Source organism: Nematostella vectensis, chromosome 12 (genome assembly GCF_932526225.1).
Source record: "Nematostella vectensis chromosome 12, jaNemVect1.1, whole genome shotgun sequence".
NCBI classification, from domain to species: Eukaryota; Metazoa; Cnidaria; class Anthozoa; order Actiniaria; family Edwardsiidae; genus Nematostella; species Nematostella vectensis.
Window position 1 is genome coordinate 2,878,998 of NC_064045.1, and position 144,179 is coordinate 3,023,176.

Genomic DNA, 144,179 nt, shown 5'->3' on the forward strand with positions numbered 1-144,179 from the left:
AGCGTGGAAGGGGTGGGGTACTCACGAAGGGGCTCTAGTGCGTGTGTATCTATGTAGCGTGGAAGGGGTGGGGTATTCACGAAGGGGCTCTAGTGCGTGTGTATGTATGTAGTGTGGAAGGGGTGGGGTACTCACGAAGGGGCTCTAGTGCGTGTGTATGTATGTAGCGTGGAAGGGGTGGGGTACTCACGAAGGGGGCCCTAGTGCGTGTGTATGTATGTAGTGTGGAAGGGGTGGGGTACTCACGAAGGGGCTCTCGTGCGTGTGTATGTATATAGTGTGCTGGGGGTGGGGTACTCACGAAGGGGCCCTAGTGCGTGTGTATCTATGTATTGTGGAAGGTGTGGGCTACTCACGAAGGGGATCTCGTGCGTATGTATGTATATAGTGTGCTGGGGGTGGGGTACTCACCAAGGGGCCCTAGTGCGTGTGCATGTATGGTAGCGTGGAAGGGGTGGGGTACTCACGAAGGGGCCCTAGTGCGTGTGTATCTATGTAGTGTGGAAGGGGTGGGGCTCATACTATAACAGACAGTAGACGGTAGCATAACGGTTCCCAGGATTGTTATTTATTAGCCTCGAGTAAAACGCACTTTATAACAATGTGTTTCCTCCCTGTAATCTATTGTTTATCACTTTCTTTTTACATGTTTGTACAACTAAAATCTGACTCATTAAACTACACGTGACCTTAGGCTTAAACACTTCTTTCAACGCGTCAAATGCGATTGTGGTCGCGCTTATTGATTATTTGAATCAGTCAGAAGTCATGTTCATCAAGAATAAATACAATTTGCACGGAATCAGCTTTCTCCCCCCGGCAACTGGTCAGGTCATGTTTCATCTATCGATCCAAACAAATTTTTTAAGTTTTGGATTTATAACTTAAATAACGTATGCATAGTAAATCTAAAACAGAAAGGATTCGCGCTTTTTCTTCAACATGACCATCGGCAGTTGCTATATTGGTATGAAGTCGATAGTTTTATTTCTGAAGAAAGTATGTATTTTGTTTTAAAGGAAATAATTTGTTGAGGTTTCTCTTACTCAGTTGTTATATCGGCTTGTACAAACATCGAATATCACTCAAAAGGTTTCAGCGATATGATCAGCCATACACAAGAATCGCTTATTTAGCTCCCTTATCTGAATATGGCCACTAAGCTAACTAAGGGATACTTGCTGCTTTGGCAATCAGATATGCGCGTGGCCTGGGAATGAGCATGAGTGACACGTAGATCAATAGATCTCAAAATCTATGGATATGCTAAGTTGATGAGGCGTTTTGTTATAAGCATTAAAGCTTGTCGATCCGACTTGCGTGACCCGTGGTTTCGTGGGCTATGAAAACCTATGCAAATGAGATGTTCATCTTAGTACTGAATCAAATCCGCTTGATCACGGTAGATTCAATCTAACTAAAATAGCTCAGTTCTTTTTGTAAGAGTGAGAAGAAAATGTCATATTTTTTAAAACGAGGAATGCGTGACCTGTCACGCAGGTCGGATCTATGGACTTTAACTACGATCACTGCATGTGTCACGCAGGCTTTCATGTCACGCACTCGTTCCATGTCGGGGGACCTTTCTAAGCTGTTACACTTCATATCTTTGAGGTTTTCATGTGTTTCCCTGACTGATGCTTGTGTATCTTCTCGGGAAAAAGTTCGCTGTACAGCAAATCAGTTCTCTCGACCAGCTTCTCAAGCCTATTCTCCAACTCCGACACCTGATCTGGGCAGAACGTGTTGGAGTTGAGAGAAAACAGCGAGTTACTAAACGCCGTGACGGCCCTGATTTTCGAGGACGCCACATCCCACAAGACCCGTCGCTCTGATCTTCGCGGCCTCTTGACCTTTCCGATTCCGGCCCAAAGCTTGAACCGGTCAAGAATAAAGTCCACGATCTCATGCTCATTCGACTGCTTGTCCAGATCTCGCCGTACCACATGAAAAGAATCGATGATGATGGACAAAAACATGTTGATGAGCACCATGGAGACAAGGAACATGAAGGTGAAGAAAACAAGTGGACCAAGGATCCGATTCACCTCGTACATCCCGAGGAACGACGCCTTTCCGAGCATCAGGCTTAACAGGGACGTAAACGACTTCGGAGCGCTTCGGTACTCTTGCATAGCCGTGCCGAACACAACGGTGGAGATGAGGGTAAAGGCGAGGAAGATGATGCCGAACAGAACGCCGAACATCGCGAGTGGGAAGGCAGCGTGCTTGAGGGTGGAGGAGAGGAGAGACATTCTCTTGTTGAATCGCAGCAGCTTGTTGAGTTTGATGGTGGTGAACATAACGAGGATAGCCAGGGTAAAGGTGTACATCTCGTCCCAGTAACCTGAAGTGTTATAAAGTCGAGAAAGTTATTGAGAATTTGTATGTTGGGCATAATGGGGTTAAGCTGGGTATTAGAGTTATAAACGATGATAAAATACCAATTTATAAACAGTGCTAGATTTATAAAATCTAATAAAAAACATTTTAAACATATCAAGGATTGTAGTGATTAAAGCAACAAAGAATAACCCACGATGATAGTAACAGGTATTTCTATTTTTCTGAAAGTTCTACCCTGTAAATAATATGATGTTTTACTAGAGTGGTTTTCAAAATCCCGTGCTACAAAATGTAAATGTTAAAGTTAATAGTCTAGCCAGAACAAAAGAGAAAAACGATATTACAGTGTATTAGTAATAAATATATTAAAAAGTATTTCACGGGTTTTTGAAAACAACTTCATACAGCTACGCCGCTACGCGCGCTCTCATTGGTTAAAACGCAGGACGCGTACATCCCCTTACCGTGAGCTCGATTGTCGAATGTTTACGCTACCTTTGTGTCATCCGTAATGGTGGCATTCTCTAAGGGTCAGTGAACACCAACCCCTATTTCCCACTTCCGCCCCCCTCCCTCTCAGGGTTTATAGCCCTACCCCTCCCCCTTCAGGCTTCAAAGCCCTACCCGCCACAAACCTGCAAGTTGGAAGCTCATAAACTGGAACGGCGCATTCCTCGACTTCGTCACGACGTCTTTAATAGTGAGCATCCTGTAGATGTACAACGCAATCGCGATAAGCGCCGACACATTAATGACGAACTCCACAACGTTCCAGAACTCCTTGAAGTGGTTCCATCCTTGCTTCACCAATAACTTCAGCTCTTTGTACGAGAAGAAGAGAATAAACAGTACAAAGACGCCCTCTAGCGTGAGCACGAAGTACATGATGTCCTTGGTGAAGTTGTAGAGTCTCGCAGTCTGGATGCTGACGAAGGGGACCACGCCCCCGGTGGCTGGAAACTCGGCCGCGAGGGTGACGATTGAGAAGAGGTTGGTCTGCGCGTTGTAGGTCGTGAATTCGGTGATGATCACGCGCGATTTGCGGTCAAGCCAAAGTTTCTCCTCGAGATTTTTCAGATTCTTCATGTTGTCCATCCCAGGCTCAAGAACAAACACGTAGCTACAACGACAATATAATGGTAACAAGCACGTTGCTACAACGACAATATAATGGTAACAAGCACGTAGCTACAACGACAATATAATGGTAACAAGCACGTAGTTACAACGACAATATGATGGTAACAAGCACGTAGTTACAACGACAATATAATGGTAACAAGCATGTAGCTACAACGACAATATAATGGTAACAAGCACGTAGCTACAACGACAATATAATGGTAACAAGCACGTAGCTACAATGACAGTATGATGCTAACAAGCACGTAGCTACAACGACAATATAATGGTAACAAGCACGTTGCTACAACGACAATATGATGGTAACAAGCACATAGCTACAACGACAATATAATGGTAACAAGCACGTAGTTACTACGACAATATGATGGTAACAAGCACGTAGTTACAACGACAATATGATGGTAACAAGCACGTAGCTACAACGATAATATAATGGTAACAAGCACGTAGCTACAACGACAATATAATGGTGTAACAAGCAAGTAGCTACAACGACAATATAATGGTAAAATTATTTGACACTGTTTTTTTTTCTATTTTCCATATCAATTTTAACTCAATTATTATTGCATATTTGCATGATTTCTCAAACTTTGAAAACCCTCCCTCGCAGGGTATATTCACCAAGAGGCGGTGAGTGTATATTTACCGGTGAGTACCGGACTCTGGCGTGAATCACGCATGTTTTCTTACCCTCCTCCGGAGTATGAAGACACGTTCGCCCAAACAGGGTACCCGTCGAGTTGTGCGCCGCTCTGGTGTCTCCATGACACGTCCTTGCGTGACACGGGCTTAGTGTATTTCGTGACGTTAGACCACCCCGGTAAGTAGTCGTTCTCGTCGTCATCCCCGATGCTGTATTCTCCAAAACAGTCTTGCGTGACAAACGTGATGTCTTTGGGGACTGCGCAAGTTCCTAGAGGGAGGTAATGGGACAAGACAAAAGATCATTTTTACAGAAAAGTATTTTTCCGTCTCGAGGGACGACACAGTACCGTAATGACATGAATAAATGAAATCATAATGGCATCAATAAATCGATTTTCCAAAAAAAAAAAAGACTATCAAGAACTTTTTTCACTAAAGAGAAGAGAACCATTTTTCACTAAATCAATTCCATTAGAAGATAGTTTGGTATCGCGAGAACAAAATCTCGTCAGGGCTTTCTTCGCGAAATAAAGTGCCCGCGAATAACAACTACCAATATGGTACAAGAGAACACAAAAATGTTGAAGTTATAATAGAAAAGAAAAAAACAGTTAAAACATGTTTAAAATCAGGCGTGACATAATCCAATCTGTCTTTTTCTTCTTTCCTCTACTTTTATGTAGATCATGCCAGCCCAGTCACGTGTCTCCCCTGACTTCATGACCACTCCTACCCCAAGACACGAACACCTCCCGCCATCACCAACACCCACTCCACCCTCAAGGCTAACCTGTCTTGACGCGTATCAGCCTGAGTCTCGCCCCGCCCACCATCTGACTATTGTGATCGGCCAGGAAGCCATTATGCGGTATTTCCTTGCCGTTGTACCATTTGCTTGGGAACAGATTCGGAAGGAGATCTTTTTTAGCCCACTTCCAAAAGCCAGCATCTGTCTGAATCTGCAACAGGCATAATAACAACAAGTATAACAACAAAAACAATAACAGGTACATTAACAACACGTATAACAACAAAAACAACAACAACAACAACAGGTATAATAACAGCAACAACAGGTATAACAACAACAAGTATAACAAAAACAATAACAACAACAGGTATAACAACAAAAATGATAAAAAAAAACACGGATAACAACATGTATAAGAACAACAACAACAACAACAACAACAACAACAACAGGTATAACACCACAGCAAGCGTTATGCTTCCTGTTAGCGAGAATAAGGAGTACATGCAAAGTTGTCGATTCAGAGTGAGGATTTAAAAAAGAAGGCCAATCACGCCGCTATTTTATCCTCCCACTCAATGCCGAGCCACACAAAGCATCCATTTCCATCGGCTAATTCAAGCGAGCAACCGAGATATTTTCAATCATATATCGTCAATAATATATCAGACTTCATTCATATATGGTTATTTAAAGTTGCCAATACCAATGGAGTGTTTGGCCGACATTCTTTTAGTAGGAATTCGCTAACTAGGGCCAGGGTAGGGCAGGCCAAGGCGCGCGCGTACCCCTCACCCCCCCCCCCCCCCCCCCGGCTACTAGCTTATTCCGAACGGTCTATCGCTCGCCTAAACACTTACATTCAAGAAATCGTTAGAGAATCTGTCCTTGAACTCGTTGGTCTGGATGAACGCGACTGTGTCCTTATGCGTGTACGCGATCATCAGCACGAGACACAGGAATATGTAGAAAAAGCCGAGCTCCCTCAGGACAGCGTACATCTTCCTCTCGCGCATGCGTGCATGCCGCATGGTAAGCAGTTTTGCCTGATCCGGAGGGAGGATTTTCGCCTTGATCTTCTTCCCAGCATTCTTGTTGTTGTTGGCCGCGGAGTACAGCCATTCCTCGTCCTCTGCAAGTTGCGCTGCCTCGTTTGGAATCTCGAACTCGCCCTTGTCTGGCTTTTTCACAACAAGGGCGAAGAAGATGGCTGTCAGGAGAACCTACAATAAAAATACAAGATTACCTACTGCAGCGCTTGGAAGCTACGAGATGAGCATGCGAAAAAAAACCCCTAAAACTTCGCGTTGGTATATATCACAATACCATCTTAAATATCAAAACACAGTACAAACCCACGAGTGAGAACCTTTATCTTGGAATCTTAACAGGTTCTTATTAATGGTTAGGTACTCCCTTGACAAATAGGATTCTTGCATAGCTTGGTGCTGTCTAGTTATGATGTGATGATTTTAAAAAACATGATTCTGCTCTAGGTAATTTTCTTCTTTTTTTTTACTTATTTATTCATTGATTTTTTTATTTTTTTCTTTGATTCATTGATTTTTTTTTTTTGGGGGGGGGGGGTTAAAACACATTTTAGGCTAAAAAATTTGAGGTTCTTACTTGAGTTTTTTTTTACTGTATTATTAATATACACGAAGTAGTCAGTAGATGAAGCACGGTGCTTGGACTCTAACAAGCAAGCCTTCATGGAGTTATAAGAGTATCGAGTTATAAGAGTCTTTAATTTGGATAGGCTAGGATGTGGGCGTTACTTTCCTATTCGTCATTCAAGTTTGAACGCCAATACTTTTACATGCTATGTTATCAGAAATATCGAATCATACATTGTCACTCGCATGCCAAGACGATTGAATAAGAGATTAAGCTGGAATGCTTAAGAGGCTGTGTAATAAGTAGCCTGCGAACAGGCTCTCTTTGTGCTCAATCGAACTTTTAGCCTTTCGAGTGTTCAGGAGCCCTGTGGCGCGCGGTTTTAGCCCGAAATCCCTCGCTATCGCGAGAGGAGAGGATTTCTCCTAAAGCGTCCACAACAAACTGCCTACACAAACAAACTTTTCGTCGGCCCACACACTAGCGCCTGTGTGCAGGCTATGTAATAAGTAGCAGGGCCGTAGCAAGGAGTGGGGCAGTGGGGGCACGTGCCCCCCAATATATAAAAAAAATATATAAGTAAATGACCAGTAGGGGCGTGGCTGTGCTCCCATTATTTACATAATGTTTCTCCGAGTTTCTTTCGATTGGGGGGAGGGCACAATACCTTGAGAGGTTGAGTTATCAAGACGTCTTGGATAAAGCTGACAATAGAAGATGTCAGCCAGCTCAGTGACTTGACATTCTTGAACTGCATGCCGTATAGGATGACCACGATAGCGGAGGCAGTGGTGAGTAGGAACACAAGGACCCAGGCGACGTACACCCAGTAGTAAGGTAAGCTACTGTGCTTCTTCAGCCAGATAATCGCGCGACGGAACCGGGAACCATCTAAATGTAACAAACGGGGGGCTTAAAGATCGGGCTCTACAGAGAACAACTGTGACCTCGACCATGTTTAAAACCTCGGTCATATGGGCCAACAGTAACTGGTTATGCTGTTCGTGTTGTCCCAGTCTACTATTTATTTTTGAGCAGACGAAGCTAAATATAAAAACAAGCAAACAAAATAAATAAATGAATGAATGAATGGATAAACGGATGGATGGATGGATAAATAAATAAATGGGCTAATCGGATATATCAAACATGTTCTAACATAAGTGTTGTAATAATTCCGGAGTTGAAATCATTACGGCATAATAAGCCCCCTGCTTTCTGTCCCCAGTCCCTCACCATTCTCCCAGACCGTGCTGCGTCTACGGTTATCAACGAGGAGTGGGCTCGAGGTGAAGCTGACGCGATCCACGTCCGTGTGCACATCGTTGATTGACAGCCTCAATCTGGCGTTCTTCTCGTGTGTGGAGTCGATACTGTTATTAGAGCCGTTGGAATCATCAGATTTATCCTTCATCCTATCACAGAGAATCATATTCCAAGATAAGTGTGTATATAAGGGTGTAGTGTAGACTCAGATGCTTGTGCCACAAGAGAATCCTCAAGTCTTTGTAATAATTTCAATCATCAAGAGAGTATGGTTAAAATGTTTGAGTTTTGAATTTGGGCTCAAGCCATTGTGAAACCCAATACAGCTGTTTACGTTTTCTTGTTTCAGGTGGGTGTTGTTTGTTTTATTGCTGGAAGTTACAGAACGTTATGCGTGGTTTCGTAGGCTATAAAACTCTAATGATATGTTCATCCAAGTAGTGAGTCTAATCCGCTTGAATCACGTCGAATTACAATCCATGCTACTACTAAAACAGCTCGATTCTTTTTAAATAATTATATAACACAGAGAAAGTTGTATTTTTAAAAATAGTTAGAGTTTTGAATATTTAAAACAAAACAAGCATAAACAATCAAATTGTCACGCAGTTGTATCTAAGGACTTAATAAAGAAATAGTAAAATTAAAAACAAATAAAAGGCGACTGTAATGGAGGGATTGCAATGCCCAAAATGATGACGTCACCTGTTGTAGCTTGTGAGGTTCTGTACAGTGAGAGAGAGCCTGGGCGGGTTGGGTCCCTTCTTATGCATGACACGGTGGGGCTTGGGTCGGACGCTCCTGAAGATCTGGACCACGATCAAGTTGACCGGGAACACGATGAGACTCGAAATGATCCCGACAAACACCTGGCGAACAAAACGATACAAACTCAGCTCTTTGTCGTCATAACACATGCTTTTTTGTCTATTAATGATGATGATGGTGATGACGATGATGATGATGATGATATTTAGTGTCTCGTGTTATATTAAAAAAGATATTTTTTTTGTTTCTGATAGCTTTTGAGTTATTATTCGATTGATGCACCGCAGACGAAGAACTAGAATACAAAAGAAAAATGAAAACCTTTTAGTGCAAAAGGCGAATGGCAACTCTCAGACCGACCTTCTGAGTAAACACATGATCTACTCATATTTTTCACTTTTAAAAAATAAATCAGCAAAAAGCCTCTAAGAAAAAAAGAGTTGTTTCCCTGACGTTTCGTTAGCCGTTCGTATGACAACTAGCCCCGTACCCTGACTTCTATTGGCTGGGGGGCTTGTCACGTGATCATGGCTTGTCACGACGCTTTTGCCGCACGCCCTGAAGCCTGGCTAAACACTCGAAATCGGCAAATCGACGTGTCTATGGGCTTGTACGGAGCTGGGTTGAGATGTTTATGGTCAGGGCCGTAGCAGAACTCGCAATATTAGGGGGAGGGGGGCACAATACAAAAACATTAAGAAAATATTGGGGGGGGGGGGGGGGCACAGCCACGCCCCTACTGGTCATTTCCTTATAATTGTTTAAATATATAGGTAGGTCTAGATACAAAATTTCGGATTTTTTTTAAGGATTTTTAGAGTCAAACGGGATTTTTAGAAAATCTAAAGATTTTTAGAAAATGAGGAATTTAAGAAAATTATTTAGGGTTTTAGGAATTTTAGGTAAAATTCCTAAAATTTTTTAGGTAAAATTCCTACCAAATACTGCCGATTTTCGATAGAAATGTGATTCATTCCACTGAACCGATCGTCAATAACATTGTCTAGTAACCTTGCTTGGCTATTTAGTCACTGTCGTACAAAAGAACCGATCAGCGGCTTACCACAAGACTAGCTGTGTATGGTGTGTATGTATGGTGTAGTATGATACGGTATGATACACTATCTTATGATACACTTCAGGATGCGTTACTTAAAGTAATTACCGACACTGTAATCGTCGCACCAGTTAGAAGTCAGTATTTAGAAGTTAGTTGTCAGAAAAACATGCGCAAATCGAGAAAAGTTATTTCTTTCGATGCGAATAATGCTGAATTGCGCATTAATACATATACAATAAATAAAGAACATAAGATAAAGGTATTTTTTATAATTAGGGGGATTGGCATATTTATGGAAGAAAAAAAAAGAAAATTCAAGATTTTTAGGAGTAGAAATCGGGATTTTTTAGACAAATTCGGGATTTTTAGACTATTTTTGAGAAACTCCGGAGAGAGTTTTAGACCATTTTTAGGGAGTTAAGTATCTAGGCCTATATATTGGGGGGCACGTGCCCCCAGTGCCCCACCCCCTGCTGTGGCCCTGATGGTTTATAAAGGAAACTGTTATACGAGCATCTCAGCATAAAACCAGTCGAGTACGAACTCTCACATATCTCACTACAACTGAGATTATTCACTTCATCTAAGGCTGGTTTTACCTGTTGCCATGTGAACAGGAATCCGGCGAAGTTATTAGCGGAGCCTTGCTGCGCCTCAGGAATACGACCCCAGAACATGGCGCTAGTCATCATCGACATCATCATCAGACACAGGCAGCAGGAGAGGCGCTGGACCCGAGTGAACCTAAACACAGGGAACCCATTAGCAAACAAACACAGGGAGCCCAATCCTCATGAGACAAAGGCAACAGGAGAGGCGCTGGACTCGAGTGAACCTTAACACAGGGAACCCATTCACAAAAAACACAGGGAGCCCAAACACCACCAGACAAAGGCAACAGGAAAGGCGATGGACCTGAGTGAACTAAACACAGGGAGCCCATTAAAAACATACGAAAGCCTAAAATAATAAATAGGGAGATATCTTATTAGATAATGACAGAAAACGAGGAAATAAATTAAGGATCAAGTGACAGATGCTTACCTGCTATTGGCTGGTCGTGCAAAGACTGAAAACCATAAGTGGCTGTCGCTAAGGTTACGGCGCGTGCGCGCTACGAATAGATGCTGGAACTCGGTAAGTTCCTCCCTGCTAGCAAGAGGCACAAGACGCTCGACCTGCGAAACACGGACAGGGTGAACATGTGAACCTATGTCAAGTGACCATCCCTAAATCACTTTACTTGTCTGTAGAAACTAAGAGCTGCAGCCGTGAGAAAATAAACAATTGCGATATTTGAAGCCGTTTTTCTTATTTCCCCCTACGGACTGGTTTCCGTCCTCATCCCTCGGCTCGACGTTTTCTATTTTCCCCTGCGAATTTGACTAGTACTTGGTGTAACCTCCTGATAGTAATCCCCTTCGCATTTGACTAGTACTTGGTGTAATCTCCTGATGGTAAGCCCCTTCGCATTTGACTAGTACTTGGTCTAACCTCCTGATGGTAATCCCCTTCGCATTTGACTAGTACTTGGTGTAACCTCCTGATGGTAATCCCCTTCGCATTTGACTAGTACTTGGTCTAACCTCCTGATGGTAATCCCCTTCGCATTTGACTAGTACTTGGTGTAACCTCCTGATGGTAATCCCCTTCGCATTTGACTAGTACTTGGTGTAACCTCCTGATGGTAATCTCCTCCGCATTTGACTAGTACTTGGTGTAACCTCCTGATGGTGATCCCCTTCGCATTTGACTAGTACTTGGTCTAACCTCCTGATGGTGATCCCCTTCGCATTTGACTAGTACTTGGTCTAACCTCCTGATGGTGATCCCCTTCGCATTTGACTAGTACTTGGTCTAACCTCCTGATGGTAATCCCCTTCGCATTTAACTAGTACTTGGTCTAACCTCCTGATGGTGATCCCCTTCGCACTTGACTAGTACTTGGTCTAACCTCTTGATGGTAATCCTTTTCGCATTTAACTAGTACTTGGTCTAACCTCCTGATGGTAATCCTTGTACTAGAACATTTGTAAGGTTGCTTCACATTTCGAAAAGTCTCTGTACTTTTTGTCACAATCTCCCTACTAACTCCCCCCCCCCCTATTTTTTCTCTATTCACCCCGGGTGCCATGGTCCACTTTTAACACCCGCTTTTAACCACCCCCTTTTTTTCTTCTCCACCCACCCCTGGTGCCATGGTAACCAACACGTCATCTCACCTGCCCGTCATCCTCGTCCACAGCAAGCCAGCGGTTGCATATGAAATAATACCGATCGTCATTCTGCAAGTCGATCACCATCACCCGGCTCAGGAACCACGACCCCCCGGAATTATCATGCCAGATGCGTATATACGGGAGGGGTCCTAATATGCTGGGCGTGGTGAGGAGGAAAGTGTTCACGCACCCCCTCTGGAAGGGCGGCCTCTGGGGATCGTCGAGGACGCGGGCTTCCGTCTCGTTCTCCTCGCCGTACATAATCATGCTGACCTTAGAGGTGGTGCCCGCGCCCCGGCGCATGCTGGTCCAAAGGGTGATCTCATAGCGGTACGTATCGGACGGGTCATTGTCCGGGAGTGGACACACACCGACCTGCGAAGTGAACCGACACAATTTTGAACTTCTAAAGGCATTGACAGTACTGGATATCAAAAATAGAGAAAACTAAATTGCATTGGGAATAAAAGACGTTTAAAATAAATTTATAATTATTGTCATATCTGGAAGTAACAGAAGGCGATATACATATTCTTTTTTTTATTAAAAATAGAGGGAATTGATGGCTTCGAGAATAGGAGACATTTTAGTTACTTCGTTATTGTCATTTCTGGAAATAACAGAAGGCGATGTAGTTTTTGTGATTCTAAGTGATTTGGTTCTACATGTATGTTACTGTGTGATGGCATTAAGAAGTGTATACCACAAGGCCAATGTTCGGAAAACAGAAACAGAGTCTAGATTGCCAAGAAATGATAGGAATCATGCCCGGAATCACGTGATGCCCGATGTTGACGTCACGTGCTCGCAGCCTCATGTATAGAATATATGTTTGAACAATTTTTATACTTATATGACTTAGTGCGGCTTATTCACCTTGACTAAGTCAGCCCTGTCTTTCTTTCTTGCCCAAATGAGCCCGAGAAAGTAGACACAGAATATGCCCGACACGAAGATGAAGAGGGCGTAGCCTTTCTTGAAATCTTCTGCGGTGAGCGGACCAATAGGGTTTGGTGCCACAACAAACGAACCGAAGAACGTCAGATGGTTACACAGACAGTGGGTCTCCTTGATGGAAGTCTTGTTGGATACCTGTGGACAAACGCACTATACGTGAACACTGGAACAGGGAGCTCTGGTATGGCCTAAACTATCTGTACGTAATCACTCGATGAATTAAGAGACATGAAAACGTCATCTTTTGGAAACAGAAGACTGCGCGAGAAAGCATTTTTTTTATATTTCAGCGTCTATTGAAATAAATAGATCGTGAAATAAGGTCGTGGCAATCGTTAGACCCCTGGAAAAGTTCAGCCGTACATGTACAACGACATGTTTATATGACAGAATCAGGTAGGTGGGCGAAACCACCTGTTACCCTTGGGAGCTTTAATCTTGCATAATCAACCTTCCCCTCCCCTCCCCCCTTCGTTATGGTCCATTGGAAGATCCTGGACTCTCCCCTGGAACCATACCTTGCATCCCGAGCTCCTCCATTTCTCCGAGTCCCCCTCTCTCCAGTACTGGCAAGCAACACTCCGCACGTCTATTGTGTAATTAGCCTCGAACTGGGACGCCACGCCCACCGAGCTACCCGCACTGCTTCCTGGGATCTGAACAGACTGCTGTATCGCCTGGGCTTTGAGAGTCAAGTGTAGGTCTGCGCTTCTTTTAAATGAACTCAAATCCATCAGCAGAAACGTATAGTTGTCGACTCTTTGGAACCGCTCAGGCAAGGCATCGTCGGAATTTGGAAGTCCAACTTTCAGATCATACTCATTGGGCGTCGGTTTTGACCCAAATCTTACAAAAAGTGTCAATGGTTCGCTAGGTTCAACGTAGATAAGTAGTGGTGAGTTCAGCGCGACTTCGCTCTTGATTCTGTAAAAGTGCGTTCGGTTCTTATTGTTCTCAAAGGTATTGGTGAATTTCCTGGCCGATTTCTGGTCAGCTGGTATGACAACCTCGATATCTTCCAGTGTGTTTTGGACACTGATTTCTTTGTTGCTGTCGGCGAGACGAAATTCTAAGCCTATGACATCGCCAGTGATGAATGGTGAGATGTCGGAGTCCCACGACATAGGGTTACCATTGAAATTCACCGCCTGGAGAGCAGAATAAATACCAATTATGAGAGCTTTGCCATACTTCTCATATCATCAGAAATGATTGAAATACTCGGTGGAAGTTCAAAGGGTATTTGTGTTACCCACAGAAAGCCGACCCCCACTATTAGGAGCGCTACTCTAACGGACCATGACTATGGAATTTTAAGGATTGCAATGTGTTCTTCAATGAGCTCGAGTAGGTCCGACAAACCTAAGTGACCGAGATTTTTAGTCAACTGAATGTAAAAAATGAAAATAATAATAATAATAATACAATTTTCATAAATAAAAAGAAAATCTCAACAACGATGGTTACGTGTCTAACCTGAATATTGATCTTATCCTCGTCGCCAATCCCCGCCTTCTTCCCGTCAATGAGCGCGCTTCTCGAGGGGAGCACAAACTGTCCCGACTTTAAGGCTATGGACTCGCTCCCGACCGACATAAACGTCTTCTTCTCTAGCTGTACATTAAAGGTCTTGGTCCGGACTGTAGTCTTGTTTTCGGACACAACTTTGCTCAGTTGAAGAATTACATTGAGCGTGTTTATAGCTTTATTCAGAGTATCAACCACCACCTGGGCGTCAGCGGCAGACTGAAGAGAAAGAGGGACAAAAAGTGACGACTATTGGACAAGGATGGACCAACAAAGAGGGACAAAAAGTGACGACTATTGGACAAGGATGGACCAACAAAGAGGGACAAAAAGTGACGACTATTGGACAAGGATGGACCAACAAAGAGGGACAAAAGGTGACGACTATTGGACAAGGATGGACCAACAAAGAGGGACAAAAAGTGACGACTATTGGACAAGGATGGACCAACAAAGAGGGACAAAAAGTGACGACTATTGGACAAGGATGGACCAACAAAGAGAGACAAAAAGTGACGACTATTGGACAAGGATGGACCAACAAGGAGGGACAAAAAGTTGGCGACTATTGGACAAGGATGGACAAACAAGGAGGGACAAAAAGTGACGACTATTGGACAAGGATGGACCAACAAGAGGGGACAAAAAGTGACGACTATTGGACAAGGATGGACCAACAAGAGGGGACAAAAAGTGACGACTATTGGACAAGGATGGACCAACAAGGAGGGACAAAAAGATGACGACTATTGGACAAGGATGGACCAACAAGGATGGACAAAACGATGACGGTTATTGGACAAGGATGGACCAACAAGGAGGGACAAAAAGATGATGACTATTGGACAAGGATGAACAAACAAGGAGGGACAAAAAGGTGACGACTATTGGACAAGGATGGACCAACAAAGAGGGACAAAAAGATGACGGCTATTGGACAAGGATGGACCAACAAAGAGGGACAAAAAGATGACGGTTATTGGACAAGGATGGACCAACAAAGAGGGACAAAAAGATGGCGACTATTGGACAAGGATGGACAAACAAGGAGGGACAAAAAGATGGCGACTATTGGACAAGGATGGACCAACAAGGATGGACAAAAAGATGACGGTTATTGGACAAGGATGGACCAACAAAGAGGGACAAAAAGATGACGACTATTGGACAAGGATGGACCAACAAAGAGGGACAAAAAGATGACGACTATTGGACAACGATGGAACAACAAAGAGGGACAAAAAGGTGACGACTATTGGACAAGGATGGACCAACAAAGAGGGACAAAAAGTGACGACTATTGGACAAGGATAGACCAACAAAGAGGGACAAAAAGATGACGACTATTGGACAAGGATGGACCAACAAAGAGGGACAAAAGGTGACGACTATTGGACAAGGATGGACCAACAAAGAGGGACAAAAAGATGACGACTATTGGACAAGGATGGACCAACAAAGAGGGACAAAAAGGTGACGACTATTGGACAAGGATGGACCAACAAGGAGGGACAAAAAGATGACGAATATTGGACAAGCATGGACCAACAAAGAGAGACAAAAAGATGACGGCTATTGGACAAGGATGGACCAACAAGGAGGGACAAAAAGATGACGACTATTGGACAAGGATGGACCAACAAAGAGGGACAAAAAGTTGGCGACTATTGGACAAGGATGGACAAACAAGGAGGGACAAAAAGATGGCGACTATTGGACAAGGATGGACCAACAAGGAGGGACAAAAAGGTGAGGACTATTGGACAAGGATGGACCAACAAAGAGGGACAAAAAGATGACGGTTATTGGACAAGGATGGACCAACAAAGAGGGACAAAAAGATGGCGACTATTGGACAAGGATGGACAAACAAGGAGGGACAAAAAGATGGCGACTATTGGACAAGGATGGACCAACAAGGATGGACAAAAAGATGACGGTTATTGGACAAGGATGGACCAACAAAGAGGGACAAAAAGATGACGACTATTGGACAAGGATGGACCAACAAAGAGGGACAAAAAGATGACGACTATTGGACAACGATGGAACAACAAAGAGGGACAAAAAGGTGACGACTATTGGACAAGGATGGACCAACAAAGAGGGACAAAAAGTGACGACTATTGGACAAGGATAGACCAACAAAGAGGGACAAAAAGATGACGACTATTGGACAAGGATGGACCAACAAAGAGGGACAAAAGGTGACGACTATTGGACAAGGATGGACCAACAAAGAAGGACAAAAAGATGACGACTATTGGACAAGGATGGACCAACAAAGAGGGACAAAAAGGTGACGACTATTGGACAAGGATGGACCAACAAGGAGGGACAAAAAGATGACGAATATTGGACAAGCATGGACCAACAAAGAGAGACAAAAAGATGACGGCTATTGGACAAGGATGGACCAACAAGGAGGGACAAAAAGATGACGACTATTGGACAAGGATGGACCAACAAAGAGGGACAAAAAGATGACGACTATTGGACAAGGATGGACAACATGGCTTATTGCCAAATTAACTTATTTAGCATACTTTGTCAATTGCTATCATCTCTGCTGAAATAGTTTGCTTTTTGTACAAGGAATCGATGATAAGCAAACACTTTTGAAAGAACATTGTAGTTCATTCCTTTTGTTGTCATCATTATCTTACAAGTTGTAGATAAGATACTGTAACGTCCGTCTAGCTGATGTGCAGTGACTCTTTGAGCTATCACTGTCCAGTAAATGCAATGCTTCTGGTTTTTACTTTTAGTAACGTGCAATGCTCTTCAGCGTCTGCAAACACGTTGTATGGTGTCATTGACATAGACATAGAAACATTGTTGGACCACTATATTTGGACAAGACACTAGGTGAGACAGCCCCGTCCGAGTAAATAAGGAGACCCCCTTGAATTGAGTCAAACTAAACAATTAAAAAAAAAATGCCGGAGGAATACAACTTTCCATGCATTATTCGATAGTTTAAAACTATTCATTATTCACCGCTGAGAAGAGCATCTCATTTGCAACGGGTTTCATTAAACACGAGGTTCCGCTATTAAAGGAAAAGGACCCTCCACGAATTTGCAATTATAATTAGAACACTTGCCACGCTAGCAGTGAAAAATTATCACAAGTCTCCTGTAAAATTGCTTGTCACTGACCCTCAGTCAGTTTGAATAAGACTATTTTTGCACCTGTAACAAGACATTTATGCTAAGAAATTGTTTGTTATAACATTATTTTACTATAAATAGAAACATTTGAGTGAGTCTAGGAATGATATTTTATTTGGTTTAGAATATGAAATTTGAATTTAGCGCTCAGAGCAATTGTCCTGACATGCTGACTTATTGACGGCTGATTGATAACTGCTTTTTCTTAAGTCCAGGGGTGGGAGGAGCTTTCCCTTTTACAGCGGAATCTCGTGTTTAAGTCCAGGAATGCCATAATCACCTGATCGGTGTTTCTCTCCCTTATCCGTACCGCCCAGTTGCGAGACGGCATCTCGTCCTTGGTCTTGTTGAGATTTTCACGAGCTATCAATAAAATGAGTGTGAATATGTCATTCATGATATAATATCGACATTCAAATAGCAGGAGCAAGAAATTCTATTGGATTTGTTGGCGCCAGGGTTAAAATAAGCTAAGAATGATATCGCCGATGAGTTGTCTAAGAGAACTTATCTTGACTATAATTATTATGATTATTGAACATTAGAAGATTACACATTAAAACAACAGTTGCTATAGTTAATTGACCTTATGTTACATTTTGTAGAAAATTGCGTAATTCAAAATGGTGGCTTCTAGAGGCTTATCAAAACTTATGTAATTGGAATGATTTTGCGCGTCGCATTATACTTCGACAATTTTCATTTGTCGATGCTCTCCTTGCTCCTCTCTCCTGGCCACGCCCCTGGTCACGTGATCTCGACTTACCAAGCTGCATGAAGTCCTGAGTGGTTTTATTGGACGCCTGCAGGTTGTTAGACACACCGCTGAAGATCACTTGAGCTGTTTCCTCGACTTTCTTAGCACTCGTCTCCTCCAGCCCGGTTTTCTGTGCCTCTTCTAGAGCCTTCTGGCTGATTCTGCTCAGGAAGCCTGACGCCTTCAACTGCATCAAGCGGCAAGTTGTTAAGGATGGGACAATGGAAGCGCCAAAGGGGTTGAGGGCTTTGGTGGTACATAACTAAGTGCATAACTACCTGTGTATCTGAGGTGACTTCATCCTCGTTGTCCATCGACACTGTCACGGCGTTCGCAACTTGCACAATAGCGGGGAGACCCTCAGGCTCGGTCTGAGTCGCGAGTTCTATACACTGACTTCGTAGCTAGGATGGAGTACAGGAATAATCAGTCTCATCATCATTATAGTATCATCATCATCATCATCATAATTCGAATCGTCATCATCATCATCATTGCCATCATCATCATCATCACCATCGTCATCGTCATCATCATCCCCATCACCATCATATTTCTAATCGTCATCATCATTATCATCGTATTATCCTCACCATCATCATCATAATTGCATTATCACCATCATAATAAAACTAACAACTCTTATCGTTATAGTCACAATTACCACCATCAATACAGCTTTTGAAAGGTCTCCATTTTAGATAGACTTTGTACAGTGTCTGCTTATACAGAGAGCTCAACAGCGGCACACTGCACCCAACCGCCGCCTTCGTCATTTGGTATACACAGTAAGTAATACTGGTGGAAATAAAATAAAATAAATAAAGCATCATCATAATCTCCTTTGTCGTCATCATCTCAATCATCTTTGTCGTCCATTCCGCCATCCAATCTAACATATTAATCTTGAATCCATCATACCTTTGTATTTTCCACTAAGCGTTCACTTCCTGACGCTTTCTGACTGCTGAGTACGGAAACAACCGACGCGACCAATTGCAGCGCCCTTTGGGGGTCCTGCTTGACGTCAACTGTCTGTGAAGCCAGCTGGTCCTTGATCTCTTTAACTTCCGTGACAGAGAGCTCGACTGGTATTACCTTGAGTAGTAAATCATTATCATCATTATCATCACCATCATCAATATTACCATTTTCCTTATCATTACCATTATAATAATCACCATCATCATAACCACCATCATCAGCATCATAATTATCATTGCCATAATCATCATCAATACCATTATCCTACATTACCATATAATAATCACCATCATAATAACAATCCTCATCCTCATCATCATCCACATCATCATCATCATCCTCATCATTATCATCATCATCATCATCATTATCATCATCATCATCATTATCATCATCATCATCATCAGCAGCAGCACCAGCATCAGCATCATCATCAGAATCAACATACCCATCCTCATCCTCATCACAATTATAATCACCATCCATCCTGTTTCCATGATGATCACATTAACAAAACATACCGTAACGTTGAGCTCGAACTTGGAGTGGGCGCCATACTTGTTGGAAATCTCCACAACTAGTGGCATCATATAGTCCCTGTCCGCATCCCCAACAGGGAGCACGCTTGCGGGAGCCTTACGGAACAAACCGTAGTACCACAGATTGGACAACTCGCTCTGCTGAGGGAGAGAGTTGATCTGAGCTTCCTCGTTGCGTTTGGTAATGTAATGGAACTCGTAGTTTAGTGGAAAGTCTAAAGTCGTCCAGTAGTCGCAGTCAATTGTGAACTCGGTTTTAGAAGCCGTGCCGGTTGACGGTCTGAAAGAATAAACATAAGAGTTAGATAAAGGTCGGGCAAGATGTTGTACAAAACTTACATGACAATAAGTCTCCTGTGGGGAGTGCTGCGGTAGGAACTAGACTTACATGACAATTCAAAGAGCCTAACTGTTGGGGGTACTGTGGTAGAAACTAGACTTACATGACAATTCAAAGAGCCTAACTGTTGGGGTACTGTGGTAGGAATAAGATTTACATGACAATTCAAAGAGCCTAATGATTGGGGGTACTGTGGTAGGAATTAATCTGACATGACAATACAAAGAGCCTAATTGTTGGGGGTACTGTGGTAGAAACTAGACTAACATGACAATTCAAAGAGCCTAACTGTTGGGGGTTCTGTGGTAGGAATAAGACTTACATGACAATTCAAAGAGTCTAACTGTTGGGGGTACTGTGGTAGGAATATGATTTACATGACAATTCAAAGAGCCTAACTGTTGGAGGTACTGTGGTAGGAATTAGACTTACATGACAATTCAAAGAGTCTAACTGTTGGGGGTACTGTGGTAGGAATAAGACTTACATGACAATTCAAAGAACCTTATTGTTGGGAGTGCTGTGGTATGGAAATAGACTTACATGGCAATACAAGAGCCTCCTGTTGGGGGTGCTGTGGTTTCTACTCGGTACTCCACATTGACTGTTAGACTTCTCCTCGTCACTCTCAGTTGTAGATAGTACACTGTGCTTTCACTCAGACTGCCAGCGGTTATTGCCAGCTCCATCTTGTCAAAGCCTGTAGTAGTGATCGATTTGTTACCATGGAGACGATCTTGGCCTCGATCTGAGTCCAGTAGCTTCCATATCGCGCTGAGTTCGCTTGTCCCTCCGTTACAATTTTTACAGGAGGCCTCCAGGATCAGGCGATCCTGAGGATTCACTTTTTCCTTGCAATTCCTAAGGCACCTTGAAATAGAAGATAGAGGTAGTTGGAACAGAGAAAACAAAATATTGAAAAATAAAGAAAAAAAACGAAGGACGTCGAACGGACGGTCAGTTGGGTAGACGAGCGCACCGAACAGTTAAAGACAATTTCCACAACAAAGGGGAACACAGAAAGATATAAAAACAGCTACAAAAGAGATAAGACAGTTTATTTTCTCAGTTTATTTACTCACTTTATGACTATTTCTGGGCTAGCTTCCGGTACGATTTTTATAACTTGCTCAGTGAACGCCGTTCGCGCATCCTTCAAGATTTTCAGGCGAAACACATAAGAAGCTCCCTCCAGGAACTCCTTCAACGGCAGTCCTATTGTACTCCGTGTACCACTCAGACCTGTGAAGTTCAGCTCTCCACATCGGCTAGGCGATGCTGGGACTAAAAATATTTCATTCGTGGCGTTGTCGTTATTTCGTCGACATTCCCACTGGTAGTTCGGCTTAACCTTCGGCTCGTCGGGATCAATGGATTCGCTACCGTCAAGGGTTAGGTCCGTTTCATCGGCTCTGTACGGGACATCCCGAGGGCTACCCCCCGTGATTCTCGCGATGAGCGAGGACTGCTGCACGTCTATGTACGTCTTGTAGGTGTATCTGGCGAAATAACAAGGGGTTTAGTAGTGTCACATTAATGGTCATCATCACCATCCCTATCACCATCACCATCCCCATCACCATCCCCATCACCATCCCCATCACCATCACCATCACCATCACCATCACCATCACCATCACCATCACCATCACCATCACCATCACCATCACCATCCCCATCACCATCCATCACATCATCATCATCATCCGCACCTCGACACAAAGAACGAGAAGAATAGAGACAAGAACTTTGTAGAACAAAGATAATAGGAGACAAAGCAGCTGCGTACTTACTCTAGAAGGATGGTTAGGAAACCCGGCAAACTTCAAAGGACATAAACAATAGGCGCTCTCAGATGTTGAAAAAGCCTGTCACGTGATCACGAACGTGCACAAACCAAGCGTACAGTACAAGAAAACATATGGACGAAATTTATGAATACGCGTATTCGGGTACAAATCGTTTTTTATTTACATTCAATTACTTTTAATCTTTGTCTTTATCACTTCGCATGTTTTATCGCCATTATATCCCGAGCTCCATAGCCCTAGAAAGTTAGTTTTAGACAGCCATGTACATTAGTTTTAGACAGCCACGTACATTAGTTTTAGACAGCCACGTACATTAGTTTTAGACAGCCATGTACATTAGTTTTAGACAGCCATGTACATTAGTTTTAGACAGCCACGTACATTAGTTTTAGACAGCCACGTACATTAGTTTTAGACAGCCATGTACATTAGTTTTAGACAGCCATGTACATTAGTTTTAGACAGCCATGTACATTAGTTTTAGACAGCCATGTACATTAGTTTTAGACAGCCATGTACATTAGTTTTAGACAGCCATGTACATTAGTTTTAGACAGCCATGTACATTAGTTTTAGACAGCCACGTACATTAGTTTTAGACAGCCATGTACATTAGTTTTAGACAGCCATGTACATTAGTTTTAGACAGCCATGTATATTAGTTTTAGACAGCTACGTACATTTTTTTAAGTGCCTAGCGCCGCTAAAATTCTATAGTTAGTAAAGCTCTATCAAACAAACTCTGTGAGCTTTTACGGCAAGTATAGTAGTGTTTGTATGAGTATGCATCAATACTGAAGATTTTTCTAAAGATCGAAGTGCGGTATTGATGCAAATAACAACGATTCTTCGTTTACTCCATATAATCTCTTGCACTGTGCGCTCGGCTTGTGCACGGTCATGGTCAGATAACTCTGATATAAAAGAACGATATATGCGCAGTTGAAAATTTTTATATTGATAATTGCGCAATATAAATGCAATAAATTATTAACGATAACATGTCTCTTTCAAGTTCGCCGCGCTTCCAAACCAGTCCACACTACTAACTATGTCAAAATACATAGCAGAGCGCTAGTAGCGGGAGGGGAAGAAGGTAGTTTTGTCCCAAGTATTAATAAAAAAATCAAACGAAAACGAAATATTCAACTCTTGTCTCACCTTGAAACACTATTATCAGTCGCTGTAAAAGTGATGGTCAGGTTGACACTGTAATTCCCCTCTCTCAATGCCAATGGTGGTATGACAAGTGCGGGGGACTCCACATCAATATTCAAACCAGCAATCTTAACCTCAGGGACTTTCAGAACATCGTAGATATTCCACTCATACACCAGACTACCAGGTTCGCATCCAGCATTCTGTGACGTCACAGCACGTGTTTTGAGTTCCACCTGGTCGCCCCTGGTTACGGTGTGACTGGAATCCCTTCTGTTGGCAACAGGAAGATAAATGGCGGGAGGACCGCAGAACTCGACTTCCACAGGGATATAAAACCTGATAGACTCCCCATCTGCAGAGGCGATAATTGTGATATTTCCCTCCAGCGGTTCCAAATACTTATGCTTCCAGGTGGCCTTGCCGGTCGATGTGACAACTGTGGTATTCACCCCGGAGGTCTCAATAGTGTAGTTGATAGCCTTTTCCAGTGTCGAGGAAATAAAGAGCTCGAAGGGCTGCATAGTGGAGATTCTGATGAAGCCGTCGGATGTCTTGACAGGTTGTGTGGCTATGGTGATGACACCCATGTTGGTTTTAACTCTCTGTTTGAATGCCCGAGAAAATCCAGCGCCAGCGATAGCGTTGTCAGCAGTTACAAGAATATCTTGCATTCCTCCATTTGAGAATCTAAAAAGTGGAGACAAATGTGTAGTAAGAGTAGATAGAAACCTAAAGTTAACACATACCTTCAAGAATGGCGATGACAGAAAGCAATTAAATCACCTCCTTGCAAACAAGACTTGAATCCAGTTAAAGAGGGAAGCAGAGGGTTAAGGTCTCGGTCTTCAAAGAAATCTCTATCTTCGGTGGTAATACAGTGGAACCTTCGAAGGGTGGACACCCACGGAAACGAAAAGTTGTATGTTTCCGTTAATGTAAGTTAGATTTAATTTATAAAGAATGTCTGCAGAATTATAAATCAGGACTTTATAGAGTGTCCGTCATATGGAGGTGCTTTGCTTGATTTACGGTTGGTTATATGGAGGTTCCACTGTATTTGAAGGCCGGTAAAAGGACCGGATGTGTGCACGCATCCGTGCGCTTCGAAGAAATAACTGAAGGTTAAAAGAATCTTACGTATGAGTGAGATTGAACACTGAATTGTTTGCCTCGGTGAAGACACGACTGAAGACAACACGTCCTTGTATCTGGACTGTCACCGACACATTGCTACCAGCGGTCAGCATGAATGAGTAATTTCCAGGAATACCAATTTCCAGTTCCTGGTTCATCTGTTCCGATGAAGGCCAGACAAGCCCGACCGTACCCACTTCCTCCAAGACGCTGACGGTGATTGAGGCAAACACTGCGCTAATATTGTTAAACGCGTACAGAGTGAGCTGGTGAAGACCTAGAAAAGATAATATGTAAGTAGTGGGATTGAATATGATGAAAGAACCCTCGTGTGCTTCTAAGAGATACCTCTGATAAGCAACGGCAAGAGTAAATCTATCACTCAAAATGGAACCCACACGATAGCTGAAATTTATAATCAAAGTTCAAGCCGTTAAAGGATGGGCTTTCGCACTTACAAATGTGCCTTCACTCTTTAGGATGGACGCTTTGCTTTAAGGGGTAGCCCTTAAAGGGGTGGTCTTTTCCATACAAGGGTGGACGTTTGTTTAAGGTTGGAAATTCTTCAAATAATGATGAGTTATTAGTTTACAAGGGGTAGCGATGATTTCAACGTACAACGTACCTTTGAAGCCTGCAAGATTTGCGAAGTGTTTATTATGAGAAAATATTACATGACTTACCAACGGAGTTGAATCGCATGACGGCAGGGTTGCTAGTTGTCGTGACGTTGCTTATGTCACCCATCCATGTATATGTCACGTTACTCCCTTGCGTGACGGCCGCGCTGAGTGACAGGTCCTTGTTCACAGGGTACGCAACGTCACCTTCAGCCCCGGTCCAGCATTTCGGACCCGTGATTTGCAAACCTTTTATCATTTCCTGCCATAGAATTTTGAGATAATGATTACCAAGGGCCCATGATTCCTGGATGGCAAACATTCCAGATGAATAAGTCAAATTCTCATTTTCGCATCTCTCTCAAATGATAAGTATGAGTTTCATTAATGATCATCTAAACAATTATTATGGGAAATGATTTCCATCCCTGATTACTTAAGTATTATGGGAAAGGGGTTGTGGGAAATGGGAATTGTTGCGCGCACATCTAAAATGCCACGATTGGGGGGCCACAGCTGATCCAAAATGCGAGAGAAGGGGTATTTCACTCTAGCGCCAATTTCACTATAGAAATCTGAAAGCATTTTCTATAGCTTTGTCTGTAAACTCCAATTCGTACGCCATTTTATATCAGCACTGGCCCGCCAGTCTGTGGCGTTTTGGATGCGCGCGCAACATCGTGAAAAGGTCTATACAGGTAATATGGGAAACCTTTAAAAAAAAGCTTAAGGACGAAAACCAGGATGAGATAATTCTAAGGCTCCAACGCATGAATACTAGCTCTATGGCTCTCTTTCTGGACATTAGTTTATCGTCCTCAAAATCAAAGCAAATAAGAACCCACCTGAACAGATACGTAGCATCTCTCTATGCTCACCGGCGTGCTGCCGTTACCTTCGCCATTCACTATCACCGTCACCTCGTACACCCCAGCCGAGTTAAACACATAGTCATGCGTCGCCCACGAGGTCCGCGTGACATGAGCCTGCAGTACATGCTTGATGTCATAGCGCTGACCAGCGGTTGCCGACAACAGGTCACCAGCATTTATGCCAGGGGTTGAGTAAAAGAACTCCGGGTCACTTGTTGTTGGCTCAAAGGCGAGATCACCCTGTCCGTTTGTTGTCCATCCTATGACGTCACCGGGCTGGACGGCCTGTTCCTTACCGTGGCTCAATGAGACAAGTTGGTGTCCGAGGGTGGAAACGTTCATGATGGTGTCTATGAAAGCAAAACGGAATCAACTAAGTTTTGCAGGCACCTTTTTCAACAAACATTCACGCAGCCACGCAACTAAATTACCAGACAGCTATACAATTAATTTCCAGCCAGCTAAACTACTACTACTCAGACAGCAATACAAATAATTTCCAGCCAGCTAAACTACTACTACTCAGACAGCAATACAAATAATTTTAGTAAGGTATGCAACTTATTTCCAGCCAGCCATGGAACTGATTTTAGCCAGCTAAACCAATAATGTGCAGACAGACATACAATAATGTTTAGCCAGCTAAACCACTAATGTGAAGACAGACATACAATAATTTTTAGCCAGCTAAACCAATAATGTGAAGACAGACATACAATAATTTTTAGCCAGCTAAACCAATAATGTGCAGACAGACATACAATAATGTTTAGCCAGCTAAACCACTAATGTGAAGACAGACATACAATAATTTTTAGCCAGCTAAACCAATAATGTGCAGACAGACATACAATAATTTTTAGCCAGCTAAACCAATAATGTGAAGACAGACATACAATAATTTTTAGCCAGCTAAACCAATAATGTGCAGACAGACATACAATAACTTTTAGCCAGCTAAACCACTAATTTTCAGTCACCCATACAAGTAATTTCCAGATAGCCTTACAGCGATTTCAACACAGCCAACACCAAATTCCCATCTAGGCCTTCCAGCCAATATATGAGAAGACTTACCAACTACAAGTGTGTAGTTCACCAGTGGTACCGCCGAATTAGGATATGTAACATTCTGTGCCAGACACCCGGTCAAACAATGCCCGGTACCGGCGCATAATTTGCCATCCCCTGGGCATGTGAACTGATGGGGAATACCGCAGTTATCGGATCTTGGAATACAGGATCTTGTTTGGTGACAGTACTTCTGTATTGTTAAACATCTTGGACGAAATACCTAAGGATAGGGAAATAACTTGGAAAATAAATGGCCGTTTTCACACTAGAAGACGAACAAATCGTCTGGACGGACAAATCGACTGACGATTTGTTCGTCTGATGTGAATTCGAGACGACCTAGGATGATTAGGTTGTTCGTCCTAAATTCATACTAGACGGACAAGCAATGGACAAATGGTCAGCACACACGCAAAGAAGACTTGCACTAGGCTTTGCTTGGTATACATGGGTCTTGCAAAAAAAGATGGCGGCGGCATATTTGCTCAGCAGGTTTCTCTTTGGAAAACGGGAGTTAAGTCAGGGATTGTGGCCAGGGATTTAGTTCGAGTTGCAGTTTGTCGCGAATCTTTTTAAAAACACTCTCGTTTGCGCTTTTTAGAGCCATTCTTCACAGTAAAAGTGCCCATGGTTTATCTCTACTTTCAATAGACGAAAGGACGCGTGTAATGCAGCCAGATCGTCATCTGACCAGCATTTGTTCTTCCTTAGGCTTGGCGTTTTCTTCTTTGCCTTTGCAGACGCCATTTTGATTTTTGTGCTTTTACCCATAAGCCACCGCTGATTTTGCTAGTCCCATTCCCCCCGACCTGCAAAATCGTAAATTTGTTCGTCTTTGTACGTCTAGCGTAAATTTAGGTCGGACTTTAGTCGATTTGTTTGTCTGTACGAACAAATCGTCTATGAAAAATCGTCTTCCTAGACGGCCAAACAGACGAACAAATTCAGACAATTTGTCCGACTTAAAATGTGTTCGCCCCGTTTTCACATCAGACGACTTGTCCGTCTAAAACGATTTGTCCGTCCAGACGATTTGTTCGTCTAGTGTGAAAACTGAAAGATAGATACATACGTACAATAATTATGCGATAATTCTGTCGTACATGGCTCTATTGCTTTAAACAATAGGTTGAAAATTCAACGCTGTTCTTACTGGTAATGGGTGGCAGTCATTTAAAGCAACTCGTAGACTTAACAGCTCTGCTTTAAAATAGAGGATACAACGAGTTTTTGGCTAGAACGATTGGTTACATGTATCTACACACAAAATCAACATGGTTGAATATGTGTGACGGGTAATATACAGTACTTTAATGACCCAGGACGTTTAAGGACCGCTTTGGAGTAATATCGGGATGCTATATTGTCATATTAATAACTGTAATTTCCCGCACCCTCGCCCCAGCGCACCTCGGCCTTCGCGCGCCACAAATTCTCAACATTCGAGAGCAACACATTTCCGAATATTCCCGATTGAGAGCCGGCTAGCAGGCTAATCAACAAACTAAGAACTCACTTGAAAACGAATGCCTCCCAGTTTAGCGGCGTTGAATTCCCATGCTACTAGAAAGCCTTCTTGTTCAATTGTGGCCGTTGGTATGACATACACTCCGGAGGTCTGGGGCGAGCCGCTGATGTTACCAAAAGTCGCCTTTGAACCGACTCCATAAAGAAGAGCGTCTAGGAATGAAAGGAACAAGGAATGTTTATCAAAAATATAAATGAATGTGAATGTCTGTCTGGATAAATCGTGGTGATACACTTAACGTGGTTGAAATTTAACACCACGAGTTGTTCATCCGTCAGAAATTTGTTTGGTTTCTGCGCCATTGAGAGATGCATTGGGAGACTGAGAAATATCTAGCACCATTGTAATATCGATATCCAACAATACGTGAGAGTGAGAATTTATAAAAAGCAGCAAATCAATCTTAAATTGGGTGGATTTACTGGGTGCGCATGGCGACGGATGTTTGGATGAGGAATTCTGAAAACCTTTTTGGGGCCAACCAAAATATAAAATAAGAGTAATAATTAACCGGGTATGAAATAAAACAACAGGGAGCTTAGTACCATTTGAACTTTAAAGCTGATACCGTGGTGTTCTTAGAAGGTGCTTTAACATTGATGTGTTTCTGTATTTGGCGGACGTTAGGGTATTATTGTGTGGTAGATGCAGCGCGCGGTGGCGTATGGGGTAAATGCAGCGCGCGGTGGCGTATGGGGTAGATGTGACGCACTGTGGCGTATGATGAAGATGCGGCACGCGGTGGCGTATGGGGTAGATGCAGCGTGCGGTGGCGTATGGGGTAGATGCAGCGCGCGGTGGCGTATGGGGTAGATGCAGCACGCGGTTGCGTATGGGGTAGATGCAGCGCGCGCTGGCGTATGGGGTAGATGCAGCGCGCGGTGGCGTATGGGGTAGATGAGGCGCACGGTGGCGTATGAGGTAGATGCAGCGTGCGGTGGCGTATGGGGTAGATTCAGCGCGCGGTGGCGTATGGGGTAAATGAGGCGCACGGTGGCGTATGGGGTAAATGCAGCGCGCGGTGGCGTATGGGGTAGGTGAGGCGCGCGGTGGCGTATGGAGTAGGTGAGGCGCACGGTGGCGTATGAGGTAGATGCAGCGTGCGGTGGCGTATGGGGTAGATGCAGCGCGCGGTGGCGTATGGGGTAGATGCAGAGCGCGGTGGCGTATGGGGTAGATGTAGCGTGCGGTGGCGTATGGGGTAGATGTAGCGTGCGGTGGCGTATGAGGTAGATGCAGCGCGCGGTGGCGTATGGGGTAGATGCAGCGCGCGGTGGGGTATGGGGTAGATGTAGCGTGCGGTGGCGTATGGGGTGGATGTAGCGCACTGTGGCGTATGGTGAAGATGCGGAGCGCGGTGGCGTATGGGGTAGATGCGGCACGCGGTGGCGTATGAGGTAGATGCAGCGCGTGGTGGCGTATGAAGTAGATGAGGCGCACGGTGGCGTATGGGGTAGATGCAGCGCGCGGTGGCGTATGGGGTAGATGCGGCACGCGGTGGCGTATGGGGAAGATGTGGCGCGCGATGGCGTATGAGGTAGATGCAGCGCGTGGTGGCGTATGAAGTAGATGAGGCGCACGGTGGCGTATGGGGTAGATGCAGCGCGCGGTGGCGTATGGTGTAGATGAGGCGCACAGTGGCGTATGGGGTAGACGCGGCACGCGATGGCGTATGGGGTAGATGCAGCGCGCGGTGGCGTATGGGGTAGATGCAGCGCGCGGTGGCGTATGGGGTAGATGCAGCGCGCGGTGGCGTATGGGGTAGATGTAGCGTGCGGTGGCGTATGGGGTAGATGTAGCGTGCGGTGGCGTATGAGGTAGATGCAGCGCGCGGTGGCGTATGGGGTAGATGCAGCGCGCGGTGGCGTATGGGGTAGATGTAGCGTGCGGTGGCGTATGGGGTGGATGTAGCGCACTGTGGCGTATGGTGAAGATGCGGAGCGCGGTGGCGTATGGGGTAGATGCGGCACGCGGTGGCGTATGAGGTAGATGCAGCGCGTGGTGGCGTATGAAGTAGATGAGGCGCACGGTGGCGTATGGGGTAGATGCAGCGCGCGGTGGCGTATGGGGTAGATGCGGCACGCGGTGGCGTATGGGGAAGATGTGGCGCGCGATGGCGTATGAGGTAGATGCAGCGCGTGGTGGCGTATGAAGTAGATGAGGCGCACGGTGGCGTATGGGGTAGATGCAGCGCGCGGTGGCGTATGGTGTAGATGAGGCGCACAGTGGCGTATGGTGAAGATGCGGCACGCGGTGGCGTATGGGGTAGATGCAGCGCGCGGTGGCGTATGGGGTAGATGCAGCGCGCGGTGGCGTATAGGGTAGATTTAGCGCACTGTGGCGTATAGTGAAGATGCGGCACGCGATGGCGTATGGGGTAGATGCAGCGCGCGGAGGCGTATGGGGAAGATGTGGCGAGCGGTGGCGTATGAGTTAGATGTGGCACGCGGTGGCGTATGGGGAAGATGTGGCGCGCGGTGGCGTATGGAGAAGATGTTGCGCGCGATGGCGTAAGGGGTAGATGCGGCACGCGATGGCGTATGAGGTAGATGCAGCGCGCGGTGGCGTATTGGGTAGATGCGGCACGCGGTGGCGTATGAGGTAGATGCAGCGCGTGGTGGCGTATGGGGTAGATGTGGCGCGCGGTGGCGTATGAGTTAGATGTGGCACGCGGTGGCGTAAGGGGTAGATGTTGCGCGCGATGGCGTATGGTGTAGATGCAGCGTGCGGTGGCGTATGGGGTAGACGTAGCGCACTGTGGCGTATGAGGAAGATGTGGGGCGCGATGGCGTATGGGAAAGATGTTGCGCGCGATGGCGTATGGGGTAGATGCAGCGCGCGGTGGCGTATTGGGTAGATTCAGCGCGCGGTGGCGTATGGGGTAAATGAGGCGCACGGTGGCGTATGGGGTAAATGCAGCGCGCGGTGGCGTATGGGGTAGATGCAGCACGCGGTGGCGTATGGGGTAGATGCGGCACGCGATGGCGTATGGTGAAGATGCGGCACGCGGTGGCGTATGGGGTAGATGCGGCACGCGGTGGCGTATGGGGTAGATGCGGCACGCGGTGGCGTATGGGGTAGATGCGGCACGCGGTGGCGTATGGGGTAGATGCGGCACGCGGTGGCGTATGGGGTAGATGCGGCACGCGGTGGCGTATGGGGTAGATGCGGCACGCGGTGGCGTATGGGGTAGATTTAGCGCACTGTGGCGTATGGGGTAGATGTGGCGCGCCATGGCGTATGAGTTAGATGCGGCACGCGGTGGCGTAAGGGGTAGATGTTGCGCGCGATGGCGTATGGTGTAGATGCAGCGTGCGGTGGCGTATGGGGTAGACGTAGCGCACTGTGGCGTATGAGGAAGATGTGGGGCGCTGTTGCGTATGGGAAAGATGTTGCGCGCGATGGCGTATGGGGTAGATGCAGCGCGCGATGGAGAATAGGGTAGATGCTCTCCTGGTGGCGAATGGGTAATATGCTGAGATAAGCTCGTCTACTTACCATTCATCCCAAAATTTATCTTTTCTCCAGATGTTGCCACCCACGACCCACTCAGATTCGTGCCTTGCGCGACGTACAGAGAAATATTCGTCCTATTCCCGGCTGCTACGATATGCGAAGGGCACAAGGCATTGGATTGACCAAGGGGTGCTTTTACCGTCACCTTTTTCCCGCCGTAGATAGGCCCTGATTGGTTGTTCCTTGCCGCGACGTTAATGTTAAAGAGCCCTGTGCGCCTGTAGCGATGGGAGGAGCTCTGACACGTGGATAGAACGAATGATCCATCGCCATAATTATAGATGTACGATGTGTTCAGATCGCCTGAGACACAAATGATTAAGTGTATGTTATTTCACGATGTTTACATAAAGCCACAGCGACAGACAAGGAGGGCATTGTTTTCTTATTTACCACACAATTCGTTCTATCGGGGCTTTATCGGTACGTTATCGGGGCAATGTCGACAGTAAGATCAGCGTGTTCCAACCTACCTTTTGCAACTGTGGACTGAAAGGTGGCGGGACTAAAGACGAACCCCGTGTCTGGTCCTGTCACGGACAGACCTGCAATGGCGTTACTCGTCCCGTAAACACGTAAGAATCTTATACCTGGACACACCTAGAAAAACGGAAAGGAAGAATGTCATCCATCACGCGAATATGTGGGGTAGTGTGAGGGGTAATCTACAAGATACCGTTATTAGTCTCATTATAATCATCGTTATCATCATCATCATCGTCATCGTCGTCATCATCATCAGCATCATCCTCCTCCTCCTCATCATCATCATCATCACTCACCACACAACAAGACAGCAACCACTACCACAAGCAAAATATCACCACCATCGTCGTCGTCTCTATCCACGACCATCAGCTCTACAATTGCATTTAAGTCAGCGAATCCGAATTGCGTGACACTGTTGTTTTGTTTTTGTTTTGAATGTTTAAAACTCCCATCATTTTGAAAAATATAACTTACCCAGCATTGTTTGATATCGTAGAAATATAATCGAGTCGATTTTATTGTAGGATGGATTGAATTTCAGCACGATTCAAACGGATTTCATTCACATTTTTCATAGCCTACAAAACCACGCGTCACGCAAATTGGATCGACTGCCAAAGCCACCATCATCATTGTTATTACATCATCGTTCATCGTTATCATCTTCGTAAGTATCATCATTTTAATAATGATTAAAATCATCATAACAAGAACAACAACAGCAAAGCACCCCCATGCCACCATCGTCATCAAGAGGAAAACAGTGGTACTTCTATAACCACCCAGGGAACCGAAACAGAAGTGGTGCCCCGCGTAAAACAGGTCGAAGGTTAATGTATAATACTCCCATCCTGAAGACCAAGACCGCTTAATGGGCGGTTGCCGCATAAGTACAAGCCACCACTAACATACCTTCTGTGCACAGATTTCTCCGCACTTGCTGTCATCTACCTTAACCGCACCTACAAGCGAGTTACTACAGAAGCACATCATCCCCTGGGGGACCCCCTGCGTACACGCATAAGTAGCGTTGAGCAGAGCGCAAGCAGACGTGCATTCTTCGGGGGAGGTGTCGGGAATTTTGAAGTTCCCTGCGATGATATTAAATACTCTGTTGCTGGCATCGTCGGAGTGGCAACCGATGTACCATGCTATGGAAGAAAAGAAACGTCCTTTTTTATTCGCAGCTAAATAACAATTCTCCTAATTTTCGAATTGCTCGAAAAATCAAGCCATTGCTCGACTTGCTTGCTATGGTCGTGCAGTCCAGCTCGGAAGGTCGTTTTCTTCAAATCTAGTTAATATAACCAGACGCATATCATCATCTGTCACGCAATCTAATACAGGCTAGACGCATATCACCATCTGTCATGCAATCTATTTAATACAGGCAAGACGCATATCACCATCTGTCACGCAATCTAATGCAGCCTAGACGTATATCACCATCTGTCACGCAATCTAGTAAATACAGGCTAGATGCATATCACCATCTGTCATGCAATCTATTTAATACAGGCAAGACGCATATCACCATCTGTCACGCAATCTAGTAAATACAGGCTAGATGTATATCACCATCTGTCATGCAATCTATTTAATACAGGCTAGACGCATATCACCATCTGTCACGCAATCTAGTAAATACAGGCTAGATGTATATCACCATCTGTCATGCAATCTATTTAATACAGGCTAGACGCATATCACCATCTGTCATGCAATCTAGTAAATACAGGCTAGATGTATATCACCATCTGTCACGCAATCTAGTGAATACAGGTTAGACGCATATTGCCATCTGTCACGCAATCTAGTAAATACAGGCTAGATGTATATCACCATCTGTCACGCAATCTATTTAATATCGCTAGATGTATATCACCATCTGTCACGCAAGGCGACCAGCAACAGCTCGAGAATCTCCAAGCATCCTTCCTCGCGCCATGTATGTATATGTAGTGTGTTTATGGAACCTTAACAAGGTGCTTTATAGCTTAAATAATCATCCACCTTCCACATCCTGCTTTATAAGAACTTTTGTGTTATTCAAAAATAGCTTCATGAATACTTGTAAAAGGGCTTACACTTAAAAAGTGTTAAAAGCGAAATAAAATAGGATTATATTTAATAACGCTTTCCAACATTTTTTCAACAATTTTGCAGCTGAAATAAAGGTCTAGATTATCTTTACTTAATTGTAAGTTTTGCATTAGTTTGCATAAGAAATTCAATACCTTTCTTAAACTGATCATAACACCAGCAAAAATTGAATAACAGGCATTTTTCCACTTATTTCGGCTTAACGTTACTTATCCAAAACGCAATATTTAAAAAGAAGCCCTTGGGTAAATATTAAGTTTTGCGTACAATTACATATCAAAACAGGTTTTATATGCTTTATTCCTTTTACCATTGGTTACCAATCTCAATCTATACGATGTCGGGTTAAACATCTCTAAATGCTAAGAATATTTTTATAAACTTTATTTTAAGATGCGATCTAGCTCCATTCTCCAATTGACTGTATCTAAGTCGATAAGGCAGCCAAGCTAACGCAGGCAGGGACGTTTAAAGGCTGCTTCCTACAGTCAATAATTCCAAGTCATGCAACTACTCTCAGGGAAGCACTGGTAACCTTCTGCGCGAATTAAGTAGTAACTTTTCGGACAAGAGAACTAACAACAAAGATAAACACAGAAATGGCTGTGCCGCCAAGGCAGACGGCTACGAAACTTACAATGGAAATAAGACCTTTCTGATACATAAACTTTCTGGTTGTTTTGTAAGCGCTAAATAAGTTGCATTTTGTTGTAATTATTTTGCCGCCAAAACCCGGTGCGCGCTCAAGTTGTCACCCACAAATTTACGTGATTTCATAAGTCAGCCTATTTTTCATATTGAATCCGCCATGTTTGAAAATAGTCTATCAATTTGAGGGCAGATCATATTCTTACTTCAGAGATGCTAGTCTTGAGACTACTAATTTCCTGTATTTCATATCAATGTATCTTTACCTACATTAAGGCGAGTGTCGGGAAGACAGACCGCCCGGAAATATTTCTTTAGAAAATGACAGTTTCATTTTACCTTGAATTTTTTTTTACGAAAATGTCTTCATTTCCAAGCAAAGATGTTGCGAATGGCATCTATATCGTTATTGTTGTGATAAATTTTTATACCTCTTTTTAAAATTACATTTGTAGGCAGGTTTAATAGCTCTTTTTATCAAAAGAGTTGAGAAACGTTTCTGCTGCCGTGTTGTTTTACGCACTTGCGAGGAACTGTTTTCGCACTTGGTTCTTCGCTAGGTGCTATTTCGTAGTATGGGTTGTAAGCTTCGCTAGGTGCTATTTCGTAGTATGGGTTGTGAGCTTCGCTAGGTGCTATTTCGTAGTATGGGTTGTGAGCTTCGCTAGGTGCTATTTCGTAGTATGGGTTGTGAGCTTCGCTAGGTGCTATTTCGTAGTATGGGTTGTGAGTTTCGCTAGGTGCTATTTCGTAGTATGGGTTGTGAGCTTCGCTAGGTGCTATTTCGTAGTATGGGTTGTGAGCTTCGCTAGGTGCTATTTCGTAGTATGGGTTGTGAGTTTTTATTTCGCATGGTTGATTTAAATTTAAGATTTAAAATTCTAGTTGACGAAATTGATTTGATGAACTAGCAGCCATGCTTTCTGGATCGTAAGGGATGTCTTGGTCTGTTGCGTAAATGGAGATGATAAAGGTAGTGTATTTCGAGATGACAAAATTGGCTAACGTTTTAGGTTTTTATTTCAGTCCTTTTTCAGAAAAAAATCCTAACCTAACTTTCTGGTGTTTTACAAAATAAACTTGAGAGTTTATTTTGTTGATTTTATCAATAGAATATTATTCTTGTTTCGTAAAACAGTATGTTAACAAAATTGGGAAGCAAAGTAGGAGATATTCTGAAAATGTGCATTTTGTAAATATCGAACAGATTCGTCACCTTTTTTAGCAATTCATCGCGAAAACGCTATTAAGTTAAGACGCTGTGTTCTTGCTATTTTGTTAACGGCTCTTTTCTTGGTCTGACATTTCACAAGGCGATGAGTGCAATATGAAAGTGCACTAGCTTTTCTTACAGTTGAGTTAGCTTTTCTGATGGTTTCCGGAAAATGATCAATACAACACTTATATTTCAAAAACTTTTACCGAAAGAGTCTAATACTCGGTCAACATCTAATCAAAAAGCGGAGACTGAATAAGAAAGAATTATAAGGATTAGAAGATAAGAAAGAATTATAGGGATGAAAAGTCGAGACGTGGGCCATTTGCCTAGCGGAAAAGATAAGATCGTCATTTAATAGAAGAGAACATTAAACTAGAAGGATCTTTAAGCACTAATGCTTGAGGAAACAATAGTTTATGAAGTCATGATAAATCGGAAAAGAGAGAGAATTCCTAAAGTCTTTGAATGAACTTTGGCTTTTATGCAGATTCACCGTTAAGAAGTCTTGGATGTTAGTCACGAAGAAAAGAAAAGTCACGTAAATGCGTTCCCTAAGCGAGATCCTTAAAGCCAAGAATTTAGTGTTGCCGCCTATGGCGTATATTAAGTTGAGAAAACATTAGTCTTAAAGGCCATAAAGTAGGGACTAATCAGGAATTTTAACGGTGATTATTTCGGAAAGGAATCAATTTTTTATTTGCGTATTTCTACATTTTATATAATATTTTACATGTTAATGAGGAAATGTATTTTATATCCTTATTGGTCTGAATAGTTATCATTTGATATTACTATTTGCAATTAGGCTTGATTTTTAGAGGTCATGGAATCCGCCAATTGTATTTAGTGGCCACCATATATTAGAGCTATTTAGAAGACAAATTCATACTTTAAGAGAGAAATCAGTTGCTTAGCGCCGCATAATGAGGTCTTTCAACTACTTTTTCGTATTGTACTGAAATTATCATAAAACTATCTATTTGTTAAAATATATTACTTTGTCGTCGTTTCTCTTTTTTTGTTTGACATCAAGAAAAATCTAGTGAAAAATGACGGAGGCGGCCTTCAGCTTAACGACTACCTCGTGACGCACAGGGAAAAAAAATAAATTTTGCGAGTTTTCTCTTGCTTTTACTGAAAACTTATTTTCTGTGTGCTTACAAGAAAATTGTTTTTTCTTAGGCACATATTATTGTCAAAACTTTACACGACCTTATTCGCTCATCATTTAAAATCTGTGATGTTGAAATTGAAGCACCCCGCATTCATAATCTAGAGTTTCACAGTGCAGTTTTGCCACTTGATCAAAACAACAACTATGACATAGTTCACAACGGGGGATATATTCTCGTAATATTTTTGTATCTAAAGCCCGGTTCTTGGAAGAATTTAAAATTCATTTAAAACTCTTAAGACTTAAAAACTATTTAGCATTTAAGCGGTAAGAGGATCAATTTTAAAGTAATCGTTGTTTGGAGTGCTTTAAGTCGGTTGCTGCACGCTTTCCGACATAGTTTTTTTATTTTGCTTACTACCTGCTGGTTTTTGATAATTCTGAAAAAAGCGGATAGCGGAGTACTCAAAACTTCCTCGTTCGCGAGCAATCAGCATTAAAAATTAAACCAAATATTAAATACGATTTTTCTATTTCGGCGTTTTGTTTTTCCCGCTGGGACAGAGTGCGAATTGATCATGACCCATAAAAAAAATTAGATATAATTCTAACTTAATTTCATGAAATAGTATAAAAAAAAACATAAAGAGCTGAATTTAACCCTCGAGGTAATATATATGCAGCAAGCTCATTCAAGTTTTTATTGAAAACCGGTAGCCGATTCAGAACTTGTTTGTTTTGAATATCAATGAAAGTATTTTTAAAGATAGGATATATATATATTTAAAACCCCCTATATGTAAAATAATAAACTTCACTGAATAAAATGACTTTTCGCATAACGAATTGGTTATTTAGCTTTTCGTACGTCGCTTTCCTTAGTTTAATGTTTGCTCATTCACTCTGCATCGCTTTCAGTATATAGCTTATACGGAAGGAATCCATAACCGAAAAAAGAAAAAAACAAAACATCACTAGAAAAATATGACTCACTTTTCGATGGTACTTTAAGTTATATCTGATTTGTGTTTTGCACGTTCTCTTTTTTCCGCCTCTCTGAAATTTTAAGCGGCTGAATAAACATGACAAAACAGCGAAAACAGCTCAGGGTTTGGCTAGCAGCATTTATTACTAAAATGATTTAAATCCAGGGTTGTTTCCGCACGCGTTTAAGTTCTGAGTAAAAGTAAAAATCGAAATTAAGGCTTGTGACAGAAAGTGACCAGTTCGCTATATCCCAAAGTACAAGAAGTAGAAATCCCTACCTTCGGTCAAGTTCCAGCCCAGGAAAAAAACAACCCACGAAACCTAAGGGGGAAAATGACAATAAAATTAGAACTAAGTATTTTCCTTAAACCGTAAATCCGTAGCTTTGAATACTTTCTGTTATAAATATTCATCGTTCCTCTTTCTACTTACCGCAAATTTGTGAGCAGCCATTCTCTAGTATATCCCAGTCTGGGATTCCATTTGTTCACATACTCCTTCCCTTAGACTTTGTATTCCACGAACCTTGATAAGCAAAAGTGCTATGTATCAATTACTGGGTTTGAGTTGAATTACGCCTCACAAAGTGACATAGAATATTGTAGGACTACCCGTATATTTTTCCCGCGAAGAGCAGCTGGCAAAATGGTTTCTCGCGGACAACTTAGTGACACCAGAAATAATTGAATACATGATTACATTTGCATTTGATTAAAATTAAAAAGCGCTGGAGTTTACACGCGTCGGGCTGCTGGGTAGACCTATAGGAATTGCGGAAATGTTAAGATTAGAATTCTTTTTTTCATAATCCATGCGTTTGAGATAAACATAGAAGTTCTACAGCAGCGAAGAAATAATGATCGAAAAAAAAGTAAAGCGGAGAATTGCTAAAAAGCGTAAATAACACAAGAACATCGACGATAATTTGTAGATTTTTATTAAAGCAATTTTCCTAGTTTCCAAAAATAATAACACATATAACACTGGTCACAGAGGGGAACCTAATATCATTTTCCCATAAAACTCATCAAACAGACCGTCCCTGACAGCTAACGAGCAGTATTTTACCATGGTATTCTAAGGGCATATTACGATAGTTTTTGTTTTCCCTTTTCAGGGAAGTCACGGCACAAAGTTTACAAACTACAATCTCGTGTCCTAGCATTCTTGACGCTATTATTTCACACTAGTTTGTAAATTGAACAGATCCCCTAAATGTAGTTAAGTATCGTATGCGCCACATTGAACTGTGATACAAATGTCTTTCAATATTTCAAATTGCATTCAAGGTCACATGGTTGGGTATTTAGGGTTTCAAACAAAGCTGAAAAAGTTTCAAAGCTTTCTTATCTTCTTTCTAAATCATCAAATTTGAGTTGTGATGAATTTGAAGTAACTTTTTTTTTTTAAGAAAAGCTGTCCTGCAGAGAGCTGTACTGAAAACCCGCCACATTTCAAGGAAAATGTTATTATGCATTATTACTTTGTGGTTTACGCTGTAAATAATTTGATATCACGCTGTTAAGTCTATCCAGAATAGCAATAAATGGAAATTGATTTATCTCGTAAAATCACAAGAAGCTAAAATGAACCTTTCGCAGTGTATATCGACTAAGTCATCGTTCCCATGGTAACATTCAAACGGTTTCCCCAGTTGTTTTAATAAAAGAAATTTGTGACAGTTAACTGACGTATTTGTTTAAAAAAATATTGACTCTGGGAATATAATTTGAAGGGAAAACGGAAAACTAGGAAATTACTTTGAGGTTATTCAAAGCTGCGAATGAATAGGTGAATAAAAGGTAGATACAAACGCGACTCTATACGTAGGTATTAAATCACAAAAACAAACAACAAAATGTTAAAACTCGAAATTTCGCAATTAACAATGAAAAATACCTAGGCTTATATTTTTTCCAGTGGGGGTATCCTTTTTAAGGGCAAACATGACACGGTTGCCATAGTTACTGTTGACATAGCAAAGCTGCTATTGCTTAATGACGTCTTTGTTCAAAAGCCTTTTCTTCAAGGCACGCTGTCATTGGTGGGCTCAAGCGTTTCGGTGCTCTAGTCCAAATAGAGAAAGACAGAGGCAAATTGAGAGTCGCGAATATTGATGTCTGCCGCATTGTACTGCTTTTAAAGCTGTCATATTCGCGACAAATTTGTCAAGGAACAGCCAGAACTTTGCAAATTGACACTAAATGCAGAATTGGGGTCTAAAGAGGAGGTGAGGTAGATAAAAGCATAAACAATAGCATTTCAAGGGTGATGCTTATGCGACAGAATCATCCAGAAAAAAACATTAGGGGTGAAATCATTTTTAAGGACCAAAAGTTGCTTTTTTTTTCATGGGGCGGCTATCAAGCAGTATGTCATGTTTTGCGGTTGTTTTTCTTTAATCATTGAGGATATATATATGGTGAAATGGTGTTTTTACTTAACTTTTGAGCGCTTATTTGAAGGCAGCAAAACTTTTAAAACCTGTTAAATAGTTACGCAAAAATCACGCACTTTCCCCCACTAAATTGTGCCGTCGCTTTAGAAAGCTCAAGCGCATACATCGGGCCCCCCTTACCGAAACACGTTTAAATGGCATATTTCGTTGTTTGGATATGTTCTGATGCCGATAATATCCATTTTAAGAGTTGCTGGCGAAAAATTACTGTTCCTAGTTCCCATTCCTTTTTTAGCCAGCATTTGGTTACGATTTTTTCCCAGCCAGCAGTGGCTAGGCATTTTAGCACAATAGTAATTGCCCGGATAACCAATCAGGACTTTTTCCCCAAGCATCCGCTCCAGCGCCCCCAAAAATATTCCCAGCACAACTAGTTCGACTCCACGAATTTGCCAACAGAACCATTCGGGGCGATTTTTTTCCCAGCAACCGAGGGGTGTAAAAACCTTCCGAGCCAGCAAAAAACGGGCTGCGGGAACAGAACCGTTTTGTGTTCTTGAAAGCTCATAAATAGAGAGAGACCTTCGCCCGAACTTTGTCCTAACTTTAGCGAGAAATAACATTTGTTCCCTCGCCTTAAAACAGCTTATAAAGAGACCTTCGCCCGAAATCTTCTAATATAGGGGGAATTAATATTTATTCCGTCGCCTTAGAAAGCTCACCTTCACCTGAACCTTAGGGAGGATCAACATTCGTGTTCGCTTTAGAAAAAGCGAAGTTTTCTGCAGCAGAGCAAGAACGCAGGTTGTTCTTTTAATCGGAATATTAAATGAGTGCAAAATGCAATCCATTCCGGTAACGGGAAGATTTTCTCAAAGCAGCTTGGATATATTTTCACATAATTTACCTCAACTAGACACCAGTGAGAATCAATCAGTAAGATGCTAGACATACTGTAACCCACAATGTTCAACAATCATCACTTTCGGCGACGAAAAGGCCCCGAAGGCGCTAAAGAGATTGAAAAGTTTGCACAAGCATCTTCTATAGGATATCAGTTCAATTGAATATCCTTAGCAAAAGTAAACACAGACAAGCATTGATCCAAATAGTGATATCACTGATGGGCTAGCATAGAGACAAATAACGATTTTTATTTTTTTTCGGGGTCCGGTATCCATCAAATCGCGCGCTCTGATTGGCTCTCTTGAGGTCCGGTATCCTACGATCCGGACCCCGCGATACCGGACCGCTCACCTCACCTCCAAAGCTCGAAATAGTGAGTTTATTTAGAAAAATGATCATCGAAAACTGGATTTTTAATCCCGAGGTTATAGATCTTCACACTACAACGGCACTTATTTGTAATTTTATCTAGAATCATTGACTTTACGGAAAATCGGCTTCAAACTCCCTGTGTTTTGACAATTTCCCGCCACATGCAACGCGCGCGACAATATCAATTTTGCTGAAAGTTTATTTGGGATAAAAAAGGCAGCAAATCGTTTCTTCATACGGAGAAAAACGACAAATCACTCTAGGAATTTACCTGCATAACAAGCTTTAACGTACCCACATTCAAGAGAAGTTCTTTAGTGAATATACCTTTGTCTGTGGAGGATTTAAAGCGAAATAAGACATTTCTACGATCAATTCGACTAAAAAAATTGTAGGTCAAAACCCAGAGAATGTCTTCTTTGAAGGTTCTGTATTTCTGGAGGATTTTTCTGTAAAGCGTTGTGTGGAAATACAAAATGGAGTTTATTGAATGATCATGAGCGAACAAAATCTTCACGAACATCGACGAAAGTCAGAAGCGAAACCTCGCCACGTGCGACCATAAGCCCGTAAGGTAAACAAAGTTGGAAATTGTATTGAGGAAAAAATAAATATGTTATTTCCCAGCTAAGGGTCGGTCCGTATCGTGAAGGCCTCGGTCACGGTATTTCAGGATACGGACCTTCAGTTGGTAAATTCTAACGCGCGCTCTGATTGGCTAATTTTCTATGAACAAGAAATGGATATACAGATTGTTAGTTCGTCCATCCAGAGGATGATGACGATGACATCACTTCAGTTGCGTTCGGTGGTGGGCACGGAGAAGACTGATTAGTTCTATTTGTGCACAGAAACGTCTTTCGCACGTAGGACAGATCTGTGGGTGGCGTGACTTTGGTTTGCCTCTGTTTTCTGGTCGCTCTTTTCTTTTGTGCCAGTTCTACTCTTGTGCTTCCGTAGTGGCTGGCACCTTTGTGGAGTAAGCTGCGCCATGTGGATCGCTCTTGTGATGCTTTCTCCCAGATGTTGACATCGATGTCGAAGCTCTTTAAATTTGCCTTGAAGCGCTTGTATTGGCCGCCAGTAGATCTCTTTCCTGAGGCTAGTTCGCTGTAGAAGAGCTTCTTGGGAAGGCGATCATCATCCATGGGCACAACATGCCAGCCCAGCTGGTTCTTGCCGAGGAGGGTGTAGATGCTCGGCATATCGGCGCGGCTGAGGACCTCGGTGTCTGGTACTTTGTCCTGCCATCTGACCTGGAGAATCTTGCGTAAGCAGTTCATGTGAAAGCGGTCCAGCTTCTTGGCATGGGAGCTGTACACTGTCCAGGTTTCGCAGGAGTAGAGTAGTAAAGGCAGCACGATGGCCTTGTAGACTTTAAGTTTGGTTTTCATGCTCAGTCCCCTTCTTCCCCATACCTTCTTCCTCAGTCTGCCAAACGCTGTGCTAGCCTTGGCGATTCTACCATCAACTTCAGCATCGATGCACACGGATCTGGAGAGGGTACTGCACAGGTAGGTGAAGGTGTCTACCGCTTCCAGATTCTCTCCCTTTACTGTGGTGGTCGGCTCGCTGTAGGCTTTGTGGGGGGCTGGCTGATACATCACTTTTGTTTTCTTTATGCTGATGGTGAGTCCAAAGGCATCGCAGGCAGAGGAGAAGTGGTCCATGCTATAGCTGGCAACAAAACGTTCGCCAGATAAATACTAATAGCGAATTTTTCGGTAACTCTACAACCTTTATAGCGGAGACATATATTACATACTCTCTAAAACCACTCATCAATATTCAATAGGCATGTTGATCAATCGGATGTCCTTCTTACTTCATTATTTTCAACAGTTTTGACAAATAAACACTCATTTGCTTGTCATAATGACGTCATACTAAGTGCTCCTTATTGGGTGACGCATCGAAGCAACATTCTGATGCCATGTAGCTAATCCAGCTGCTAGAATAATTAAAGACGTGCTTTGGAACCACCCATCAGATGGACTTTTCAAAGAATTAGATTTGGTGCCATTTTATACCAGGTTTAAGCGCATGAAATGCATTATGGTATTCAAGATTTTGAATGGCCGTACACCCGAATACATGAAAAACAAACTTGAAGCGCACCATCCTGTTACTCCTTAACCTTGTTTCTTATTGTAAATAGTCTAAATAATTCTTAGCGGAGCCAGCGCCGCGCGGCTCTCCATAGGCATAGAGAAATGCGACTCAGCTTTTTTGGTCACCGCGCGGGTACCCTCTGGTAGTCGCCAGAGGGTTAGAAATGAATACACAATTCGGGATTGCTGAATTCTTTATAAAACCCAGACAGTTACGGTTAAATTTGACTTTTTGTGTTTGCACTCACGGGAACCCTGCGTCTATTTTTCGAGAGTTTTGCTCTTGCAACTCGCGGCCATCGCCAACCACGGTGGGTTGGGAAAATATTTACATTATTTTTGCCTTGGTACGCAAACAAGAAAGAAAGAAACACTAAACACTTTTAAAATATAAAGATGTAAAAACGATGGATAGAAGGACTAATGGTGGAATTGAAATAAGAAAGTAGCTTTTTGAGGTATGAAAATTCCATATTGTTTTTTACATTTTTTAGCGAAAAAAATCTTTCTTCGATAACTTAAGTAACTTAAAGTTATAAAATAAAGGGATGCTTTATCAAGTATACCTTCCCACTAATTCAGCTAGGTTTAGCCCATAAAAAAGATAGGGAATTCGTCGGCTTAGTCCGCAAACAAACGTTCCCTCTTGATAATCACTCACATGCTTTTTCTTTGTTTCAATCAAAGAAGCCTCCATGATAAATTGAAGATAAAAGCAAAAGTGTCCTGTTGTTATTGGATAGGATGATCCATTGGCATAAAGACCCCCTAAGAAATAGCAGAATAAATTGAATCTCTGAACACCCTTAAAGGGGTATAGCAGTTGGTAGATTGTAGAATCCACATCTACCCTTAGAGTCCCCCACCCTCCTTCGGGGTTCTGCCTTATGCTGTTCTCAAATTTTTCAAGTGAATCTCACTTACAAAAGAAACTCCAAGCAAGCTGCCAGCTTAGAGAAATAATGCTATGTGGCAGGATGTATATAATGCATTTGTGTATTATGCAGCATAGTGAAAATTAACACATCTGAGTAACAAAAAACTAGTTTTTTTCTATTGTATGTTTTAGCACACAAATAGCAGGCGTAATGCACCACCATGTTATAAACCCCCTGGGGCCGGTTCCTGAAAAGCCGATAAGCGTTAACCCAGGGTTAAATTTGCCCTTACCTATGATTAAATTTTACCCCCGGATTAGTTCTGTTCCCGAAACGCTGGTTATAGCGCTAAATCTGGATTAGTTTCGAGGTAAAATCCAACCCTGCTGGCGATGTGGGTTAACTCGCTAACCTACGGTTTAGTTGGCCTAATACAGGCCTCCCAGACTTTGTAGTAGAACTAAAGTTTCATAAAATAAAGTTGCCGACCAAAATACGCTACACAAAAACAATGTAGGGATAAGATAATGTAGGGATAAGACTTTGTAGTAGAACTAAAGTTTCATAAAATAAAGTTGCCGACCAAAATACGCTACACAAAAACAATGTAGGGATAAGATAATGTAGGGATAAGATAAGATGACAAAAAGCACAACACAACCAAAGGCAACAAACAGAAAGCGAAAAAAAAAACACTGCCAAGGTGAGTTATAGACGACGATCTTTTACTGTTGTGCTTTTATAATGCTCGTTTGTTCATGTTTTTTCCATAATCAATAGGGTACCAAACTCTCAATCTAAAACATCGTACCAGCTTTAGTTTGAAGTCAAGATGACATATTAAAGTCATCCACCCTTGTTTTGATTGGCCAAAATACCATATACTTGAATGTAGATTGGCTTATAATTTTGGCTTGCACTTGAATGGTTTTTATAAGTTCTATAAATTCAGGCGTAGGTGAGAATTTAACGACAGAAATACCTAGTTGTTTTGTTACTGTATCAATGTCACTTGTTGGATTTATACATTTGTTTCTAGAGTTTGCTTTGAGAATTCGTGGTTTAATAAAACAATTTGAGCATTAGTAAGGCTATAAATGGCATGATGGAAATATTGTTTTGAAAGAAAAACAAATACTTAATTGTTTTCACTTTTATTTAGGTAAAATCAACCAAAGACTACTGAGGGCCATGATTGATGCTAAAGGCTGGAAGGCATGAAAATAGGCAACCATGCTAAAGGGTGGGTGGACCAATATGTAATGAATTACTAACATACTGTGAAAAGAGTAAACGCGGCTGGGGTTCAACTAATTTATTAAAATCTGCCACTGATCTAAATTACAAGTGAATTATTAATAATAATAAAATACGATAAAATGAATAAACCCCCACTTGGGAGGGTGGGTGTGGTAAAAAGCTAAGCGTGCTCTCAGTTGAATAGGACGGTGAACTGAGCAATCACATCACATGCTTGAGATTAAATATCGTATAACCTGGCATTACCAACATGCCATTCTGATTGGTGTACTAATTGATCTACGTTAATAATTACCCATTTTGACAGGTCAAAATTAACAAATTACTAACATACTGTGAAAAGAGTAAACGCGGCTGGGGTTCAACTAATTTATTAAAATCTGCCACTGATCTAAATTACAAGTGAATTATTAATAATAATAAAATACGATAAAATGAATAAACCCCAAACCCGAAAAAATAATAAACTAATTAAAAATATGAATAGAAAGAAATAAGAAAAAAATATATTAATAGAAATAGAATGGCATGAAGAGTATTGACACGTATAACGATAACTGTGTTATTGCTTGTTGGCAAGCCTAGTTGTAATAGAATTGAGAATAGCAAGCTTTTTTCTACTTGATAGAGTTAAGTAGACTAAATATGCATCACTCTTCCAATCACCCTGCGCTTTGATGAATTCAGTCGATGCCCCGCGATTAAACGCGAATGTAGCCCCGCCTTTGCGAAAGCTGCGCGACGAAAAATTGGAGGGATTCAGCCCTATGGCATAAACACATTTCTTAAGAAAAGAATTAAAGTGCGAAGCTAAAACTGGCGTCGTTTGGATGCCGCGAGGAATTACAAAACAGGGACTATTCGGCGCTGCAGGAACTATATCGAAATATCGCTTCAATGCGGAAACAGGGCAAAGTGGCGAACCTGGTATGGTTGGCAAAGGAATCTCTAAGATCCGCTCCTGAAATTGAAGTGTTTTAGTTCGATAAACCGACAATGCATACATGAAATACATTGCGAGAATCAAAATTCTGAACACATTTTAGTAAAATCGTGATGGTTATCGGCAGAGTGTGAGACACCTGATCACCCATCATGCGCCGAAGTGCTTTCTGTGTCAACACACAATCGTATCCCTGCATAAACGATAAGTCGGCACCTAGCGAATTGTTAACGTGCTTCAAAATGTTGACATAATTAATCACCGAGCGATAACACGATAAGGAACGCGAAAGAAATACATGGTACGCTAGATAAGTTTGCTTAGTCACCGGAAATGGCACTAACTGATAATAAGAACAAAAATGTATATACGCTTGAAGTTGACTTCGCATGTTGCGTTTCGTGGACTCTTGAAAAGCGAAGCGCTGCACCTCATAGGCGTAATGGATGAGTTGCTGAGAACGATCTGAAAAATAAAATTTAAAATAAACCAAAGAAGATATGTATGAACTAAAAGGATACTTGAGACATAAAATATATTAAGACGCAGCTACGAAATCGAAATAACCATCTGGTATCTCAAGCTCGAACAAATTGTGGAGCTCGGCATACTCGTTAAACTGTGCGCGACAATTAAAGTCGGCATGGGAACGGCTCAGTTGATCTGCCACGAAATTAAGGCGACTGGGTACTAAGCGCGCGCATAAAGAAATATTATGAAGAGCTAAATAAAACCATAGCTGTAAAACTGAACTGGCTGAACTATTGTTATTAATGGCGTAAAGACAAGTGGTATTGTCCACGAAAAGTTCAATTGTAAGCCCTTGTAGCTTAGTAGCCCATAGCCTAACCGCCAGCACCACAGTTAACAGCTCCAACTCGTTGATATGTAGTTGCTTAGATAAAACCCTTGGTGGGAATGGGCAACGGAAATATTCCCCGAAACATACAGCCCCGCATCCGGTCAAACAAGCGTCAGAAGCAAATAATTCCGGATTTGCCACCGTGATGTTGGAAGGAATAACCGAAACACCATTGTAAAGACGCAAAAGATATAACCACCAGTCGATGTCAGCACGTAGCTCATCATCAACGTGCAACTTGGAGTGACGTGAACTGATTGCGCGTAACGCATTAAGAAGACGACACATGTAAACTCGGCCTGGACGAATGCAAGAAGTAATAAATGACAGTTTGCCAAGAAGACGCTGAAGATCACGTTTAGAATAGAGTGTCCTAGTTAACCACTCATTTAACTCTCCCTGGAGTTCAGTCACCCGGAATTGTGGGACAGTCAAAGTCATGTCTAGGGTGTCAATTTCCACTCCCAAACAGGTCATACGATAGCATGGTAAGACGTCTTTAGCGGCTGATGCGGCAAGCCCGAGTTCGTCAAAAACAGAATTCATCCGGTTGAACTCATCCTGTGAAACGTCCGGCATTGCAGCACCATAAAAATCGTCAATGTAGACATCCACTAAAATGCCCATGGTGTTTAGAATGTAAACCACAGCTTTTGTAGTGCGCTGACAAGCCAAACTGGCCGTGCGGAGTCCAAACGGGAACGAAGTATGGAAGTATAATTGATCGTTGATTTGGAATCCTAGATTGTGATAATCCGCGGGATCCACAGGGATCTGACGGAAGGCACGGCTCAAATCTTTTTTGAAAACGTGACAACCACGACTGAGGCGATTAACAAAATCAACGAGCCTGTCGACACACGGCAGTTGTAATTGGTACTGATCGCCCAGATAGGAATCCTTTGGAATTCCATCATTAATAGAATGTCCCTCCGGAAAGCTGAGGTCATGTACAACGCGGAGGTCTTCAGATCGCGTTTAGGAACGCAAAGTAATGGCGAGATAACACATTCCGTATCAAAAGGATTGGACGCGAATGGCCCGCAAATAGAATTAAAATCAAGTTCTTTCTTTACATACAATTGTAAATAATTAATGTGCTGATTCGCTGAAGGATGATTTCTAAATGTAGACGTAGCATGATCACTACGAAAATTAATTGGCCAACCAAAACGTAAAAAAATCGATTACAAGTCTGTCCTGATAATGTTCGAGATACGCGCTCCATTTATCAATCACGAAAGTGGAAGACACTGGGATTCGGGCACCACGAAAATTAGGAAGGTGAAAGGCGCGGACAGAGTTCGCCAATACCACGGCTGATAGTCAGTGGCGCTCGCCGCCGGGTACGACAACCGGACCAGTGTTAGGTATCGGGAATCGCCGCTTTGCACACGACAGCATAGAATGGTTGGCATCACAAACTCGGCAAAGGTGAACAGACTTGTAGGCTGGATCCGTTGGGGGACAAGAACATTTCCCCGTATGGTTCCAATCCTTGCAATAAAGCTCTTTCTTGGCCTTTGCCGCAGACGAGATCCCATTTCGGGGTGCCGATTGCGAAGCCGAACGCAAATCCGCGTGAGTGAATGCGATCTGCGCCCTATCGCGAATGACGGTGGCGTCATTCCAAGTGAGCCGCCCAGCCTCTATTGCGGAGCTGATAGAAAAATGGAAATTCCTGACACTGGACCAAGAATATGATGCTGCTTTCTCCATGAGCAGCTGGAGGTGTGCTAGAAGAGTGGGCCTTTCTGGCTCGCTCTTGCTCTTAATACACTCCAGGAAACCCCCAACAAATTCCGAAATGTCGAGCTTGTCGTACTCGAGCGTACCTTTAGAAGTTGTGAAGAGGAATTCGCTGGGAAGGACTGCCCGATCGCGACGGAGCTTGCGAAGTGTCGCCAAGTTGGGCACATCGGTGAGGGGGCGTGCCGGCGTGGAACTCAAAACATCAGCCAAGGGTTCTACGGGCGCTGAAATGGGAGCGTTGAAACGAGCCAACTCCAGTTGCGCTTTGGTCAGCTCCAGCTGTAACTTCAGGTTCTCCTGCTTCGTGCGTTCCAGCTGGAGCTGCTGGGCCAGAGACGGGGCTTCTATGGCCTGGAGAGTTAGGAGGGGAGCTACTCGTTGTTGCGCTCCCGCGTGGGATGGTGAAGCCGAAGGCAAAGACATTTGTAGCTCCTCGATTTGAGCCGAGAGATCAGCAATCTCTTGAGCAACATTAGATGTTTGTGATTTGGATTTGGACCGAGTCCTGTAGGATTTGGATGCCATTCCGGCGGATGAGTTCGGATTGATAAAAAGCTAAGCGTGCTCTCAGTTGAATAGGACGGTGAACTGAACAATCACATCACATGCTTGAGATTAAATATCGTATAACCTGGCATTACCAACATGCCATTCTGATTGGTGTACTAATTGATCTACGTTAATAATTACACATTTTGACAGGTCAAAATTAACACATGACTGGAGGTATATTTGTGCATTTTAATTTCCTTGGTGATGGAGTATCACCAGTATATGATAGATCAAACTTCCATTATATGGCACCTGAAATGTATAACTATATCATTCTATCTTTGGAATGCTGTTTCATCCAAGGGCAAAGCTGGACAGAAGCTTTTATACAAGTGTAAATTAATGGAACATCTATAAAGGAAAGCGTTTTTTTATTAGAGCAAGGTACTTAAAGTTATATGAAGACAACAACAAACTTGTGCTTTTTCAATAATAAATCTGCGAACTTTTTCCTTACTAGGTATCTCCATTTTTCCTCCTCCCCTAGCATCCCCTGGCTCCCAGTTTCCATTCTCCCCTTCGCATTTGACTAGTACTTGGTCTTACCTCCTGATGATAAACCCTGTACTAGAACACACGTGAGGGTGCTTAACCTTTCAAAAAGCTCTATGAAATATTCTAGTCCTTATTTACCGTAATTTATTATACATTCTACCTCGCATTTGCATACAATCGGAGGTCAGGCGACAAAGCCGACCAGAAGACGAACCTGATGATTTGAACTTGGATAGTGAACATGAAGAACAATCCAAGATGGCGGCCATGCCGCCGGAGGGCGAAATTTCACCTCCTAGTATCACGCCTACGGACGTGAAGTCTCTAACAGAGGCTATTTACTGCCTTACCAAAAGGCTAAACAATGATGTGCAACCTTCCATGAAGCCCAAAGAGGGCAAAAGGAGCGGTGATTCGCGATCCGAGATTCCCGCCAAAAAAAGTCGGGGAAGAAGTCGGGGAAGAAGCTCCATGAGACTTCCAGCTCTCGCTCCTCGAGCGATGAAAGCTCCTCAGATGAGCAGGATACTCGCGAATCTCTCCTTAAAAAGTGCTCTGCGGCTCCATCAGACGATGAAGATGACTTTGTAAAGGGACTAGCGAAAGAATACGAGTCAGAAGACTTGATTGGTGACGATTTGCAAAACAAGCAGCTTGCCAAACTCCTTGAGAAAATGCTGCGCAATCGTCTCCCCGATAAAACGCTTAAAGAGAAGCTTGTCAAACAAGACAGGCCTGAAAACTGCCCTGCTGCTAAAGCTACGAGAGTCAATCCGGGAATATGGCGTAAGCTCCGTGAGCATACCCAAAAACGAGACCTTCAGTTTTATAAACTTCAACATGCGCTCGTGAAAGGTATTATGCCTTTGACTCGATTGACAGACATGTGCATGTCAGCCAAAGGAAGCTTGGACGCAGCCTCTGTTCAGCAGATAAAACAGTTTGGGCTTAATATGCAAAGAAGGCTTTTGATGAAGCCAGACATTGGTAGAAAATATGCTGCTCTGTGCTCCCCTCAAGTCCCATTCACGGACATGCTTTTTGGGGACGATTTGCAAAAGCATCTCAAAGACATAATAAAATTGGGGCCAAGTTGCAGTCAAAAAAGGGACCCCAGAGCTTCAGGTCCTCTCAAGTCAACAACCACAGAAGGAGCTCAAAAAACTGGAACAGCCAAAATTACAAGTTTTGGAAACGAAGGGAGCCAACTCAGAAGAGCTCCATCCAGGGCAAGCGCCCATCACAGTAGGCCAAGCCTGCTCAACAACACCAAATGTAAGTGTTGCCAATACTTTTATTGCTGGCAATATATCTAATCATGTCTCAAATTGGGAGCTGATCACATCAGACCCTAGCATTCTTGAGATTGTTACTGGCTACCAGTTGGAACTCAATAGCATACCTCATCAATTAACTGTACCCCATTTCAGATTTTCTAAAGGGGAAAGTTTGATTATAGCTAATGAGATAGACAAGTTACTTCATATAGGAGTAATATCAAAGTCTTCTCACTGTGAGGGTGAATTCATCTGTACGGTTTTTACTAGACCAAAAAAGGATGGATCACACAGGCTCGTTTTAAATCTTAAGAGATTAAATACCTTTGTAGCCTACCACCATTTTAAAATGGAATCCCTCCAATCAGCTGCTCAGCTGCTAAAAAAGGACTACTGGATGGCAGTTTTAGATCTCAAGGATGCTTATTATTCTGTATCTGTACATCCCAGGTACAGAATGTACCTCCGATTTGAGTTCAATGGCTCTGTTTTTTAGTATTCCTGCCTTGCTAATGGATTGGCATCTGCACCTAGGGTTTTTACAAAGCTTATGAAACCAGTTCTTGCTAGCCTGAGAGAAAAAGGAATCTCTTAGTTGGCTACATTGATGATATCCTTCTCTTGGCTGAAAACCCTGACAAATTGTTGCAGGAAATTTCAGAAACTGTCTCATTACTAAAGTCACTGGGGTTTACTGTACACGAGACAAAATCTGTCACCACCCCAGCTCAAACAGCCAAGTTTTTGGGGTTCATTCTCAATTCACAGAACATGACCATCTCCATGGTCCCTGAAAAAGTAGACAAAATAAGGTCAGCATGTTCTGCACTAGAACAGAAGGAAGGTCAGGTAAACATCAGAGATGTTGCCTCTGTTGTAGGCCTTATGGTATCTGCTTTTTCAGGGGTACAATATGCTCAACTCTATTATCGAGCTCTAGAGAATGACAAAACTGATGCATTGAAATGCAATGGTTGGAATCTTGAGGGAAAAATGGTCCTCTCCCCTTTGGCAAAGCAGGACCTACTATGTTGGATACAGGGTGTTGATAAACATCCTCAAGCCATTCTTTAACCTCCTCCTGCAGTGATACTTAAAACTGACAGCTCTCTAAAAGGTTGGGGAGGGGTGTTGGAAGATACAGACATGATAACAGGGGGTAGATGGTCATTCAAGGAGTCTCAATCCCATATCAATTATTTGGAACTCAAGGCCATCTTGCTTTCCTTGAAATCCCTCTGTGACCAAATGCAATCTACCCACAGTAAAGTGCTATGTGATAATACAACTGCTGTGTCTTATATACGTAACATGGGAGGCACTAAATCCAGAGAGTGCAACACTATCACCAGAGAGATAATAATGTGGTGCATGAGCAGACAACTGAAGTTGTCCATTTCCCACATACCAGGCAAATTGAATACTGAGGCTGATGCTGCTAGCCGGAAAGTTAACAGTAACACTGAATGGTCATTAGATGCAAATGCATTCAGTAGCCTTGTATGCAGATGGGGCACCCCTGACATAAATATGTTTGCTTTCAGACTGAACTATAAAGTTACTCCTTATGTTGCCTGGAGACCAGACCCTGGGACTATAGCTATTGATGCTTTTTTGTTAGACTGGAGCAAATATAATCTGATATATTGCTTTCCTCCTTTCAGCCTTATAGGCAAAGTTCTACAATTTATAGAGGAGAGCGGCACAACAGCAATCATAGTAATCCCTCATTGGCCAACACAGTTTTGGTACCCCTACCTGCTTCAGCTGCTCAAGGCTCCACCAGTGCAAATCAAGATGCGCAAACAGACCTTAGCTCTGCCGTTTCAGCCAGAAGAGGTACATCCACTGTACCCGAAGCTTCAGCTTCTTGGTTGTCTTGTATCCGGTCATTGCTAGTTGCGCAGGGGGTACAAGGAGAGCCTTTGGAAATCATTTTAAAGTCTTGGCGGTCAGGAACTCGAAAGCAATATCAAACTTATGTCAAGACCTGGGTCAAGTATTGCTTGGATAATGGAGTTAATCAGATACAGCCAAGTCTGCAAAACGTTCTGAATTTCCTTACATCTATGTCTAAAACTGTTGGTTTTAGTGCTGTTGCTACACCCAGAAGTGCACTATCATCGTTTTTTGATAGACGGTCTCAAAGTTGGTGAGCACCCACTGGTGTCACGATTCATGACTGGATTGATTAATAAGAAGCCCGCACTGCCACGATATGTTTCAACATGGAACCTACATACAGTTTTGACATATCTTAAAAGTCTCCCATCTTTTGGGGAAATGTCACTAAAGCAACTTACTCAGAAGCTGGTTATGCTTATGGCTCTGCTGTCAGCCCAGAGAACTCAAACACTACAGACATTATCTATTGAGGATATGACTGTCACTCCTGGGAAATACGTATTCTATGTTTCATCCATCTTAAAGCAGACATCTGCCAAAGGAGGCAAGAACAGACATTTATCGCCTATAGTTTTCACTAGTTTTACCCCAGATAAGAGTTTGTGTGTTGCTCCTTTTCGAAAACAAACAAAGCAGTTACTAATATGCCATACTGCACCACATGGACCAGAAGTGCTTCTACATCAACAGCTGAGGCTGCAAATGTTCCTATACAGGAAATTATGCGAGTAGCTGGCTGGCGTTCTGATTCTGTATTTACGCAGTTTTACGATAGGCCAGTCAAGACTGGAAGTATGTTTGCCAATGCCATACTTAATAGCTGCTCATGAAACGTCTAGTTATTATTGTTACCTTGTTAGAGCAATACGAGGTTTGCATACAGTTTTGGGTGCATTGTAGCATTACCGTTACGTTATTATATTTGTGCATGACTGTATTCATTCATATGAACCTTTCGTTTTTATTTTGGTGTCTTTGTGCTTTGAAGTCTCACGTGACCTCCGATTGTATGCAAATGCGAGGTAGAATTGAAAAATTAAACGAGACTTACCTGAAGTCGAAGTTTGATTGAGATTCTACCGTAGCATTTGTGAACGCTGACGTCGTCGTTCGTAGGGTAGAGGTTGGCTACGTATTTGCAATCAAAGGGCGTTGGCTAAATGGGCCTGCTTAGCGATTCCGCAAAGGCTCTGCTTTCTGCACTGCATTGCCCATATCTGATGTCATTAAGAAATTTAATCAATTCCTCATCTTCTTGACGGAATATATGCTGCAGGTCGATGCTATGGGTGAACGTGTCTTTCCACGCTCGTACAGGCCAGGGTCAGAGGTGTTGGGTACAGGCGGCAGCTGAAAGTAATCGCGTGACGCAACAATCTGCATGCTCCCAAATGGATAGTCGTTATGGCGAATGGAGCGAGCTATAAAATCTAGGGTCTCGAACGTGGCCGCGCTCAACATTGACACTTCGTCTACGAAGAGGACGTCTGTCTGCTCCCACCTCCGCACTACCTCATCGCGCTGGCTGACGAGACCAAGCAGGGACTCCAGTGTACCCCTCCCGCACTTGATGCCAGCGAATGAATGGATCGTCATTGGCTGCAGCTCTTGTGGGAAATTCTGGCAGCCGATACCTGTAGTGCATGTTACTGCGACTCTCTTCGTCTTAGAAATCTCGTTAATTGCTCCCCCAATTAAAAAGCTTTTTCCAGTACCTGCCTTCCCTGTAAGAAAGGTATTGTGGCCGCCGGCTATTAAATCTAGTGCTAGCTTTTGATCAAAGGATAACCTGGAAGTACATAAAATACGGTATATTAAAATATGACAGATTTTAAACCCAAATCTACTGCGAATTCAATCTGTTACGAATGTTCATTCCTAAACTTTTGTGCTCCTTGAAAAAGGCCAGCAACGAAAAAGCTGCAAAGTTTTGAGCTCGTGTTCTCCAGGAAAGATATGGGTTGTTCTGTCAACACTTCCAAGAACATGCTAGCCAGTTGTTTTTAACAAAGTAGGAGTTTAACCGTATATGCAAGTCAATTGATAGCACTGTGTCAAACTGGAGAATAACATCTCATAAGCAAGCATATCTTGAAAAGTTCTCCATGAAGAACTGGAGAGATAGTAAAACCATCACGAAGGAAACAAAAAAAAAACACACCCTGACTAACTGCAAAGCATGCATGCTGCACAATTCCCAATACCAAGCTACTTATCCTATGAGCAAAATGTGCAGGAATGGTAACAGAGGGCCGCTCACTGATCTGAATGGAAGTGCAACAAAGCACTCCACACTACCAAAAGGTTTACAAAATGTGAGAAATAAACAATTAAAGTCCATAGGAAAATCTATCTACTCTTCATATAATGAAAAATGCAAAGAGAATCTTGGTACATCTCTGGGAGACATTCTTGCCCCTGCCCCAGAAGCTGGCCTTAAAAAAAACTAAACAGGAAATGGAACAGAAGATTACTGCACGTGAACGTTGCAGGATTGCAAATTTATTTGAATCTTAAGATGCTGCTGACAGAGTTCGTGTAACCCCTCCCCAAATAAGAGAAAGAACTTATTCTGCTGCAGTTGGAAATGTAACAGGGGATATTGATCAACTTTTGCATGACGTGGCCACATGGACCCATCAGTTGGTCAGAGAAGGCTAGAAAATATAACATTTGCCACCAAATGGGGGGCTAAAAAAATGCTAAAAAAACTGCTCGGCAAGACTGATTCCGTGGTTACACTAGGATGCCAACTGAGGTTGGTCCTGGTTGACGTTTTGCGCGGTTACACAAGCTCACTTTACCTTAGTTGAGTTGTCAACAGCGAGTAATCAAGTGTCCTCGTGTCACGGGTTACTTATCAAGTGATCTACACTGATTATCATTCGTATACTATAGCAGAATTTATTCTGTGAAGAATTTATCTTGTGTTCAACATGGTACGCTTGGAACGAATATATATAACATATTGAGCATCCATTTAGCAACAATTTGCTTTCGAACATGGCTAAACAAATTTACGTTTTAAAACAACAAATCATTTAGAGCTTAAAACTCGTTATCGGGAGTGAAACCAAAAGTCACACTAGAATTACCATCATAAGTCGAATAATCGTGAGGAAAAGCGACTAGGTTTTGAGCAAAAACACAATTTAACACCGTTACACTTTTATATCTGTCAGCGCTAATTACTGCAACCTTAGCTGAGGCTATGAACCATGGGTCGTAGGATGGTTCGCCGGAACACTACTGCAGTAGAATTTCCTTTGTCCTCGATTTCCTATGTCCTCGATCTACTGAGGTTTCCGGTCGCGGTTATACACATAAAATTTCAACCTCAGTTAGCCAATTACCGAACCTAGGTTGGAAGCACTAGTCTAACCACGGCATGAAGGTGTTGACATCTCATGCTTCACTGACACCTTAGGCAGGCATAAAGGTATCATCACTCCACACCACGAGTGACACTTCAAAATCGTTGTCATCTATTCGACTATCACCTCCTGCAGTTTTATGTAGATTGGAGTTAATGCGCCGAAGTTAGAGCGATTCTTGTAAGGTCAATATCCGCATGTTTTCCCCTTATACATGACTTGATACCCTGTACCCCTGTGTACACACCCCTAGCTAGCCTGCACCCCTATACCATACCCTAACTAACATACTCCCGTATGACCCGGCCCTTACTACCCTATACCCCTGCTTACCCATCTATGAATAATCTGCACCCCTATGACCAATCTCTTGATACCCTGTACCCCTGTGAAACCCACCTCTATCTAACCTGCACCCCTGTGACCAAGTCCTAAGTACCCTATACCCCTATATACCAACCCCTAACTAACCTACAGCCCTATGACCCAGCCCTAAGTACCCTATACCCCTGTGGAGCCATCCCTAACTAACCTACACCCCTATTACCCAGCCCTAACTACCCTATACCCCTGTGGACCCAACCCTAACTAACCTTCACCCCTATGACCCAGCCCAAGTTAAGCAAAAAAAAAAGTACGCCCTTATACCCTATGTACCTTGAAAAAAGCCCACCCACGTTGTTCTCAGCTTGGAAAATAAACACGATAAAGGCTCTCTGCGCGAGAGACTCGGCCTCATTTCTTCGAAGAAATGAGGCCGAGTTAATGATGAAGACCTATTAATGATAAAGATATATGATGAAGAATACTGTTTATTAAGTCCCGAGTAGCGCGAAAATGGCATTGCATAGCGCCGAATTGCAAAACTTAAATCTTATATTTCCCTTTTTAGGAATGTGATGGAATGGATGGAGAACCATTATGTTGCTTTGGCGAGGGAGGTCCTCCTTTTACAACCCTACAAGTACACGGCTAGGTCAAGTGAAAGGGGCAAAGTCTTTCAAACAATTGCAGACAACCTAAATGCTCATACAACTCTATAGTTCCACGTAGTGACAAAATCGGTGAGAGAGCATCTAAAACACATGCTAGATAAACACCGTGCAAAGAAAAATAAAGAACGCAAAGTATCTTGAATAAAAGCTAAGGACACAGAACTTGACCGAGCACTTGAGGAGATGTCCAAGAAGTGGGAAGCGGCAGAGGAAGAAGACATCACATTGATTGCTACCAAGAATAAAATAGAGGAGGATAGAGCTATGGGCGAGGAAGTGCACAAACGAGCCTGCAAGAAACTAGGAGAAACTAGTCACCGCAGAAAAGAATAGGGTTCGTCAGTACCGAAAAGGAAAAAGTCAAGAAAAGGAGGAAGTTAGAGGTTCTTAGGGAGAAGGCTAGCATTGATATGGCGAAAACGCGAGAAGAACAGTATTTAAAAAGCTATTTTTTATGTTGCCAATTATGATTCTCTTAGCTGTCAAGATACCTTAATTTTGCATTGAGTACTCACGCTACCAATCAAATAATACCAATTATTGATCAAGAGGTAGAGAGAACCTGTGTGGTCAGTCTGATCTAAAAATTCCTGTGTTGATATATTACACCATAGAATTATTTTCCAAATCATCATAAAATAATTTTCAATCATCATGCATCCATCTCATGAACTACATGCTTCTCAGTAATTTTATATAATTTCATTCTTGAGAGAAAAGGAATTTGAAGTTTGAAGAGTAGTATTCCTGAAATCTCTTGGTTGGACCAAGCCACAATTATACATGTATTTATACATGTACTTATACACTGCACTGCACTGTACTTTTGTTTCAGGGACCCACTTTTTGTCCCGCGGAACAGTTTAACCGTTTTTGTCTATAAAATCAATAGTAATAATAATTGTCACTTACTTGTCACCTTGTAACCGTTTTTGTCCATAAAATCAATAGTAATAATAATTGTCACATACTTGTCACTTGGTACTGTAGATGCTCTAAAAGTAGGATTTATTGCTGTTAACGTTTTGTGCCCGTCCGCTTTCTTTTGAGCTTTCAATTGCAAAACTTATGCGTTTAAAGGGATGCTTCCCAAATGGTCGGATATTTTTACGTAAATTCCCGAAACTTTTAGCATGTGATCACAAGCCATTAAACTGCCATTACATATTAAACTATAGTTATTCGCTACTAAATGAGTGAGGGGACAAAATTATTGATGATTTTCGACTTCAAGTGGGGTATGTTGATTGTCACGGACGTGTAAATAGACTAACCTACAGAAAGGACTGTTGTCTTGTTTTGTTTTTAGATTATATTCACACTCAATAATTAACTTTGATTTATAATTAGCAGTTACAAGGTATTTAGTTACAAGGCTTTTAGTTACATAAGCGCTTTTGGTAGCACAGAGTTTGGAGCAGATCGAAGTTTTTAAAGGAGTTCAAGTTATATCGATCACATCTTTAGGAGACACATCAGACTAAGTTACAATCTTTCATTTAGCTTGATTTTTTATCTTAGTAATCTCATTTGACAAGACCAGGCGTTTTAACTTTTTATCTCGTTTTTAAAAAGTACAATAATTTCGCGTTTTGTGCATCTATGTGCACAGCATCCACACACGACATTCAGAAGACACTGTAAAATGTATACTGAAAAGCCTTGCTTTGTTTTCCTCGTAGAAAAAAACATTTTTGACATTTTCTTATAAACTAGACCTTATGCCAAGTTTAACTCTTGCCCATTCTGCATAGGTAAGCTAGTTTTATATTGGCAGTACAGTACATTCATTATGAGAGTAATTATAGTGAAAGTTATACAGGGTCTCTAAATAGTAATTCCCATGTGTGTGTTGCTTGAAGTAAGAACAATAAATCATAGAAGAGAAGCAATACTTTCAAGTTCTTCATTAAAACAGCACTGTTCAATTTGAACTCAGAGGTGTACACATTAACAAGTCGGGGGAGATTAAGTCAAATAATTAACGAAATAAATAATCTTTTTTTCGCATTCTATACCATAAAATAGTTGGCTTTAAGCGCTATTTAAAATGACTGAAAACACTTTCATGTCATTTCTAAATTTTTGAGCGGGACAATTTCCTTATTGTTGTCTCCTCTTAATGCATGAAAATAAAAGCAGTGATTAAAAAACAATTCTTAATCAATACCAGAAGAATTGTTTACTTTACTATCGTAAGGACTTTTTACTTAGATTTGCTTATATATACAGACATTACTTAAAACACAAAATACAGACATAACTAAGAATACAGGAGAAAATGTCTTATATGTCCCGTTTTTGGGCCCCTGTTAAAAATCCTGGCTGTGCAATGGTAAAATGTCATTGACAACGAGAGACATAATAATCAGTTACAATTCATCGTCAATCAGTTACATCCTCATTCAACTTGCTCTCCTTGAGTTCCGGACATTCCATTCCGTCAATTTTCTTCGTGAAGTTCAAGGAAACGAGGTAAGTTGTTGACCTTTTCTCTCTGTTATATTTTGAAAATCCTCAAATACAGAATACAACGTAATTAACACGAGGCAGACAGTGTATCATTTGATAAGGACCTATTCAATTAAAATATAACATGCAACTTGTTTTTCTAAGATTTACGTATGGTGAATTCGTTATTTTTCAAGCGAAGTTCAATATGTTAAAAATTCAAACTATCAAAACAATTTTGGGTCTTGGGACAGGAAAACTGACCACAAAGCCTGTATGATCCAAGGTTTCTAAGACATTTCATACTTTTCTTAACTGCTTTAGCGAACTTTTTGTAAAACTAGGAATGGAGTTGTAAATAGGAGCGGAATTTTTCTAACTACAATTATTTATTTATATTTTTTTCGTGAGGGGGGGAATGATACACTGTGGCATGGATTTTCGTTAAAACTAGCATTATTTTATTCAAGTTGCTTCACGATTATGGCGTTTTTCGTAGTCATCTACTTCACAAGTCGTGAAATTCTATCACAAGTTAATGAGGTAAGGGGTCATATGAAAAAGGATTCGCATAGTTTGGCAGTGGCGAAAGAAATTCAATATAATTACAAATAATGTACCCCACCTTGTTGTGTTAGCAAGTTGGTTGTGGTGGTGGTAGTGGTGCGAGAGGTATACTTCAGCTCATGTCGCTTTTTCTAGTCTGTTAGAAACTATTCCAGTTAGAAACGATCCCAGGCAAAAAAGCAAATTATTCACCCCACCTTGTTGTGTTAGCAAGTTGGTTGTGGTGGTAGTGGTGCGAGAGGTATACTTCAGCTCATGTCGCTTTTTCTATTCTGTTAGAAACTATTCCAGTTAGAAACGATCCCAGGCTAAAAAGCAAATTAAGAACTTTCAGAACACTTAAGACTGATTATTCACTGGAGGACTATCTTTCAGGTCACCAACTCTAATCATAGAATAGCTTTAACAAAATTAAGATTAAGCAATCATAAGCTAGAAATAGAAACAGGGCGCCATCAAAGACCTTACAAAGCCCTTGAAGAGCGAATTTGCGAATTATGCAAATCAGGAGTAGGAAACGAAGAACATTTCCTTACCATTTGTCCAGCTTTTAAAGAAAAAAAAAGGGAAGCATTAAAGAATATAGAGAGACAAACGGAAAAATCAAATTCAGTAGAATGACGGCACAAAATGCGTACCATTACCTTAAACTATCTAAAATATTTCAATTCAAAAGGCGATCCCAAAACACATGCTTCTCCCTTAGCAGCTCGGGATATTGCCTTCTCGGGAAGAACATATGACATCACGATTTGATTGTTCTAGCGAAAAATTCGAAAAAATCATAGAAAATATTCAGACTATTTCTATGCCCTAGCAGCCAATATCCGGGACTTTTACGATTTCATTGTGCGAAGAATAGAAATGGCCGCGTTTTGACAGGAGGATAGTGTAGCAAGCGAGAGAGATCTTCAAAAAATATATTTTTTAACGACACCACTTCACACTCGATGCCACATATGACCGGTAAGTTGCAAGTTTAAACCCCTCCTATCTACCAGAACGCCTCGCGGTCGTGCAACTGTTGATAAGCAGCACCCATTATGACAGGCGTTCCTTGCTTTCCATTGTTTTACTTTGCGCGCGAACACAGCGAAGCGCTACACAAAACAAATGGAAGATCACATTGTTAATTTTTACGGCAGCGAGGTAAGTTTACCTAATAAAGGCCGTTTTTTTTCATAGCTTTTATACCAAAAAGGGCAAAACGATATTGTATTTCTGTGAGTAAAGGTCTCGATAGGTGAACATTCCAATGTCGCCGTCGAGGATCCACCTGGCGAAAACCCCGTTATTTCTTGTAAATGCAAGTCAACTTGTAAAACGAAGCAGAAAGATGGAAGTGGGAGAGGATGTCCATGCAAAACAGCAAACGTAGAATGTAATCCGCGGAAAATGCGGAACAACCAAAAAAGGTTGTGCAAACAAGGTTTGTGTCTACTTGTTAACTCTTGTTGCGGTTTCAATTTACCCATAAACGGCAATGAATCTAGTGTATTAATACTTACTTTTTTTACACTAGAATTTACGAACTGTAAGAGCCGGTGCTCTTTCCGGCTCTCCCTCGAGCGGCAGCGCTTAGATATCGAAGCGAAACGGGAAGAAATAAATGTATGTAAATGGAATAGATTATATAATTGATATCCCATATAATAGAGATATAAAGAGCATGCTCTTAGTATTATTCTTTGATGTGTGAACTGACAACTCAAACATTGCACCCCTACCTTGCACTGTAAACATTACCTCAGACTTTTCCTTTATGTTACATAATAGACAATGTGACACTATTTTCTATTTTATAGAATTTTGTAATCAACCTTGAAGTCCAAGAGATGCAAACCATACTGGTACGCTTGTTGAACAATGGGCGGGGCAGCTTTGACTTTGCCAAGAGGCTACTTGAGCCAGCACCAAAGCCTAACCAACCTCGATGGTGCATTTGTGGCAGATGTGTTCCTATGCCAAATCCAGAGGAAAATAAATGCTGTGACCGCCCAGAGTGCATCACCTCATACGAATTGTTTGAAAACCTTTGTTTGGACAGGCATGTGCTTGAGATGGCAATAAGGTCTAGATGTGATGCATTTGTTGATCAGCTTGATTTTTCTGCAGCAAATTTCCGCAAAGCGGCATTTAGGATGTTTGTGCTGTGGGAGCATGGGTATTTGGGAAAGGGCAATAGGCGTGTGGTGCCGTCATGTGCTGTAAAGGCAATTCGCCATTCATACAGGGCACCTGACAATGTGTACATGGGATCAGGGCAGAGTGAGAGTTTACAGATAAATTGTGTATTTATTTTTCCTTATGGGGTTATTGTTGCTTTTTTTTTTACAAAAAAGAGTTGACATAAATCAGGTGAAATGTCTTCTTATTCCTTTTGCATTAAAAGTAAAACAAGCTCATAGGGACAGGAGCAAAAAATGGCAAAGTTCAAACTGTTAGGTTGTTAGCTTGTGATCTTGCGATATGACTGAGCAAAAATGCCATAATAAAAAAGTAGTAATCTGGCAAATTGAGCAATCTCACACAAATCCAAAGTCTTCTTCAGTATTTCAAGAATGGATCATCTGCCAAAAAGACCAACGCTTTTTTTGTTTTATATAACACAAGGAACCTCTAGGCAAAAAATCAAACAAATATAAGCTAATACAACAAAATTAGCATAAGCCCAAAAGTCATTTTTGTCAAAATTAACATTCAACAAAAGAGCAAAACTTTTGACCGACAGAATTGAACAATATGCAATAATATATGGTTCCTGGCAAACCAACCAAAGAAAATGTTTTTGTATCTATTGGTTTAAAGATTTAAAAATTACTGGTGTGGCCACAAGTAATGCAAAATCCCATTTCAAGTAAATCAATGTAACTGTGCATGGCTTCAAAGTTTAACAGTACTTGTTTTGTTACTCAGTAACCTAAGAGATCCTGTCTTTCCAGAGCTGAAAACTATATAGAAAGTAGTCAACATGCTTGAATATGTATTACTACAGTATTGCATTACTAAGTACATTTTTAAAGATCCAAACAATTATAATGAACAGTAAAACTCTTATTCTTCTTGTAGAAATTGAACACTGCATAAATTGATGTTTAGACAAATAGCAAATAAGCATTACACTATTGTTAATTGATATTTGTACCTGTATATCAATGGTAGCTGTCAGGTGCCGAGGGTGGTACTCTGGCAGTGGCACAACTCTATCGGCAGGGCCTTGGTCATGTATCCTTGCCTTCATGATGTGAGCCATGAGATATGGCATGTAGCTGTGCTTCTTCTCCAGTTCAAGGATAACACCTAACTATACATACCTGCAACTGCAGTGTGGTCGAAATTCAGGTCCTCTTCTAGCAGACTGTTGATAGGACGTGCTTTACTTCCGGTCTCTCCGCTCATCTGCCATGGCTTCTTGGAAAGGTTTTCTTTTTCTAGCTCTTGAATCTTTTGTTTTAGCTGCGAAGAAAACCCTGAGAAAAGTCTTAATCTAGGAAGGTGGAAAAGGTGACAGTGCTTGAGAGGAACCCACCTTTTTTTGTCTTTTCTCATGGCTAGAAAGGTGGCCTTCACTTTTATTGTTGTTATTTGTATCTGAATCCTCACTGCCCTCCATTTCATTCTCATGATCTTTATAATCATCTGCATCATCCTCTGACATGAAGTTGTCTTCACCACTTCCATTATCATTACTTTCATCACTATTTCTAGCTGTTCCACTGCTTGCTTCTCTTAGAATACTTCTTTTTGTAGATGGGTTGGCCTTCAGCTGTGGTAAGCTGCTTTGGGTGTATGTGCATATTGTGGTCAATAGCAGCAATTTGCATTCTTGTGCAGAAGCCTGTAAAACTGAGAAGGAAACATACTTAATACATTTTTTATCATTCTTTTGAATTTTCAGTAAAAAACGAGACACTGTCTGATCTGTAAGATATAAGATACTATAAACGGGAATATTTTTGTCACATCTCTTTTTCCCCACCCAGAAATAAATATTATAGCTTTACCTTTCCCAGCCAACTGAGGTCCCAATTATTATTCCCTCCCCCCTGTCCACCCATCCAATTAAGGGCAAACAGTTGTATTAAAATAAAAACATTGTTTTGACTGTTCTGTACAGTGTAGTATGGAATTCCATAGATTGCTGAATGGCATGAATACAATCTTCTATTGTGAGAAGGTGAAAAGAGTCATAAAGGCAGCAAAAAGGGTTTTAAAACTTACTAAAAGTAGTTGCGTTTTGAAGCATACTTCAACCACATACTGTTGAAGTTTTCCACATAGCTTATGTGCCTACAGAATAGGAAAAAAAAATATGAAGGCATTACTATTGTGGACAAAATACACCATATGATATAGATATATTTAAATACAAAAAATCTCCAAATGCAAAAAGAAACACTTACTTGAACCAAACATAATATTCCATACCCACTTCCAGCCACTTCTTGTCCATAGAAGGGGGAGGGAAAGTCAACAGGTTTATTGACCAGACATCTGCTGGAATTCCCTCAGCAAAAGAGTGTTGAGGATTCAAAGGACATGAACTAGAAAAACAAAAAACAACGTTACGCATTGGTCAGAGAGAAAATAGCGAGGAAGCGACCGAGTGATATATAAGCTTACGTACTGGAGTAAAACTTTGGCAAACTCGTTGTCTGTCAGTCGTTGGAAGCCCTTGGAAATCTTACGTGCTCCCCAAAGGTCTCTAACAGATTCCTTTAGATAAATAACTTTGAGCTTTTCTTGTCTTTTCGGTCGCCCGCCTTTCTTTTTAGGAGGACGCTTCTTTGAAGAACTTGACTCGGCCATCACAAGACCAAAACAAGGCCTTGAAAATCCGTTCTACATTCAAGTTTGTTCGAAAATTTTTGTCCAAAGTTATAAGAAATTTGATTACGATTATCTAGGTGATGATAGAAAGCTAACGATGCTAAATGGTTTCAGATTTCTGTGGATTGATAACACTGCTCAAATTCGCGGTCGGTTTTTGAGTTCTCGTATGATCGCTCAACCACGCCCGCAAAGCTTCCTGGGAGATAGGAGGGGTTTAATCTTAAACAACTTTTTTATTAGTCAATAAATATCTAATTTAATAATTAATGTGTTTTTTTTGTTATGTATAGTTTTTATTATATTCGATATGCTGTAATAATACGGTATTTTCCGTCTTTTTTTGTTGTGAATGGAGGCTGCTTTTGAAATTCGCGCCATTTTCCCAGTGTCAATCAGACCTTTTTTTCCAGTCTCACTCTTTTTTTTACAAAATACTCCGCTGTGATACCTTAAATTATGGAACAATATAGTAGGTTGAAGTTTTGTATAGCAGGGGTTGTTTAGGGTTGGTGGAAAACTTGTTCATAGGGGTGCAGGTTAGTTAGGGGTGGGTATATATGGTATCAAGGGCTGCGTCATAGGGGTGTAGGTTAGTTAGGGGTGGGTACACAGGGGTATAGGGTATTTAGTTGGTCTTTTTTCCAATGACATTGCACATGAGGTCTCAAAGAACGCAACCTACTTCAGGGTCTTCGCTTCTCGCCAGACTGTGTACAAGAGCCCAATCTGAACAGAGCCCCACCTGAAAAGCAACCAGGGCCTGTCGGTTTTAAGCCTGCTTGTATACTCTCTGTCAATCCAGAGTTTCCTTGATTACGTCATGTCTGTGTTCACAGCAAAAATTGTAAGCAAGCTAAGGAAGGTCTAAAATGGCCACATTAGTTGCAACAAACATCATAAGTGCATAACTTCTTACCTTTCTTGTATATTCTTGTTTGTAGAAAAAGCCTCAGGAACACGATGCGACCTGGGCCAACCAAAAGAAGGTTGGTTGATGTAGTTCTCTGTAATTTATACTCTGGCATCATTCATCATTCTCGCCCTCGTATGTCATTCAACACGTTCATTGTCATCTTCTGTTCCAGGTGAAGAAAGCCAAGATCCATTGGGAACAGGTGGAGATGCTACCTAGCATTAATGACATATTTGCAATGCTCTCATCGTGTTTTCTCCGAGATAGCCAAAACAAGCAGGATCTGTTCCAACTTCTAGCCAACTGTGTGGCCTCAATTGATTCAGGGGAGAAGTGTATTGTCTCGTCATTTCGCCAAGGGATCCTAAGCAGCATCCCCATCGAGGAAGTCACAAGGATTACCCCGTGTTCCCATGAAGAGGCGGATACGAGAATGTTCCTTCATGTCGCCCATGCCCTTTCATCCGGCTCTACTAGAGTTGTCCTACGAACCGTGGACACTGATGTCCTAGTAATAGAAATAATTGTAAATAATTATTGCAGATGTTGAGTCAAGCTAGTGGCGAGCTCTGGGTAGCGTTTGGCACCGGGGCTAATCTTCGTTACATCGCAGCACATGAGGTGGCATTTTCATTCACCGGTAATGTAGCCGCTCTTCTGACCTTCCACGCTTTTACCGGCTGCGACACAGTCTCGTGCTTCTATGGGAAAGGCAAGAAGAAAGCCCTCGAGACATGGCACATCTACCCTGAAGTAACCCCGGTTTTCGCTGCTATGGCTAGTGCTCCTTCTGAGATGCTTGACGAGTGGATGCCAATCCTTGAGCGGTTTGTGATTCTGTTGTATGACCACACAAGCAGCGCCTCCAGTGTCAATGACGCCAGAAAGGAACGGTTCACTCGCAAATCACGAAGGTTTGACACCATCCCCCCAGCATGCCAAGCGCACTGTGTACCAGGCTGGACACTTCTGGGGTCAAGCACTAGAGCCAAGTCCATCTCTACCAAGTCCGCAGGAGTGGGGGTGGATCCCTGATAATGGTGAATGGCGTCCATTGTGGTTACCAGAGGTCACCAAGGCTTGCCGTGAGCTGGTAAAGTGCAGCTGCAAGAAGGGTTGTAAAGTCGGATGTGGTTGTCGTAGAGTGAGTCTTCGATGCACGGCTCTGTGCAAGTGTGAAGAGGGTTGTGAAAATACCTAGGATTACAACCAAAGGAACTGTTCACTCGCAAATCACGAAGGTTTGACACCATCCCCCCAACCTGTGATGCACACATCCAGCATGCCAAGCGCACTGTGTACCAGGCTGGGCACATCTGGGGTCAAGCGCTAGAGCCGAGTCCATCTCTACCAAGTCCGCAGGAGTGGGGGTGGATCCCTGATAATGGTGAATGGCGTCCATTGTGGATGACGTTACCAGAGGTCACCAAGGCTTGCCGTGAGCTGGTAAAGTGCAGCTGCAAGAAGGGTTGTAAAGGCGGATGTGGTTGTCGTAGAGTGAGTCTTCGATGCACGGCTCTGTGCAAGTGTAAAGAGGGTTGTGAAAATACCTAGGATTACAACCAAAGGAACTGTTCACTCGCAAATCACGAAGGTTTGACACCATCCCCCCTACCTGTGATGCACACATCCAGCATGCCAAGCGCACTGTGTACCAGGCTGGACACATCTGGGGTCAAGCACTAGAGCCAAGTCCACCTCTAGAGCCAAGTCCGAAGGAGTGGGGATGGACCCCTGATAATGGCGAATGACGTCCATTGTGGATGACGTAACCGACCGATATGGGTGTTGGAGAGCGAGTCTTCGATGCACAGCTCTTTGCAAGTGTGACGAGGGTTGAGGATTCCAACCATTATGACTTTTTCCGTTTTTGCAGGTTTCCATTGCATCGTTTACAGAAAAAAATTCAAGAACTCGTAACACAATTCCATTAAAATGCTTCAAGGAAAAAAATAGCCACCCCTGCCTTTATTTGTATCTATTATAAATCGTATAATCCCATTAAAATGTATCATCATGCAAAATACCGATCTTTTTTGATTTTTAAGCATTTAAATAGGTTTCGGGATTCTACTTCCGGTTCAAAATGGCCGCCATTTTGAAATATACTCTACAAAATAAAATTGACCGTCGTTTTTGATATTGCGACTCCTAGTGACACTTCAATGAACAAGACACTTGAAAATTATAGCCAATCCAAATTTCATGCATTTTTACTGTTTATACGCATAATTAAAGATAATGTAAATTTTACTTACGGTTCAAAATGGCCGCCATTTTTAATAACTCCAAAATTTCGAAAAAATTACAGTTTTGAAAATGGCTCTACATCCTAATCATCTTAGCATCTTAAAAGCTATCAATACGCCAAAAATCATGATTTAAACAGCAAGGGAGCAATTTTTTCACATATCTGCTCTACTACTGGTAATACTCCATCATCAAGGATATTACAGTCATGCATTACATATTGGTGCACCCCACCCTTTAGCAAGGTGGCCTGCTGTTTTATAGAAACCCTGGATCCACACATGCTAATGCTACTCCAAAATTTAATGCAATGGAGAAGAACAAATTTACTTGGAAAGCAAATTCTAAAAAAAATAGTAGTGCTGAATGAAAATGTCTTATGTCAAACCTAACATATTTTAATTTATTTAGGGTGCAGAGGGGAAACAGCAAATAATATCAATTGCATACAAAAATAGTCAGCAGAGAGAAAAAAGGAAGAATGGGAGTATATCTTTGATAAAAAAATTAACAGTAATGCAACAACACTCTCCTAACATTTCCCCTTTACTCATTATCTTTAGGTTGATAGATAAATGTTTTCTTTACAGATTTATCATTGAGAGTAAGTATCTTGCTCTAAAAAAACTATTACACTTATACTGTTGTATAAAAGTAAGAAATCCCCTACTATATTATCTTAAGACATTTGCCTATTATTATGCCTTCCAGCCTTTAGAATCAATCATGGCCCTCAGGTAGTCCTTGGTTGGTTTTACCTAAACAAAAGTGAAAACAATTAATTATTATTTTTTCTTTCAAAACAATATTTTCATCATGGCATTTATAACCTTACTAATTTTCCACAACTATTTGAATAAAAATAAATAAACAAATTAGAAAGTATGTAAGATGAGACAATATGAAAGCAAAAACAATATTGGTAATAAGGGTTGCATTTTTTTTGTGAAGAGAAAATTCTTTTGTAATTGTAAAGTTAATGTAGTTATGATAATGTTGAAAAAATGTTGCTGTATCTTTAAAAAGACTAAATATACAGAAAATAAAGACAAGAAAGGTCTTCTTTAGCAATATATGACAGGATGATTTGTCAGCCTTTATTAAATATCTCGAAGCAGTCAATAAAGTATAGAGAGAACGAAGAATATCAAAGGATGTGTTATGCTCAACATGTATGATTAGACCACGAATTCTCAAAGCAAACTCTAGAAACAAATGTATAAATCCAACAAGCTAAGTGGCATTGATACAGTAACTAGACTACTACGCCTGAATTTAAAGAACTTGTAAGTATTTACGTATTTACATCAAAACAGGATATATTACTTTGATCGCTGTGTCTACTTGAACGGCTTCCGGTAAAGGAGGAAAAAAAACCTAGCTATACGACTGTCTCTCATTTTCTCGATTTTTAGCCTAAATAACAAGTTTCTGGCTTTGAAAAACTTCCACGACTATTAAGAAAAGCCAAGAGATGTTTTTAGCTTGAAAAGCTGTGCATTGAGTGACCCGCAATTGCTTGGCACAGCATAACAGCTGTGCAAGGATAAAAAAGTAGATGCACTTCCCTTTTTTCTTTTTGCCATTAAGCCAAAATGAAAAGTTCTGACTTTAAAAACCTCCCAACGTTGTTTACAACCGTCAAGCGGTGGCTTCGAGCTCGAAAAAAATCGCAAAAGGCGACATGCGAGTGCTCAGCACATAATGAACGATGCATGAAATGTAGAACTCCACGCTTCGTTCTTACTTTGCCGAGCATTTACGGGCCGCTTGTTGCATAGCTTTTCAGGCTAAAAATCGTCGCTTGCCTGTTCTAAATAATCGTGGAAGTGCTTTAAAGCCAGAAACTTGTTATTTAGCCTAAAAATCGAGAAAAATGGAGACAGCCGTCAAACAAAAGCTGGTACGGTGTTTTAGTCTGAGCGATTGGTTATGGAAAAAAAAACGAACAAACGAGCATTATAAAAGCACAGCAATAAAAGAAAAATAACTTTCATATTCTCAATACAAATCGTCGTCTAAAACTCACCTTGGCAGTTTTTTTTTCGCGTTCTGTTGTGGTTGTGTTGTTCGCTTTTGTTGTAAACTGTGAAGTTGTCGAATTTCTGTTGGAAGCAACTCGTCGACACAAGTGAATGATTTTTATAGCCGAAAACAGACATCAAGGCCCTTTCTTCTCAGGATCTCCTTACATAAATATAGACGTGAATGAACATACATGGTAGTGTATATCCTCTATAGTCCTCCTCTATAGTCCTCTTTTTAGCTGTTGCGACGGGCGGGATTCACGAACACTCAGGATGATTTTACTATCGACTCGTACTTCAGACAAAACGGTTCCTAAAAGACTTCAGTCCATTTCAATCCGCATATTTTCTCATTAAATACTGCCTTTTTTTCTGTGAACATACGGACTTTGAACATATAGAAGCGTTAGACCGAGGGGGGCCTGAGAGTTGTGCGGCTGGATTACTGGCTGGCTGATTTGTGACACCACAGGGTAACCGCGCGATGACCTCAAAACCAAGTCGCATAGCTTATCATATTTCTATACCTATGGAGCTACTATGGAGTACTGTATATTTTTTTATGGTTATGGTTTTTATTATTTTATTTATGCAAATGCAAAGCAAACAATAACATCTATTTATGCTACCATATTGTTTAGACAAAAGTATTTTTAAGCCAAATTGAAAGGCTGAATTTAAACACTAAACCCCACCAACACATCAGAACCCAAAAGAATCCTCTTGTTTTTTATTGCAAATGTTTAAAAAAACATATGACATTCGATAAGAAAAAGAGGTTTTATCTTAGAAAGAAGAAGAAGAAAAAAAAAACAAATCAAGGCAGGCATATGTTATTATTATTAGCAACAAATGTCCTGTGGAGGACAAAATGTTTTTATATTAAGAATGGATCCAAACCTCAGGAGTAGAAAAAGTCAATAGGCATGGGCATTAAGATTACCTCTAGTTCATTCCCGAGCACCCAGAGAATTTTAACTTAGGCCTTGAAGCAGTCTTTATGTATCTCTATGCTATATGACTACAGTACAATAATTCGGAGAATCGAGTCTGCCCCGTCGCTTGTGCCCCTTGTTGAATCGCAAACCTTTCCACGACGAAATACGGAGTTAAATTCCAAATTTGGTATGACTTTCAGTTGTGGCATTATAGATAGCAAAGCCTTGATTCCATTTGCAGTAATAAAAAAGCCAGTCTTGCCTTTTTGACCGCACAAGTACAAGCGATTCTCAGGTGAGATTTCAATTTTCAAGATGGCGGCAATCAAAGCTTTGTAGATTAGTAAGTGCGCAAAGACTCTTGGATATGATGTTGCGCAACTCGGGACGACGAAAAAAAAAATCAGTTGCATTTTATGACTGGGCTACCACAGGTATCCCAGAAATAAATCACCCAGTTATAGGCTCACCTTATCCTCTACATTTTTGTATTTTGTCTATTTTGCCGTTTCAGTATTTGTGTGGTTTGTGGCATTTATTTTGGAAAAATTCTATCAGAACATTTAGTTTCTTGCACTATGGATTTGTTAGCAATACGCGAGCGAAAGCCCATTGACGATTGTTGGTTTGTTAACCTGCTGCATTGCAAAGTAAAAATCATTTTTATACAATTTAAGCAAAAAGAAAGGGATTTGATATGTTATTCAGTAAATATGTTTTTATTCTCAAATGAAAAAAAAAAACTCGTACCAGACGACAGAATTTTATAGTGATACGGAACTATGCCCGCTGCTACGGAACTACTCCCATTATATGAGTAGGGTCCGAGAGTTCCTGTCACAATCCGCTAATCGTGCATACTTTACGAAGTCCTCATTAGCAACCTAGCGAAAAACAACTGACGAAGGTCTCTTCATTAAGAGTCCGAAAACCAGTCTTGTAAACGCTATAACCGCCCGCCGATTTTTCATCAAACGATGACATCGGAAGGCACCTTAGACGAGATGAGCGAGCCCTCTCTCAGAAAAAGCCAGATCTAGCCAAAGTGCACTTTGAATTCTACGAGTTACAGTGGCGATTCTCGGCAGCCTCAAATCTTTCTGTTTGATTTTAAGAAATCTATTAAAACAGGAGTGAGCTATACTGCAGAATTGCGCACTTTTTGCTAAAGTTATCAATTTTAGCATAGTGATAGTTTTTGATACCTCCTACAAGACAGGCTATAGAGCCAAGCTCAGTTCGGCTTTAATTTCTGATTAATAATGAATTGATTTGGCCGCCATTTTGAACCGGAAGTAACCTAACTTTTCCAAAAAAAATAAATAAACTTGCACATTTTAAGAAAGTTTACTCATAGACAAATAAAATATAATTCAAAGAATGCATCTAAACAAAAGAGTTCTTAAAGTAACAAGTTTTTTTTACATTTTTGTAACTTTTACGGTGACAGCAATTTTGAACCGGAAGTAGTCAAGAGTAAATACTGGCACGCTTGTTTCACTTTGCGCCTTTAAACAAACAAAAAAAACTTGTTTCAGGAGTAGTTTAGGGTCATCTTTTCAAGATAAGCTATGGAGCCAAAAGAAAATCTGATTTAATCACGGATTATCTTGGGATATTAAAATGGCCGATAATTTAATCCGAAAGTGAAAAGTCACGCGTCGATACTCACTATTTTCGAAATTTGTCAAATGATTTAAAAGACACATATAGCCAGCCCAAGTATAACAAACATTTACGCTCAATAGCTGGATCAAGAGAAAAGAAAGAAGACAAAAGCAACTGCTTATGTGACAAGCCTGGTGGGGATACCAAGTACCCGGGGAGCGAGCCGCTCCACCAATTGACTTCAACGTCTTTAAACGACCGCACACATGAATGTGTGCAAGTGCTATAAGATAACAGTTTCTAACAGTAGGAACTGTTAATCTGGTGGCCTTGGGTGTGCGCTTATCACTCTTCTGGCCTTTCTTCCTTTTTCTACAGAAGGGAGTATCTCGCTAATTAGAATTTCACGCATTTACAGGTGATACTGTATCCTGTTGTGCGGTTAGGGGGGAAAGACAGTACTTGCTGTATTCCCTGAAGCCACAGATGGCCTTCGACAGCTAGCCTTCAGGCCAGTTAAGATAAAAGACTTCAAGGAGTTTTTGATATAATTTCGTTTTGAATGCTTTTTTGCCATTTTCTTTTTGGGAAGCTGGTAGCTTATTCCATAGCCTTGCGCCAAGCCTGGAAAATGATTTGTATTGGAGCTGGAGTTTTGCATGTTTGATATAGAAATTATTAGATGTCGATGATCTAGTGTTATATGAATGAACTTTTTTAGTATCTGTGAAAAGTTCGACAATGTTCTTAGGTGCTATACAATTTCGAACATCATGCATTAGGTTGCATATATTTTCGAAATAAAGAAAATTTATTGGTAGAATATCTGCATCAAGGAAGAGCGGGACTGCATGGTCTCGTCTTTTAGCAAAGTATACGAATCGCAGAGCTCGCTTTTGCAATAAAAGAATTTTATTCGTATGACATTTGTCAGCCGATCCCCAAACTGATATGGCGTAAGATATACATGGCTCAATTAAGGACTTGTATATTTGTAAAAGTACTTTGCGTGGAAGAAAATGTCTAATTTTTGCGATAAGTCCAATTGTTTTACTTATTTTAGTTGTAATTTGATTAATATGATTTTTAAAGGAGAGATTCTTGTCAAGAAGCATTCAGAGATACTTGACAAAATTCTTACACTCAAGGCTCGATTTAGATTTTTTATCAGTATCGAATATCTTTATTTTTGGTTTAAAAGGAAGCAGTTTTTGGTAAGGGCGAAATATAACATAATTCGTTTTTTTAATATTTAAAGTCAGTTTGTTAGCTGTTAACCATTCATATACATTATTAAGTTCATTATTTATGACAGTCTCTAGAGAGTTTAAGTTTTTGTCGGCGTATAAAATGTTAGTGTCGTCGGCAAAGAGGAAAAAGCTGAATTTAGTCGACGAGTACTGAATATCATTGACGTATATCAAGAAGAGCAGTGGGCCCAATATAGACATCTGGGGCACTCCACAGTATACATAATTTTGTTCAGAAACAAAACCATTCAGCTCTGTAGTCTGTCTTCGATTTCTTAAGTACGATGCAAACCAGTCCGGTATTATTCCGCGAAAGCCATAGTGTTGAAGTTTCTGCAATAGAATATCATGATTAACAGTATCGAATGCTTTTTTAAATCAATAAAGATTCCACACGAGAAGAACCCTTTGTCCATGTTAGTTTGTATTGAGTTAACTATATCTAAGACGGCATGTTGAGTCGAATGGGCTTTGCGAAAACCGTATTGAGCTTTATACAATAAATCATGTGTCTAAATAAAAGGGATCATTCGTGCGTACATCAGTTTCTCAAATATCCTATTGAAGTTTGATAAAAGTGAGATCTATAATTATTTGGGTAATATGCATCATCAGATTTGAATATTGGAATAATTTTTGCCAGCTTCAATTTATCAGGACAGATTCCCTGAGAGACAAACATGTATTATTGCTGCAAGAGGGTGGCTAACAATGTCACTGACCTCTTTAAGTAAATGTGTTGGGCATGAGTAAAGGCCATGAGATTTATCAATTGGCATTGATAGGATTTCTAATCGTACTTCGGTGTCTGTTACGGGACTAAATTAAAACGAAGACTGAGGTGACAAAGATTTCGATAGAAAACTGGGAAAATCCTGTTTTGTGGAAGGAAGTTTACCGGCTAGTTTTCGACCAATAGACGCGAAATGTTTGTTTAAAACATTTGAGATTTTGGAAGGATTCTTCGTCATGTTGTTGTTGTTTTCAGGATCTTTTATTTTTGTTAGACAGGTTGATGATTTAGAATTTCGTGATAGAACAAGGTTTATTCCTTCCCAAGGTTTTTTCATGTTTGTCACATTATTCTCAAAATAATCTATATAGTATTCCTTTTTACTTATTCTTATCAGCGTACTTAATTTATTTCGATAGTATTTATAATTTTGGGTGTCGCCTGATAAATAGAGGTTATTCCTTATTTTAATAGATTTTTTTCTTTCTTTGATATCCATGGTTTACGCAAATCTTTGGATCTGCGTTTAGATATGGTTTTAACTGGCGCATGTTTATTAATGATTCGATTAAGCCTCTTGAAGAACTTTGAAAAGCTTTTGCTAGCATCATTCTCAGTGTTATGAATCAGGGCGTCCCAATTAACACCAGCAACGTCCTTTTTAAAGTTATCTGCAGAGAAATGAGAATAGTCCCGTGCCTTCTTGATACGCGTGCGACTATTGCCTTTAGCGGACTTTAAAATGCAAATTGCGAAAAATGATCAGTGATATCATTGACAATGTTACCGCTAACTGCAACATGTTCTGGATTACTAACAAAGATGTTGTCAATAAGCGTTGCTGATTTTTTTATGGATGCGTGTTGGCTTGTCAATAGTTGGAATGAGGTAGCAGCTTAAAAATGTTGTTAAAAAATCATGCGCATAGTTACAGCGCCCGCTTTTCAAAATATCCACGTTGGTATCCCCCATGAGGCAAAGAAGTCATTTTTCCTATTGTTTCTTCAATGTACTTTTGAAATTGTTCTGGCGAATTGTTGTATATAGATCAGCCCGCAAACTATGCTTTTCTTATCAGGAAAACAGAGCTCTACCCCACAATGCTTGAAACGCATTGTTTGATGTTTTTTCGAGAACTGTGTAATCTAGGGAATCATCAATGAGAATGCCGACGCCCCCAGCAGATAAAGGCGTTGGTACGTGTTCGAAATTATATCCAGCTATTTTCGGAATACCGACATCTGGATTTGAATTTGTAATTCTTGTTTCACTTAATCCTATGATGTCAAAATGGTAATCAAGTTCACCCAATAATTCGTTTTCGAGGTTTTCTAGATTCGATCTGATGCTCCTTATATTACTTTGAAATACGGATAAGTTATGTTTTTTGTCATTTTCCGTAAACTTTGATTTCATTTGTTCGAAGCTGTGCGGCGAGTAATATCTACTATAGATATATGGAAATGAGTCAAAGTTGTTAATATTATTGTCCACGATGGAATTTATACTAAATGTATCGAGATCATAAAGACTAGGAGTGTTATCTAAACAGAGTTTTGATTTCTTCAAACAAGATACACTATTATTAAATCTACCATGAATCGTCCTGAAGTCCCCTCTAGTATTGAAATAGGGGAACTCACAAAGAGACCTCTTCATGTTAGTTTCATGTTCTTTGTTTCTTCTTGGCATCATTTGGGTACGGGCCTGAGGTGTTTCTTCAATCATGCATTGCTAGCTACCAGAACTGGCACACCTATGCCAGGCTGTAATTACTGCTATTTCTATTTTATCTGAATATACAGCTCTCAACATCATCTTCCTTTTTCTCTTTGCAGGGCTCGGCTGACTTTTCATTAATTAAATAATAATAATATATTAATCTTATCAATTAATTGTGACTTTTTATATTCATGCTATTTTTATTGCTCAATATCTGAGAATTGTGATTACTTAGCACCAAAGGTTAAAGCTGACACCATTAGATTTGATCTGTTCTTACTATCAGCTTTTCAACAAACATCTGAATTTTTTTCTTAACTTTAAAAATTACCATCAAAGCAATTTATGTAATGCACAAAGATAATGCCATGGCTATTGGCTGTTATACACTCACATGTTTTTTTACATTTTTTTTCATTCCGAACCATCTTTTTATCACTATGGCATCTTGAGGGCAACACCCAGAACACCTGTGTACCCTGTCCACCTTAGGACATCAGCTGTGCAGGTGTTCCTGATGAGTGGGGGTTGAGGCGGGAAAGGATTCCGCGACACCATGTTTATATGGGCCCCCATGATTCCGAGTTGGGTGTGGCCCCTCTAGTATTGACTTATCACCCCTTGCACAGCCACATGAATGAAACATCCCACATAAACTGGCTTGCCGTGAGTGTATAACAGTCAAGTTATTATCTGTAAGAAGGAAAAGACAAATATTGAATAACTTTAATCATAGCTAGTGTCATAATGTACAAAGAACTGTAAATAGATAAGGAAACAGAAAATAATGTACTTGCAGTCGAACTACAGAATTGAATGAAAATCAATATATAATGAATAGAAAGACTGCAAAACCTACATCATTGTACTAGTTGATTATTTGGAGAAATGTTTTTGAAGAGCAGAATCGGGAGAATCATCGAGCGCTCCGCCTAAGAAATAGCATTTGGTAAATTTTATACCCTAAAAGATAGGACGACCCCCTCTTACTTCTATGGAGAGATTGTTATTGTTATTGTTAAGAATTTCGCACTTACGGGTTTAACTTATGCTCTAGCTCAATCCCGAGTCACAAAAAGCATTAGGTGAATTGTACCGCGGTAATCCTGGTTCCTAAAACTTCTTGGTTCCTAGTCTGGCTTTTGGCCGCGTAACGTACTACTTCACGTGCGTGACCTATGAGACGAGACACGTAATTGGCTTATAACTAATAACTAGCCAATCAACTCAGCTCATATATATTCCTATTACGGTCAGTTTTAGATCCCCTGTCTGGCATCGGTCTCTCGACGTTTCGCAAAAAAAAACTCACAAACTCACACGATGTGCTTTAAAAAAATATATTCATCATCACGAAGTTTTCAGGAAATTACAACTCAGAGTCTCCGAGAATATTACTTAACCTGGAGATTTAGGTTTTAACCTGGAGATTTTCTTCATAGTTGACAGGTCTGAAGTGGGACAGTACCACAAACCCACACAATCATCTCTTCCAGATTCCCTGTCCGCCCCTCGCTACGATCTCGTAGGGATTTAAAAAATTGTATACGACTGCTAGAATTTACGGAAACAACGAAACTTCACTTCGAGGCAAAGGTCGAAATTCTTTTAATATGCTCGTAACAGTACAAAAGTTCTTTAGTGCGAATTTAGATGAGTCAGAGGCAGATACAGGAGGTTGTATAGAATACCAAATATCAAGCTTATGTTTGGACCCTATTAAAACATTCTGAATCCGCTCCTGAAATTAGATTATGTTCCTGTTATGAAAGTAGCTCATTTAAGTAACCATGTTACTAACGTTAGTCACACAATAATAACCGAGGCAATATTACTAAATAGAAAGAACTGAATAAAGGTGTATCTGAATTATTGAAATCATGATTGAGAAATAAGCTACGTTTACAATACTAACTAGAGCTTTCTTGTGTCTTTCTGGTAGTTTTTATTGTTTCAGAAGTGGGCTTTTGCTCTCGTGGGGGGAGGGGGGGTGCAGGAGGTGCACTTCCTGCCCCACCCTTACATCTCGTAATACAGTCATTCATGAGTCCATGATAATTTGTACAGGAGTTGTCCAAGTATAGAGCCGTGTGGAACCCCGGAAGTAACAAAAAGAGAGTCAGAGTTCACCTGCGAAATAGGAACTGCTGCTTTCGCCTGTTAGATAGGGCTCGAATTACGTACAACGATAAATAAAATTCGCGATAAATCAAACGAATGCCGTTCAAGAACCATTTTGATAGCTCTGATGCGGGCTCAGCTTAGCCATAGCGGTAACTCACAGTACGCGCGCTATTAAGTTAGTCATGATGTAACTTTCTCATGATAACGTAACAAAGGTTACGTTAATCGAGCATACTTTACGAAGTCCTCATTAGCAACCTAGCGAAAAACAACTGACGAAGGTCTCTTCATTAAGAGTCCGAAACCGGTCTTGTAAACGCTATAACCGCCCGCCGATTTTCATCAAACGATGACATCGGAAGGCACCTTAGACGAGATGAGCGAGCCCTCTCTCAGAAAAAGCCAGATTTAGCCAAAGTGCACTTTGAATTCTACGAGTTACAGTGGCGGTTCTCGGCAGCCTCAAATCTTCCTGTTTGATTTTAAGAAATCTATTAAAACAGGAGTGAGCTGTACTGCAGATATGTCCTAAATAACTCTAAGAAACTTAACATGCACAAAGAAAGCGCTTATGTCAGGTCGAGCAACGCTCCTATAGACGTGAAACATAAAGACCAGTCTTCAAGGGATATTTACCTAAGGGCGAAATATATTTTTTTCGGAAATCTCCTAACTTTGCTCATTTGTTTCTCTACAGGTTCTATTATCGCTGTGAAAATTTGAGGTCGATACGATAAATATTTTTCACGATCGAGCTTGCGATCGGATTATCCGGCTTATTGCCCCGTTCAAGGCCATTTTTAGCCTGCCTCAAATTTGGCTAAAAATTTCAAATTTACGCAAACCAGTTCAAACTACAGTGTATTATAACTAAAGACCAGACATTTCCTGGCACTTTGAGTGAATTTAAAGCCTCTCGAATAAATAAATATTTTACAAATGGCTAATATATCAATGTCGACGGCGAATTTAGCCGGTTTTTTAATTCTGTAGGCAAGAATGGTCCTTCGTGCTTAGATTTCTTGATTGAAAATGGAGGGCTATGCAAAATTATAATTTTGGGAAAACATTTTACAAGTGCCAGTTTTAGCTAATTAATGACAGTTGTAAACTACTCCGATCACGTTATCGTCGAGTTAAAAATTCACAAAATGCCAATGCCTACGATAGAAACACTACTAAATGATCTGAAAAACATTTGATGTAGCTGTGTATAAATTACAAATTAGTGTTCTTTGTTGGGCCTTTGAAGAATTGAGTTTCCAGCACAAAATGGTGCGGGATTCTGTCCATCCAGAGTAAATATGAACTCCGAACTCGGTAGTGGTCGACATTTTCAACAATATTTGCAATTTCTTCACCGCCTCGTGCCCAAATTATGATTCCAAGACAAATTAAAATGTCAAAATCTGTTATTCGATAAATGTAGAACAAAATCTAGGCCAAAAGAAGAGATATTTTGCTCTCTCTGTTCATTGCTTTCGTTGCGAAAACACGTGACCAGTGCGTGACCCAGTCCGTACCACAGGAAGCCCTGGTCAACTACAGGCGTCCTGCTGCTAGGTATCACTTTACACGCTGACGAAAACACCATGGAAATGGGGTGACAAACAGCAAGGAAGCAACATGACTTGTATTTAAAGTGAATATACTGCTGATCCTGTTATGTAACCGAGACTACTTTAAATAGCTAACAAGAGTGCAAAGTGAGTATAATAGTCTTTATTGTGGTTTGTATGTTTCTGGCCACACAAAGTCCTTAAAATTGGGCCGCGGATCATCTCTGAACAGTGAGGCGGATCTCCTTACTTCGTGTCTAATGTGTCTATCAGTTGACACAGTATTTATCAAAACCTCATTTATTGACTATTATACGTTTTATCTTCAGGTCTTTTCGAGAAAAACGATGGTCTATTAAAGTTAACTGTGTGCCCAAGGCATCGCCGTAGTTATGGTATCGGGTTCAGTATTGGTGGAAGGAAGTTGTGTGCGGTGCCAACAAATTGGGCTGGTCATGCGTCAAAACCTGTGGGAGACAAATCCATATCTGTAGCTCAGTCGCGTGTCATATTTCGCGCCCCTGGAGAAGTCGTTCCCGTCGGAATGCGTAAGTTTTACTTTTGATTTTTTTTACTTTTTACTTATTTTTCATACCATACCATACCATAGTGGATTTCTTAGCCTACCGCGCAGGCGTGTTTCTGGTGGTTTATTCTTCCTTCCTTTTTTAAAAAAAAAAACAAGATTTGGGCTTCCTGTGGTGCCAAAACTTCGAAAAAGTGGGAGGAGGGGTGGGAGGAAAAAAAAAGGGAAAAAAGACGCAATCTCTCTCCAGTCTTCTCTCCTTTTATGTCCCCACTTCCCTCTCCAAGTTCCTACTTCTTCTTGCGGCTTTTCGCCCAGTGCTCGGTGGCCGCTCGTAATTTTTAGTTTTTTTTTTTAGGATGCTTGCTAAGGAGGCTATGGATTTCTATACTTCATAGGACTTGAATATAGCCTCAACGTGCAGTCGTCGCATCTTATTGAACTTCCTGTATTATGTACGCCAGTTATTTTTAATAAAGGACTTCACCATCAGAAGTACATATTTTTTGAATGTTATTGTTTGTGGTAATTCAATTTTGTTGGTTCAATTTTGTTGCAGCTATTTGCAAACGATGTCGAACAAAAGCAAACGCAGCCGAACAACCTACAGCGCCCGAAGAGTCGGAACTACTGGAACCCCCTTGTCCTCCTTCCACACAAAGCGAAGAACCAGCTGTCGGTACGAGCTCGCAATGCAGCTCACCAGAAGAAGAGGTGAGCTTGCTTTATTTACACAAATACAGCAAAGCACTCTGAACTAAAACACATATCATTTTAATTATTAGAATCCCGATGGCGCACACAGCCAAGATAGCACAGAGTCTCTGACGGACGCCCTACAACACCAAGTCTATTGGACCCGACTTACATTTTTTCAGAAAATGGAAGTACGGCTCCATCTGACACAGATACGGAATCGCGCAGTGGCATACAGCGGCGTGTTGCCTTAAGAATTTTTCTTAGGGCTTGTGATTTGTCAGAGATCAAGGTTGGTGGTCCAAAGAAAAGATGGGAAGAAACATCAGCTCGTATGAAACAAATCCAAGTGAACCAGGCATCAGATGCGATCGTTTCAGTGTTACAGGTGCTGACTCCTAATGATTCGGACAGTCTCTGGCAGGCAATCCAAGTATCACAACGAGTAGAAAAAAGATTGGGTCTAACGTCGTCAGCTGATACAAAGTACTTAGCGGCACTGGCAGAATCATATGAAAACGCTAGCAGCTGGGATGCACGGTGACAGTTTTTGTCCATCATGGCAGATCTAGCGCCACTAAATACCATCCGTGGTTTCATCCCTCGACTGTCTGAATACAGGTTCGAGTCTGCAAGGCACCATCTGCTCCAACACGGTCGCGGCAATCCTGTCCCTGATGACAGATCTCCCGGCTTTGTATCGATAACAAAAAGTTAGACTACTTCCTAGAATTCATTACCAGTCCACATGTTGTCCAAGACCTACCATTCGGCGAGCGCCATCTCAAACTGGAAGACGGGCGCGTGCTGGAGGCTCCCAATGTTATTCGTGCCATGATCCTGGCAAGAATATGTTCCAAGTACCGCCAGTATTGCGAAGAGTCGGGAGTAACGCCATTTAGCGAGACCACAATGAGACGAATCCTGAAGGTCTGCGCCGCAACCCAGAGAAAGTCACTGCAGGGGCTTGATTACACATCTGCAGAGGGCGCCAAGGCATTCGACGACCTGCTTGATGTCCTGAAAACTATTGAAAACTGCGCCTGCTTCGGCCCCACTTGGGCCAAAGGCTGTGAACGGGACCTAAAGGAAGCCAAACAATACATCAAAAGTGACTACAAGGTAATACCACAAGTGTGCTTTACTATAACTCTATTTTTGCTGTCACAATTTTCAATATGTTTTTATAACAGGTCCACATTTCTACCACGAGCAACGTGCCAGACCATTGCGCCATGTTTGCTCTCAGCGACCCAAAGTATCCATCATTCCCCTTCGAATGTAGTCATGACCACGATTACGAGTGTTCCTCCTGTGAGCGACTGCGGTCAGTACTCGCCGGGATTCAGCGCGTCGTAGAAGATGCTGCACAGCCGCTCTCGAATGATCAGTGCGATGACCTGCGTTATACAGTGGACCAGGCGGTGGTGGCTATTTCAGCATGGAAGGCCCATCTGCTGAGATCTATCCAGCAGGATCTACCGCGTTTGACCTTGCTCAGGAACATGGAGCCATACGACGTCATGATAGTGCAGGACTGGGCTATGAAATTCCTACCCCAGAAGTACCGTGAAACGCAGTCTGATTGGTTTAGGAAGAGAGGAATTTCGTGGCACATTTCTGTTGCTATCAGACGCCTCCCAGATGGCACTCTACAGCACCAGACGTTTGTCCATGTTGTCCGAAACTGCAGTCAAGACAGCCCAGTCGTAATTGCCATCATGTAGCACACGCTGGCTGCCCTCAAAGCGCAGAATCCAAACACCACCGTGGCGTTCTACAGACAGGACAACGCCGGTTGTTATCACCGCGAAGCTATGGTTACCGCCTGTTATCGGATGCGCAGCTTGACAGAAATTGAGGTATGTCTTATGATGAATAGGGAGTAACTTGGTTTGTGTGCGCGCGGAAAACGGAAGCGATATACCTAATGTGTCTGGTCTGGCAAACAATGGTTATTTATGGTGTTATTCTGTTGATTTGGCATGTTTTTAGGTTCAGCGTGTGGACTTTTGCGACCCACAAGGTGGTAAAGGCGCATGTGACAGAAAAGCAGCTTCGATCAAAGCACACGTGCGCCAATACATTAACGAGGGGAATGATGTGCAGTCGGCAGAAGACCTCAAAGATGCTATTCTCTCCAATGGGGGCATTCAAGGAGTGCGAGTGGCCCTTGTCGACGCCGGTCATTTATCAGTGGTGAAATCTGCTAAACTTGATGGCATCAGTAGTTTGAATAACTTCAAATTCACCCCTACTGGTATAACGTCCTGGAAAGCTTACAATGTCGGTCAAGGGGATACTAAAATGTGGTCAGAATTGAATGGTAATTTACTACACAAACAGAAAAGTGGAATTCAGATGAGTGTCTAAAGTATGTCGGATACTTATCTCAAATCTGCTCTTTTAGGGGATGCGGGCTGTCAAAAAATCTCCAACCTTTTTTGTATCTTGGGAATGTAACACAACTACCAAAATGCAGCGCGCCCAAGTTTGTGAGATGATCAATCAAAACCCCAAAACGCTGTGACAACCATTGTGATTCCGTCTATTCAGATTTTATGAGGCTAGCGATAACTCATGCCAAATGCAGACTAACAGAACGGCTATATTTGAACATGCAATATTTGCGTTCTTTTGTTTAGTTCCAGGCGGTCCCCTACCAGTATTCCCACCAGACTGTAAGATGATCGAAGGCAACTTTGTTGATATAAAAGTGCCAAGAAGCGAGATCATGCGAGAGAAACAGTTAAGGGGGGGGGGGGGGACAGGACGAGGACGACGCCGAAGAGGAGGAAACCGCGCTCTTTAGCTGCCCTGTCCAGGGATGTGTGAAGACCTACCAGCGTTTCTCATCCTTGGACAACCACCTTCAGTTTGGCACGTGCAAGTTGAAACTCGAGCGGCTCAGCACGCTTGACCGTGCGAAACTGGGGTACCATGACAAGCTACAGAGCGGCGCAAGTGCACAGGCCACTATCCAAGTACCTGTAGCACCCTCCAGACAGCGTCAACAGGAGCTGAGTCAGGGATGGGCTTTAAAGACGACCAGAAAATCCTCCCGTTTCTCGGAGAAGCAGAAAGATTTCTTGAATGAAATGTTCGATAGGGGCCAGGAGACTGGTCACAAGCTTGACCCATTGACAGTCTCCAAGGAAATGCGCTACGCAAAGAGCTTAGATGGCAGTCGAAGATTTAAATTCGAGGAATTTCTTACCGAGAAACAGATCCAGTCTTTTTTCTTGAGAAGAGCTGCCAAGTCAAGAAAGGGAGCTTCAGGAGACAAGGTTGCTGAGGAAGAGGGTGAAGACGATGATGCAGCTGAAGCGGAGTACTCATTCGCAGGCATGCGTAGTGCAGTTCTAGATGAATGTGCCTTGACACACCCAATCACCGTCGACTCCATCAAACTTTGCCTACGCAAAGAACCGACGAAAATCCTTAGCAATTCCCATGCTGAGAAAGGCATGTGAGACACATGACTTGGACATTTCTGATATTGCTGCAAAAAAGGAAGGATCCGTTTCTCGTCAAGTTGAAAGGCGCCCTAGATAGTTGCAGCTGCACAGAGTCCACAGTCGAGTAAACGACCGCATTTTTCTGTGGTTTGAAAGCGTGTGTGTATATATCCTGTAGCCCAGTGTATGTATCAAACAATAAACCTTTTCGCACAAAAGATTGGCGTGCGCGTAAGCTCCAGAAACATTTACAATTCCAGCTTTACACTATTTGAACGCGCGCTCTCCTTTTTATTTTAAAATGCCTAAAGGTCAACGTGGCAACACAGGAATTCCGAAATATATATTTTGATGAGTTTCGGATATGACAGACCACGGAGTCGCCGTACAATTTATTTTCAGTTATAATTTTTCAATAAGTAAATAATTTAAAGCTCTTTCATAAAAAGTGGTTACAATTTCTAAAAATTTGGTCTTCCTGTGTGTCACGCACTGGTCACGTGTTTTCGGTCTTGACAGCTCTTCGACTTGTCACGTTTTATTTCGCACTCGAAGCGATGAACAGATAGAGCAAAATATCTCTTCTTTTGGCCTACATTTTGCTCTAAATTTATCGACTAGCAGATGTTGACATTTCCATTTGTCGTGGAATCATAATTTTGGCACGAGGCGGTGGAGAAATTGCAAATATCCTTTAAAATGTTGACATGGTGTACAGAGTTCATGTTTACTCTGGATGGACCATTTTGTGCTGGAAACTCAATTCGTCAAAGGCTCAACAAGGAACACTGAATTGTAAGTTATACACAGGAACAATAATTTTTTTTTCTGATCATTTAGTAGTGTTTCCATCGCAGGTATTGGCATTTTGTGTATTTTTTAACTCGATTATTACGTGACCGGAGGTGTTTACAACTGTCACTAATTAGCTAAAAGCGGCACTTGTAAAATGTTTTCCCAAAATTATAATTTCGCCTAGCACTCCATTTTCACTCAAGAAATCTAAACGCGAAGGACCATTCTTTCCCCCAGAATTTAAAAACCGGCTGAATTCGCCGTCGACATGGATATATCAGCCATTCAATTTCAACTTTGAAAATTTAGTTCGGAAACTTATAAATAATTCAAAAATCTGGAAAATATTTATTATTTATTCGAGACGCTTGAAATTCACTCAAAGTGCCAGGAAATGTCTGGTCTTTAGTTATAATACACTGTAGTTTGAACTGGTTTGCGTAAATTTGAAATTTTTAGCCAAATTTGAGGCAGGCTAAAAATGGCCTTGAACGGGGCAATAAGCCGGATAATCCGATCGCAAGCTCGATCGTGAAAAATATTTATCATATCGACCTCAAATTTTCACAGCGATAATAGAACCTGTAGAGAAACAAATGAGCAAATTTAGGAGATTTCCGAGAAAAAAATTATTTCGCCCTTAGGTAAGTATCCCCTGAAGACTGGTCTTAAAGAACGACAAATTCAACCACAAAGACATAATTTGTCACCTAAGGTTTTTGTCACCTCACAAACCACGTCTAGCGTATATCGTCGAAAGATTCATTGATTTAAATATCCTTGATGTCCATAGCTTACTTAAACTTTTCAGTACACGCATTCTCTCCTCTTGCCACCCTCTTAGTTATAAGAAGGGTCTGTGTCTAGGGAGATGGCCTACGTCCGTTGAGAACAAATTCCTCACTTGCCACCTTCTAAGCCGAAATCCGCAACTTATTCTAGATACGGTTACGCGATTTCACAAAATACATAACGGCGAGTGTTGAATTCACGGACAGGCAAAATGCGTTTAAAGGCAAACATGGTATCTAATAAACGAATCTAAACATTTTGTCATGAGGTTCCACCCGGCTTAACAGAATCTTCTAAAGATTCTTATAAAAAACTGGCAACTTATCACGGATCTTAGCCTCATACGGCTAGAATCTTTAATAAACCTATAGTCTCTTAAAGAAAGAAGAAACCGCTTATAGACTTTTAAGTCAGAGCCACAATCTCCCATAAAGGACTAGGTATCAAAGCATATTTATTTACAATTGTGGCGGGTGTGGCTGTTGGCAATATTACACAACTATAAATCGATAGAATTTGAAAATGTGTAGTCTTTTCTGTGCATATTATATGTGCACAAGTAAATTTGTAGTCGTCTTAGAAAAAATCACGAGCATTGGGCCCTCCACAAAAAAGATAGAGCAATTTTAATAAGAAGTGATATGGAACTGGTCATCGTACTGTATTGTCCATTAGCAAATTATTTTTCATCTGGTCACAGCCAAAAAAATAAATTAGATATTGATGTCATGCCACTCTCCTAAAAAGAGGATTCTTCTAAAACAAACTGGTAAAAAGTAATCCTTTCTTTAATCCCTTTAGGAAATGAAGTTTGTTTACATCAAACGCCGCTGCATACAATTTACAGACGGCCTGGAGGTGTCTTATTCCTGCTCATGCAATAAAGATGAGGAATCTCTTTTAGACGGACTGGATGATAAAGTAGATATTTCTGTTCAAGGTATACAGTATGCATTTTATGGAATATGTGGTTGTTTTTTTATTTTGCTCATTTATTTTGAATGGATGCTTGTTTAATGGAGGATTTGTTTGTGTTTTTACAGAATGGGATACCACCCATCCAAGTAGCTGCCTGCATGTCAAGACCTGCAGACTTATTCTTTAATGATTTGATGCAATATATGGTAATGACCCAAAGAGGAGTGTTATTCCAGTAAGCACGTACTATCTGGACATCATAACAATAATTATTATTTTTTATTTGTAGCCGACACGTTAAACCAAGACCAAGAAGTTTGTCTAAAAATTAAATAATTGTTCATCTAGATGATAAAAGTTGGGATGTCACTTTGAACAAGGGAAAGCTGATGAAGTTGGCGAGAGTTTGTCTTGCCGACATTGGAATGACCGTATGTGTTTGTCTCCGTAGTTCATTTTGTGGAAAGTGTGAGAAAAGTGGAAAAAACGAGGTCAACAGAAGACAAATGTAGTGACATGCCGTGTTATTATGCTGACAGTGAGTGACACACTCACTGGATCGAGTGTGAGGTGTGGGCTCACAACTTCTGCGACTAAGCCAGTTCTGATGCATCAAGTTACATCTGTTGAATGTGTCGCGATTCAAAGCAATAAAGTTATTTCAGAAAAACAACTTATGGCTGAACCTTTATGTAATGTCTCACTGCTCTGTTTCTACCAGAAAAAACAAACAGATATTTATTTCAGGGAGGTTTTGGGGAATGCCTTGCCATATGGCAAGTGGTAGGCTGCTATTTCAATTTATGTAAAAATGTCCCTAATACCCATCCCCCAGTCACTTATCCAGATCCCTCATTTCGTGACCAGTAAAGTATTTATTACCGAAGATAAAGAAATACTTACTGTCTTAACTAGTGGGCATTGTTGAAGAAGAAAGCAACATGACTGAGCATGAGACTGCAAGAAAACGGCCAAGCCACACTTCAAAGTGTATAAAAAACAATGCAAGGACACAGTGAAGGTAATGCAATAAATGATTTACTGTATGTTATCCTTACATTCTATAAATTTTAGTCAGAGTCGAAGAGTACCTCTCGCTTTGATTTCCTTCGCTTCAAATGTTTGAAAAACGAGAGCATATTACATCTATATTGTTGCAGTTTTATGAACACAAGGACGAAAGAATGTTTTTTTTACAGCCACGATATTGTGGGATGATTTACCCCGTGGTAAGACTAGTGCTTTTAACCTAGGTTCGGTAATTGGCTAACTAAGGCTGAAATTGTATGTGTGTAACCGCGAAACCTCAGTAGATGTACGCCATCGAGAACAAAGGAAATTCTACTGCAGTACAGTTCCGGCGAACCATCCTACCACCCATGCATGGTTCATGGACTAAACTGCTGTTTTCCTCAAACCTAGTCGCTTTTCGCAACGATTACCTTATTATAGGAATTAAAGGTGGTAGATATTAACGTGTATTAAATGAACGCGTATCAAATTAACGACAATTTTTGACAAAACAAATAAATTTGGGCCTAATGTATTCAAATTAACGCGGATCCTGAAAGGTTTTTTTGGTAATTTGCTGCTCGCAAATATTCCATTCATAAAATACTATTATCATCAAGTATGCAAGCTTTTACGGCTAAAGAGAACAACGACCGATTGAAAAATTACTTGATGAATATTAATAGTTTATCGGGTCCTCGTTCAGTTGTATCTCTTTGGGCCAACACTCGTGGAGCACTCGTCAAGCAAAGAATGGTCTCGTGCTTCCCAAGATAAGACACAAATATTGAGAGAGAACTCTTTTTTAATAAACAGAGTATGGTTTTAAAATTCGTTGAATTTTGTTTTCGATCTTTCATAAAATTCAGTATTTATTAACGTTCTCTAAATTAACGTTCAACTTAATTAATGTATTACAAAAAAACAATAAACGTAATTAAGGTAATCAAGTGGAACCTTAATTTCCTATAATAAGGTACTCTACTTATAATAAACTCAGTAACTGTCTGAGTTACCGCCGCAGTTATATGAGGCGGTTAGGCAGTATCCAGGTACAACAGTGTTATTTAAGTCTATATCACCTTTCAGAATTGATAGTTATGGTCGATTCCATCATATTTTCATCTTTCAAATGGTATCCGCTTGGATACCATATAACATGTGCTCGCACAAATCACACAAATCTGCAATATTGAAGTGTTTTGGTCAACTTTCGAAAAAAAGGCTACTTACTGGAAATCCAAGGTACTAGTTGTGTGTTACAAGCTTTCCTGTCATTTTTTATTTCTTGCCCTGTAGTGGGTTGATTATTTAACTTTAGGAAACAAATCTGTAAAATTTAGCAAATATTTTATAGACTGTGAGTTGTATTTGCATTTTGTGCATTTTAGCGCTTGCTATTATAACCAGCCTGCATGACAGATTCTTACTCATTTCCCTCACTCATGTTCTCGAAGAGTGCACACGTGTTCGACTCCTCCCACGTGAATATGGCTACCTTTAGGACCGATTGTTGAAGAACGAAAACGAATGACGATTTTTTTCACTTTTCTAGTAGCTGAGAAAGAAATTGTCGATGGTTAAGGGCTAGAACATGCCAGGACGCTTGATGATGAGCGGCTTTCCCTTGCAACAGAAAATAAAAAAAAAGCACACTCTGGTCACCGTGATTGTAATGGATGCCTGACACACTATTACCCAATGCATTCCCTGTTGGCTTCCATTCCAAATAATGTAAAACAAACAACTATAAACACTTGGCTTTAATCAAGGAAGCGAAAAAGCAAGGGAAAGGAAAGAACAACCCGAGAGCCAAAGAGTCAAAGCTGCAAAATTGATCCTTTTGAAAAACTGACTGGAATGACCTTTGCCGAGGCTCAAACCAAAGTCCCAAGTCTAGGCCTGCAACTAAAAAAAATCTCGAAATCAGCTCAAACAAAAAAGGCGACAGAGGGCACTTACGGAAAAGATACACCTGCAAACAATGATGGCAAAGCAAGATTGAGATGTTCTCCTGGCCACGAGGCAGTCGTATTCTCAACGAGAAGAACAACGACTTGCTCTCTACTTTGAGACAAAAAGCGAAGCGTCGTATCGTGTACTAGAGAGGACCTCAGGTCGAGCGAAGAGATCGAGGAGTTCAGACGTGTTTTTATGTGCTCCGCTAAAATCACTTAGAATCGATCTTTTTCAACTCAATTTTTTTTTAGTTAATTAATACATGTTCACTCAACTGTGCATTTATTTTTACTTAGTTTTGCATAAATTTACTTGAGGCTGTTCCGCGGGACTCGCGGGATTTACTTCACGTTCACATTATCATATAAATTAAATTTTAACATTTTCCACTCAACTTCAGAAATTATTTGAGCTATTTTTATTTTTATAGAATATTAGAATCTAAGTTAAATTGAATATATTTACTTAGACCATAGTATAAGGAAATTTTAATTGTTCTTGTCTCTTGTGTGTGCAACGCTAATCAGACACGCGATTACAATTGCTTTCATTTGTTACCATACAAGTAAGGAAAAGATAAAGAATATTACGGCTAACACCATATATTTTTATATATATTATTAAGTTTCTCATAAAAGTTATACAAATACAATCTTAAATACAAATACAACTAAATGTCCAAAACACAACATCGATTGTTGAATAAAAAGAATAAACATTTATTCATAAATTAAAAAATATATAAACAAAACAAAATAAAATAAACTCATAAAGTACTTTAATTAGTCATTTTTATTGATATATTTATATTGATAAACAGTATTTGCCAAAATAAGCAAAAAAGTCTACAATTTTCTTAATCTTAAAAATGTTTCACAAACAGTTCCTCGCAATTATTTTTCTTACACTTTGCCTAAACACTCTACGACCGAACTCTTGAGAGTGAATACTTCCTGTCTAGACTCAGACCTAGACCTTCGTCTGGATAAGGGTTGTTCTGTTGTATTTGGAGGAAAGACAGAAGGTTTAAACGAGCCCGTGAATTACTACAACAACTCTTGTGCGTCTTTTCACCTTGAGCTGGAGGGAGACTTGGTATTTAAATTAAACCCTGGTCCCGAAACAAAGCCTGAGGTTCACTCTCCTAGACAACCTTGCCACTCTCCCCTGACATCCCTACTTGGTACAAAATCACATCCTAAACCTATTTCTGCAATACCTGTGTTAATAACCAACAAATACACAAATCCATTTCATTTGAACCCGCGTTTCAGTCCTCCTGTTCGCAATCCATCAAACCTGATCAATATCAAAAGGGATCCCATGCTTGTTAACTCTTGTTCCGGAAACGCGAGGCTCTGTTTACTGAACGCAAGGCCGGTAAAGAGCAAATCTTTTATAATCAAAGACTTTGTTGTAGATAACAACATTGATATCTTAGCAATAACTGAGACTTGGCTAAAGGATGACATTAATGACCAACTTACTGTGAATGACATCTGTCCCTCGGGTTTTTTCTACATCACTTGCCCCGTGTTGGGAGAAGGGGTGGTGGAGTAGCGCTCTTGCATAATAAGCGCTTTAAACTTAAAAAACTCTCACCTGATATTACATTTACATCATTTGAATTTACTGATCGCCACATAAAGTATATGTCATCGAGTCTAAGAATGGTTGTTGTCTACCGACCCCCGCCTTCAAATAAGAATAAACTAAATGTTTCTAAGTTCTTGGAGGAGTTCAGTTCTTTTCTTGAGATGGTTATAACTTCCACCACCCCTCTATAATAACAGGAGATTTTAATTTTCATTTGGACGATGAGGGGGACCGACCTGCTCAAAGGTTCCAAGATTTGCTTGATGCTTTTAATCTCATCAGGACGTCCAAGGCTCTACCCATAAAAATGGCCACACGTTGGACCTAGTCATAACAAGAGCTGGAGAGATACCTCTAAACAATGTTCGGGTCACTAACCCAGAGATATCAGACCATTCTGCTGTGCACTGGGAATCTAGGTGTCTTAAAAAACCTAATACTGAAAAAATAAAATTACAAAGGCGAAAACTAAAGTCCATCGATCGCGACGGGTTTTGCTAAGATATCAAAAGCTCTCACTTAATGACACAATCATTCGAAGATGTTTCCAAGCTAGCAAAATGCTATGATGATACCCTGGCATCTCTCTTAAATAATCATGCTCCGCTAGTTACAAGTATTGTAACAGTAAGACCTGCTGCTCCCTGGTATTCTGATGAGATCAGGGAAGCAAAGAAACAGCGGAGAAAACTTGAGCGGCTATGGCGAAAAATCCAAAGCACTATCCATCGTGAGATGTATGTTGAACAATGTGTTAGAGTAAACCAGTGTATTTATGATTCCAAAATGAACTTTTATGCTGAAACTATAAAAGAAAACGCCAACGATCAGCATGTTTTGTTCACTTCTATATCCAAGATGTTAAATTCTAAATCTAGTAAAAAATTACCGTCTCATGACTGTCCTAAAGATCTCGCGGAAAGTTTTTCAAACTTTTTTACAAAGAAAGTTGAAACTATTCGTAACACTTTCCCTTCAACACAAACAGATCTGTTTCCAGAAGAGAAATGCTTCTCTAATCGGCTTGATAATCTCTCTCTAACATCAAATAAAGAACTCAGCTCTCTTTTCAAGCCCATGTGGAAGAAATCAGGTGTGCTGGATCCAATTCCAGGGCTGTTTGGTTCCTTTGGTCTGTGCGGACGTACATTTTTGTGCTCTATCAGATTTCATCCTTAGTTATTTATTATTGCTCAATACTGCTCAGTTTGAATCTCTACTTTATCTAGAGATCATAGTTTGGACTGATTTGGATTTATTTGAGCTCTATCGGATTTATTGAAACTCTCAAGCTTTCATTTTCATCGCTTGGGCGCCATGATGACTCGTGGAAAAGCTTTAAAAGAGGACGCTAATTCGACAACCAACAAGATGCCCGAGAGGTTCAAGATGCCCGAACCTCTTTCTGCCGTAGATGATCATGTAATCCTAGTCAACGACTCTACCGATATTGATAAGTTGAGATCCGTTGCTTGCCAAACCTTTTTGCTTCGAGAGTCGAAGATGAAGAAAATGGCGGCCGTCACTATAATGACACCTCAACTGCTGAACTCTCACAAATCAAATTAGAGTTATGCGAGATTAAAAACCTACTACTGTCAGTCGTGGAGGATAACAGACTGATGAGACGTCGGCTGGAAATGGGGGAGCAACGGGAGCCAGATGCTTCTGCCTCTGCTCGTGTTTCCCGCGTTGATGATCCTTCGTCACGGTCGCCAATCATGCCTAGACCTTCGACCCCCGCTTCGACTTCCAATCATGAGAGCTCGCCTTCAACGACAGCTTCTACTTCCACTTCGACTTCCAATCATGAGAGCTTGCCTCTAATGACAACTTCTACTCCTACCAATGAGGAAACATCGGCTAATATTAGCCTTGGTACCCAGCCAGAAGCCCCTAAACCAGTTCATTTTATTAATCGGCGACTCAATGCTCAAAGGCATCGAGGAAAAAAAGCTCTCCCAAAGGAAGGTGGTAAAACAACTCTTTCCAGGTAAAACAGTGGAGTATATCAAGGATCATGTAGATAAGCTCTCCCTTCCCTGACACGCTGCCCCAAGTCAAATTATTCTACACGCAGGTACCAACAACCTTCCCTCTGATTCAGCGGAGACCTGTGCTGTCAAGATCGGTAGCCTTGCACGGAAAGCTAAAGTGTTGTTCCCGGGCGCAAAAATTGATGTGTCCAGTCTAACACACCGGTCCGACGTCAAGACTTTAGCCTTGAAGATCGTCGCTACAAATGCAAGACTTAAAGAGCCTCAGTCACGAAACGAAAATAGAGTTTATTTGAATATTGATATCTGAAAAACACTGGCTGAAAATTTGAGCGAAATCGGTAAAAACCTCGAAACGTTATTGTTTTTTAGGGAATTTCGAACTTTCCGCAGTTTTTGTCCCCTCCATCAATCGCTCGGCCAAGCAATCACGTGACGACGCTTCCGATCACGTGTGCGTGCTCGGCGTCATAATGTTGGTTTAGTTCAATATGGCGGACAGAGAAAGTAAGACGTGCGACGGTGACCCTCGCAATAAAAGGAAAAATAAGGGCCGATTTTGTGTAGCAGGCCTACCGAATAATGTTAGCTTCCTCCCTAATCCAGGAACTGAAGGAAGTAGACCAATTAAGAAATTCTGCAAGAAGCTCTGTTTTTCCGCGCCGTTTTCTTCTTTTCAAGACTTTTTCTATTCTATAGACGTTCTCAGATATTTCTACTTTTTGCAGCTCCGTTTTATAAAATCGACCTTCAATATCTTCCTGATTTAGATCCTGTAAACGATAAGTCGTAGGTCTTGATCTCTGCCAGCTGACGATTTTAAAAACTTCGTCTGACCATCCTGGCAGATACTTATACGCACTTTGTCTCCAACTTTTAGTCTGAAGACTACGTGTAACTGACATGCATCAATGTCCGATGCTTCAATGTTTTCGTTATCACTTAGCTATATCAACGCACGCTTAAGATTATGATTAGCTCTCAACATTTTGACATTTAAAGGAAAACCGCTGTTTAGCCGCATCTAGCTTTTCCTGTTGTAATCACTTTGGAATGCATTGTATCCTCTATTGGGACACGTTCGGTGACCACATTATTCACTCAGTCAAAGCCAGCAATCAGGAAGCAACAGCACTTAAAGAGTTGGAGAACTCTATTATTTTACAATCCAGAACAGACGTAAGTTTCTAAGTTCAGCTCTTGCCATTTTTGTCTTTATCTGAATTTCTTAGAAATCATTGTAAATATTAGAATTGTAATTTTCTGTAATTATTTTGCTTCCTAGTTTTTTACCGCATCGTGCCTGTGATCCTGTAATTCTGCCAGCCAAGTAATAAAGCCATTACAAAAACCAGTTTGGGCTCAGTTTTACACACTACGCGAAGTGGTTAATGCTAGCGAACTTGGTCCTCAACACACCAGCGTGTCTGACTAAACCGGGAACGCAACAGTAAAAAAGTCTGTTAGAAGTCTGGTAAACTACAACACAGAGGTAAACCGTATTGTTCTAACGGAGCCTCCAAAATGAGTCATAGTGAAGCACCAGAACACTCAGAGGAGATCGAAGCGGACGGCACACGCCGCACGAAAAAGACGCACAGCGGACTGTGCTATTCTGTCGAACTCAAAAGAAACGAAATTGGCAAATCTTTGAAAAGGCTCCTTAAATTAGTAGAGAAGGCTGAGAACGCCAATGAGGAAGACTGGGGCAAAATGGATATTGGGGCGTTTCTAGGCGAGCTAACAACGGCCCACGACGAATTCACAGGGTTGTTTGGGCGGTTGGGAGGGCTGTACGAACAAGATAAATTTGGGGAATTTGGAGAAGAGTCCAAAATGGTTCCAGAACGGGCTTACTCGAACGAGTTGGTCCACTACTCAATGCAATAAAACGTAGACAATCCGACAAATTGTCGGAAACAAGATCACGTCATTCTCGTACTTCGCGGCATTCTTCAGTAAAAAGTACAGCGAGCAGAGCTAGAGTTAAAGCCTTAGCCGAGGCAAAAGCAGCGCGCGAGGAAGCACACTATGAGCGTCTGATAGCAAAAAAGTATTTAGAGCGCAATGAGCGCGAAGCAGAAGAAGAGATAAATCGCGCAAAAGAGCGAGCGCGGCATGAAACTGAAATAGCGATCTTAGAAGCGGACAAAAAGGCGGCGATAGCTAGCGCGAAGCTTAAGGCTATAAAACAAGCGCTTTGTGAAGAGGAATACGGGGTTAAATTCAATTTACCCGAATGTCCTAAAAGCGGAGGGAGAACGCAGGATTGGGTAAGCAAAATTACACCAGTAGACCAAGGGTCCCTACAGCGCGCAACCGAGCCGGGAAACGTGCCTAAAGAAACCGTATCACAACACCGCACCCAAACCGCAAGTCACGCCGCGGTTAAACAGGAATTTGGTGACAACCCCGAAAGATCCGCTGATAATCCCTTTGTGAAATCAGAGACCGCCACAATGACACCAACCATTAACACCCACTTAGCTACTTCCGGAAACGATCTATTGAACTATAGCGCAAACTTAAACCAACAAATACTAGCCGGGTTAGCACGTCAAAATCTGCCAAAATGCCAACCCGACAAATTTTCAGGCGACGCAACCCTGTTCCACCCGTGGAAATCCGCGTTTCTGGCAATGTTAGAAGATGCCAGCGTCTCAGCCACGCAGCAAATAAATTACATGCGCAGTTTCACAAGCGGGGAGCCGCAACGACTAGTAGATAGCTATCGCAAACGCCAACACCGTGACCCGAGCACGCTATTGAACTATTGAACTCTGGGCAGAACTTGAGCAACGCTTTGGGAGCCCCGCAGTGATAATTAAAGAGCTGTTGCAGCGACTGCGCGAGACGGCTAAATTTGGTGAACGCGACGTAAATGAGTTACAGCACTTCGCTGACCTCTGATCTGACGTAGAAAGCCAGATTGATTACCTCCCGGGGCTTGCGTGTCTTAACTTTCCAACAGCACTTCAACCTGTCATAGAAAAACTTCCTCAGTTTATACGCTCTAAGTGGGAAAAAGTAGTAGCACAATTCGGCGACGCCAACTATGGGGCTTATCCGCAATTTTCTATTTTCGCAAAAATCGTAAAGGAGCAAGCCAGGATTAAAAACAATCCTAACCTTGTGTCACTCGACACAACGACCCCACCAACTCAGTCACGCAAAAAAGTGCTTAAAACGGAACTTGAAAAACCGCCAGGGAAAGACGAAACTATAAATAAAGACAAACACTGCCCCTTTCATGAGAGAGGTCACGCACTCACTGATTGTCACGCCTTCGCGAAGAAATCACTCAATGAGCGCACCAAATGGATTCGCGACGCACGCCTATGTTTTCGATGCTTTGATCCTGCGCACGTAGCGCGACTGCGCGACCAAAATAAAATGTAGCGTGTGCGCAGACGAGCTACATAACGGACTGCTACATAGAGAAAAGCCACCGGCTCGATCCCGAACCCCGGAGAAAAGGAGCAGTCCCAAAGAGAAGTCTCGACGAAGTGTACACTGTTGTGTGACAGGAAAAACAGTCCGACATCCTGTAGCAAAGTACTCCCGGTCAACGTCTTCTTAGCCAACTCCCCCAGAACAAGCGCACCGCGTCTACACCATCATCCATGAGCAAAGCAACTCGACCCTGATTACCAGTGAACTAGCAGATGAGCTCGGCGCAGATGGTCCCTCTGAAAAGTACTTTCTTTCTACCTGCTCGGGAGATAAGAAAGAAAAGCAAGGACGCCGAGTCCTCGGGCTGATGGTGTGATCGCTCAACGGAACCGAACACAAACTCCCCACTGAAGTCGAGTGCGACTCAATTCCCGAAGACAAGCGAGAAATACCAACACCTGAGATGGCGAGGAGCTTCCCACACATACGCGAAATCGCCGCTCACATACCTCCCCCTGAACGAGAGGCCAGAGTACACCTGTTGATAGGACGAGACGCCCCGGAGCTACTGAAAGTGAGAGAGTTTCGCAACGGCCCCAGAGGAGCCCCTTAGGCCCAACGCCTCGACCTCGGCTGGACGATAACCGGGCAGATGTGCCTCGATTTCGGCAGGAGCCCCGCGCATGTCCTCGCCCGACGCACCACTCTCTCACCTGAAGTACCCATAGCGGAACCTGAAAGAGAAACTGCAACCGACTACGAGCTAGTCCCCTGCCCTAACCAGCTTAAACTGACAGACGGGTTGCTTGGGCACAACGCTCTCCCGAAAGAGGAGGAAGTCTTCGCGACCACTAAAGACGACAACGTGACCAGCCTGTCTATAGACGACCAAAGATCCCTGGAGATAATGGAAAAGGGGATACACAAGAATAGCAGTGGATGGAAACTGGGAGATGCCCCTTCCCTTCCGAGATAGTAACCCAGAGATGCCAAACAACCGCGCGCAGGCGATGAGCAGACTCCAGAACCTCACGAGATCCTTCGCAAGGAAGCCACAGCTAAAAACAGATTAGGTTGAGTTCATGGGAAAGGTGCTGGGCAAAGGCCACGCCTCACCCGTCCCCCCTGATCAGATACAAGCGCCCCCCGGACGCCTGTTTTACTTATCACACTTCCCGACGTATCACAATACAAAGAAAACCATCCGTGTAGTCTTCGACTCAAGCTGCGAGTTTGACGGCGTGTCCCTCAACAAAGTAATCCTGCCGGGACCCGACCTAATGAATAACCTTATCGGAGTTCTCATGCGATTTAGAAAAGAAGAAGTGGCAGTCATGTGCGACGTGGAGCAAATGTTCCACTCGTTCCACGTAAATCCCGAACACAGGAACTTTCTCAGGTTCCTTTGGTTCGAAAACAACAACCCCGAAGCGAGGATTATAGAGTACCGAATGAACTTTCACCTTTTTGGCAATGGGCCAAGCCTCGCCGTTGCCACCTTCGGTCTTCGAGCCACAGTAAACGACGGCGAGGAGAAGTGCAGTGAAGCAGTCAGACAGTTCGTCAATAGGAACTTCTACGTGGACGATGGGCTCGTCTCGGTAAGCACACCTAAAGAAGCCGTACAACTGGTGACAAACACACAAGCTGCACTCGCCACCAGAAACCTGAGACTACACAAGGTGGTCTCAAATTCAGTAGAAGTCGTCCAATCCTTCCCCGCCGAAGACCGGGCGAAGGATCTCAAGGACCTAGACCTGAGCCATGACGATCTTCCAGCCCAAAGATCCCTAGGGGTATACTGGGAATTACAGAGCGATTCCTTCGCCTATCGGGTCTCGCCTCCAGACACGCCTTTCACTAGAAGAGGAGTCCTGTCTGTGGTAAACTCAGTTTACGACCCCCTAGCTCCAGGAGGGGTCCCTCAAAGCTATCGAAACATTTCAGTCGGTAACAAAGTACGTAACAGAGCAAGGATGTACGTGGCTCTTCATCCCTCCCCATGCCTCACACTTCGGCGGCGTGTGGGAGAGGCAAATCAACACCATCCGCCGAGTCCTAGACGGCGTGTTCGCAGAGCTCGGAAAAGCGCAGCTAACGCACGAGCTGCTCTCCACGCTTATTGCCGAAGTCGTCACTATCGTTAACGCGCGACCTATTACAGCAATACCATCTGATGTCGATAACCCACAACCACTTTCACCTGCAACCCTTCTCACTATGAAGACACGCCCAGCCGGCCCCCCTCCAGGTCAGTTCCTACCAGTGGACCTGTACGCACGTCGCCGCTGGAGACAAACTCAGTACTTGGCCGAGCAATTTTGGGTAAGGTGGAGACGTGAGTACCTACAAAATCTACAGCCTAGGCGCAAGTGGAACGAGCAACAGAGAAACCCCCAAGAGGGAGACATCGTGCTTCTCAAGGACGACTCTGCCGTACGCAACAACTGGCCCATAGGACGCATATCGGAGGCGATCAAGAGTGCCGACGATAAAGTTAGAAAAGTTAAAATAGATGTAGTTAGAGACGGAGAAAAGAAGACCTACCTACGCCCAATCAAAGAATTAGTCCTGTTATTACCGAACGAGGGTAAAGTTTAAAATAATGTATAAGTAGCAAGGATAAGAATCCTTGAGCGAGGAGTGTAACTGACATGCATCAATGTCCGATGCTTCAATGTTTTCGTTATCACTTAGCTATATCAACGCACGCTTAAGATTATGATTAGCTCTCAACATTTTGACATTTAAAGGAAAACCGCTGTTTAGCTCTTTAGTTTATTTTACGATCCTATCTTAGCCGCATCTAGCTTTTCCTGTTGTAATCGCTTTGGAATGCATTGTATCCTCTATTGGGACACGTTCGGTGACCACATTATTCACTCAGTCAAAGCCAGCAATCAGGAAGCAACAGCGCTTAAAGAGTTGGAGAACTCTATTATTTTACAGTCCAGAACAGACGTAAGTTTCTAAGTTCAGCTCTTGCCATTTTTGTCTTTATCTGAATTTATTAGAAATCATTGTTAATATTAGAATTGTAATTTTCTGTAATTATTTCGCTTTCTAGTTTTTTACCGCATCGTGCCTGTGATCCTGTAATTCTGCCAGCCAAGTAATAAAGCCATTACAAAAACCAGTTTGGGCTCAGTTTTACACACTACGCGAAGTGGTTAATGCTAGCGAACTTGGTCCTCAACACACCAGAGTGTCTGACTAAACCGGGAACGCAACACATAATTTTGCGGATCAGGGCATGCCCCCCATTAACGCTAGATATCCGTATGATCCAACAGTTCAAAACATGATTAGAAATGAAGTCAAGCGGCAGATGGGAAATTTCCGAAACCCAGACCAACGCGCTCAGCCAAGGTATAATCTCAGGAACCCTAGGAATATTAGGGGTAGCCCATTGTGTTACCGTTGCAATCGTTATGGCCACACCCAACATTTTTGCCGTAACCCTCCTCCGCCACAACGCCAGTCACCTAGACAACCAGACCCACGCGTCCCACCACGCATGTATGCCATACGCACACCTCAGGGCCGTCCCAATTCGGGAAACTAGATTCGGTCCTCAATACAGCAGACATAGTAACCGAATTTAACGTTTTTGGGGCCGCTAATTTACATAATTTTTCTGACAAGCCAGAACGTAAGGTCAATCACATACAGTGCTATGTAAACAATTCTTTTACCAGCTATAACGGAACCGGAAATTTTATCTCCCCACAACTTAACCCAAACAAAAGATTCGTTAGAAGTTTTGAAAGAGGATCAGTTCTCCGCGCAAAAGTCAGACAAGGATTTATAGAGGGACATGGCTAAACCGAATTTTGAGAATAGAAAAAGATTAAATTGTAAAGAGATCTCAGAGGACAATTTTTATGTAGATGTCCCTCGCATCAGAGAACGTTCTCTTGTTAGGGAAGTTATTGATGAAAACTTGAGCTCAAGTGGCACTTGTAATGGGAATTCCCTTCGTGTACTGAACGCACAGTTGGGAATATTAAGTTCAGAAAGAGTTACCAAAAGTACAAGTGCGAAACCACATTGCGACACTGATGTGCCTGCTGTCCCTAGCGGTTTAGCGGGATTGAGTATGGACACGAAGGGACTTTCTTTTAACTCAATTCAACATTCTGACGCGGGAAACAAATGTATTATACAGTTTATGGGCCACACAAACAGTATGAAAATTGAAGGTCACATTGATGACAAGCATGCTGTATTTCTTGTTGACACGGGTGCACACGTCTCGGCAATTAATAAGTCTGTTTGGGATCAGCTAACACATCAACCTTTTTTGGATAAAACAAATCTAAGAGCGATTACTACGGCCAGCGGGGAGCCTTTACAAGTACATGGCACTGTTTCAATTGATATTACGTTAGATGGGCACAACTTTCCATTAACTGCTCATGTTATTGAAGATTTGACCTACCAATGTATTTTAGGAAGAGATTTTCTATCTCAGCACAACGATGATTTGAATTTTCAAGAGAGTAAACTGGTCCTCACTCTTCCGGAGACTTTCCTTTTACTATATCTAACAATGTAGAGGAAAACGCAGACGAGGCAGATGTATTTTCAGTTATTGCAAATCAGTATTTTGTCCTGCCTCCTCAATCAGGGACCTTGATCCCAGGAAAGATTAAGGGACCAGACCATACACACACTGTAGGTTTGATAGAACGGAGAGAGGACCTCCCTGACAAATTTTCAATAGTAGGGGCTTCAGAATTAGTCACGGTTTCAGAAGGAAATATGGTACCTATTCGTCTGCTTAATCCTACATCAGAAGGGGTTAAAATCTATGAGAACACTAGACTTGCCTCTTTTTCAAAACTAGACAACCACACTAAAACAATCGAGTTCCCAGGGGAACAAGATATGACCTTTCAGTCAGGACACACCTCTCCAGGTTCAACATGTGACACGTCACACCTTCCAGACATTTCACATGCTGCTTTTTCAGATGCAAATAAGGCTAAGCTACAGCAATTGCTTTATGATTATCGAGATGTTTTGCATCATCAGTTGAACAATTAGGTAGATGCTCAATAATTGAACACATCATAGACACAGGGGATGCCTCACCGATAAGACAGAGGCCTTATAGGACCACACCCGAGAAAAGAGAGGAAATCGATAAACAGGTTACGGAAATGTTAAGAAACAACATCATACAACCATCAACTAGTGCTTGGGCATCACCTGTAGTTTTAGTTGCTAAACCTGATGGTTCCATGAGATTTTGTGTTGACTATCGCAAACTTAATGCAGTTACTAGACGAGACTCGTTCCCACTCCCCTTAATCTCTGAGGTGTTTGACAGTTTATCAGGGGCACAGGTATTTACTAGTTGTGATATGAAGGTGGGTTTTTGGCAAATCCAAGTTTCAGAGGAGTCCAGAGAGAAAACCGCTTTTATAACGGGTTGTGGGAATTCCAGGTATTGCCTTTCGGGCTCGCCTCGAGCCCTCTGACATTCTAACGCTTAATGGGTCACATTATAAGGGGACTTGAATACAAATGTGCTCTGATCTATATTGATGATCTCATCATCTTTTCCAAATCAGAAGAAGAACACTTAGAGCATTTGGCTGAGATATTTGAGCGCTTACGAGCAGCCAATCTTAAGCTTAACCCTGCCAAATGTGACTTTGCCAAAAAGAAATTGCAGTACCTAGGCCATGTAATCACACCTGAGGGAATAAGTCCTAGTGGAAGCAAAGTAAAGGCAGTTTCAGAGTATCCACCCCCACGAAACCTCAAAGAACTAAGATGTTTTCTGGGTATGATTAACTTCTACCGCCGGTTCATTAAGGACTTTGCAGCCATTGCTAGACCTCTCAATGACCTCACTAAGAAATCTGTGCAATTTGTTTGGTCACCAGAATGTAACCAGGCTTTCCAGACACTGAAAGACTCCTTGCTCTCAGCACCAATCCTAGTTGTCCCTGATTTTTCTAAGGCTTTTCATTTGATCACCGATGCATCTGCCACAGGGATTGGCATGACATTAGCACAACAGGATGAAAAAGGCACTGAGCGGCCAATTGCTTTTAATGGACGCAGTCTCAATTCTAGTGAGCGAAACTACTCGGCCACAGATCATGAATTGTTAGCTGTCATAGAAGCAATCAAAAAGTTTTCACCATACATACATGGTAGAAAAGTGTTCATTCACACAGACCATGCAGCCTTACAGTTCCTAGCTAAGGCTAAGGATTTTCAGGGTAGATTGGCACGCTGGGCCCTGTTGCTGCAACCACAAGACTATGAAATAGTCTACAGACCAGGGAAATCTAATGTTGTCGCAGGTGCCTTGAGCAGACGGCCTAATGAAAATTTGCAACTGTATGCCTTTAATCAAGGACCTAGACAATTTCTAGACATTTTCCACCACCAAAGGAAAGACAAGGATCTTGCAGCAATAATTGATTTTCTGGAGAGTCATGTCTTGCCAAAAGACAACAAACTAGCTCGCCAGCTAATCCTAACAAAGGATAATTTTTATCTAGATAAACACGGACTCTTGTTTCATTTGGAACACAAAAACAACAGGCGAGACCAGGTTCCAATTTCACAACTAGTAATCCCTAAGTCTATGCGTCATGAAGTGCTCACACATGCACATGACCACATCACTAGTGGACATTTCGGTACAAATAAAACATATCACAAACTCAGACTTCGGTATTGGTGGAAGGGCATGTATCAAGACACTGACCACTGGTGCAAATCTTGCACCGACTGTTCCATGAGGAAATCTCCTAAGAATCAGCTTAAAGCAACCTTGGTTCCCATCCCAGTAGAGGGACCCTTTGATCGGGTGGCTATGGATATTTTAGGCCCCTTTCCTACATCGTCACGGGGAAACAAATACATCCTAGTGATTAGTGATTACCTCACAAAGTGGCCAGAAGCTATCGCCCTGCCAGACACGACAGCAAGCACAATCGCTGAGGTTTTTGTGAATGAGATCATTGCTCGTTTTGGTTGCCCTCGCACCTTGTTGAGTGACAGGGGTCCAAATTTTATGTCCTCTCTAGTTGGCGAAATTTGTAGGATCTTTAAAATCAGAAAGATTAACACTTCTGGGTATAACCCTAAGTGTGATGGGCTAGTAGAGCGTATTAATTCCACCCTACTTCAGAGTCTCTCTATGTATGTTAGCTCATCACAAAAAGACTGGGACCGATTCATCCCTTGTTGTCTATTTGCTTATCGAGTCACACCACATGAAAGCACACTCGAAACACCACACTACTTACTAATGGGTCGCGACGCACGATTAGTTATTGATACGAAGCTACTTCCACCTGAGAACCTTTCCTCCTCTGTATCAGAACACAGGAAGCGAATTGTAGAAGCAGTGGAATTTAGCCAAAGCTTAGCATGAGAAAATATCATGCGCACTCAACAAAAGATGAAATTGTTTTACGATCGCAATGCTAAAATCAGAAACTTTGAAGTAGGGGAACTAGTTTGGATTTTCACTCCGAGAACTCCTAAAAACAAGTGTAGGAAATTGATTTCGAAGTGGACAGGTCCCTATCGTCTTGTGAAACGAGGGGCCTCGGGTGTGCATTTCTTTGTACGAACGTTAGACATCACCGTGCTAGATTCGCAGTGAATGTGAACCGCATGAAACGAGTTATCGACAAAAACGAAAGACCTATAGACCCCCCTGACAATGACAACACTGACGAACCTTACCTGGATGAAGACGATCTCCCTTCACACAGTTTCACAACAGTAGAACCACTCAAACAAGCGGAGGACGCTCTTACCAACCAGTCGACATCCGTGCCAAGCACGAGCCAAACTACACATAACAGAACTCCAGACGAGACATCAGAGAACAAATCCAAATCCTCACTAACACCGACCGCTACAGAACAATCCACAGACAATGACGGGATTTTCATAGTGAAAAAGCTGTTGAATTGTCGCCGAAGAAGCAAAACAACCGAATACTTAGTCTTGTGGTCAGACGATTCACAAACTTGGGAACCGCGCCATAACATTTTAGATAAGCGACTCATCACCCACTACAACCACAGGTAGCCCAGGCAATGGTTGCTTGTCGTAGATCGGAATTCGGCTGTTCTGAGATCGGTCGAGTACAGCGTTTTTTTGTGTGTAAAATGTTGTCAATAAAATTGCCTTAGAACTTAGAACATGCCTTGTTGTTGTCAAATTCACGTGTAATAAACGATTTGGGGGGGTTTTCTCAACGGAATTTATGACTTCTCTCTCCCTACTAAAGAAAGATACAAGGTTTGAGACGCCATTTTCGGTAGCACTCAAATATCGTCGAAATTCCAGAGTAAAAAACAACAAACTAAATATTTTTATCTCGCAGACCTATGCCAGGGTACACTTACATTCGATATGTGGCAAAACATCCGAGCTAAACTATTTTCCCTGGCCGCTAGCCGTATTTTAAAACGAGAAAGTAGCCACAATTATCCTTGACCGATGCCGTTGGACAATTAGTTACGCTTGACCGCGCTGGGAAGGAGAGCAAACTATATTACCCTCCCTGCCAGGTGGGAAAATGTCGCGCTCGGCCATTGTTAGGCCATCCAATCCGAACGCGAGTTGACCAAGACTCTCCAGTGGAAAACCCGCGATGCTGTCAACGGCGCATTACTTACTGTAGTAGATACGGATTTCACACTTTTTCACGATCTCAAATTCAGTATTATCAGTTTGCGGAGCGAGATTGTCCGGAATCCAACATAAACAGGTAAGTTTTAAGGTGACAGCATTTTTTTATTTTTAAATCTGAAGTATAAACTCGGCCAAGACGAACAACAGAGAAGGCGAAGAGACGGACTCAGATTGCAATCCTTCGAATTTTGTTTGTAGGTAACACACTAGAAACTTTTGAAGACAGCAATCCCTTTTTGATGCAATACTCTAAATTCTTTTCTCTGCTTTGCTCTTCTCGAACGTTTGCCAACACTATTAAAACACAGATTTTGTTGAACGTCACGTTCGACACTAAAACTTTTTTTTTACTTCCGGTTGCCGTTACGCAGAAAACCGACCAACAGAAACCTCAGGCAGGGAAGGAGCAGTCACAAGAGCCAAAAGAAGAAGAGGAAGAGAAGCCCCCGGCCGCCATTTTCGCGGGGATGGAGCTGGATTCGGATTCAGAGGATGATGATGTGGATCCGGACCAATTAATCGATGACTACCCGTTCACACTGGACACAGTCGAAGATTATTTTGACGCCATCGCCGACGGATACATCCGTCTACACTAGTTATATTCATAAACCACAATTCTTATCTCTCGTAATTATCGACGTTCCTCTTACAATATATCTTATTTTATAAAAAAATTAGTTTTTTTTCTGCATTTCAAGGCTATACGTAGTCTTTTAATTTCTTCTGTCAGTATGAGCGCCTAAACTTAGGGGAACTCGATAGTTAATTAATCTGTTTTATCATTGTAGCCAAGTACATGCAATATAAATAAATCCATTGTAATCACCCAAATTTAGCTTTCTATTTGAATTTATCTTTCAGACCAATAGATGCCGAGTATGTTGTTTTACGGAACACCTAGCCTTTTTGCTACTTGCTTCATTTTCACAATAGTGATTCGGCTTTCAAATGCACAACAATTTGGCGAATTCAACAAACAAGTGACCTTTTACCCTGCAGCGCTTTATGTTTCCCATCACCCCCAACAGCTCACTTTTTATGACGACACCAAATTAGCACATATTACGGCAGACCTTAGAACATCTCCGCTAGGTCCCAAAAGAACCATGTCAACGAAGTGTTCACAGGCTCATACAACGTTTTATAACCACCTCCTATCTACTGTTTTTGTTACGCGCGATACAATGCAACGCCAAATGTCTCTTTCTATCTTGACCGAGTGTAACACACTCCTATCCAATTTATACTATTATGAGACCGGAACGTCTCCCAGCATGTTATGCTGGTCTCTTCGGTTTACTTAGACTTCTTTACAAGAGCGCACTAGGGAAATGCGAAGAAAACCACGTTAAAAACTTGCGTGCGACCTTGCGTAGTATGACAAGCGAGCTACAAACTTCTCAACATTTAATTAGAGCGGTAAACGGTAAAACCGTTTATCTATTCAAACTCACAGACACAATGTCCACCAAGATAAATAGGCTCTCCCACAATATGCAACAAGTCGATCAGACGTTCAGAACCTGGCAAAAAAACAATTAGTGCTTATGTCACGACATAGTAGATGTCACGACAAACTTCTAATGGAATTTCTGTCAAAATATACGATGGAATCAAGCCACGCAATGAGTGATCTTCTGCGATCCTTTGAGGTACAGAGTACGGTGGACACTGTCATGCGTATCAACTCACGAAAATTGATTTTCATTTTCGAATTTCCGCAGTTTATCATTCCGCACATTCAGTGGCGTTTTCGTGAAGATCCCGATCTCGCTTTAACAACAGACGCGTTATCACACGGTATAAATTTGATCGCAGCCCCAACAGTCGAAGTAGAGCACAGAGCGAATAAAATCAACCTTCACATTTTAATCACAATTCCTGTTGTCAAGGATACTGGTTCCTTCTGCACAGTTGAAAACCTTAGCCCTTTAACTGTCAACCTAACAGGATCATGTGTCTCGGGGCCAATTCGCAAAAATGACCTTGCATTAATTACAGGCCCCTCGGAAAAATATATTGTAAAGCAAAGTGCCCTGTCCAAATGTTTTCAAAATGACAAAGCTTTTCTATGTCCAACCAACATACTACATAAAATAGGTAGTAGTGAATGGCTCGGTCTTCCATTTAACAAACATACTAAAGTCAAGTATGCAAGGAACTTTCTACCAACAAGCTGAGATACGCTACACCCGTTGATTGTATTGGGAGGACGAACCTATCTCTCAACAACCCACGACTCATTGCAAACAACGCAGGGAGCCCTGGAACTACGGCCTCTGCAGGTCTTTACACTCCCATGCAACGTGTCCTTTCAAGGGATGAAATCAGGAATAACAGACTGTTCGGAACGACTCGATGTTCACTTGCCAATATTTGCTGAGCAGTCACTTCAGTACGTAGATTGGCACCTCCAGGATCGATTTACACTGGACTTACATCACAAATCACTTGATGTGCCATCACAAATGGTCATCAACCAATCAGTGGCTAAAGAACTGGATAATGTTAACCTCACCTATGACTCTCGTTTGACGGAGCAGATCGCGGAAGCAAACAAACAAATCAACAAGATTCAAGAGGTTATCTTAACCTACTCGGATCAGATCCTGCTCTATGTCATATCAGACCTATGCATTTTAAACACGATCCTCTTCATTACACTGTTAGTCGTGTATTACCAGCACACGTACAGCAAACGCCACGTGCCTGCCACGTGCCACAAGTGTAACCTCAAAAAGAGGAACGATACAGAGAAAGAAACACTCAAAGAAAAACCAGGGAAAAACAAAAAGGAACAGGAGCCAATCATCAAAAAGCAAGAAAACATCAAGGTTACAAGAGATAACTAAAACACAAGAACAAGTGCAGCTTCCACCAGACGTGAGAACAACCAGCAAAAACTAAAATGCGCGCCAGGACAACCAAGTACACAATACAAAAAAAGTCAACGGATCATGCAAGTATTAACGGACATGATTACGGATATGGACAATCATATATTACTCATATTATGTGTGAACACTATATTCAAACAAAAGGAAATACATAAAGGACAAATGAACATTATTTTAACCACGTAATTATCAGCTATTACCTTGATTGATTGATTTAGTTGATGCTAATGCGTAATTAACTTTCGCTGATTTGTAGTTTTGTAGGACAGCCTTACCCGTCTTATGCGTTTCAGGGACTGAAACGAGTTTAAGAAGGGGGGACTTGTCACGTGGGAAAATATCGCAGGCTGTCGGGGCTACGCTACTACTTGCTACGCGGGAAATTATTGCTTGGAGTCGGGATAAGCTAGTACTTGCCAAGTGGGAAATTAATACTAGGTGATGGGTTTCGCTATTTTTATAACTTTAGCAGTTTAGTTAAATTACCGCCAACTTATACCGGGAGTTAATGATGCGTTTTGTTTAGTTATGAGTCAACGAGATTTGGCCCCTCCCCCAATGGTAGACGGGTCCATATTGTCGTGAATCGTAAATCGAGCATCTATGCCCGTTCCGTATTTATCAACCACCGGTAGAAAGTTGGTTTTGACTTCGGGAGCAGGTAACTCTAGGTATCGTTTAGGTCTAGTGAAATTCTAGTATAGCCAGAATTGGTATAAAGGAAGCAAGTGCAAAAATGATTGGAATGTTGTCGATCATTGTGGTCACGCATGAAGATTGTCATGCGCACTAGTTCGGCAAGCATGAAGTGCGTTACCTCCGAAGTCAACAATAATCATATAATCATTATGAAGGTCACGGAAAGTCCAAGGGTAACCCACTGGCATGCCTATGTTGGAATGTCGTTCTTCGAACACCCATTGGCTGAGAACCTTTATCCAAACGAAACTAAACGTTTGCGGGGTGTCAGTGAAGGTCTCTTGTTTGGGCTTGCCGTCATTAGAGAGCATACAAAAGGGGTGCGGTAGAAGCCGCAGTCAGATCTGGTAAAACTCCAGTTGGTAACAGCGAAGTAAAACCCGGCGGTACCTGTACCGCCCCAAACTACAGTCTACTCTCGTTGTTACACAACTATGTTGACAAAATGACTTTTTGGGATTTTCGCTCAAAATTTAATTCTGACTCTAAAACCCAATATTTGTGGCTAAAATGGCTGAAACCACTCTTACACTTAGACCTTGCCTAGGTCTATAAAGTTTTATTGAGTTAACCCCAATGGTAAGGAATGGTAAGGGAGATAACTCGTTTTAAATTTTGAAAAAAATGGAAATATGCTCCCATATGCTCCAAATCAGACAAACTATACGTTGTTGGAAAGCCCATACAATGGTCTTTCACCTTCCGTTTACTGCTTAGAAAAATATCAAAAAACAAAAAAGTATTTGCGAAAAAAACATGTCGGGCGGAAATCCCAAGACATAAAATTCGGTTTAGCGAGGGAGTTTGGTCGGATTCGAGGTCCGAGTCCATTTCCTTGATGTCCTTGACATAACGATTCCAACGATACCAAACTTGAAGCAATCCAATTTCAGAAAAGTCACTTTTTGCAAAAAAGTTCTACACAAGGTCCTGTATGGATTAGTAGTACACATAGTGGGTTGCCGGCCGAAGTGGAACCTCCGCTTCTGAGGTCGCGTTTAAGGTCTGATCTTCGGGTTCCCAAGTATGCTTGACATTGTCTACACGATAAGACAACTGATGTTTGGAATGGACGCTTTGTACCCGAGACCTGGAACAAACCTGGAGAAAGTACCCTTCACTTAAGAGGCTTTACACCAGCTGTTTATGGGGTTAACTCGATGATCTCCCACCGTTGGAAAGAGCAAGGATTGGGCTTCCAGAATACCTAAAAACATTTCTTAGTTGGACTTCAAAAATACCCGGAAACCTTGTCAGAACTTGGCCCAAAAAAATGGGATATTTGCCCAGGGTTATAATGATTTTCATCAACACCATTCATGACAACAACGTGAACTTCGATTAAAAGATTAGGGTGGAAATTGCCTTCCTAATCGATTGAAAAAAATTGCAGCAAATAAAACAAAATTTCCTTTTTATCTAGCTGCTCTTCAGAGATATTTTCTTTCTATTTACGAACCCAACTTTGAATTACGAGGATCATAAATGAAGGTGCAGAGGAAAAGTTCGACGCAGACAGGTACAGCGGCTTTTCTTTTAGACAAAGGCCATTGTTAGGACTTTTTTATTATAACTCGACCTTCTAACTTCCCAGCTACGGCCCTGTTAATCCAATCCCATATCGACGGTATATGGAATAGGTTATTTTCTGTTTAATTCTAGAAACTCACCCGAAGGACTCGTGTTAAAAAAAAAATCAATGGAGCATGTTGAAGAAGAGGGAGACGGTAGAGATTCTAATATTTAAGTGTATGTCGAGAGATGGGCATCGTTTTTGTGTTCCCTCTTATTCATTTCTTAAAAAAAAGTGGATTTCTATTTTCTATTGTTTCCCAGCTAGCATTCATGGTTCTTTGTATCTATGATATTTCAGAGATGCCATAGCTGCAATCGCAGCAATTCACTTGCGCGAAAATGTTGTGAAACATTTCCTTCCCCAACAGAAAAAAAGAAATGAGAGGGGATGGGAACGTGACCCACCAAAGAAGACATCTTTTTGATAGGGTAAATTTTTATTATTATAACGGAGCCAGCGAAAGGGGAGGTGGGAGGGGTAAAAGAATTCTGCCGGACTTACCGAGTTTCAAGGATATATTGAAAAGCCACGAAGCTCAGTCAGATGTTTCTTAAATAGGCCCATACTTTACAAATATCTGCATACCATACACAGGAATGTCCTTAGGAAGATGGACGCCAAACTTACTCAAGCACGGTTGCATCTCACGGCATATTCATCAGGGAAAATAGAATTCTAGTTGCTCTCACTATCTCTGTCAGGAAAATGACTTGGTTACACGACGGTAAGTTTATTCAATCCAAAACAATTCGCGCTGTTTGAACGATTTTCTGTCACTTTGTCTTTACTGATGATCATTCATTCAAACTGGTGATTTGGTTGAACCAAAACCAGAATACTAACTTGCTACTTTGATTTTCTAGTTGTAGTTTGCATTATCTCAGTCGTGGCTGTGGTCGTGGCTTACGTTAAACCTTCAATAAGCCTCTTCGGCCGAGTAAAAAAAACGAAGCCATTGTGGTTTGATGCAAAGGTAAGCCTTTGTTGAAGCGGCACACCTTTGTTATTCTTGAGTTCTCGCCTCTTTAGATATTTGCTCTTGAGATTCGACTATTTGAGTCAACTTTATATATTGCCCTACACGGTAAATGGAATATTCCCTGGAACTACATGGTATTTTAACTTGCTTTTGTGAAGGGCTCTCCAAGAGGTTTTTCCGGCTCTTCGCGAGTTTGTAGTGTGAACTCATGGATAGCGCTCACGACTTTTACCAGATTTAATGGGGGAACTTTCTGTCGAAGAGGGAGAAGATCTCCAAGCTATTTTTTTAGAGAACTTTCTATCCGGTTGGAAAACTGATGATTTTTTCGAGAGAAAAAGAGAGAATAAAACTGGCTTGTTTGGAAAAAAAACCAAAGAGTTATTATCTTGGAAAAGCTTTGTCCATTTCTTCTTTGATGAACACAAAGGATTCTGTCCAACATGTTGCAAGACTCCTTTCAAAACTTCAAGCGCGTTCTCTAGTCATTATTATAGAAAACACATTAAAATAAAAGTCAAGGAAAGTGATACGGGTGCCTATGAAAGCAACAACAACGTTTTGGTATCTGATCTCAGCGCTATATGGTATGAATTTGAGGGTTGTTCCAATAGACTTATCAGGAGTTGGAACAACTGCAGAATACCCCTTCACAGATAGCTGTACCCCCTTTTAAACTCATCCACACGTCAACGCGTCAACTCAACAACGCGTCAACTTAGCAATGCCTCAACTCAACACAGTGTCAATTCGTAAATGCGTCATCTCAACAAAGCCTCAACTCAAACAACATGTCCACTCAACAACTAGTCCTATAGTAGGGGGGCTCACTACTACTAGTGTTATATGTAAAGTATACAACTTTGTGGCCACATCCAAAGTAGTACGCGAGGTTAGCTTGCCAATTTCGAACAAGCCATTCTATTAAGTTGTGTGAAAACTGTATTTTCTTAACTCAGTTTATTTTTGGACACTCGGTCACTGGAAAAACAATAGCAGAGAGCTGTGCATTTTTTTTAATAAATGAGGCACACCTCGGCCTAACTTCATCGGTAGTGGTGCTCGTAAAAATGGGGAAAGAATTTGAGGGGGAGGGGATGATGGATATAGCCCGCAACTATATGTTGTTTATTGCGGAAACTTTGGCTGATTCAGATCTTAGTCGCAACATACCACATAACCGCGCAAAGACATCTTAGGTAAGCGACTCATCGCACACTACAACAAGTTCACTCTCAAAAACCAGTGACGTCACACACGGTTCTCGAAGAAAAAAAATGGCTTACAAGCAGCTCATTACTATAGCAGCAGACGACTTCTCGTTCGCCAGGAAAGTGGAGTTGCCATACATGAGAGCCCTAATTCAAAATTCTTGACGATTCCAATATACACATACCAGGACATATGGGAAACGTTGGCAACATCAGCGGTAGGCGCTCATTAGTCACGGGTGGATTTTTGCAGACAGTATGGATCACACTAAGATCTGGTACACAGCGCTTGCTCTTAGGATGTGTTTTGGGCCCTCTCTCCATCGACAATATGTTGGACTGAGACGAAATAGAGGATAACCAACAACAAATTTTCTATGCACTGAAATGAACAACAACAAAAGCAACCAAAAAATCTTAATACTCGAAGCTGTGAATGGATTTTAAGGCCAGGCGTGGCGCTTTCTGAACTCGCCCAATGTGTAAACGAGAATTACGACCTAATCACTAATACAGATATCTTGCACAAACTAGAATCGATTACTGACAAAATAGAACCTTTGATAAAGACACTGACGAATTTGGACACAACGGACAAACAGTCATCGGCGACTGTAAATGACATATACGTTGCTACTTTCCTTATTTTCACAACAGTGATTCAACTTACAAATGCAATTTGGTGGATTCATCGAAAATGTGACCTTTTACCGTGCAGCACTCTGTGTTTCACATCACTCTAGACAGCGCACATTTTATGAAGACACATAGCTGGATGATTCATCTTAGGCAGTTATCCACAAATCACTGCATGGGCCTTTGCAAAGTGATTCAGCTGGATGATTCATTCAGGAAGGTTATCGTTTTATCACTGGGCGGGCCCTTGCAACAAAGTGAAAGTGCTGGTTGTGGATGAAGTACACACAGTAGAAACTTGACGAGTTAATATATCTTATTATTAATTGCGTCATTTGCATGTACATGACAGATCCTATCAGGATTATATTTTGGGTCTTAAGTCTGTAGCTTCCCATCCCATTTGTTGAATATTCACACATAAAAGACAGAAACGCCACAAGGCACTAGCACAAGCCGTTCCTTAGCTCGATGAACAGAGGCCTGCCCCCTGGAGAGCAACGTTGCATACATTCAAATGATGTGAAAGAGGAAGTAAAATAAATTCATTTTTTCCCATAAAAATGTGAGTATATGTATCTATGGATGAAGGCCCTACGAGTCAGGGACTTTCTTATGTTCAACATCAATATACAAAATGGGAACTGGGCAGGAATTAACAGTCGAAGATGTGATGAAGGGGAGTGAGGAGAGCAAGGTAGTGCAAATGCCAATTACCGCCACAAGACTGCACTTTGGGGGCATGGCGCAACCTTCATAACAGTCACGCAGAAGTTACTGGTAACTGTTGAAGTTATAATATATAAGGTAAAACCTCTTTCCTAATCAACCTCGTGTGTTCTGCTCAATCACATTATATACATAGATAAAGCTTATGTTGCCTTTTTTTAATGCATCCTACAGAAATATCAGACCAGCTCTATCCTGTAGTGATGAGCACCTGTTTATGACAATTTCCGGTGGAAAAATTTGTCCAGCAGGTGTTTGCGTGGGAGCGGGGGCAATAGAGAAATCCAAGGTGACGCAGCTCACCACAACGCTCTTAAGAAAGGTAAGACGAGAACAAGTGTAAATCTGATTTATTCACAATGCTGAGAATCCTCATAGAATCCTTTAATGCCAGAGTATTTCCACAAACTTAAAGATCAGATCAAAGACAGACAAAATAAATAGGAGGATACCTTGTTCGTTTTGAATGAAAAAACACACACACAGGAATGATACCCTGTGACGCTGGAAATACTTCAGTGGATATTGTTACATGACAAGCAATAACTGCCTCTCATGGAAACAAGTAAAACATGTATGCACAGTCGTCAGCTCAGGTTTATTCAGCACCTATACAAACCTGGAGACTTCCTTTTGTATACTTTCTTTCCAATACATTCAAAAATTCGCCCTCTGAGCACCAAAACCAGCATTCAACACACACATGGTATGAGAAGAAAAAAGACAGACTCACGCACAAAGAGTTACTAGCAAACAAACTGTTCATTTATCTTGCTGTTAAATAGAATGGTCATAGCGATGTTAATGTAGACTCAGAATCAACCAAAAATATTTTCCTTGATACCAAGGGCTCTGCATGTGGCAAATGGGTACAGTCCTGTTTGGATATAATGCCAAAGAAGCATACAAGATGAACTGGCTTCGACAATGAGACTCTGTATACACAATGTGTCAAATGTGTAAACTTTTATCATAAAATGATCTACAGTACGCCCAGAAAAAGACCTCACAAACTAACCAACTCGAAGAAAAGGGAGGAACAGAATATGTACTACAAACAAACAGGACTACACCTACTCTTCTTGATACAGAGATAAGTAACATGCCTTATTTGGCTCAGTCCTTTAGCTTAGTGCTATTACAGTTTTATCTACTAATAATCAAGAACTTCAAAATACATGTACCAGTCCGTTTCCGTGTTTAAAAGTCAAACAAAACTTATATCAGGCAGAGATAATCATTTGAACAACATCATGGATCAGGTCCCATTTATAGATGATGCAAGAACTGGCCCAAGGGCACATGTCTGTGTGTCTGTGGCTGGCCAGGGAAAAGGTTATACAGGCTAACCTTGGTTTTCCACCGTGCAACAGTGAAAGCTAAATTCGTATCGTGATTGTAGAAATGTAACCTCTTTCACCCTTTATTCACTTAAAAAAACAAGTTTATAATAACACCAAAACTCAGAAAGATTTGAAAAGCGGAAAGCCAAGCAAACGTAACAATGCCACAACACTGGTCATAAGGTGAGCCACCTATTTAGATGAGAAACAACCATTTGTATGACCTGCCACCTGGAACAAGGCTACACACAATATGAGCCACCTATTTAGATGAGAAACAACCATTTGTATGACCTGCCACCTGGAACAAGGCTACACACAATATGAGCCACCTATTTAGATGAGAAACAACCATTTGTATGACCTGCCACCTGGAACAAGGCTACACACAATATGAGCCACCTATTTAGATGAGAAACAACCATTTGTATGACCTGCCACATGGAACAAGGCTACACACAATATGAGCCACCTATTTAGATGAGAAACAACCATTTGTATGACCTGCCACCTGGAACAAGGCTACACACAATATGAGCCACCTATTTAGATGAGAAACAACCATTTGTATGACCTGCCACCTGGAACAAGGCTACACACAATATGAGCCACCTATTTAGATGAGAAACAACCATTTGTATGACCTGCCACCTGGAACAAGGCTACACATAATATGAGCCACCTATTTAGATGAGAAACAACCATTTGTATGACCTGCCACCTGGAACAAGGCTACTCAGAAATCTTTTTATATTCAAGGATGCACTATTTTTGAGTTTTCAAAATAAATTTATTATTCTTCACATTATCATTTCATCATTATTTCTATTTGACCCTTTCACTATCAAAACGGCCAAAAGCGGCCAAACGGAAATGTGACGTTTTACCTGGAGCGGCAAAAAGCGGCCAATTTGCATACAACTCAAAACAATCGTCCAACTCCTCCCTAGGGAATTCATGCTGCAGGAAAACACGTGGACTATTGTTCTTACGACATTAGCCAATCAAATCCCACCAACCGCGCCTAACTTTTCATTGTATAAGGTGCCTGAGCGCCGACCGAAAACTTATCAGTCACCCCTGTACTGTCAACATGGCGGAATCTTTAGCGATCGATGCGAGCGAATTTAGAGCGATTTTTGGTGTTAATCTTGACGAGAATGATGATGTAAACAATTCGACGAGAGCGATGAAGATAGTGTTAAAAATTGGTCGGAGCAACTCACGCATTTCGACCTCGAGGACTTCACCGGGCAACAACGGTTGAAGAAAACGGTATCAGAAGATGCAAAAGCTGAAGACTATTTTAGCTTGATGTTTTCGGATGAACTTATTGGTTTAATTTCTGACGAAACTAACCGATATGCACAATTTATTATCGGGCAGAAGGCCGATAGAGAGGCACGGCTGGCGAAGTGGAAGGACGTCACTCCCGACGAACTCCGCATGTTCCTTGGGGTAGCGCTCGTGATGGGGATTAATTCCTTGCCACAGCAAGCCCTTTATTGGTCTCAAAACCCCCTATTTGGAAACCTTGGGATTCAGGACGTGACAAGACAAGGTTTGAAGAGATCGCCCAATTCCTGCACTTCAGCGATCCGAACAACGAGCCACAACGTGGGGACGCCGATTACGACCGTCTCTTTAAAGTTCGCCCGGTACTGAGCGATGTCTTAAAAAGTATCCAGCAAACTTACGAGCCCTCAAAGGACATGTCAGTCAATGAGGGAATGATTGCCTTCAAGGGAAGACTTGGCTTTCGCCAATATATGCCTGCAAAGCCGACGAAATACGGCATAAAAGTGTGGATGGCGGCCGACCCGAACAACGGCTACGTGTGCAACTACAAAGTTTACCTTGGGCAAGAAAACAGACAGCGTGTCCATGGACTCTGCTACGATGTGGTTATGGATATGGCTAAGCCTTTCCTTAACAGTTACAGACACATCTTCTGTGATACCTTTTTTACAACTGTTCGGCTTTTTGACTACTTGATCAAAAAACCTATGCATGCGGGACTCTGCGCGTGAATCGCAGGGAATTGCCGCCATGTGCCAAAGAGAAGTTGAAGCCCGGTGAAATGCTTCAGCGTCAGCGAGGCCAGCTCCTCTTCACAAAATGGCACGACAAGAGGGATGTCAGTCTTCTTTCGACAAATGTTTCCCCTCTTGAGCCGGGTCGCACAGTGAGAAGTATCGCAGCCGCGAAGAAATAGACATCGAAAAGCCGAAGGAGACACGGCGCACATGGGAGGAGTTGACCGCGCGGCCCAGCTCCGATCGTTTTATTCCTCGGGCTGGCAATCGCGTAAATGGTATAAATACATGTTTTGGTTTTTGTTCAATCTGGCGGTGACCAACGCATTCGTCCTTGAAGGATTTAAGCGCCAATTACAAGGAAAGGCGAAGAGGACTGTTATCGTTTTCAAGAAAGAACTAGTGCAATCGCTTATTGCTAAGTTCAACTCGAGAAAACGCCCACGAGTCCCTGCTCCCCCAACTCCCCAGAACATCCCAGCCTCAGCTCATGTCGCCGCTCATGTAGAAGGAAGGAAGAGGGCATGTGTTCTTTGCAGCAAGAAGGGAAAAACGACCCCGAAAGGCTACAAGATCGAGACGTACTATGAGTGCGCGGTCTGCAAAGTCGGTCTCTGCCATAAAGGTTGCCACCAGGCATTCCAAGAAATGGACCATGGCACGGCATAAACTATCATAGTACAGACTTTATTTTTACACTATTTCTTATGACTATATGCTTACAACTACCTTTACTATATGTTCTATTTATATTTTGTGTCTAAGATAAACAATAATCTTGTAAATGATGCAAAATTTGAGATCATTGGTAGAGAAGATGGCGCGAAATTTGAATTTTTGTATGAAATTGTAAATTCAAATCATTATAGCTCTAAGCAATAGTGGCAAAAACGCCAATATTTCGGTTCATTAAAAACTTCATTATCTGCACTACTTGTTTCTGTGCTTTATTCTTTACAATCTGCCTCCAAAACCTACTGAGCATGCATGTTTTGTTTTGGTGTGTAAATTAGTGGGGAATGCTAATTAGGCTCCAGGAACAGCAGGATGTGACACACATTGGGCTGCAGTAGTGAAAGGGTTAAGTTAATTTTTCTAATATAGATCTATTAAGCTTCAAAAGTATAAATATCATATATTAACATATATAATGTAATTTAATTGTGCTCATGACTCCTGCAAATTGTTATCTGCCTCTAAGGCATCTGATAGCAACACCCAAATACTCATAAACATTTTATGTTGCCTGACTTTAACACTGAGTTAGCCAACTAGATAAACTGATCTATAGGGAAAATATCCTACTAACACAGACCAAGGTTCAAACTCATTTGCTGCAATTTTCCTACTATTTCATATATTGCTTGATAAGTGTTGTCCAAGCAATTGTGGTAAACTATAATGCAAACACATCCACAAGCAGAGGAGCCCCCCAGCTACAAATTCCTTGCTGTAAGATTTAACGTTTTAACCCCACAACCCTGGTCTATGGGTTTATAGTATAGCCCGAGTGAATAGTTTTATTTTACAGATCGCTGCATAGGAAAGCATATGGAAGGTTAGCTGACATAACGTTTGCAAAAAAATCATACCCCCAACATTCTGTTCTGTAAAACAGAAGGAACAGAACTGTGCTGTCAATGAACTAGAGTTTTAAAGTGATACATTGCTAAAACTAAATTGTATAGAATAATGTTCCCTTACTCTACTTTCACAAATTACCATACTTGCAATCACTGGTACAGCAGATGCAATCGCCCCCAAAAATACATTGCTGAGTTCCTTTTTTTAAGTCCAAATCGAGTGAATCTGAAGTTTGATGTCTGCAAGATGAAGAAAAAGGACTTGATCGAAAAGCTGATGTGGCTTGAAAAGGAAATCAAAGAAAAAGAGCCTGCTACTACACAAACATTGGGATCTAATACTCGCTCACCACGGACAGTTGCAAGGAGAAAGTGTTTAGGGATTTAAAAGAAAATTAACCAAGATGGAGCTAGCAACAACAGCATTCAGAATGGGAGTTAATTAGGCATGTGATCATGTATGTTCCCCCAAGAAGCTAAACGTGGTGGTAGAGACAGATTGTCGGCCAAGTGCTGCCTAGTGTAAAAGGTTACATGCCTGAGAAATCACATCAAGTTTGATTTGAATATTATTTTTCATCTTTTTTATACAAATTGTAGGCTAGTGAGGAACATTTTTGTGGTGCTTCCTCAGTTTAAAATCAGCAAAAATTCTTTATTCTGGGCAAAACGGGGAGGATGCCATAACAAGCCTTTGAAAGCTGTTTGATGATTTCTTCCCAGCTGAGAAACTGATGTAGGCCAAGAATTTTTTGGCCCAAAATCATTCAAGCATTGTGTTAGAGATTGTGCTGATGAGTCTATCAAGATGGCAGCATTTTACTGAGCTTCTTACATTCCAAGCATCAACCCTCTATAGCCATCTTCATCCTATTTAATTCGAGTCTATGAAAATACCATCTCAATGCCGACATCTCAGCTATTAGATAAATACAAGATTAAGACAACTATTTTTATCACCTTCCTACTCTGTGTCGCAATTTCCAAATGAAAAAAAACACGTTTAATCAGAATAAATGCACTCTACTGTATGCAGAAAAGGGAAAAAACCCCTAAGTATACACGGACAAGCCACAGTTAACCTTTAAAAAGATGCTATTTGCACAAAATAAGAATTTGAAGGCTCAGGAAAAACTAAAAAATAAATAAACTTGATTGATTGACTATCAGGCTGGGGTCATATTATGGAAAACACATGTGCCCATGAAAAGAGTCACTTTGGCAAGAAAACCTGAATCCTGGATGGGAATCCTGCATGAGAAAATCACAGCAGAGAAAAATGCTGTATAATATTTTGTATCAGAGATTGAACTAGTTTGGTTTTTCACTCCGAGAACTTCTAAAAACAAGTGTAGGAAATTGATTTCGTCTTGTGAAACGAGGGGCCTCGGGTGTGCATTTCTTTATACGAACGTTAGACAATCACCCTGCTAGATTCGCAGTGAATGTGAACCGCATGAAACAAGTCATCGACAGAAACGAAAGACCTATAGACCCCCCTGACAATGACGGCACTGACGAACCTTACCTAGATGAAGACGATCTCCCTTCAGACATTTTCACAACAGTAGAACCACTCAAACAAGCGGAGGACGCTCTTACCAACCAGTAGACATCCGTGCCAAGCACGAGCCAAACTACACATAACAGAACTCCAGACGAGACATCAGAGAACAAATCCAAATACTCACTAACAAAGACCGCTACAGAACAATCCACAGACAATGACGACATTTTCATAGCGAAAAAGCTGTTGAATTGTCGTCGAAGACGCAAAACAACCGAATACTTAGTCTTGTGGTCAGACGATTCACAAACTTGGGAACCGCGCCATAACATTTTAGATAGGGGCGACTCATCACCCACTACAACCACAGGTAGCCCAGGCAATGGTTGCTTGTCGTAGATCGGAATTCGGCTGTTCTGAGATCGGTCGAGTAAAGCGTTTTTTTTGTGTGTGAAATGTTGTCAATAAAATTGCCTTAGAACTTAGAATATGCCTTGTTGTTGTCAAATTCACGTGTAATAAACGATTTGGGGGGGGGGGGGGGTTTCTCAACGGAATTTATGACTTCTCTCTCCCTACTAAAGAAAGATACAAGGTTGGAGGCGCCATTTTCGGTAGCACTCAAATACCGTCGAAATTCGAGAGGAAAAAACAACAAACTAAATATTATTATCTCGCAGAACTATGCCAGGTACACTTACATTCGATATGTGGCAAAACATCCGAGCTAAACTATTTTCCCTGGCCGCTAGCCGTATTTTAAAACGAGAAAGTAGCCACAATTATCCTTGACCGATGCCGTTGGACAATTAGTTACGCTTGACCGCGCTGGGAAGGAGACCAAACTATATTACCCTCACTGCCAGGTGGGAAAATGTCGCGCTCGGCCGGTCTGGGAACTAGGGCAAACTATTTTACCCTCCCTACCCAAGAGAGCAAACTTCGCGCTCTGCCATTGTTAGGCCATCCAATCCGAACGCGAGTTGACCAAGACTCTCCAGTGGAAAACCCGCGATGCTGTCAACGGCGCATTACTAACTGTAGTAGATACGGATTTCACACTTTTTCACGATCCCAAATTCAGTATTATCAGTTTGCGGAGCGAGATTGTCCGGAATTCAGGTGACAGCATTTTTTATTTTTAAATCTGAAGTATAGACTCGGCCAAGACGAACAACAGAGAAGGCGAAGAGACGGACTCAGATTGCAATCCTTCGAATTTTGTTTGTAGGTAGCACACTCGAATCTTTTGAAGACAGCAATCCCTTTTTGATGCAATACTCTAAATTATTTTCTCTGCTTTGCTCTTCTCGAACGTTTGCCAACACTATTAAAACACAGATTTTGTTGAACGTCACGTTCGACACTAAAACTTTTTTTTTACTTCCGGTTGTCGTTACGCAGAAAACCGACCAACAGAAACCTCAGGCAGGGAAGGAGCAGTCACAGCCCCCTACAGAAGAGCCAAAGAGAAAGAGAAGCCTCCGGCCGCCATTTTCGCGGGGATGGAGCTGGATTCGGATTCAGAAGATGATGTGGATCCGGACCAATTAATCAATGACTACCCGTTCACACTGGACACAGTCGAAGATTATTTTGACGCCATCGCCGACGGATACATCCGTCTACACTAGTTATATTCATAAACCACACTTCTTATCTCTCGTAATTATCGACGTTCCTCTTACAATATATCTTCTTTTTATAAAAAAATTAGTTTTTTTTCTGCATTTCAAGGCTATACGTAGTCTTTTAAATTTCTTCTGTCAGTATGAGCGCCTAAACTTAGGGGAACTCGATAGTTAATTAATCTGTTTTATCATTGTAGCCAAGTACATGCAATATAAATAAATCCATTGTAATCACCCAAATTTAGCTTTCTATTTGAATTTATCTTTCAGACCAATAGATGCCGAGTATGTTGTTTTACGGAACACCGAGCCTTTTTGCTACTTGCTTCATTTTCACAATAGTGATTCGGCTTTCAAATGCACAACAATTTGGCGAATTCAACGAACAAGTGACCTTTTACCCTGCAGCGCTTTATGTTTCCCATCACCCCCGACAGCTCACTTTTTATGACGACACCAAATTAGCACATATTACGGCAGACCTTAGAACATCTCCGCTAGGTCCCAAAAGAACCATGTCAACGAAGTGTTCACAGGCTCATACAACGTTTTATAACCACCTCCTATCTACTGTTTTTGTTACGCGCGATACAATGCAACGCCAAATGTCTCTTTCTATCTTGATCGAGTGTAACACATTCCTATCCAATTTATACTATTATGAGACCGGAACGTCTCCCAGCATGTTATGCTGGTCTCTTCGGTTTATTTCGACTTCTTTACAAGAGCGCACTAGGGAAATGCGAAGAAAACCACGTTAAAAACTTGCGCGCGACCTTGCGTAGTATGACAAGCACGCTACAAACTTCTCAACATTTAAATAGAGCGGTAAACGGTAAAACCGTTTATCTATTCAAACTCACAGACACAATGTCCACCAAGATAAATAGGCTCTCCCACAATATGTAACAAGTCGATCAGACGTTCAGAACCTGGCAAAAAAACAATTAGTGCTTATGTCACGACATAGAAGATGTCACGACAAACTTCTAATGGAATTTCTGTCAAAATATACGATGGAATCAAGCCGCGCAATGAGTGATCTTCTGCGATCCTTTGAGATACAGAGTACGGTGGACACTGTCATGCGTATCAACTCACGAAAATTGATTTCCATTTTCGAATTTCCGCAGTTTATCATTCCGCACATTCAGTGGCGTTTTCGTGAAGATCCCGATCTCGCTTTAACAACAGACGCGTTATCACACGGTATAAATTTGATCGCAGCCCCAACAGTCGAAGTAGAGCACAGAGCGAATAAAATCAACCTTCACATTTTAATCACAATTCCTGTTGTCAAGGATACTGGTTCCTTCTGCACAGTTGAAAACCTTAGCCCTTTAACTGTCAACCTAACAGGATCATGTGTCTCGGGGCCAATTCGCAAAAATGACCTTGCATTAATTACATGCCCCTCGGAAAAATATATTGTAAAGCAAAGTGCCCTGTCCAAATGTTTTCAAAATGACAAAGCTTTTCTATGCCAAACCAACATACTACATAAAATAGGTAGTAGTGAATGGCTCGGTCTTCCATTTAACAAACATACTAAACTCAAGTATGCAAGGAACTTTCTACCAACAAGCTGCGATACGCTACACCCGTTGATTGGATTGGGAGGACGAACCTATCTCTCAACAACCCACAACACATTGCAAACAACGCAGGGAGCCCTGGACCTACGGCCTCTGCAGGTCTTTACACTCCCATGCAACGTGTCCTTTCAAGGGATGAAATCAGGAATAACAGACTGTTCGGAACGACTCGATGTTCACTTGCCAATATTTGCTAAGCAGTCACTTCAGTACGTAGATTGGCACCTCCAGGATCGATTTACACCGGACTTACATCACAAATCACTTGATGTGCCATCACAAATGGTCATCAACCAATCAGTGGCTAAAGAACTGGATAAGGTTTACCTCACCTATGACTCTCGTTTGACGGAGCAGATCGCGGAAGCAAACAAACAAATCAACAAGATTCAAGAGGTTATCTTAACCTACTCGGATCAGATCCTGCTCTATGTCATATCAACCCTATGCATTTAAAACACGATCCTCTTCATTACACTGTTAGTCGTGTATTACCAGCACACGTACAGCAAACGCCACGTGCCTGCCACGTGCCACAAGTGTAACCTCAAAAAGGTTATTAGAGATTATTCTCTATTGTTTCCCAGCTAGCCTTCCAAAATTTTGCAGTTTTGTTTTAACAAACGTCGAATAATTCCAAGCACTTTTAGCATGCTTTTTTCAAAATTGTATGTTTCTTTGTATCTCTGATATTTCAGATGCCATAGCTGCAATCGCAGCAATTCACTTGTGCGAAAATGTTGTGAAACATTTCCTTCCCCCACAGGAAGTTGGTCAGCGGTCGGGATGTTGGTCAGCGGTTGGATGTTGGTCAGCGGTCGACCAAGATGGCGGCCAATTTCCTCACTCCTGTCTTTATAGCTTTTCTTGCAATTTTATTCAACCAAAAGTTGCACTATTCACCAAATTTGACTTCAGGGATAAATGGATTTGGTCTGAACTGCATCCTGGCGAACAGTGAGTCGATATTAACTGGTCTTGAAGCCTTTTACAGCCACAATATACGAGCAAATAAGATGAACGTCGGCCGAAGCTCAAGTGAACACAAACATCTCTTGCTTTGCTTACTTCTCTTAGGTGGCGATATTCAATTAAACCCGGGTCCCAAGTGGAAATTTCCATGTGGCTCTTGCAACAAACCAGTTAAAAGCAACCAAAAGGGTATTCAGTGTGACAATTGTAACTTATGGTATCACACAAGATGCTGTTCCATCAATGATGATTTATACTATACCCTCGCAGCTTCGTCTTGTACGTGGTTATGTGTGTCTTGTGGCTTTCCAAGTTTCTCAAGCTCACTATTTGAATCATCCTCCATCGAGCTACAAAATTCATTTTCTTCATTAGACTCATTGCATCAAGATACACAGAATATTAGTAGCTCTACTATTAGATCACCTGAAACTAGCCCGCTCGACTCCAGCTCAAGAAATTCAAGTAATACAAGAAAGCAGTCAAAGGAAAAACTAACTGGCATGATTCTTAATTGTAACGGTCTTAAGGGAACTGATCATATTACTAAATTCCAAGCTCTCATAAACTTACATGATCCTGACTTTATCCTTGGAACTGAATCGAAGCTGTGCCCTGATATTTCAACTTACTCCATCTTCTCTCAGAACTATTCAGTTTTTCGAAGGGACAGAAATAAATTTGGAGGCGGTGTCTTTCAAGCCATAAAATCAGATCTAGTTTGTACCGAAGAGCCAGATTTTGAAGTTGATAACTGTGAAATCGTTTGGACCTCCCTCAAGCTAGCAAACCGTAAATCAATATATATGTCATCTTATTATAGGCCACCAAACCAACCTTCTGATTCTATCGATAATCTGAATGAATCTATAAGACGAGTCTTCAACAAAGTTAAAAATTTCCCAAACATCATCATTGGAGGAGATTTTAATCTTGGAGACATTGAATGGAACTCAAGTGTCCCAACTCCAACAAATCCAGCTACAGCTTCCTTACATCAAAAGTTCCTTCAAACCATTGATGATTTTTCTCTCTCGCAACATGTCAAAACTACCACAAGACCATCATCTGGTAAGACTTTGGACCTGTTATTAACTACCTACCCGAATGTTATTGTTAATACCTCTACTGCTTCTGGCTTAAGTGATCATCTTGCTGTCATCTTTGAGGTTAACTTAAAGCCTTCTAGATCACTAAAACCTCCTCACAAGGTTTATCAATACAAGAAAGCCAACTTTCCTGATCTGTGTAAATTTATGTCAGACTCATCAACTACATTCTTCTCGACAAATCCAGAAAAGAGAACAGTTGAAGAAAACTGGGTCCTGTTTAAAACCTCATTGTCTACTGGGATATCTCAGTTTATTCCACAAAAATCTTCACGCCCAAAATATAAATTACCATGGATTAATACCAACATCAAAAGAGAAATGCGCAAGAAAGATCGTATGCATAAAAAAGCCATTAAGTCCAAAAATCAACAACACTGGGAGGCTTTCAAGCGTCAGCGTAATCTGGTTTCAAAGCTCATCAAAGACTCCCATAATGATTATCTTAATAACATCATAGGCAATAGCTTAAAAGATAATCCCAAAAAGTTTTGGTCTTATGTAAGGAGTAGCAAATCAGAGTCTATTGGCATCCCGCCTCTAAAGAACAATGATTCCTCTGTTTCTGTGACAGACGCACATAAAGCTGAAACTCTTAATACTTTTTTCCATTCAGTATTTACACAAGAACAACTACCAACACCTGTTCTTGGAAATTCACCATATTCATCAATTCCAGATCTTCACATTTCTGCTGAAGGAGTCTGTAAGCAATTATCTGAATTAAATCCCAAGAAGGCATGCGGGCCCGACGAAATTCCTGCAAATGTTCTGAAAGAAGTTTCCCAATCAATATCACATTGGCTAGCATTCATTTTTCAACAATCTTTTGACTGCAACAAGATTCCATCTGAATGGTCAAATGCTTTAATCACAGCGATTCACAAGAAGGGTTTGAAATCTGAGCCAGCCAATTATCGACCCATTTCATTAACTTCTATTTGCTGTAAAATAATGGAACACATCATTCTCAGCCATATGGCCAAACACTTGTCATCTCATAATATCCTTATCAACCAACAACATGGATTTAGGGAAAAATTTTCCTGTGAAACTCAACTAATCTCTGCAATTCATGACTGGGCAAAAACTATTAATTTTCGTGGCCAAACTGATGTTTTATTATTAGACTTCTCAAAGGCCTTTGATTCCGTTCCGCACCAACGACTGCTCATTAAACTTGATTTTTATGGAATCAGAGGTAATATGCTCAATTGGATCAAAGCATTTGTATCAAACCGCAAACAAAGTGTTTCAGTCAATGGTACTGTTTCTTCATCCAAGTCTGTAGTGTCTGGCGTGCCTCAGGGCTCTGTTTTGGGCCCAGTGTTATTCCTATTGTTTATTAATGACATTTCAACATCTATACAATCTAACCTTCGTCTATTCGCAGACGACTGTGTATTATATAGAGAGGTAGCTTCATTACAGGACTGTCAAGCTTTACAACAAGACCTCGATCGTTTATCTGTGTGGTCAAAAACTTGGCAACTTAAATTCAATGTTTCTAAATGTTATCATTTAGGAATTACTCGAAAGAAAATACCTGTTAAGTTTACTTACTCCATGGATGGAAAATGTATAACCCAAGCATCTTCTACCCCCTACTTAGGAGTAACCATCGCTGATAATCTATCATGGAACGAACACTGTGATAACATCTGCAAAAAGGCAAATTCTACCCTTGGCCTTTTGAAACGCATTCTATCTGGTTGTTCTCCTGAAGTAAAGGACTCTGCCTATAGAACACTTGTTCGTCCTAAATTAGAATATGCCACCAGTGCATGGAATCCATATACACAATGTAATATAAACAAGATTGAGATGATTCAACGACGTGCAGCAAGATTTGTTTTCAATGATTACTCACGCTATAGTAGTGTTTCTCCTATGATCAACTCACTAGGATGGGAATCCTTGGAACAACGTAGGCAATTAAATCAAGCACATATGTTCTATAAAATCTACAATGGCCTTGTTGGTATATCTTTTCCACCCGAAGTAACACCTATCACAAGAGTCTCAAGACAACCCAACTGCGCGCCCTTCCATCAACTTGTAACATTGAATGACACTTATAAATATTCATTTTACCCAAGAACTATAAGAACTTGGAACAGTATAAATTTATCTACAATCCCAGATTCGTTAGCTAAGTTCAAGGACAGTTTATTATTAAAAGTCCAAACCAATTAATAATACCTATTGATATATATATGCATGAAAAGATATATTTATTTTTATTTAACATTTACATTAACAATTAACATATTTTTTACTAGTTTCTGATCTTTAGGGTGCATGCCATGGATGCATGGAGCGGCTGCCAAACTAGCGGGAGTTGGCTCAAGGGTGAGGCAAAGATTCTTTGTTTCGCGCTTGGGTTGATTCTTGTTGGTTGGCTGTTTCATGCATTTATGGCATTCACTCTATTGATGATAACTTTAATTTCATGTATATATAATTAATTATTTAATTTTATCAAATATCTAATTTCAATAATTTTCAAGTAATATATATTTATGCTTCATTTTCAATTTAACCTAAATTATTTTTCCGATGGCCGATAATTATTATTATTATATTTTTCTTTTGTATTTATATATTGTATTTTCTTTTTCAACTCCTAGTATAGTCTTAACTGTTTTTTAGGAGTATAACTATTAAAGATTAAAGATTAAAGAAAAAAGAAATGAGAGGGGATGGGAACGTGACCCACCAAAGAAGACATCTTTTTGATAGGGTAAATTTTTATTATTATAACGGAGCCAGCGAAAGGGGAGGTGGGAGGGGTAAAAGAATTCTGCCGGACTTACCGAGTTTCAAGGATATATTGAAAAGCCACGAAGCTCAGTCAGATGTTTCTTAAATAGGCCCATACTTGAAAAATATCTGCATACCATACACAGGAATGTCCTTAGGAAGATGGACGCCAAACTTACTCAAGCACGGTTGCATCTCACGGCATATTCATCAGGAAAATAGAATTTTAGTTGCTCTCACTATCTCTGTCAGGAAAATGACTTGGTTACACGACGGTAAGTTTATTCAATCCAAAACAATTCGCGCTGTTTGAACGATTTTCTGTCACTTTGTCTTAACTGATGATCATTCATTCAAACTGGTAATTTAGTTGAACCAAAACCAGAATACTAACTTGCTACTTTGATTTTCTAGTTGTAGTTTGCATTATCTCAGTCGTGGCTGTGGTCGTGGCTTACGTTAAACCTTCAATAAGCCTCTTCGGCCGAGTAAAAAAAACGAAGCCATTGTGGTTTGATGCAAAGGTAAGCCTTTAATTTTAAACTCGCCTTTGTTGAAGCGGCACACCTCCTTTGTTATTCTTGAGTTCTCGCCTCTTTGGATATTTGCTCTTGAGATTCGACTATTTGAGTCAACTTTATATATTGCCCTACACGGTAAATGGAATATTCCCTGGAACTACCTGGTATTTTAACTTGCTTTTGTGAAGGGCTCTCCAAGAGGTTTTTCCGGCTCTTCGCGAGTTTGTAGTGTGAACTCATGGATAGCGCTCACGACTTTTACCAGATTTAATGGGGGAACTTTCTGTCGAAGAGGGAGAAGATCTCCAAGCTATTTTTTTAGAGAACTTTCTATCCGGTTGGAAAACTGATGATTTTTCCGAGAGAAAAAGAGAGAATAAAACTGGCTTGTTTGGAAAAAAAACCAAAGAGTTATTATCTTGGAAAAGCTTTGTCCATTTCTTCTTTGATGAACACAAAGGATTCTGTCCAACATGTTGCAAGACTCCTTTCAAAACTTCAAGCGCGTTCTCTAGTCATTATTATAGAAAACACATTAAAATAAAAGTCAAGGAAAGTGATACGGGTGCCTATGAGAGCAACAACAACGTTTTGGTATCTGATCTCAGCGCTATATGGTATGAATTTGAGGGTTGTTCCAATAGACTTATCAGGAGTTGGAACAACTGCAGAATACCCCTTCACAGATAGCTGTACCCCCTTTTAAACTCATCCACACGTCAACGCGTCAACTCAACAACGCGTCAACTTAGCAATGCCTCAACTCAACACAGTGTCAATTCGTAAATGCGTCATCTCAACAAAGCCTCAACTCAAACAACATGTCCACTCAACAACTAGTCCTATAGTAGGGGGGCTCACTACTACTAGTGTTATATGTAAAGTATACAACTTTGTGGCCACATCCAAAGTAGTACGCGAGGTTAGCTTGCCAATTTCGAACAAGCCATTCTATTAAGTTGTGTGAAAACTGTATTTTCTTAACTCAGTTCTATATGTTGTTTATTGCGGAAACTTTGGCTGATTCAGATCTTAGTCGCAACATACCACATAACCGCGCAAAGACATCTTAGGTAAGCGACTCATCGCACACTACAACAAGTTCACTCTCAAAAACCAGTGACGTCACACACGGTTCTCGAAGAAAAAAAATGGCTTACAAGCAGCTCATTACTATAGCAGCAGACGACTTCTCGTTCGCCAGGAAAGTGGAGTTGCCATACATGAGAGCCCTAATTCAAAATCTTTGACGATTCCAATATACACATACCAGGACATATGGGAAACGTTGGCAACATCAGCGGTAGGCGCTCATTAGTCACGGGTGGATTTTTGCAGACAGTATGGATCACACTAAGATCTGGTACACAGCGCTTGCTCTTAGGATGTGTTTTGGGCCCTCTCTCCATCGACAATATGTTGGACTGAGACGAAATAGAGGATAACCAACAACAAATTTTCTATGCACTGAAATGAACAACAACAAAAGCAACCAAAAAATCTTAATACTCGAAACTGGGCGAGTTCAGAAAGCGCCACGCCTGGCCTTAAAATCCATTCACAATGTGTAAACGAGAATTACGACCTAATCACTAATACAGATATCTTGCACAAACTAGAATCGATTACTGACAAAATAGAACCTTTGATAAAGACACTGACGAATTTGGACACAACGGACAAACAGTCATCGGCGACTGTAAATGACATATACGTTGCTACTTTCCTTATTTTCACAACAGTGATTCAACTTACAAATGCAATTTGGTGGATTCATCGAAAATGTGACCTTTTACCGTGCAGCACTCTGTGTTTCACATCACTCTAGACAGCGCACATTTTATGAAGACACATAGCTGGATGATTCATCTTAGGCAGTTATCCACAAATCACTGCATGGGCCTTTGCAAAGTGATTCAGCTGGATGATTCATTCAGGAAGGTTATCGTTTTATCACTGGGCGGGCCCTTGCAACAAAGTGAAAGTGCTGGTTGTGGATGAAGTACACACAGTAGAAACTTGACGAGTTAATATATCTTATTATTAATTGCGTCATTTGCATGTACATGACAGATCCTATCAGGATTATATTTTGGGTCTTAAGTCTGTAGCTTCCCATCCCATTTGTTGAATATTCACACATAAAAGACAGAAACGCCACAAGGCACTAGCACAAGCCGTTCCTTAGCTCGATGAACAGAGGCCTGCCCCCTGGAGAGCAACGTTGCATACATTCAAATGATGTGAAAGAGGAAGTAAAATAAATTCATTTTTTCCCATAAAAATGTGAGTATATGTATCTATGGATGAAGGCCCTACGAGTCAGGGACTTTCTTATGTTCAACATCAATATACAAAATGGGAACTGGGCAGGAATTAACAGTCGAAGATGTGATGAAGGGGAGTGAGGAGAGCAAGGTAGTGCAAATGCCAATTACCGCCACAAGACTGCACTTTGGGGGCATGGCGCAACCTTCATAACAGTCACGCAGAAGTTACTGGTAACTGTTGAAGTTATAATATATAAGGTAAAACCTCTTTCCTAATCAACCTCGTGTGTTCTGCTCAATCACATTATATACATAGATAAAGCTTATGTTGCCTTTTTTTAATGCATCCTACAGAAATATCAGACCAGCTCTATCCTGTAGTGATGAGCACCTGTTTATGACAATTTCCGGTGGAAAAATTTGTCCAGCAGGTGTTTGCGTGGGAGCGGGGGCAATAGAGAAATCCAAGGTGACGCAGCTCACCACAACGCTCTTAAGAAAGGTAAGACGAGAACAAGTGTAAATCTGATTTATTCACAATGCTGAGAATCCTCATAGAATCCTTTAATGCCAGAGTATTTCCACAAACTTAAAGATCAGATCAAAGACAGACAAAATAAATAGGAGGATACCTTGTTCGTTTTGAATGAAAAAACACACACACAGGAATGATACCCTGTGACGCTGGAAATACTTCAGTGGATATTGTTACATGACAAGCAATAACTGCCTCTCATGGAAACAAGTAAAACATGTATGCACAGTCGTCAGCTCAGGTTTATTCAGCACCTATACAAACCTGGAGACTTCCTTTTGTATACTTTCTTTCCAATACATTCAAAAATTCGCCCTCTGAGCACCAAAACCAGCATTCAACACACACATGGTATGAGAAGAAAAAAGACAGACTCACGCACAAAGAGTTACTAGCAAACAAACTGTTCATTTATCTTGCTGTTAAATAGAATGGTCATAGCGATGTTAATGTAGACTCAGAATCAACCAAAAATATTTTCCTTGATACCAAGGGCTCTGCATGTGGCAAATGGGTACAGTCCTGTTTGGATATAATGCCAAAGAAGCATACAAGATGAACTGGCTTCGACAATGAGACTCTGTATACACAATGTGTCAAATGTGTAAACTTTTATCATAAAATGATCTACAGTACGCCCAGAAAAAGACCTCACAAACTAACCAACTCGAAGAAAAGGGAGGAACAGAATATGTACTACAAACAAACAGGACTACACCTACTCTTCTTGATACAGAGATAAGTAACATGCCTTATTTGGCTCAGTCCTTTAGCTTAGTGCTATTACAGTTTTATCTACTAATAATCAAGAACTTCAAAATATAATTAAACATGTACCAGTCCGTTTCCGTGTTTAAAAGTCAAACAAAACTTATATCAGGCAGAGATAATCATTTGAACAACATCATGGATCAGGTCCCATTTATAGATGATGCAAGAACTGGCCCAAGGGCACATGTCTGTGTGTCTGTGGCTGGCCAGGGAAAAGGTTATACAGGCTAACCTTGGTTTTCCACCGTGCAACAGTGAAAGCTAAATTCGTATCGTGATTGTAGAAATGTAACCTCTTTCACCCTTTATTCACTTAAAAAACAAGTTTATAATAACACCAAAACTCAGAAAGATTTGAAAAGCGGAAAGCCAAGCAAACGTAACAATGCCACAACACTGGTCATAAGGTGAGCCACCTATTTAGATGAGAAACAACCATTTGTATGACCTGCCACCTGGAACAAGGCTACACACAATATGAGCCACCTATTTAGATGAGAAACAACCATTTGTATGACCTGCCACCTGAAACAAGGCTACACACAATATGAGCCACCTATTTAGATGAGAAACAACCATTTGTATGACCTGCCACCTGGAACAAGGCTACTCAGAAATCTTTTTATATTCAAGGATGCACTATTTTTGAGTTTTCAAAATAAATTTATTATTCTTCACATTATCATTTCATCATTATTTCTATTTGACCCTTTCACTATTAAAACGGCCAAAAGCGGCCAAACGGAAATGTGACGTTTTACCTGGAGCGACAAAAAGCGGCCAATTTGCATACAACTCAAAACAATCGTCCAACTGCTCCCTAGGGAATTCATGCTGCAGGAAAACACGTGGACTATTGTTCTTACGACATTAGCCAATCAAATCCAACCAACCGCGCATAATTTTTCATTGTATAAGGTGCGTGAGCGCCGACCGAAAACTTATCAGTCACCCCTGTACTGCCAACATGGCGGAATCTTTAGCGATCGATGCGAGCGAATTTAGAGCGATTTTTGGTGTTAATCCTGACGAGAATGATGATGTAAACAATTCGACGAGAGCGATGAAGATAGTGTTAAAAATTGGTCGGAGCAACTCACGCATTTCGACCTCGAGGACTTCACCGGGCAACAACGGTTGAAGAAAACGGTATCAGAAGATGCAAAAGCTGAAGACTATTTTAGCTTGATGTTTTCGGATGAACTTATTGGTTTAATTTCTGACGAAACTAACCGATATGCACAATTTATTATCGGGCAGAAGGCCGATAGAGAGGCACGGCTGGCGAAGTGGAAGGACGTCACTCCCGACGAACTCCGCATGTTCCTTGGGGTAGCGCTCGTGATGGGGATTAATTCCTTGCCACAGCAAGCCCTTTATTGGTCTCAAAACCCCCTATTTGGAAACCTTGGGATTCAGGACGTGAAGAGATCGCTCAATTCCTGCACTTCAGCGATCCGAACAACGAGCCACAACGTGGGGACGCCGATTACGACCGTCTCTTTAAAGTTCGCCCGGTACTGAGCAATGTCTTAAAAAGTATCCAGCAAACTTACGAGCCCTCAAAGGACATATCAGTCGATGAGGGAATGATTGCCTTCAAGGGAAGACTTGGCTTTCGCCAATATATGCCTGTAAAGCCGACGAAATACTACTTGCTAGATCAAAAAACCTATGCATGCGGGACTCTGCGCGTGAATCGCAGGGAATTGCCGCCATGTGCCAAAGAGAAGTTGAAGCCCGGTGAAATGCTTCAGCGTCAGCGAGGCCAGCTCCTCTTCACAAAATGGCACAACAAGAGGGATGTCAGTCTTCTTTCGACAAATGTTTCCCCTCTTGAGCCGGGTCGCACAGTGAGAAGTATCGCAGCCGCGAAGAAATAGACATCGAAAAGCCGAAGGAGACACGGCGCACATGGGAGGAGTTGACCGCGCGGCCCAGCTCCGATCGTTTTATTCCTCGGGCTGGCAATCGCGTAAATGGTATAAATACATGTTTTGGTTTTTGTTCAATCTGGCAGTGACCAACGCATTCGTCCTTGAAGGATTTAAGCGCCAATTACAAGGAAAAGCGAAGAGGACTGTTATCGTTTTCAAGACAGAACTAGTGCAATCGCTTATTGCTAAGTTCAACTCGAGAAAGCGCCCACGAGTCCCTGCTCCCCCAACTCCCCAGAACATCCCAGCCTCAGCTCATGTCGCCACTCATGTAGAAGGAAGGAAGAGGGCATGTGTTCTTTGCAGCAAGAAGGGAAAAACGACCCCGAAAGGCTACAAGATCGAGACGTACTATGAGTGCGCGGTCTGCAAAGTCGGTCTCTGCCGTAAAGGATGCCACCAGGCATTCCAAGAAATGGACCATGGCACGGCATAAACTATCATAGTACAGTATGTACATAGTACATTTTTACACTATTTCTTATGACTATATGCTTACAACTACCTTTACTATACGTTATATTTATATTTTGTGTCTAAGATAAACAATAATCTTGTAAATGATGCAAAATTTGAGATCATTGGTAGAGAAGATGGCGCGAAATTTGAATTTTTGTATGAAATTGTAAATTCAAATCATTATAGCTCTAAGCAATAGTGGCAAAAAGGCCAATATTTCGGTTCATTAAAAACTTCATTATCTGCACTACTTGTTTCTGTGTTTCTGTATTCTTTACAATCTGCCTCCAAAACCTACTGAGCATGCATGTTTTGTTTTGGTGTGTAAATTAGTGGGGAATGCTAATTAGGCTCCAGGAACAGCAGGATGTGACACACATTGGGCTTCAGTAGTGAAAGGGTTAAGTTAATTTTTCTAAAATAGATCTATTAAGCTTCAAAAGTATAAATATCATATATTAACATATATAATGTAATTTAATTGTGCTGATGGCTCCTGCAGATTGTTATCTGCCTCTAAGGCATCTGATAGCAACACCCAAATACTCATAAACATTTTATGTTGCCTGACTTTAACACTTAGTTGGCCAACTATAGGAAAAATATCCTACTAACACAGACCAAGGTTCAAACTCATTTGCTGAAATTTTCCTACTATTTCATATATTGCTTGAAAAGTGTTGTCCAAGCAATTGTGGTAAACTATAATACAAACACATCCACAAGCAGAGGAGCCCCCCAGCTACAAATACCTTGCTGTAAGATTTAACGTTTTAACCCCACAACCCTGGTCTATGGGTTTATAGTATAGCCTGAGTGAATAGTTTTATTTTACAGATCGCTGCATAGGAAAGCATATGGAAGGTTAGCTGACATAACGTTTCCAAAAAAATAATACCTCCAACATTCTGTTGTGTAAAACAGAAGGAACAGAACTGTGCTGCCAATGAACTAGAGTTTTAAAGTGATACATTGCTAAAACTAAATTGTATAGAATAATGTTGCCTTACTCTACTTTCACAAATTACCATACTTGCAATCACTGGTACAGCAGATACAATCGCGACCAAAAATACATTGCTGAGGTCCTTTTTTTTAAGTCCAAATCGAGTGAATCTGAAGTTTGATGTCTGCAAGATGAAGAAAAAGGACTGAATCGAAAAGCTGATGTGGCTTGAAAAGGAAATCAAAGAAAAAGAGCCTGCTACTCCACAAACATTGGGATCTATTACTCCCTCACGACGGACAGATGCAAGGAGAAAGTGTTTAGGGATTTAAAAGAAAATTAACCTAGATGGAGCTAGCAACAACTGCATTCAGAATGGGAGTTAATTAGGCATGTGATCATGTATGTTCCCCCAAGAAGCTAAACGTGGTGGTAGAGACAGATTGTCGGCCAAGTGCTGCCTAGTGCAAAAGGTTACATGCCTGAGAAACCACATCAAGTTTGATTTGAATATTATTTTTCATCTTTTTTATACAGATTGTAGGCTAGTGAGGAACATTTTTGTGGTGCTTCCTCAGTTTAAAATCAGCAAAAATTCTTTATTCTGGGCAAAACGGGGAGGATGCCATAACAAGCCTTTGAAAGCTGTTTGATTATTTCTTCCCAGCTGAGAAACTGATGTAGGCCAAGAATTTTTTGGCCCAAAATCATTCAAGCATTGTGTTAGAGATTGTGCTGATAAGTCTATCAAGATGGCAGCATTTTACTGAGCTTCTTACATTCCAAGCATCAATCCCCTATAGCCATCTTCATCCTATTTAATTCGAGTCTATGAAAATACCATCTCAATGCCGACAGCTATTAGATAAATACAAGATTAAGACAACTATTTTTAACACTTTCCTACTCTGTGTCGCAATTTCCAAATGGAAAAAAACACGTTTAATCAGAATAAATGCACTCTACTTTATGCAGAAAAGGGAAAACAAGAAAACCCTAAGTATACACGGACAAGCCACAGTTAACCTTTAAAAAGATGCTATTTGCACAAAATAAGAAATTGAAGGCTCAGGAAAAACTAAAAAACAAATAAACTTGATTGATTGACTATCAGGCTGGGGTCATATTATGGAAAACACATGTGCCCATGAAAAGAATCACTTTGGCAAGAAAACCTGAATCCTGGATGAGAATCCTGCATGAGAAAATCACAGCAGAGAAAAATGCTGTATAATATTTTGTATCAGAGATTGAACTAGTTTGGATTTTCACTCCGAGAACTTCTAAAAACAAGTGTAGGAAATTGATTTCGTCTTGTGAAACGAGGGGCCTCGGGTGTGCATTTCTTTGTACGAACGTTAGACAATCACTGTGCTAGATTCGCAGTGGATGTGAACCGCATGAAACAAGTTATCGACAGAAACGAAAGACCTATAGACCCCCCTAACAATGACGACACTGACGAACCTTACCTGGATGAAGACGATCTCCCTTCAGACATTTTCACAACAGTAGAACCACTCAAACAAGCTGAGGACGCTCTTACCAACCAGTCGACATCCGTGCCAAGCATGAGCCAAACTACACATAACAGAACTCCAGACGAGACATCAGAGAACAAATCCAAATACTCACTAACACCGACCGCTACAGAACAATCCACAGACAATGACGACATTTTCATAGCGAAAAAGCTGTTGAATTGTCGCCGAAGACGCAAAACAACCGAATACTTAGTCTTGTGGTCAGACGATTCACAAACTTGGGAACCGCGCCATAACATTTTAGATAAGCGACTCATCACCCACTACAACCACAGGTAGCCCAGGCAATGGTTGCTTGTCGTAGATCGGAATTCGGCTGTTCTGAGATCGGTCGAGTAAAGCATTTTTTGTGTGTGAAATGTTGTCAATAAAATTGCCTTAGAACTTAGAACATGCCTTGTTGTTGTCAAACTCACGTGTAATAAACGATTTGGGGGGGGTTTCTCAACGGAATTTATGACTTCTCTCTCCCTACTAAAGAAAAATACAAGGTTGGAGGCGCCATTTTCGGTAGCACTCAAATACCGTCGAAATTCGAGAGGAAAAAACAACAAACTAAATATTTTTATCTCGCAGACCTATGCCAGGGTACACTTACATTCGATATGTGGCAAAACATCCGAGCTAAACTATTTTCCCTGGCCGCTAGCCGTATTTTAAAACGAGAAAGTAGCCACAATTATCCTTGACCGATGCCGTTGGACAATTAGTTACGCTTGACCGCGCTGGGAAGGAGAGCAAACTATATTACCCTCCCTGCCAGGTGGGAAAATGTCGCGCTCGGCTGGTCTGGGAACTAGGGCAAACTATTTTACCCTCCCTACCCAAGAGAGCAAACTTCGCGCTCTGCCATTGTTAGGCCATACAATCCGAACGCGAGTTGACCAAGACTCTCCAGTGGAAAACCCGCGATGCTGTCAACGGCGCATTACTTACTGTAGTAGATACGGATTTCACACTTTTTCACGATCTCAAATTCAGTATTATCAGTTTGCGGAGCGAGATTGTCCGGAATTCAACATAAACAGGTAAGTTTTAAGGTGACAGCATTTTTTATTTTTAAATCTGAAGTATAAACTCGGCCAAGACGAACAACAGAGAAGGCGAAGAGACGGACTCAGATTGCAATCCTTCGAATTTTGTTTGTAGGTAGCACACTCGAATCTTTTGAAGACAGCAATCCCTTTTTGATGCAATACTCTAAATTCTTTTCTCTCCTTTGCTCTTCTCGAACGTTTGCCAACACTATTAAAACACAGATTTTGTTGAACGTCACGTTCGACACTAAAACTTTTTTTTTTACTTCCGGTTGTCGTTACGCAGAAAACCGACCAACAGAAACCTCAGGCAGGGAAGGAGCAGTCACAGCCCTCTACACAAAAGCCAAAAGAAGAAGAGGAAGAGAAGCCTCCGGCCGCCATTTTCGCGGGGATGGAGCTGGATTCGGAGGATGATGATGTGGATCCGGACCAATTAATCAATGACTACCCGTTCACACTGGACACAGTCGAAGATTATTTTGACGCCATCACCGACGGATACATCCGTCTACACTAGTTATATTCATAAACCACACTTCTTATCTCCCGTAATTATCGACGTTCCTCTTACAATATATCTTCTTTTTATAAAAAAATTAGGTTTTTTTTCTGCATTTCAAGGCTATACGTAGTCTTCTAAATTTCTTCTGTCAGTATGAGCAAACTTAGGGGAACTCGATAGTTAATTAACCTGTTTTATCATTGTAGCCAAGTACATGCAATATAAATAAATCCATTGTAATCACCCAAATTTAGCTTTCTATTTGAATTGATCTTTCAGACCAATAGATGCCGAGTATGTTGTTTTACGGAACACCGAGCCTTTTTGCTACTTGCTTCATTTTCACAATAGTGATTCGGCTTTCAAATGCACAACAATTTGGCGAATTCAAAGAACAAGTGACCTTTTACCCTGCAGCGCTTTATGTTTCCCATCACCCCCGACAGCTTACTTTATGACGACACCAAATTAGCACATATTACGGCAGACCTTAGAACATCTCCGCTAGGTCCCAAAAGAACCCTGTCAACGAAGTGTTCACAGGCTCATACAACGTTTTATAACCACCTCCAATCTACTGTTTTTGTTACGCGCGATACAATGCAACGCCAAATGTCTCTTTCTATCTTGATCGAGTGTAACACATTCCTATCCAATTTATACTATTATGAGACCGGAACGTCTCCCGGCATGCTATGCTGGTCTCTTCGGTTTATTTCGACTTCTTTACAAGAGCGCACTAGGGAAATGCGAAGAAAACCACGTTAAAAACTTGCGCGCGACCTTGCGTAGTATGACAAGCGCGCTACAAACTTCTCAACATTTAATTAGAGCGGTAAACGGTAAAACCGTTTATCTATTCAAACTAACAGACACAATGTCCACCAAGATAAATAGGCTCTCCCACAATATGCAACAAGTCGATCAGACGTTCAGAACGTGGCAAAAAACAATTAGTGCTTATGTCACGACAAACTTCTAATGGAATTTCTGTCAAAATATACGATGGAATCAAGCCGCGCAATGAGTGATCTTCTGCGATCCTTTGAGATACAGAGTACGGTGGACACTGTCATGCGTATCAACTCACAAAATTGATTTCCATTTTCGAATTTCCGCAGTTTATCATTACGCACATTCAGTGGCGTTTTCGTGAAGATCCCGATCTCGCTTTAACAACAGACGCGTTATCACACGGTATAAATTTGATCGCAGCCCCAACAGCCGAAGTAGAGCACAGAGCGAATAAACTCAACCTTCACATTTTAATCACAATTCCTGTTGTCAAGGATACTGGTTCCTTCTGCACAGTTGAAAACCTTAGCCCTTTAAATGTCAACCTTACAGGATCATGTGTCTCGGGGCCAATTCGCACAAATGACCTTGCATTAATTACATGCCCCTCGGAAAAATATATTGTAAAGCAAAGTGCCCTGTCCAAATTTTTTCAAAATGACAAAGCTTTTCTATGCCCAACCAACATACTACATAAAATAGGTAGTAGTGAATGGCTCGGTCTTCCATTTAACAAACATACTAAACTCAAGTATGCAAGGAACTTTCTACCAACAAGCTGCGATACGCTACACCCGTTGATTGGATTGGGAGGACGAACCTATCTCTCAACAACCCACGACACATTGCAAACAACGCAGGGAGCCCTGGACCTACGGCCTCTGCAGGTCTTTACACTCCCATGCAACGTGTCCTTTCAAGGGATGAAATCAGGAATAACAGACTGTTCGGAACGACTCGATGTTCACTTGCCAATATTTGCTAAGCAGTCACTTCAGTACGTAGATTGGCACCTCCAGGATCGATTTACACTGGACTTACATCACAAATCACTTGATGTGCCATCACAAATGGTCATCAACCAATCAGTGGCTAAAGAACTGGATAATGTTAACCTCACCTATGACTCTCGTTTGACGGAGCAGATCGCGGAAGCAAACAAACAAATCAACAAGATTCAAGAGGTTATCTTAACCTACTCGGATCAGATCCTGCTCTATGTCATATCAGACCTATGCATTTTAAACACGATCCTCTTCATTACACTGTTAGTCGTGTATTACCAGCACACGTACAGCAAACGCCACGTGCCTGCCACGTGCCACAAGTGTAACCTCAAAAAGAGGAACGATACAGAGAAAGAAACACTCAAAGAAAAACCAGGGAAAAACAAAAAGGAACAGGAGCCAATCATCAAAAAGCAAAAAAACATCAAGTTTACAAGAGATCACTAAAACACAAGAACAAGTGCAGCTTCCACCAGACGTGAGAACAACCAGCAAAAACTAAAATGCGCGCCAGGACAACCAAGTACACAATACAAAAAAAGTCAACGGATCATGCAAGTATTAACGGACACGATTACGGATATGGACAATCATATATTACTCATATTATGTGTGAACACTATATTCAAACAATGAATGCATAACAAAAAAAAAGAACTATATAGGAAATACATAAAGGACAAATGAACATTATTTTACCCACGTAATTATCAGCTATTACCTTGATTGATTGATTTAGTTGATGCTAATGCGTAATTAACTTTCGCTGATTTGTAGTTTTGTAGGACAGCCTTACCCGTCTTATGCGTTTCAGGGACTGAAACGAGTTTTAGAAGGGGGGACTTGTCACGCGGGAAAATATCGCAGGGTGTCGGGGCTACGCTACTACTTGCTACGCGGGAAATTATTGCTTGGAGTCGGGATACGCTAGTACTTGCCAAGCGGGAAATTAATACTAGGTGATGGGTTTCGCTATTTTTATAACTTTAGCATTTTAGTTAAACTACCGCCAACTTATACCGGGAGTTAATGATGCGTTTTGTTTAGTTATGAGTCAACGAGATTTGGCCCCTCCCCCTATGGTAGGCGGGTCCATATTGTCGTGAATCGTAAATCGAGCATCTATGCCCGTTCCGTATTTATCAACCACCGGTAGAAAGTTGGTTTTGACTTCGGGAGCAGGTAACTCTAGGTATCGTTTAGGTCTAGTGAAATTCTAGTATAGCCAGAATTGGTATAAAGGAAGCAAGTGCAAAAATGATTGGAATGTTGTCAATCATTGTGGTCACGCATGAAGATTGTCATGCGCACTTGTTCGGCAAGCATGAAGT

General features: G+C 41.5%; 4 protein-coding genes, 4 long non-coding RNA genes and 1 pseudogene across 9 annotated transcripts in view; 5 read left to right on the plus strand and 4 right to left on the minus strand.

The window, feature by feature from the left end:
- Positions 1-546: 546 nt before the first annotated feature.
- LOC116611066 (polycystic kidney disease protein 1-like 2) lies at positions 547-65,173 on the minus strand. 2 transcript variants are annotated; one of them, XM_048719368.1, is made up of 34 exons: positions 65,002-65,173; positions 64,787-64,928; positions 38,807-38,899; positions 38,653-38,695; positions 33,216-33,454; positions 32,288-32,414; positions 31,797-32,117; positions 28,287-28,450; positions 26,774-26,990; positions 25,670-26,046; positions 24,888-25,086; positions 24,208-24,481; positions 23,071-23,757; positions 21,181-21,597; positions 20,642-20,968; positions 19,741-20,038; positions 19,157-19,333; positions 18,514-18,639; positions 18,245-18,422; positions 17,759-17,841; positions 14,255-14,524; positions 13,297-13,926; positions 12,698-12,913; positions 11,825-12,196; positions 10,647-10,780; positions 10,202-10,346; positions 8,480-8,643; positions 7,745-7,923; positions 7,176-7,399; positions 5,752-6,114; positions 4,931-5,099; positions 4,186-4,408; positions 2,982-3,466; positions 547-2,347 (listed from the first exon to the last, which is right to left on the minus strand). In XM_048719368.1, exons 3-34 carry the CDS (start codon positions 38,825-38,827, stop codon positions 1,602-1,604), a joined length of 8,595 nt encoding a protein of 2,864 aa, XP_048575325.1. In that variant the 5' UTR covers positions 38,828-38,899; positions 64,787-64,928; positions 65,002-65,173; the 3' UTR covers positions 547-1,601. The 2 variants fall into 2 exon arrangements, with proteins under 2 accessions (XP_048575325.1, XP_048575324.1); XM_048719367.1 differs by lacking the exons at positions 64,787-64,928; positions 65,002-65,173 and adding an exon at positions 38,986-39,148.
- LOC116611069 lies at positions 40,389-60,346 on the plus strand (annotated as a pseudogene).
- LOC116611070 lies at positions 58,351-66,512 on the minus strand. The gene is made up of 6 exons (XM_048720192.1): positions 66,100-66,512; positions 65,876-66,016; positions 65,694-65,762; positions 65,180-65,318; positions 62,981-64,776; positions 58,351-61,780 (listed from the first exon to the last, which is right to left on the minus strand). Exons 1-5 carry the CDS (start codon positions 66,279-66,281, stop codon positions 64,462-64,464), a joined length of 846 nt encoding a protein of 281 aa, XP_048576149.1. The 5' UTR covers positions 66,282-66,512; the 3' UTR covers positions 58,351-61,780; positions 62,981-64,461.
- Positions 66,513-86,606: 20,094 nt separating this feature from the next.
- On the plus strand, positions 86,607-89,284 carry LOC5503313. The gene is made up of 4 exons (XR_004293453.2): positions 86,607-86,904; positions 88,498-88,636; positions 88,740-88,820; positions 88,904-89,284. It is a non-coding gene; the product is annotated as an uncharacterized LOC5503313 (long non-coding RNA).
- Positions 88,897-97,181, minus strand: LOC125557258. The gene is made up of 2 exons (XR_007305191.1): positions 91,588-97,181; positions 88,897-91,251 (listed from the first exon to the last, which is right to left on the minus strand). It is a non-coding gene; the product is annotated as an uncharacterized LOC125557258 (long non-coding RNA).
- A 2,471-nt stretch (positions 97,182-99,652) lies between these two features.
- LOC125557528 lies at positions 99,653-100,338 on the plus strand. The gene is made up of 2 exons (XM_048720193.1): positions 99,653-100,171; positions 100,234-100,338. The coding sequence occupies exons 1-2, from the start codon at positions 99,653-99,655 to the stop codon at positions 100,336-100,338; spliced, it is 624 nt and encodes a 207-aa protein (XP_048576150.1).
- A 6,857-nt stretch (positions 100,339-107,195) lies between these two features.
- On the plus strand, positions 107,196-108,086 carry LOC125557257. Its single transcript, XR_007305190.1, has 2 exons — positions 107,196-107,328; positions 107,624-108,086. It is a non-coding gene; the product is annotated as an uncharacterized LOC125557257 (long non-coding RNA).
- Positions 108,087-115,890: 7,804 nt separating this feature from the next.
- Positions 115,891-119,355, plus strand: LOC116611064 (piggyBac transposable element-derived protein 4-like). Its single transcript, XM_032371662.1, has 3 exons — positions 115,891-115,950; positions 116,971-117,079; positions 118,871-119,355. The coding sequence occupies exons 1-3, from the start codon at positions 115,891-115,893 to the stop codon at positions 119,353-119,355; spliced, it is 654 nt and encodes a 217-aa protein (XP_032227553.1).
- A 12,131-nt stretch (positions 119,356-131,486) lies between these two features.
- The window catches only part of LOC125557256, a 24,648-nt gene continuing 11,955 nt past the window's right edge, over positions 131,487-144,179 (minus strand). The window contains exon 2 of the long non-coding RNA XR_007305189.1: positions 131,487-136,025. This is a non-coding gene — a long non-coding RNA (uncharacterized LOC125557256). The remainder of the gene's footprint in view (positions 136,026-144,179) is intronic.

Coding starts and splice junctions, on each gene's coding strand:
- LOC116611066 (XM_048719368.1), bottom strand. CDS start 38,827: ATGGCTGCTCACAAATTTGCG. Junction 25,087..25,669: donor GATGCTACGTATCTGTTCAG/GTGGGTTCTTAT, acceptor ATTCTATGGCAG/GAAATGATAAAAGGTTTGCA. Junction 7,924..8,479: donor AACCTCACAAGCTACAACAG/GTGACGTCATCA, acceptor TCTCTGTGATAG/GATGAAGGATAAATCTGATG.
- LOC116611070 (XM_048720192.1), bottom strand. CDS start 66,281: ATGGCCGAGTCAAGTTCTTCAAAGAAGCGTCCTCCTAAAAAGAAAGGC. Junction 65,763..65,875: donor GAATATTATGTTTGGTTCAA/GTAAGTGTTTCT, acceptor CCTATTCTGTAG/GCACATAAGCTATGTGGAAA. Junction 64,777..65,179: donor GAAGCAAGCAGTGGAACAGC/TAGAAATAGTGA, acceptor AGGTATGTATAG/TTAGGTGTTATCCTTGAACT.
- LOC125557528 (XM_048720193.1), top strand. CDS start 99,653: ATGGGAAAGGTGCTGGGCAAAGGCCACGCCTCACCCGTCCCCCCTGAT. Junction 100,172..100,233: donor TGGACGATGGGCTCGTCTCG/GTAAGCACACCT, acceptor ACTCGCCACCAG/AAACCTGAGACTACACAAGG.
- LOC116611064 (XM_032371662.1), top strand. CDS start 115,891: ATGGGAACTGGGCAGGAATTAACAGTCGAAGATGTGATGAAGGGGAGT. Junction 115,951..116,970: donor AGGGGAGTGAGGAGAGCAAG/GTAGTGCAAATG, acceptor AATGATCTACAG/TACGCCCAGAAAAAGACCTC. Junction 117,080..118,870: donor TCTTCTTGATACAGAGATAA/GTAACATGCCTT, acceptor CTTGGGATTCAG/GACGTGACAAGACAAGGTTT.